Source organism: Emys orbicularis, chromosome 6, assembly GCF_028017835.1.
Source record: "Emys orbicularis isolate rEmyOrb1 chromosome 6, rEmyOrb1.hap1, whole genome shotgun sequence".
NCBI classification, from domain to species: domain Eukaryota; kingdom Metazoa; phylum Chordata; order Testudines; family Emydidae; genus Emys; species Emys orbicularis.
Window position 1 is genome coordinate 3,578,916 of NC_088688.1, and position 144,179 is coordinate 3,723,094.

Genomic DNA, 144,179 nt, shown 5'->3' on the forward strand with positions numbered 1-144,179 from the left:
GGTATCTGGGTGCAGAAGGCAATGTGTTTAAAAGTTGTGTTCCTTAGCAACGTAGGATGGACTGCTGCCTCAGCCAACCGGAATTCCTCTTGCAGTTCCTGCCCAGTGGGATTTAAAAGAAATAACGCCCCTCCCACATCACCACCGAGTAGCGGGCCGCAGGAGCAGGGGGGCCCCTAACTAAAAAGTGGAAACCAGGAGACAAAGCCATCCAACGGAGAAAGGGTTAAGAGCCTCTCGCAGGAGTGTGGAGGGATAAGAACGGGCACAATGAAATGCTCAGAATTGCCAGCACCTGATAAAGATCCCAGTGGGCAAAACCCGCAGACTTTGCTTTGTCTTCTGTAAAATGCTGGCTGGGTGCGGGTTAACGCGGGACTGCCACGCCGCTGCCGACTGGAGTGGGGAAAAAAATCATTTCTACCCAAAGCAATTTCCTCAGCAGCTCCTTCTCCACCCCACCTCCCCACTGCTATTACAGCAGGTAATTGGGGCCGAATCACGAGGGTTCGCTCCCTCCTTGGTCCTGTGATTCCTCCTGCGCCACCTGGCAGCCAAGTCGTGAAACTCTGCGCTCGAACTTGGAGCCCTGTGACGGCGGCAGGGCGTGGCAGGAGCCAGCTGTCGGCACTCCCTGCAGGATGGGGGAGCTGCTGCGCACTTTGGAGAGGCTTGTCCAAGGACGGCCGCATGGTCCAGGACACTGGATCTAGCTGGGGCTGGATCTGTGTTTCCCTTTAAGAGAGCAAGTTGGCGAGAGAAATACCAGACCCTTAACAGCCGCTGTTTCTGTGTTTCCTTCTAGCTGTGTCGGGCGAGGTGTAGCAGCTTAATGACCTCCCTGCCCCTTGGATCTCATTAAAGAGGCTCGTCTGGTGCCCTCTTGACACTTGTAACACAGGAGCACATATCTTCAAAAAGCCAGGCCTTGGCCATATCCCCGGGGCCTGCTGCTGGGTTTCCTTCCCCTGCTCCTGCCGCCTTTCCCAGGAGAGCTGTAAATGCAACAGGAGCTGCATTCTTTCCAGGCCAAGTGCAGTCACATTTCCTCTGCCACTGGCTTAAGCATCACCCCCTCCCCACTGCGATCGCAGCCTTACACACACACACACACACACACACACACACACGCGGGTCAGAGCAGGGTTCGGGGGTGCTCCACAGCCACTGGATGGCATAACCCCTTGCTCCTTCAATTGACCGCTGGCTCTGTGCACAGTCACACGCTGAGATGCTTTCACACACTGATGCTCTCTGTCTCTGTCTCACTCTCTCACTCTCTCTCTCTCTCTCACACACACACACACACACACACACACACACACACACACACACACACACACTCTCTGCAGTCTAGATTCCGGCACTATGCCCATCACCGTCTCTCTCGCCCTGTGTCTCTCAGTGCATGCGTACATAGACTCATAGACTCATAGACTTTAAGGTCAGAAGGGACCATTATGATCATCTAGTCTGACCTCCTGCAATCGTGGTTTAAAGACTTCAAGGTGCAGAGAATCCTCCAGCAAGTGACCCGTGCCCCACGCTGCAGAGGAAGGCGAAAAACCTCCAGGGCCTCTGCCAATCTGCCCTGGAGGAAAATTCCTTCCCGACCCCAAATATGGCAATCAGTTAAACCCTGAGCATGTGGGCAAGACTCACCAGCCAGCACCCAGGAAAGAATTCTCTGTAGTAACTCAGATCCCACCCCATCGAACATCCCATGCAGGACTGTCTCTTTCATTCTTTCTCTGTCTTTCATGGGCCTCACGCAACGGGAACAATCGTTTGGTCTTTGCTTCCAAGGGAAGATTCCAGGAGCTGCAAATCCAGGGGACCCCTCGGAGTTTCCCTACACAGATGTACATGAGCCCAGCCACTAGATGGGAGACTTACTCAGCTGGACAAGTGAGGCCTCCTGTCTGGAGCACTGAGGTAGTCACGACAAAGAGCTCTTCCTCCATCAATTACTGAGCACCGCAGAGGTGGACCCTAAAGCAAGCATGTCGGGCTGCTCAGAAGAAGCTCATCTATTGTTTAGTGAGCTGGGGAACATGTTCTATTATTATTATTGGCTAATTACCCATGATTTTAAATAAGAACCTCCTCCTTCCTGGCCTGCCTTCTCTTGTTGTTTGAAACCCATGCCCAATCTGGCACTAATCTGGGCTGCTTTGCTGGATGCATGGAAGACACGCTACTTGGATTTGGGTCTGGGTGTGTCAGGGGCTGGGTTCCAGGTGGAACCTGGCTGGAGGTCTGAGGCTCAGGGGAGCTAGAATCTCACCAGCCCGTTCTTGTGAGATTTTGGTCCCTAAATGGTGAAATGAGATTTCCACTCTTTTGGGCCGAAACCTGGTGAGTTGAGCTGTTCTTGTGTTGAGACTTTGGTGACACCTGAAGCATTGGTGGGAAACTGTTCCCTTTCCAGTCCAACCTGGGGCTGCAGGTTTGGATGCAGGGGATGGATACAAGGGCTTGATTCTGATGCAGCTGTAGCCAAGAACCAGGTGCAATTCGGCAGTTTTGCCTGAGTTTCACTTTTGAGTGTTTGGTAACTGCAAACCTGAGGTTCGGCATGAAATCTGGAGAACCTGCGTCCAGGTGGATGAAAAACCAGCTGAGATGTTCACACAAGCCCCAGGACTGGCATTTCTCCCCAGCTCGAGGCCAATGTGGGAGTGCCGCTGGATTCACTTTTGAAGGTGGCATTGAGGGCTGGTGTGCAGTGTAATTGCCTGCTCACAAATAGTTTGCTGGACGAGAAACCAGATTCACTTGGGCTGGACCATTCCCCTTTACTGGATGTGAACATGGGCACATCTGTTTGTATAAACGTCTGCGTCCGGCAGCTTCCGGGGCTGGCGCTGAAATTCCTTCCGTCAAGAAATGGAATCGGTTTTGTCCCGGGAGTGGATTGGTGGCTTCAGAGGTTAGATTAGCCAATCGAGGAACAGGGATGATAACATGTGACTTCAGGTATCACTCACGAAAGCGGAAAGAGTGCAACGTGTGAGACTCTTCAGCTGCGCACGGGCGAATTGGAAATGGGGTGAAACTTGCTGAATAGCTCGGCCTGCTCTGAGGGCAGCTCTGAGTTGGGGAGGTGTTGGGATGTGCCTACCCCAAACCAGCCTCGAGGGGTTAATGAGGGCTGGAGAGGCCAATTAGGTTACCTGGCATCATCTGAGAGAGGGAAGGCCAGGGCTAAACCCGGAAAAAGGGAAGAGTTAGAGCCTGGGAAGGAAGGAGTCCAGGGAGACAGCGCTGGGGACCTAGTAGACCTGTGTTCTCATTGTAGGGTCACCAGTGCAGCAGGTGGGTCCAGCTTCCTTTGCCAGCCACTGCTATAGTGGTACAGGCCTGAGGTGGGGCTGAACAGTTTGGGGATGGCATTTGGACAGCGGTGTGACATTGGCAGACCAGGTCATGCCAGAGTGTATTCAGGCCAATTCACGTGTGTATTAATATAGATCAAAGTGATTGTTGAAGGTAGAAGAGTGTATTTGGTGTACAGACATCATAAAACGAATGGCACGTTACTTGCACTGTTTTCTCTTGTCTGTATCCTGCTATGACGCAGCAGCAAACATTTCCATTGTGTAAACCCCTGTAACTAAATAACCCCTCAAAGAAGAGATAATTTCAGTGCAAATGGCCAACGTGTGTGGTGACTGGCAGTCATAGACTCAAAGTGCATGCCTCAGTCACCGTCATCAAAGGAAAAGTGGGTAAAGACACTGTCAGCTTGTTTTTGGTCAGAAGATGTTATAAATATGTATTTTAGGAAAGATCCTTCATCTCTTGACTGTTTGGACTCTTTCATCTTACAGGGAAGGGTACAGATGCAAAGGGAAGATCAAAACGATGAAAGGTCTAGAACACATGACCTATGAGGGAAGATTGAAAAAACTGGGTTTGTTTAGTCTGGAGAAGAGAATGATGAGAGGGGACATGATACCAGTTTTCAAGTACATAAAAGGCTGTTACAAGGAGGCAGGAGGTAGATTGTTCTCATTAACCTCTAAGGACAGGACAAGAAGCAATGGGCTTAAATTGCAGCAAGGGCGGTTTAGGTTGGACATCAGGAAAAACTTCCTAAGTGTCAGGGTGGTTAAGCACTGGAATAAATTACTTAGTAAGGTTGTGGAATCTCCGTCGTTGGAGATTTTTAAGAGCAGGTTGGACAAACACCTGTCAGGGACGGTCTAGATAATACTTAGTCGTGCAGGGGACTGGACTAAATGACCTCTCAAGGTACCTTCCTGTCCTACAATTCTATGATCCCCAGAGACAATCTGGGTACCCTGAAAAGAGTTTTGGGAGACAGGCAGTTTATTACATCACTACCACCATTTGGAATTACAAACCGTGACTCACCTGTGTATATATTTTATCTGCTTTAACCTCTCATTCCTTTTTCTTAGCTAATAAACCTTTCAATAGTTTACTAGAGAATTGGCTGCCAGAGTCATCTTTGCTGTAAGATCCAGAGTGCCAATTGATCTGGGGTAAGTGACTGGTCTCTTGGGACTGGAAGCAACCTAAATGTGATGTGATCTTTGGTGTAAGTGACCCTTTATCCAGTCTGGCTGGGTGGCAAGATAGATCGGAGCGTCTACGGGGACTGTCTGTGACTCCGGGGTAACACTGGTATTGTGATCCAGGAATTCACATTTGGCACTGGGTTGGTGAAATCTAATTTATATGTTTTCTGACAGTCCGCCCTGAGGTCGGCACTTGTGGTCATGAGCCACTCCAGACAGCGTGACGAGGGGTCCTGTTGGACTTGGTAACCCCAGAAGAGGTGGACTAAATGGTGACCTGGCCAGAGGGCCAAGTTACCAGAAGAGAGACTATCTCAGAGCGAGCAGTGGGCAGCAAGGGGGTACTCGATGCAGTGAGAGCTACATTCTCAGACCTAGGAGGCGCACTAGCCGTGAGTGGGAACCCCATTACAGGGGTTAGAGGGTGGACTGGCTGATAGCCTCTTCTGAGAACATTGTCTTTCCTCCTGCTTGGGAACACGTGGGCCAGAAAATGAAAGTGTCCCCCTCCTTCTGAGACCCTCAGGGTCTCCGTGTCTGAGCAGTGTTTGGCTTGTCTGGAGACGCACAGGCTCATTGTTCGTTAACCCCACCAGCGATTTCCCTGACAATTAATTCTGAATGGCTTGAAAATTCGCCACCTAACCCTGGTCTCATCAGAAAACGCTCCCAAAGACTTCCTCACCCTCTTGATGTTTCTAATTGTTATCGAACACATTACACTTGCCATTCTAGGAGCAGTTGGAAAGTGTTATTATTTCATTCGGGTAAACTGAATCGCTTCAAGTTTCATTCCCTCTGGGCCCAATCATCAGCATATCTGATCAGCAAACATCTGTCTAAGCTGCCCGCTCATGCCTCGCGGGAAGCCCAGGGGAGAAAAAATATCCTATTAAGCGACGATGCTGCTGCCGTCCCTTTCTGTCATTTGCGCTTCCTCCCAAGTTTTATTGCAGAAGGACATTTGCATGGAAAGAAGATCTTTGTATCTGAAGATTTTGCAGGCTCCTGCTGCTTATTTCCCATCTGGAATCTTAATCCCCTGTTTGTGACATCATAGCTGGTTGCTGTGGAAATTACGGCTGTGTGCTGCTTCCGTGTACTGAGCTGTGGCTCGGTGGGGCTGGAAAAACAAACCCGAGCGTTTATGCAGCACTTTCAAACTGATTCAAAGGACAGGCAGGTCAAATTTTGCTCAACATTTTAGAATAATAAATAGGCAGCATGGACTACAGCTGGGAGTCAGGGCGCCAGGTTCCAAAATCCTGGGCCTGCTATTTTCTCATTTTGTGACCCCCAATGGGTCACACCCCTGCTCCGTGCCTCAGTTTCCCCATCTGAAATAGGGCTATCTACATCGGGGGGGGGGGAATTTCATGGGGATTCATTAGTTAATTTCTGCAGAGTTCTTTTAACTCACACAGGGCTACAGCAATGCTTAAATAATGGTAATAGTTGTATAGTTCCCAAAGCGTTCTAGGCACTGAATTATTAATACAACCACAATAATCATCATCATGAATCGTAGGGTTTTGAGCAGAGGCAATAAATACCTAGTCTCTGCCCCAATCAGCGTAAACTTAGAGGCCTCGTCTAGAGTGCGGAGAGAATGCGGGGGGGGGGGGGGCAGGTTGTACCGCCTATTCTGAACCACGCTCTGCCACGTCGTCAGCTGAACCGGGCTCTGAGTCTCATTGCTGTGGGTCGTTGATGATAATGTAGATATACCCTCAGCTGGTTTGGAAAAGGTCAGCTAGAGAGATTTTTATTTCACGGTCATTATCGCTAGGTAACGAACGCCACCTGCCCCTTGAGCCATGATGGAGTGAGTGATTTCTTGGCGGCGGCCTGGCAGGTGTTGGGCTTGAGGAGGGATGTGAAGGAGGAGAGGGATCAGTTTGGGAGAGGATGCGCCACACACGAGGAGCAGCGTCGAAGAAAGTGCAGAGAGTGAAGAACTTGGAAGTGTCTAGTTAGTTCCCACAGACGCACACTCACAGCCCCATCCAGCGGAGGAGATAAAGCGTATTCTCCTCAGTGTATGGATGGAGAAACTTTTTCCCAGACTTGCCCCTGGCACTCTACTGAAACTGCTGTCACCGAGGTCTCTAATGACCTTTCCCCAGCTACAGCTGAGAACCAGTACTCCGCCCTTATCCTCTTTGACCGGTTGATCAAGCTTTTCTCCTTGAAATCTTGTGCTCCCTCAGCTTCCATGACTCTGTCCTTTCCTGGTTCTCCTTCTACCTCTCTTATTGCTCCTTCAGTGTGTCCTTTGGAGGATCTGCTTCATGCCCTTTCAACTTTCAGTGGGGGCTACACAGGGCTTCATCCGTGGTCCCCTTCTTTTCTCCCTCTGCACCTTATCTCTGGGTCATCTCATCCGCAAACACACATTCAACAACCAGCACTGTGCTGACGACTCCCTGCTCCAGACCTGTCTCCTTCTATGCAAACTAAAATCCCAGCGCTGGTGGTCTCGACACTTGTTTGACTTCTCCCTTCGCTGTGCGCTCTGGTCATCCTTCCTGGAGACTGTTAGTTCCTGGTAAACAGAAAGCTAAGCTGCTCAGTGCAGTGACAGGTCTGGAAAAAAAGCATCTCGTTCCTGTAAACGAAACCAAATGTTTTCATTGATGGAATCGAAAAGGGGGCCATTCCAGATGTCCTGGTAGAAGATCCTGGGACATGTGCCATAGTAAAGCAGGACTGTCCTGGTTAAATTGGAACATAGGGTACTTCACCAAAGTCCCAAAGCAAGCCAGTGGCAGTGATAGGACCAATGCTGAGTGGGTCCTGGCTCCTAGCCACCATGCGGAGTCCAGGCCTCTCCAGAGCCCTACTCTGTGCTTCCCTCTCATCCCCGGAGATGAAGGCTCCATCTCCAGCACCCCTTCACTTGCTGTTCCTGTTATCTTTTTATTGCTCTCTGTACCCATTACGTTTTGTTTGGGTCTGAATGTGATAAGCTCCAGATTTGGGCCTTTTTTAAACAGCCAAATATTTGTGGAAACCAATACTGAGCCTGACTCGTTTTCCCTCCTTAACGCAAATCTAATCCAGATACGAGGCAACCTGCAGGAGCTCCGGCTGCTATTAATACGTCCAGCATTTCCAGCCGCAATTGTTTTCATTAAAGAGGAAAGCCACCGGGGGTTTATTTATCTCTACGTACCGCAGGCTGGAGTGGCAAAACCCCTTTGCTATTTCAGTCCTGGGCACCCCACCCACAGATCTGCCCCTCATTCCAAAGCCACAGCCGTCCTCCTACCAGCCTCGGGTTCTCCCCACATGTGCACACATGGCTCCCTTCCCCCCCGGGCCAATGTGCTTCGGTCCTGACCCACAGCTCCTCCGCTTTCCCAGCCCTGGGCTCCCCTCACACACACACTCCCTCCTCTGTCCTGCCCCGCAACCCCTGCTATTCGAGTCCTGGCCATCTCTGGAGCCTAGGTTGGGAGTCTGGCTGAGCGCTATGGTCGGCGTGGGGATCTCCAGAGAGGGGCATTCGGAGAGGTGACCATTGTTTCGAAGGGGATTTAATTATTTGGTTTTTTTAAATTTTCAAACCTGATACCCATCGTCTTTTTCTTTTCCCGTGTGTTCCCTCCACAGGAGGCTTCTCCTCAAGATCCCCAGCGCCTCGTGGGAAGCGGTGCCAACCTCACGCTGCGGATTCAGAAGGCTCCCTCACCAAGCTGATAAACTGGAGATAATCCAGGGAGATAATGAATAAAACCTCTGCGATGCAGCGAGTGGCCAGAAGGCAATTAACACCGCACCGAGCCTTCTCCGTGGCGCGTCTCCCATCTCTGCCTCTCCCAGCAATCCAATCCCGCCCACGCGGCTCAATAGGCCCCAGGGGTGAGGGTGTAGGATGATGGAAGGGTGACTCCTGCCATGACCTTTCTCCCATCCTGCTCAGAGCTGGGGTCCCAGAGTGTGAGCACAGGACTGGGGCTGGCGTGGACAGGCAGGGCTGGGCATGTGAGAACCCTCCGGTGCTCCTCAGTGGCGTGAATGTAATTAACGGCTCTCTCCATCGATCCATGCAGCACCTTCCACCTCCACACTTGTCAGCCTACCTGGGCCAGACCCTCCCCATCTGAGACAGTCCTTGCCTTGTCCCCCCAAATCCATTGCAGCCCCTCGCCTGGCTTTCCATTGTCCCCTCCCCTCTCTATTCCTTTCCTGTTTCAGTTCTCACTCTCTTTTCCCCTCTCCAAGATCTCTCCTTCCTGTCTCGGCCTCTCTCTCAAATGTCTCTCACTTTCCCCAGTTCCATTCCTCTCTGCCCTCTTCCCCAGTACATAGTTGGCATTGTACCCTCTGTGAGCTTCCAGCCGCTACGGGGCAACATGCTCTCACCGGAGCAGGTTTGATAGTCATGCCGATAGAGAAGGTTCTGAAGCGCCCATCACCATTGTATCTGGGCGCTATCTGCATAGATGTAGAAGTAAGTCAGAACTTCTAGCAGAGCCAGCCCCCTCTCTTCCCCGACTGCATGTGGGCAGAGCAGGGAGTGGAGCACAGATCCCAGGTCAGTTCTCCCCAGACGTGCCCCACAGCCTGGTGATCCTCACTCCACCTACACCACACAGGCAGCAGGATGGGAGCATCATGAGCCATGATCGAGGAGTTTGTAGCCAGGGCCAGGAAACCATCTGAGGTGTCCCAGATCTTGAAGCCTGGTCTGGGAGTCCCCAGACAGATGATGCATCCTGACCTCCACCCACTGTCTGCTAAAACCAGGTGGGCTGAGAAGCTAATCAGACTATAACTTCAGCCCAGGCACCGCCCACAGTAGCCCTGATTGGAGGATCGCCCAGCTCCACCGATTGGTCCAACGACTATTTAAACTAGAAGACGGCACAGGAAGTTTGTCCAGGCAACAAGGTGGTTTCCTGTTGTGGCTGCATTGGTCCCTGCGTGCGCCTGCCTCCTGCACCCAACCCCGTTCCTGCTTCCTGCTCCGCTCCTGGCTCCTGCCTCACTCCTGCCTTTGCTCCTGTTCCCACCGGGCTCCCACTCCGCGCTTGATCCTTGCCTCTCCTCCAGTTCCTGCTCTTGCACCTCGCCTCCAGTCACCAGTGACCAGTCCTGACTCCGGCCCCAGCCTCCGACTTCCAACCCGGACCCTGTCTCTGGCTTGACCCTTGGCATTTGGTATCCGACCTCAGCTCTGCCACTCAGCTTTGATTCCTGGTTCTGACTCTGGCTTGACCCCTGACTCTGGTAATTGGCAGTTGACTCTGATGCTGACCGTTGGCTTCGTTCCCCAACCTGGAAGCCTGCTCCACCCACTCGGCCTGACTCCTGCTCTGACAACTAGGCCAGACCACCTGCATCCCGCTCCATAACACTGCCCTCAGAATGGGGTGTCCATGTGGTCATGATTCTCTTTCCCGTTGGAGAGGCAAGAAGGAAGCCTGAGGTGGATGGTCAATGACCCAATAGCTCCTGGCTATTGTCAACAGAAGTTCACCAGCCCACATCCAAACTTCCTAGATTCCAAGGCCAGAAGGGACCATTGAGATCATCCAGTCTGACCTCCTGTAGAACAGAGGCCAGAGACCTGCCCCCAAACAATTCCTAGAGCTGAGCGTTTAGAAAAACATCCCATCTTGATTTAAAATTTGTCAATGATGGAGAATCCACCACGGCCCTTGGTAAATTATTCCCATGGTTAATGACCCTCACTGTCAATAAATTATAATTTATCCCTTATCTCTGGTCTGAATTTGTCTAGCTTCAATTTCCCACCATTGGATCGTTTTATACCTTTCTCTGCTAGATTGAAGAGCCCGTTATTACATGTTTGTTCCCCGTGTAGGTACTTGTAGACTGAGATCAAGTCACCCCATAACCTCCTCTTTGTTAGACTCAAAGAGCTCAATCTATTTAGTTTATCACTTTACAGCAGGTGTTCTAATCCTCTAATCATTCTTGTGGCTCTTCTCTGAACCCTCTCCACATCCTTCTTGAATTGTGGGCACCAGAACTGGACACAGGATTCCAGCCGCAGTCACACCAGTGCCAAGTAGAGAGGTAAAATAACCGCTCTGCTCCTACTCCAGATTCTCCTGTTTACACAACCCAGGATCACATGAGCTCTTTTGGCCACCGCGTCATATTAGAAGCTCATGTTCTGCTGATTATCCACCATGACCCCCCAATCTTTTTCAGAGACACTGCTTCCCAGGAGAGAGTTCACCACTGCTTAAGGATGGCCAACATCCTTTGTTCCCAGATGGATACATTTCCATTTAGCTGTATTAAAACACATTATTGTTTGCTTGCATCCCATTTACCAAGCAAACCAGATCACTCTGAATCAGTGACCTGCCCTCTTCATTGCTTACCAACTCCCCAATTTTGGTGTCATCTGCAAACTTTATCAGTGTGATTTTTGTTTTCTTCCAGGTCAAAATCTCTGCTTGGTCTAGTCTGCTCTATAGACCGTGTGTCCGTCTTGGTTCTCCTGCCAGCTCTCTCTCTCTCTGCACAATCTCACCTCTCTTTGCACAAAAGGTTCTCCTCCTCGGCAGCTCCTGCCACTGGAACAGCCTCCCTACAAGGTGCCATCTCACCCTCATCTCACTCCAAACCTCAGCAGGAAACACCTCCCCCCTCTCTCGCTGCTGCCTCCTAACACCTCCCTACCTTCGTTATCGCTCTGAAGCGAAGTGATTCAAGCGACCCTCCATAAAACGTGCTAACGCTGCTGCAGTCTATCATTTATAATGCACTCCTATGATTTCCCCCCCTGCCCCTCTCCTCTGGCTGCAGCCTGTGGAGATGCAGCAGGCACCAAAGATGCTGCAGACCACAAAGCTGTGTTGCATCGCTGCTTCTTTCTTCGTAGGTTCCAGCTGAGCAGGCAAAGACCTGTGTGCTCCTCTGGTGAAAGGTGCTGGACCATGGGTAAGTCTACACTGCAATCAGGCACATGCAGCTGCCCCGTGCCAGGTGCCCGAGCTCAGGGTGCCTCCCACCTTGCCGGGTCCTGGAGCCCAGGTTCCAACCCAAACATCTGCACCACTATTAAACAGCTCCTTAGCCCAGGCCCCTTAGCCTGAGTCAGCCAGCAGGGGCCATCCGCGGGTATTTAACTGCAGTGTAGACACACTCTGTGAGTTCTGACAACTGGAGATCTCTGCTTTTCCATAGGCTCAGGTAAGCCCCGGCAGTGACAGCACCACAACCCTTACAACGGCCTTTATCCACGAGCCAAGGTGGAGGTCACCGACCTCTCTGCTGGGACGGTTCATGGCCAACGAGAATAGACTGCAACAGGCCAGTGTGCGCCGCTGCCCTCTGCTGGAGAAAACCCAAAGAACTCAGCTGTGTTTCATGAGCCCTACGCTCCTAGCACCTAGTGGGGAGTCTCCTTTAGTTCAAGTGGTAGAGCGTGAGGTGGGAGGATGTGAATTCTATCCCCAGGAAGTTCCCGCCAAGCTCCATGGTAGCGATCATGATAGCCCTGGATTTGTTAAGAGCTGCTAAGCAATGCCATAGCCTGTTACCTCTTCCATGCTCCCAACTCAGAGATGGATCACTGAGCCGCTGCATGATGTAATGGTGCTGGGATAGGGACAGCTCTCTTGTGATGGGCTGGACTGAGACCTAGGAAATTCCTGTCGCCCAGAGGGCTCCAGACAGCTCTCAGTTCAGAATGGCTTGCTGTCACTGCCAGCCTGGGCTGGAATGTACGGCACCTCGCCAGTCAGCTGAGTTGTCTGGGGCTTCTGTTTACCGCGGTGTGACACTCCGGGGCGTTATCCAGACCAGTGAGGGGCTGTGTTATCACCTGCCCTGTAAACCTCCCGTCTCAGGAATGTCATACCGGGCCATGGCTGCTTAGAATCATAGAATCATAGAATCTCAGGGTTGGAAGGGACCTCAGGCGGTCATCTAGTCCCACCCCCTGCTCCAAGCAGGACCAACACCAGCTAAATCATCCCAGCCAGGGCTTTGTCAAGCCTGACCTTAAAAACCTCTAAGGAAGGAGATTCCACCACCTCCCTGGGTAACCCATTCCAGTGCTTCACCACCCTCCTAGTGAAAAAGTTTTTCCTAATATTCAACCTAAACCTCCCCCACTGCAACTTGAGACCATTGCTCCTTGTTCTGTCATCTGCCACCACTGAGAACAGTCTAAATCCATCCTCTTTGGAACCCCCCTTCAGGTAGTTGAAAGCAGCTATCAAATCCCCCCTCACTCTTCTCTTCTGCAGACTAAACAATCCCAGTTCCCTCAGCCTCTCCTCATAAGTCATGTGCTCCACCCCCCTAATCATTTTTGTTGCCCTCCGCTGGACTCTTTCCAATTTTTCCACATCCTTCCTGTAGTGTGGGGCCCAAAACTGGACACAGTACTCCAGATGAGGCCTCACCAACGTCAAATAGAGGGGAATGATCACGTCCCTCGATCTGCTGGCGATGCTTCCATTGATTCCAAGTCCTTCCCTCTGGCCAAGGCCTGGTGCGGATTCTGGCAGAGGGGAAGGGAGTTAGAGCTGGGGAGAAATGGAAAACCTGCAGCCTGAGGATGCTTTGTAAGTGACTGGTCCTGGTGTGTGAGCTTCAGTCAATGCTTCCCTGGGAGGCACAGAGGTGTGGCTGGGATGCCCCTGAGCCCAGAGGAGCAAGATACTTGACCCTTGGCTTCCCGGGGATTGGCTGGGGAATCCTTGCTTGCTGTGACAGGGCTGTTCCTATGGCACTCGGTCAGCGTGCCATGGTCCATGCCCCTCCGCTGTACCCTCTAGCCACAGGACCGGCCACTTCGCAGAGCCCCCCAGCCCCTGGTGTGCTCGGGGGGTTCTCCTTAAAAGCACTGCAAGTGCATTCGGTGCATGTGAAAGTAGGGGGCTGAGGGTGTAGGTACATCCAGGGTCCACACAGGCCTACAGACACCTCATCTTCGCTGGTGCGCTTGTGCCCTCACCCCCATCCCAGCTCAGCAGACCCTGCCCTCACGGGGAGGCATCTGATGTCCAGAACCTGCGTGAAACTCACCAGACTCCTTTCCTTCTGCTACCCGAGCTGGGGCTTGATCTCAGAGCCCCGAGGCTAGTGCCCCGACTCCTCTGTGCCACACGGTCGCCTCGAGCTGCCAGCTGGCTGGAGAGTGGGCCTCCCGCGGTGGCTGCGACGGGAGCGTGTCACGCAGCAAGGGGCTGTAACAATTAGCTCCGTCCTCAGCAAACTGTAATCACCGAATTGTTCTGGGATAATGATGTCTTGATAACAACATCACACGTTCGGGTTCCTTTATTGCTGTTCCCGTTAATTATAATTACCATGCAAATTGTGGCACGTAAGCAACCCCCAGGTGATTAACAAGGCTGTGAGGGCCTTGGGAAAGGACTGTGACTGCGAATACAGAATCTTCTATTTATTTCACTGTCTATCCCCACACACCCACATCTGTCTAGCTTGCTGTCTATCCCCATATATACCCTTCTAACTAGTTCATTATCTCTTGCCATAAACACCCTCCATCTATCTCACTGTCTATTACCATAAACACACCATCTATTCCTGCATATACTCTATCTCTCCCCATACGCACCCCACCTCTATCTGTCTCACTGTCTAGTTAGATATAAACTATATAAAGACCATTTTTTCATGTCTGAAGACTGGTGACCTTGTAGCAGAATTTTTGGAAGGCTTCTCCGTCCATCGCTACCTTCGCACACTCAGCAGCTGACCTCCCCATGATCCATCACACGCCATCCATCCACCTCCTCCCCGGTTGTCCCCTACGAGGATGACCCACCATCATTCCTTCCAGGATCAGTTTCTCAAGGTCGTTTCCATTTCTCTGCCTGATGTGACCAAAGCACATGAGTTTTTGCCTGTTGATTTCGGACAACAGTGTCCGCTTCTCTCCAGTAAGATTTCTAATGTAACAGGCGTAAGGCAGGAGGCCCAAATTATGGTCAAAACCCAGAGGGGAGTGACTGTGCAATCAATGTGACAAAGAAGAGATCGAGGCTTTCTACTCCAATGTCCCAAAGATGCCCTGGCAGGAGAGAGATTTTTCTCAACTGATCAGGGATCTTAAGAACATAAGAACATAAGAACGGCCGTACTGGGTCAGACCAAAGGTCCATCTAGCTCAGCATCCTGTCTACCGACAGTGGCCAATGCCAGGTGCCCCAGAGGGAGTGAACCTAACAGGTAATGATCAAGTGATCTCTCTCCTGCCATCCATCTCCACCCTCTGACAAACAGAGGCTAGGGACACCATTCCTTACCCATCCTGACTAATAGCCATTAATGGACTTAACCACCATGAATTTATCCAGTTCTCTTTTAAACCCTCTTATAGTCCTAGCCTTCACCACCTCCTCAGGTAAGGAGTTCCACAAGTTGACTGTGTGCTGTGTGAAGAAGAACTTCCTTTTATTTGTTTTAAACCTGCTGTCCATTAATTTCATTTGGTCGCCCCTAGTTCTTGTATTATGGGAATAAGTAAATAACTTTTCCTTCTTCACTTTCTCCACACCACTCATGATTTTATAGACCTCTATCTTCAAAGACATCTCAGTGCGAAGAGATGAGGAAAGGCTAACCCAGACCCTGGGAGACAGAGAGAGACAGAGCAAGGTCACTCGGGAATAGTCCCTGCTGACAAAGAAAACAGGGGCTCAAGCCCCAAGCAGAGCCTGTGACCCTGTCCCGGGTGGGTCGTGCCTGCCCCCCAACAGACCGGGGTGGGGCTGACACTTTCCTACTTTGGCAGCACTTGTAGAGCTAGCCAATCAAATCTATCTCTGTCTGTCATCAGCCATACGTGTCTGTCCATCATCACCATCAACCTCCATCCAGATGGAGCACGGCATGCTGGAACCCAGCACCTCCATTGATCAAACTTGCCTCGACTCTGATAGGCATCTCCTGGCTCCTTCTAACTCAACAGCCCCTGCCCCTCGGAGCCACGGGAATGCACTGGAGGGCGTGAGAGACAATCGCCAGAGAGTTGTTGGACAGTCCCCTTTCAGAGCAGAGAAGGTGTTCGTGGGCTGGATTCCAGCCAGGCACTTTGGCCATGTCTGCTGCGCTGTCTCCTCTCGTGAGGTTTCCTCAAGGACGCAGGAGGAGCCTGGCTCACCCATTACTCAGCAGCTGCGCTGGGCCTCCTGGCAACCACCCGGCTGTGATGGCCCCTGGATCACTCTCCATTTCAGACGCTTCTTGGGTGTCTGTGTCTTCCTCTGCCGGTGGGTCTGTCCCCAGCACCCATGCCCTGTGGGACAAGCCCTGAGGACAAAGCTGCACTGTCCCATGAACAGACCAAGGCATAGAGTGTCTCCTTATTCCTCCCGTTGCTCCCGGGAGGGAAGTACCTTGGCACAGCTGACTCCCCACTTCATGTCAGTGCATTGGAGAAGGGCAGACTCAAGGCTCTACCTGTTCCCCACTCTGGCCCCACTTACCTGCGAAGGAGGGGGAGCTGCAGGCAGACCCACGTTGCTCCAGGTGATGGGGGGGAGCACATGAAGAAGAGGCAGGGGCTGCCATACTCCTCCTCATTTGTGCCTCAGTTTCCCTAGCTGGAAAATAGGGATAACCCTTACCGCTAGTGCTCCAGTAGTGTTGTGAGACCTACTGAATTATCATGCTGTGAGCGCCTCATCTGAAAGTCTCTCTCTTTCTACACATGTGCACCAAGTTTATTATTATTACCGTGCCAGACAATCCTTCTTCATTAGGCCTTGGAATTTGCTTTCGCTGCTTTAAGTCAGACCTTTAACATTATTTAAACATAATGGGCTTGGAGGGGTTTTTGTTATTTTTAATGCAGACCAGATTTCGCTAGGAGGGGAGAATAAATTGTTCTTCAGCCGGACCGACTGGCTGCCTTTCCAGCTACTGAAGCTTGGAAGATGCCAACTGCAGTACACGGCCAGCCAGGTCATGGCAGGAAGAGGGGAGAGGAGGTGTGTTTTCCCTTTCACTACGCTCTGGTCAATGCTGGCGGAGTTGGAGTTTTTTATCACCCGACTCTCTAATTGAAGGGTGTCTGAAGGGCCCGTGTGCTCACACTGCAGAGGTGTGGGTAGGGAGCCAGGCCACAGCCTGCAATCCCACCGGCCCGGTGCCAGAGCGGGTCAGATTTTGCAGGCCAAACAACTCTTGACGAGACGTGGCTCCGTCGTCGAACAGAAGCTCCCCTGGGCAATGTCCAGTTTTCTTTGTCAAAAAACCAAAGCCTTTTTTTTTTCCATTTTTTGAAAATTTTGCAGGTTTTTGGTTAAAACAAACTCCAAACCCAAACATTTTTCAGTTGCCGAAAACGGAAACTATCTTGGAAATGTTTGTTTTCTGGCATCCCAAATTCCCCCAAATGTCTGGATGTCAATTTTCTTTTTGACAAAAAAACCCTGAAAATGCCATGGAAAAATTTGGAAGAAAATGAAAAGAAATTTCCTGGGGGTGGGGTGGAGGGGTGGAGCGGGGAAGTCCCAGCTAACGTTATAGAATCATCGAATCATAGAATCTCAGGGTTGGAAGGGACCTCAGGAGGTCATCTAGTCCCCTGCTCAAAGCAGGACCAGTCCCCAACTAAATCATCCCAGCCAGGGCTTTGTCAAGCCTGACCTTAAAAACCTCCAAAGAAGGAGACTCCACCACCTCCCTAGGTAACCCATTCCAGTGCTTCACCACCCTCCTAGTGAAATAGTGTTTCCTAATATCCAACCTAAACCTCCCGCACTGCAACGTGAGACCATTATGTGGGACTGATGTACAGTGGGAGGACTGTGTTTGACCCCCTCACATCTCACATAGGCCCTATTCTCCCTCCATGATCTTGCACCAGCTGCCCCCCTCGGGTTCTTCTTTGGATAAGTCCCCTTAGGGGAAGGTCATTCACTAATGAATCCAACTGCCTAGGGTGACCAGATGTCCCAATTTTATAGGGACAGTCCCGATTTTTGGGTCTTTTTCTTATATAGGTTCCTATTACCCCCCACCCCCTGTCCCGATTTTTCACATTTGCTGTCTGGTCACCCTATCAGCTGTCTGAACTCAAAAGCGAAAGCAAATCTTATCAGTTAATCCCAACTCTTGCTAAAGCCCAGATTTTTAGGGCTGTGACAGTAGCAAATCAGGATTCAGGGACACCGGCAGAGCTGGGCGGGGGGATCCCAGGTCTGGAATAGCAGGGGGGACTGCAGATCAGGAGGGAGGGCCAGCAGCAAATGTAGGCGGGGGGCCCCAGGGCTGGAATAGCAGGGGATGCTGCAGCTAACCACCTGCAATACAGCGAAGGAGCCGTCAGCAGAACTGACAACCTTTTGCTTCTGAACAGCATCTCCCATAGCAGACCCCGTGGAGGGAGCCCCCTTCCACCTGAGGCCCTCTCCCGCTTCTCGTGCTGATGATTATGATCATTACTGTCTCGTTTTGAGCTGTAAATCAGAAATATTGTGCCTCCTGCTTTTCCTCTCTGGGGAGCGCATAACGAGCGGCGAGATTGACTCCAAAGTTCAGTGCCGTTCCGCTGAAAAAGCGCCGTGACAAATCGAAACTGTCTCCCTTTTTAGAAGAAGTTTTGATTGGAATCAATCTGATTTTTTTTTTTTTTTACGAGCATAAAAAGGGAGTAGTTAAAAGTAAGATTTATTCCAAATTCATCTTATCAGCTCGGAGCCATTCAATTCTGTAATCAATTCCCACAGGGTCTGCATCAAGAAGCCCATATTCAGACTCAATCTTGTATTTCATTAGGTTATTTCTGGTGTTAAAAAATAAGATTGATTCTTACTTTATGTTATAGCGCTCCAGCAATTTATTTTTTAATGATATGAGGTAAGAATCAATTTCAGGGTTCTTCTCTTTTTGCTTTTCCTGCGCCAGTGTCCCTGGTGCAGAGGGGAGAAAGGCAGTTCTGAAGGATTCTCAGCCCCTTTCGGAGGGAATTTGCAATATGGACTGTTTTAGGGAGCCTGCTCGCTGAATGGTGCCTGTCTCAAGGAGGAGCAGGGGGCGCTGTGGGACCCATGTGCATGTCTATACTGCAGGGGTGTGTGTGTGAGTGTGTGTGTGTGTGTGTGTGTGTGCGCGCGCACACACACCAGCTCTGCTTGAGCAAGCATGCTGCAAATAGCAACCCAAGCCTCTGCCCCTGCTGCCCTGGCCACAACGCTGGTTTTAGCTTGCTAGCTCAAACAGCACTCGTGCATGGACGGGAATCTCACCTAGGTAGACATAGCCTTTGAGCTGCCCTGCACTGCACCAGTGCAGAGCCCTAAGCGCATGTTGTCTATTGCCGGGCAGTCATCAGCGCCAGAGCGTGGTGGGTGCATTTAGCGCTCACCGTACCCCCGTGTAAATTGATGACGCCGGGGGTGGAGGGATGGAGACCCAGGCCCCTACGCTGGACTCCATTTCCACGGGAGCTGCGTGATTGGCACCAGTAGAACTTGCCCGGGTTTGCAGTCACGCGGCACTGCTGTCAGTGGTAGGGGGGTTTGGTGCAGCTACGCCCAGGGTTGAAGTTAAATCCCAGTGTAGACAGGGCCCCAGGAGCTGAGCTGAATGCCTTTTCCTGCTGCAGGCAGGGGCGGCTCCAGGAGCCAGCGAAGGAAGCAAGGAAGGAAGTGTCTGTGTGTCTGTCCGTGTCTCTCTCGAGGTACATCTACACAGCAGCTGGGAGCGTGCTTCCGGGCCTGGGTAGAAGGACCCGCACTGGCTCTGCTTGCGCTAGCGTGCTAAAAACAGAGCGTGGTCACCAGGGCCGGCTCCAGCTTTTCTGCCGCCCCAAGCAGCCCAAAAAAAGACGAGCGGCGGCACTTTGACGGCAGCTCAACCGCGCCGCTTCTTCTGCAGCAGTTTGGCAGCAGGTCCTCCCGCTCTTCCTCTTCGGCGGCAATTCGGCAGCAGCTCAAAGAGGAAGCCAGGGAATGAGGGACCTGCCGCCGAATTTCCGCCGAAGACAGGTGCCGCCCCGATACCGGACGGAGTGCCGCCCCTTTGAATTGGCCGCCCCAAGCACCTGCTTGCTACACTGGTGCCTGGAGCCGGCCCTGGTGGTCACGGCAGCACCCACAGCCGCACAGACTAGCCACCGGCGTGCTAACCCGCCCAATCCCTAGCGTATGTACGTGGGTGCCTAGCTCACGCTGCCACGTACACACTGCTCGCTCAGGCCGAGCCGCTGTGCAGACAAACCCTCTGCGTGCAAGTGGGTGCCCCACACCTCTGTGCCTTTCTGTGCATGTGTCTGTGTGTGTCTCTCTCTTTGCCTCAGTGTCTCTCCCTGTCACCGTAGATGCACGTCTGCCTGTCTGTCCATTATTCTTCCAGGAGCCACAGCTCATTTTCTCCCATTAGCATTTCCCCGGCGCTGTCTTTTTGTTTTCTCCCGTTTTCTCATTATAAATGTACGTCCTGGCTCCGGCGTGCTCTGGAAATGAAATGTGAATTTGATAAAAGAGCCCTGGCTCTCGCTCCCAGCCGCGGACTGAAAGCCCGAACCCTTTGGAGAACAGCAGGGCTTTTTTTTTTTTTTTTCATAAGGGGGGGGGGGGGGGGAATTGATTTGCTTCCATTGCTCTGGCACTGAATGAAATCCTTCCAGCAATTACCGGGAGATAATGGCCTGAAATTAAGCAGACCTATCTCGCTTTCTAACTATAGGGTTGTGGTTTTGTGTGTTTTTTTAACATTGAATACAGAGTGAATAACAATCAGCAAGACATTAGGTATTCAGACCCGCGCTACCTGGGACATTAAAGCACATATACACAGCAAGGTTATTATTATTGTTTATTGTTAACTGTGTGCCATCAGGGTGCATAGAACGGCATGTAAATAGAGAGAGACAATGGGTCTGTCCCAGTGAGTTTGCAATCTGAAGAAGGCACAAGTGTTCAGACACATATGGGACATGCTGGATGAAGGAGAGCTACACCTGAAGCAACATAGGGTGTCTAACAGACTCTGTCTATCTGCTTGGAAGGGTTCCATTTTTATCCCTAAATGTCCATAAACGTTGATTTCATCACACACACTCAAATGATGAAAACATGTTTCCATTGATAATAAAAATGTACAGGTAGGCAAAGTAAGACAAATGCTGCTGGAGAACTGATTAGAGTTTGAGTTAAGGATATTGACTTTGTATTTTGACACATGCCGTTGACAATTTGTATTTTAATGGTTATAAAGATTTAATGTTTTGAATCTCAACATCTACTGTCATTAAATAATTCTTGTCTGCCACCCGCAATGTCTGACCCCCCAGCAATTTCCTACCATAGGGAAAATTTAAATAGATACAATTTTTAAAAAAGCTTTAACTCCATAATTTTGTGCCACTGTGAAAATGTACATCAGTAAAATTAGACAAAATGCTTAAAAACAGACATCAGTATTCTCAATTGAAATTATAAAAAAATAAAAATTGAATTCTGCCAAGTCATCTATCTATCTATCTATCTATCTATCTATCCTTTTACACACCCATATAATGTATTGGCCATCTATCTTCCTGCCCTCGCATGTCATTACTAATGAACACATTCTCACAGTGTAAAGACATTGTCAAGTTGTCCTGCAGTGACACGAGAGTGTGGGTACCAACCTCAGAGCAGACTGTTAGGAAGCAGGGCACGAACCCCAAATTGGCTGTGAGTTCTATACTTAGATTTCACCAACCAGGTATAAACTCCTCAGGCACTATAAAAGCTTCACCATGGAGTCACATACAGTCCCTTTAAGTACTCTGATCTGTCTTGTCATCCAGGCAAGCTTGTCTTTGTGACAGATGGTCCCTTTTACACCAAAGATCACAGCAATATTCAGGTTACTGCAAGTCCCAAAGGACCAGTTAGTTACCCGAGGCAGGGCCGGCTCCAGGGTTTTGGCCGCCCCAAGCAGCCAAAAAAAAAAAAAAGCCGCGATCGCGATCTGTGGCGGCAATTCGGCGGGAGGTCCTTCGCTCTGAGGCGGAGTGAGGGACCGTCCGCCGAATTGCCGCCGAATACCTCTCTCTGGAGCGGCCGCCCCAAGCACCTGCTTGACAAGCTGGTGCCTGGAGCCGGCCCTGACCCCAGGTCAATTGCACCTTAGATCTCACACCAAAGACAATGCTTGTAGCCAATCCTATAACAAACTAACTAAAGATTTATTTCATAGGAAAAGAAAAGGAGAGTTATTTACAAGGTTAAAGCATGTAACCATATACACACAAATGAGTTCAAAAGGTAATAAAAGCTTCTATAATAAGCACGCTCTAGGTGTCCTTTAGGGCTAACCCCAGGCTAAGCACTGGGGATCTTTAGTTTAGGCTTAGTCGTCCTTTCCTCTCAGAGTCCAAGCAGCATAAAAGGCCTGGTCTACACTACGAGTTTAGGTCGACTTTAGCTGCGTTAAGTCGACTTAAACCTGGACACGTTTACACGACGAAGCCCTTTCTTTCGACTTAAAGGGCCCTTTAAACCGGTTTCTTTACACCACCTCGACGAGGGGATTAGCGATAAAATCGGCCTTATGGGGGTCGGAATTGGGTAGTGAGGACGGAATTCGACATTAGTGGCCTCCGGGAGCTATCCCACAGTGCTTCATTGTGACCACTCTGGACAGCACTCTCATATCAGATGCACTGGCCAGCTAGACAGGAAAAGCCCCGCGAACGTTTGAATTTCATTTCCTGTTTGCTCAGCGTGGAGAGCACAGGTGACCACGCAGAGCTCATCAGCACAGGTAACCGTGATGGAGTCCCAGGATCACAAAAGAGCTCCAGCCTGGACCGAACGGGAGGTACGGGATCTGCTCGCCATCTGGGGAGATGAAGCAGTGCTAGCTGAACTCCGAAGCAGTAAAAGAAATGGCAAAACATTAGAAAAGATCTCCAAGGCCATGAAGGACAGAGGCCATAACAGGGACGCACAGCAGTGCCGCGTGAAAATTAAGGAGCTAAGGCGAGCCTACCACAAAGCCAGAGACGCAAACGGAAGGTCCGGGGCTGAGCCGCAAACATGCCGCTACTACGAGGAGCTGCATGCCATTCTAGGGGGTGCAGCCACCAGTAGCCCACGCGTGTGCTATCAGTCCCTCTCTGGAGACAGGGAAGCGGGTTCGGCGGACGAGGAAGATGAGGATGGAGAGAACATCATAGATAGCTCACAGCAGCAAGGAAGCAGAGAAACCAGTTTCCCCAACAGCCAGGATATGTTTGTCACCCTGGACCTGGAACCAGTAACCCCCGAACTCACCCAAGACCCTGTGGGCACACAGGGGACCTCTGGTGAGTGTACCTTTGTAAATATTACACATGGTTTAAAAACAAGCGTGTTTAATGATTAATGATTAATTTGCCCTGGCAATCGCGGCCAGTACAGCTACTGGAAAAGTCTGTTAACGTGTATGGGGATGGAGCGGAAATCCTCCAGGGATATCTCCAGAAAGCTCTCCTTCATGTACTCCCAAAGCCTTTGCAAAAGGTTTCTGGGGAGGGCTGCCTTATCCCGTCCGCCATGGTAGGACACTTTACCACGCCAGGCCAGTAGCACGTAGTCTGGAATCATTGCATAACAAAGCATGGCAGCGTATGGTCCCGGTGTTTGCTGGCATGCAGACAACATCCATTCCTTATCTCTCTTTGTTATCCTCAGGAGAGTGATATCATTCACGGTCACCTGGTTGAAATGGGGTGATTTTATTAAGGGGACATTCAGAGGTGCCCCTTCCTGCTCTGCTGAACAGAAATACTCCCCGCTGTTAACCACGCGGTGGGGGGGAGGGGTGAAGTGACCATCCCAGAGAATTGGGTGTGTGGGGGAGGGGAGTTAGTTGGGTTTGTGCTGCATGTTAAACCTGAAACCGCAGCCCCTCCTTTTACATTGCAAACCCATTTTAAATGGCCAACCCAGCGGGTGCTTGGTATGGGTAATGAGAGCAGTACTGTTTTAAACCATCCCCACTTGTTAACAAGGTTAAAAAAGCCAAAAGACTGTGTCTTACCATGGCTGCCTGCAAGCTGAAATCTGTGGCCTGGCACTGCGTGAGTGATCTCTCACACCAAACAGGCAGGCCCTCAATATAAGAGGAAAAATGCGACCTTGTAACGAAAGCACATGTGCTGTGTGATGCACGGCAAAATCTAAAGTGAAAGAGTGTACCCATTGTTCTCAAAAATGTATCTTTTTTAAACAACTCTCCCTTCTCCTCCACCAGCTGCAAATGTTTCACCTTCACAGAGGCTAGTGAATATTCGAAGAAGGAAGCGAAGGACGCGTGACGAAATGTTCACTGAACTACAGACTGCCTCCCACGCTGACAGAGCACAGCAGAATGCGTGGAGGCAGTCAATGACTGATTTTAAAAAAGCCCAATATGAGCGAGAGGAGAGGTGGCGGGCTGAAACGCGGGCTGAAGAGGAGAAGTGGCGTGAGCTTGTACTCAGAAAGCAAGAGTCGATGCTCCGGCTGCTGGAGCATCAAAGTGATATGCTCCTGCGTATGGTTGAGCTGCAGGAAAGGCAGCAGGAGCAGAGACCGCCGCTACAGCCCCTCTGTTTTCAACAGCAGGAGCAGAGACCGCCGCTACAGCCCCTCTGTAACCAACAGCAGGAGCAGAGACCGCCGCTACAGCCCCTCTGTAACCAACAGCAGGAGCAGAGACCGCCGCTACAGCCTCTCTGTAACCAACAGCAGGAGCAGAGACCGCCGCTACAGCCCCTCTGTAACCAACAGCAGGAGCAGAGACCGCCGCTACAGCCCCTCTGTAACCACCAGCCCTCCTCCCCAAGTCCCATTGCCTCCTCACCTAGACGCCCAAGAACACGGTGGGGGGGCCTCCGGCCACCCAATCACTCCACCCTAGATGATTTCCACAGCAATAAGTTTTAAAGTTTTAAAGTGCAGTGTGTCCTTTTCCTTCCCTCCTCCCCCACCCATCCCGGGCTACCTTTGCAATTATCCCCCTAGTTGTGTGCTGCTTCCCTCCTCCCCCACCCATCCCGGGCTACCTTTGCAATTATCCCCCTAGTTGTGTGCTGCTTCCCTCCTCCCCCACCCATCCCGGGCTACCTTTGCAATTATCCCCCTAGTTGTGTGCTCAATTAATAAAGAATGCATGAATGTGAAGTAACAATGACTTTATTGCCTCTGCAAGTGGTGCTTGAAGAGGGGAGGGTAGGGGAGGTTGGGGTGCTTGGTTTACAGGGTAGTAGAGTTAACCGGGTGCGTGGGGGGGGGCTGCGATTTCATCAAGGAGAAACAAACAGAAGTTTCACACCATATCCTGCCCAGTCACAAAACTAGTTTTCAAAGCCTCTCTGATGCGCACCGCGCCCTGCTGTGCTGCTCTAACCGACCTGGTGTCTGGCTGCGCGTAATCAGCAGCCAGGCGATTTGCCTCTACCTCCCACCCCGCCATAAATGTCTCCCCCTTACTCTCACAGATATTGTGGAGCGCACAGCAAGTAGCAATAACAATGGGGATATTCTTTTCGCTGAGGTCACAGCGAGTCAGTAAGCTGCGCCAGCGCGCTTTTAAACGCCCAAATGCACATTCCACCACCATTCGGCACTTGCTCAGCCTGTAGTTGAACAGGTCCTGACTCCTGTCCAGGCTGCCTGTGTATGGCTTCATGAGCCATGGCATTAAGGGGTAGGCTGGGTCCCCAAGGATCACGATAGGCATTTCAACATCCCCAATGGTTATTTTCTGGTCCGGGAAGAAAGTCCCTTCCTCCAGCTTTCGAAACAGAAGAGAGTGCCTGAAGACGCGAGCATCATGTACCCTTCCCGGCCAGCCCACGTTGATGTCGGTGAAACGTCCCTTGTGATCCACCAGGGCTTGCAGCAGCATTGAAAAGTACCCCTTGCGGTTTATGTACTCGGTGGCTTGGTGCGCCGGTGCCAAGATAGGGATATGGGTTCCGTCTATCGCCCCACCACAGTTTGGGAATCCCATTGCAGCAAAGCCATCCACTATGTCCTGCACGTTTCCCAGAGTCACTACCCTTGATATCACCAGGTCTCTCATTGCCCTGGCAACTTGGATCACAGCAGCCCCCACAGTAGATTTGCCCACTCCAAATTGATTCCCGACTGACCGGTAGCTGTCTGGCGTTGCAAGCTTCCACAGGGCTATCGCCACTCGCTTCTCAACTGTGAGGGCTGCTCTCATCCTGGTATTCTGGCGCTTCAGGGCAGGGGAAAGCAAGTCACAAAGTTCCATGAAAGTGCTCTTTCGCATGCGAAAGTTTCGCAGCCACTGGGAATCGTCCCAGACCTGCAACACGATGCGGTCCCACCAGTCTGTGCTTGTTTCCCGGGCCCAGAATCGGCGTTCCATGGCATGAACCTGCCCCAGTAACACCATGATTTCCACATTGCTGGGGCCTGTGCCTTGTGAGAGGTCCATGTCAATTTCCTCATCACTATCGTCGCCGCGCTGCAATCGCCTCCTCCTCCTCAGCTGGTCCTCCTGGTTTTGCTTTGGCATGTCCAGGCTCTGCATATACTCCAGGACAATGCGCGTGGTGTTCATAGTGCTCATAATTGCCGCGGTGATCTGAGCGGGCTCCATGATCCCAGTGCTAGCTATGGCGTCTGGTCTGAAAAAAGGCGCGAAACTAGTATCTAAAGACCAGGGGAAGAAGGGAGGGAGGGAGGGAGGGGCGGGCGACTGACGACATGGCGTACAGGTACAGGGAATTAAAATCAAGAAAGGTGGCTGTGCATCAGGGAGAAATACAAACAACTGTCACACAGAATGCCCCCCCCCCCGAGATTGAACTCCTAAGCCTGGGTTTAGCGGGCCGTTGATTTGACGGAGGGAGGGGGGAAGGAAATGAATACAGAACAAATCTATTTTTTACATCTTAAGATGACAGTGCAGCATGACTGATAGCCCTCGGCATTTTCTGGGTGCTTGGCAGCAAATACTTGGCAGCAAATAGTATACTACGACTGGTAACCATCATTGTCCAACGAGGACGGTTAAAGGCAAGTATTGTCTGCCAGCACCCAGATCGCCCTCGGCCTTTTCTGGGTGCTTAGCAGACAATACTTGGCAGCAAATAGTATACTACGACTGGTAACCATCATTGTCCAACGAGGACATCTATGAGCATTTCAGGCAACCTGTAAATTTACTTGCTTTCAGACCTGAGGAAAGCTCTTCTTGCAGATCTGCTGAGCACCCAGATCGCCCTCGGCCTCTTCTGGATGCTCAGCAGACAATACTGACAGGACGGTTACCAGTCGTAATAAACCATCTACTGCCAAAAGGCAAGGGGCTGGTGCAATGCAGCCCTATGGCTGCCAGCCCCACAGCTACCAGCATCCCGAGCGCCGATGAAGGCTACTACTCATGCTGCACCGTCTACCGCCAAAAGGCAGTAAGCTGCTGCTGCTGTTTAGCAATGCAGTCCCACGTTTGCCGGCACCCGGAAGACATATGGTGACGGTGAGCTGAGCTGAGCGGGCTCCATGCTTGGCGTGGTATGTTGTCTGCACAGGTAACCCAGGTAAAAAGGTGCGAATCTATTGTCTGCCGTTGCTGTGACGGCGGGGGAGGGGCATGACGCAATGTACCCAGAACCCCCCGCGGCACTGCTTTGCATCATTCGGGCATTGCGATCTCAACCCATAATTCCAATGGGCGCCGGAGACTCCGGGAACTGTGGGATAGGTACCCATAGGCACCCATAGTGCAATGCGCCGGAAGTCGACGCTAGCCTCGGTACTGTGGACGCGGTCCGCTGACTTCATGCACTTAGAGCATTTTATGTGGGGACACACACAGTCGGCTGCATAAAACCGGTTTCTATAAAACCGGCTTCTATAAATCCGACCTAATTTTGTAGTGTAGACAAGCCCAAAGAGACAGTTCCTCCTTGTTAGGGCTTTTATTCCTTTCCCCCTTCTGCTTCCAGTTGCAAACTCAGCTGTTGGGAGGAATTCAGTTGCACGTCTCCTCTACACTGGGGCCGGGGTGGGAGGAAAGCAATCCACAGAGTCTTTTGTCCGCTGGCGTTCCACAATGGTCTATCTGGTGTCGATGGGCCTGCTTTTGTTGGGCAAGAGAGAACACCTCCTGTTCTCTTGTTGATGCTCCTCTCCTGTCTGGTGAGCTACAGGTACAGAGCAAACATTTAAATCTCGCCGTGTAACATGGGATACGGGTATTGTAAGTGAGATTACTGCAGGCAGCAACTTACGAGCATTTCATAAAGTCTAAACATGAAACATATTTTGATAAGGCTAATACCTGCTATACCAACACTAACATCCCGGCGAGCCAGACTGGCTCCAACTAGGCCTCTGTCAGTGTTCAGCTGAGATCTGCAGGCTTTGACAGGAGCTGGCACTGGTTTGCACTGGGGTCTTTCTGATCTCCTTGGCTCACTGTTGGAAGGCATGGGTCCCTAGAAGGAATCTGAAGGAGGCTGCTTGGCGTAGGAGGGCAGGGAAGGAATCCCTTGAGTAAGGAAGGGGTGAAGCTGAGACTGAGGGAAGGATAACTAGATCTGTGTGAGCAGCAGGAGTTCCCACACCCACTGGCATAAATTTACCCCCTTATCCTGGGGTCTGGTTGTATTGGTAACTCAGATAACGACAACAGTAACGGATAGATTGTAAAGGCAGTAGAGACTATTATAATCATGTAGTCTGATCTCCTCTGTGACACTGAGACCCTTACCCAGTAATGTCTGCTCAACCCATCATTTGTGGCTGAGCTATGGGACATCTTTTAGCCAGTTATCCTACCTTGATTTAAACCCTTCAAGTGACAGAGAATCTAACATATCCCTGGGTACATTGCTCCCGTGCTCAATTACTCGCAATGTTAAAAATTTGCACCTTGTTTCTATTCTGAATTTGTCTAGCTTCCGCTTCCAGCCGTTGGATCTCATTATGCCTTTTTTGCTAGATTAAAGAGCTGTCTTCTATCAGACATCTCTTCCCCTTGTAGGCACTGTGCCGCTGGCAGACCAGGCACCAGCTCATGTCAAGGTCCCGTGTCTCAGCAGAGCACTGACAAATGCCTCGTTGGGACCAGTCTGGCTCACCTGGGTGTTAGTGTTGTTAAAATAGGTATTAGAACGATAAGAATGTGTTTAGTGTTTAGACTTTATTGAATTCTTGTGAGTTGCTGCCTGCATTCATCTCCCTGATAACCTCTGTGTCCAATATTATAAGGTAATATTTAAGCATTTGCATTGGAAGCCTCCGTGACTGTGTAAATCACCAGACAGGAGAGAGACATTAACTAGTGGAAAGTGTTGGTCTCCAACAGAAGGCATTACGTCCTGCCCAACTAAGAAGGCCCATCAACACCAGACAGACTATTATGGAACATTAAAGAGAACAAACAACTTTCTTTTTCTACTCTGCCCACCCCCCATGAAGAGGCCTCGTGCAAGTGAATTCCTCCCACCAGCTGAGTTTGCAGCTCGGAGCACACAAGGGTGGGAGGGAGGAAATAAAAAGCCCTAACCAGAAGGAACAGTATCTGTATGCTCCTTGGACTCCGGAGGGCAAGGTTTTCTAAGCATAAGCAAAGGATCCCCAGCAGCTTAGCCTGGATTAGCCCTAAAGAACATATAGCACTTGCTGATTATAGAAGCTTCTATTGCCTTTTGAAACTTCAGATTGTAGCTCATTTATGTACGCATGTTTGCCTGCTTTAACCTTGTAAATAACTCTCTTATTTCCTCTTCCAATTTAATAACTCTTTGGGTAATTTATTAGAGGATTGGCTACAGACGTTGTCTTCGGTGTGAGATCTGAAGCACAATTGACTTGGGGTAAGTGACTGATCCTTTGGGACTGGCAGTAACCTGAATATTGCTGTGATCCTTGGTTGAAGGGACCATCTCTCACAAAGGTGTGCTCACTGGGTGGCAAGATAGGTTGGCGTACACAGCGGTACTGCCTGTGACTCCATGTTAAGGCTGTTATAGTGCCTGAGGAGTTTGCCCTTCACAATTGTTGGTGAAATCTACCTATAGAACTCACTAACAATTTGAGGTTTGTGCCCTGGTTCCTAACAGTCTGCGCTCAGGTTGGTACTCACGCTCTTGAGCCTTGTCTGGACACCTTGACAGGCACTTATAGACCTTGATAAAAGCACCTCATAACCTTTTCTTGGATAAACTAAATAGATTCATCTTTTCAACCTTCCTCCCTCAACTGGCAGTTCCTCGGGTTTTCCTTGCAGTACCTCCTCTGTCCTAGCCCCTAGTTCCCTCGGTCCAGAGGTGCCCTCCAACTCCTCTTACACTCACAGATTGGAGCTAATTGGACACAGCTGATGTAACCTCAGAGCGATTCAGCTAAACTGGTTCTGCATCTTCCAGACAGGTTCAAAGCACCTGGCATCAGGATGAGTCGTAGATTCCAAGGCCAGACGGGACCATTGTGATCATCTCATCTGACCTCCTGTAGAACAGAAGCCAGACAAGCAGATCTTTTAGAAAAACATCCCAAACCATGATGCAACAGGAGAGCCCTCCATTCCTGGCCTGATCCTAGAATCAGCCATGCTATTACAGGAGTATTCAGGCAGGAGGCTTGGGCAGATCGCAGCTCCAGTGGAAGAGAGAGGAAGTACCATAGTGGCAAGCATGGTATTTATGTATGAATTGTGCAAGAGAGTAGATAGATATGAAGGCAGAGGTATAGACAGGGAGGAAGCAGCCCTGCAGGTCAGTATAGGAAGATGGATGTTGAGGTAGAGCCAGTGGCAAGAGCAGTATGGGTGGGGTGGAGAGTGAGAGGTTGTGAATTGAACTGCAGGGTAATTTTTCGACTAAACATGTTTTTGTCGGAAAATGCCAATTCTTCAAAGCCAAAACTGTTTGCAGGAATGGGTCGGTTTGGACAAACTTTCCATTTTAAAAAACACTGGGGGGAAAAAATGGTTTTGAAATTAATAGAAAGAAATGGAGATATCCCATCTCCTAGAACTGGAAGGGACCTTGAAAGGTCATTGAGTCCAGCCCCCTGCCTTCACTAGCAGGACCAAGTACTGATTTTGCCCCAGATCCCCAAGTGGCCCCCTCAAGGATTGAACTCACAACTGTGGGTTTAGCAGGCCAATGCTCAAACCAGTGAGCTATCCCTCCCCCCATTGTTGAAACATCCTGCTTGGACATTTTAAAAATGTTTTTGGGGTCAAAATAACTTTTCATTTGGAAATTTGAGTTAATTTTCTAGTACAATTTTTGATTTTATTTTAAAAAGGTCAAAAGTGAAATGAAACATTTTGAAATGATCAAAATGGAACATTTTGATTGTCCTGAAGCATTTTTAAGATTTTTGATTTGCAAAAATTTCCAATACGTTGACTTTTCATCCTGATTCGGGACAGAAAGATTTTTTGAAATCTTGAAAATGCTCATTGAACAGGAAAACTATTTCCCACCCATCTCTGGCCATGTCCTGGTTACGGTGTCCAGAGGAGAAGATAAAGTTAGCAGCATGGTTTTGTGTAGACTCGGGGCGGATGAAGAGAGCGGGCAGTGCTTCCGGGCTATGCCTATCTAACCTGGCTTCTAGAATCCTCCAAAAGGGTTAACGAGATAGCAGAGAGTGAAGAAGTGGTGGATATAATTTATTTAAGCTTTCAAAAGCCTTTTGATAAAGTCCCTCACAGGAGGCTATTAAGGAAACTTGGTAACCACAGGATGAGAGCAAAAGCCAAGCCGCAGATTAAAAACGAGAAAAGATCGGAAGGAAAGGGAAGGAGTAAATGGCCAGTTCTCCGCAGAGAGAGAGGTTAATAGTGGAGAGACCCTGAGATCAGCATTAGGGCGGGGGTTTATTAACAGCAGCACAAAAAGGCGAGGGAATAGCATGGCAGTGAAATTCGCTGGTGACTGAATGTTACTTTGGATCCGGAAAGCCTCTAGCAGTACAAATCAGTGGGCAACTCAGTGGCAGGTGAAATTGGACGTGGACAAGTCCGGGGTAATGTGCATTGGAAGGAACAATTTACAATACTTACAGACACGGCTGGGTGGCGAGGGAGCTGGAAGCTGTCAGGGGAAAGACCGAGGCGTCACTGTGGATGGCTGCCGGCAGACCTCTGCTCACGGCATAGTGGCCATGAATAATCCATCAAGAGGAAAAACTGCAGGAAGACGGGGATAGAGACCACTGTGTAAAATATTCCAGTGGCCAACTGATAAAGGCATTGGGCCACAAATTGGTTCTGTTCAAGCCACTGGAGCTGGTTTATACCAACTGAGGGTGTGGCCCATAAACTGTATTATAAAGATCTAGTAATAGGCTCTGATACCGAATGAGCTTTTAATTCATCAAAAATAACAGCTAGCTTGGATCCATGCAGGCGTGGATGGAGGGATTCCCTGATGTGGGTGGTTTTCAAGATATCAAAGCCCTATCTAGAGCACTCGGCGGTTTCCTAGGTGTACTGAACAGGAGTGGTCATTTGAATACATTGCGACCGAGCACCTTAAACTCTTCAGTATTTTATTATTTGGGTCTGATTTCCTAGAGGGAAGAGGGTGGAGCAAAGACAGGCTGTGAAGGGGGGAATTAGGAACAGAGGGGGGCAGGGACAGACTGGGGGGGTATACGCTAGGGACAGGGGAAAAGGGACATGTGGGTGGACAAAAGAACATAAGAACAGCCGTACTGGATTAGACCAAAGGTCCATCTATCCCAGTATCCTGTCTTCTGACAGTGGCCAATGCAAGGTGCCCCAAAGGGAATGAACAGAACAGGTAATCATCAAGTGCTCCATCCCCCGTCGCCCATTCCCAGCTTCTAGCAAACAGAGGCTAGAGACATCATCCGGGCCTTGATGGGCCTATCTTCCATGAATTTATCTAGTTCTTTTTGAACCCTGGTATAGTCTTGGCCTTCACAACATCCTCTGGCAAGGAGTTCCACAGGTTGACTGTACGTTGTGTGAAGAAATGCTTCCTTTTGTTTGTTCTAAACCTGCTGCCTATTAATTTCATTTGGTGACCCCTAGTTCTTGTGTTACGAGAAGGAGTAAATAACACTTCCTTATTTACTTTCTCCCCACCAGTCATGATTTTATAGACCTCTATCATATCCCCCCTTAGTCGTCTCTTTTCCAAGCTGAAAAGTCCCAGTCTTTTTAATCTCTCCTCATATGGAAGCCGTTCCATACCCCTAATCACTTTTGTTGCCTTTTTCTGAACCTTTTCCAATTCCAATATATCTTTTTTGAGATGGGGCAACTACATCTGCATGCAGTATTCAAGATATGGGCGCACCATGGATTTATACAGAGGCAATATGATATTTTCTGTTTTATTATCTATCCCTTTTTTATGTTTCCCAACATTCTGTTAGTTTTTTTTGACTGCCTCTGCACCTTGAGTGGATGTTTTCAGAGAACTATCCACAATGACTCCAAGATCTCTCTCTTGAATGGTAACAGCTCATTTAGACCCCATTATTTTGTATGTATAATTGGGATTATGTTTTCCAATGTGCATTACTTTGCATTTATCAACATTGAATTTCATCAGCCATTTTGTTGCCCAGTCACCCAGTTTTGTGAGACCCCTTTGTAACTCTCTCAGGGAAAGAAGCATCAGCAACCACTACTGCACACTTCCTTCTGGAATAGGGTGACCAGATGTCCTGATTTTATAGGGACAGTCCTGATATTTGGGGCTTTGTCTTATATAGGCGCCTATTACCCCCCACCCTCTGTCCCGATTTTTCATACTTGCTGTCTGGTCAGCCTATTCTAGAACCTGGAACAGAACTCAGGGTTCCTGAGTCTCGATAGTCCTTTGCTGTCTAGCACATAGTGTGTGAAGTTTTGTGCCTCTTCGCTCTCTAGTGGCTGGTTCCTTAGAGCATGACAACCTGCTCTGGCCTTAATTTCTCTATGCCTCGGTTCCCCATGTATAACATTGGGATGGTCCCACTTCATCTCTCAGGGGGCTGGTGAAGACTAGTTCACTAATGTTTGTGACACACTCATAAATTACAGTGAGCAGTGCCATCGAAAAGCTCACGAGTGAATTATTCTGTATTCAGTGCAGGGGTTAGAGAACATCCAGAAATAAGGCCTGGAGCCACACACTGGGCATAAAAAGAAATATTGACTGTTTAGCCATTTAGTGAGCACCATCCATCCTGTGCACTGAATGCGGAGGAGGGAAAAGTACTATGTGATCACGCGATTAAAGACTGTAATGCATGTACCCCAGGGGCAAAATTAAAGTTGCATTGGCCATCTTACTCCTGGGGTTTGCTAACTTTGGAGCGCTTGACTTTGCAACTTTGCATCCCTAATATTATTGCAATGTAGTTTTTACACACACACAAACACACACTTTAAAGCTGCTGCTCAAGGTCAGCTGTAAATGAAAATGCCAGTGGTTAAATCGCTGGCGTTGCTGGCTGCAAAGGAAGCCAGCACCCACTAATCATCGTTTCGTGAGGACAGTGGGGGAAATGCCGAGACACAACCCTGGCACCATCGACAGCAATCAAAGCTTCAGCAGGAAGACAGAAGTCACTGAAAAGACCCTCTGCCCAAATGCAGAATAGCAGCCCAGAGGGACTAGGCAGGTCGCAGAGCTCTGTGTAAATGTAGTTCCCTTTCCCAGGTCATTTACTGCCTGCAGTGCTAATTATCCATTAGGAAAACAAACAAGCAAACACATCTCCTTGTCCAAGGCGACCTGCGTCTCAGCCCAGAGGAGGAACCCTTTGCGTCCTGGTGTGCCCAGGAGGAAAGGGAAATAAAGATGACCATGTGCGAGGCCTAATCAACAATCAAAATCAGCCCCACCAATAATAAAAGAAAAGTCTGATTAATAAGCACCCACCCCCTGGGGTCCTTGCTCTGCTTTACACAGGTCTAGCGTAGCTTGGATAGATTCAAATTTCCTTATCGGTCTGTCTGTCTACTATCATCATTAGAGCCGGCTGGAAAAAATCCAGTGAAGCATTTTTTGTCTGAATTTGCTGATTTGTTGAAATCGAAACCCTTCCTGCAGATGGGTCAATTTCGATGATGTTCCAGTGGAACCCTGCCAGGGTTCCAGCAGAAATCTGCCTGGCTTCCTGCCAACCTGCCTCCTCCTAGCTGATGGGGAGCTGGGGACCTGGAAGTCCCAGCGCCCAAACTTGCAGCATCTTGGCAGCCTGTGCCTCCATCTAGGGAGACACCACAGGACTGCCTTCACATTTGGCGCTTTCAGGATTGGAGGGGGTGGCATTCCAGCTCTCTGCCTCACCATCCCAGATCCTTTCCCGAATCAGTTTCTCATAGCTGGTGACCATTTAGGGCGTGATCTCTTTTGCTACATAGATTCATAGATTCCAAGGCCAGAAGGGACCATCCTGATCATCCAGCCTGACCTCCTGTAGAACGCAGGCCAGAGACCTGCCCCACAATAATCCCTAGAGCAGAGCTTTTAGACAAACATCCCATCTTGATTTTAAAATGGTCAGTGATGGAGAATCCACCCGAGCCCTTGGTAAATTGTTCCAGTGATTAATTGCGCTCACTGTTAAATATTTACGCCTTATTTCCATTCTGAATTTGTTTAGCTTCAACTTCCAGCCATTGGATCGTGTTGTACCTTTCTGTGCAATATTGAAGAGCCCATTATTAATTATCTGCTCTCCATGTAGATACTTATAGACTGCAATCAAGTCACCCCTCACCCTTCTCTTTGTTAAGATCAATAGATTGAGCGCTGGGAGTCTATCACTATAAGGCAGGGTTTCCAATCTGTCTGTCCTGATCTAATTGCTTGACACCTCTCAGCTCTGAATTGCACCTGAGCCACTTATCTGCCCTTATTTTCCATCTCGCTTTGGCCTTAGTTGCCCTCCTCTGTGGCATTAGGAAGCCCTCCCCAGGTTCACATCCACTGTATTGCATGCTCACCCCTTCACTCTCCAACAGAGAAATGGGCTCTTGGCTTTGCACGTGGGTCTGAGAGCCTCATGTGAAAGAGCCTCTTCCACATACTCTATTCCTGCTCCTGCTGTCTCAAGACTTTGAAAGCGTTAAGCTCCCTCATCCAGTGTCCTTGGTGCCTCCTCATCACACTCATTACAGCTGGCGGGGGAAGGAGTGCACAGGTGTCAGGGTAAAGGGAAATCAATTTCAGTTCAGCTGCTGGTGCAAAAGGGAATTAGCTCCACCTGGTACTCTCTGGTAGCAGGGGCTGCCTTACACGCAGCACGAGGCTGAAAGCAAGTCTTGTTCAGCATCTGCCTGTGCGTTGCTCTGCAAGGTAGCGGCCTCATTTAACATTTATTAATAGTCTGGGAGAAGAGGGAAACAGCGTGTTAATTACATTCTCCTGCTTGAACTGGGAGGCGTTGTGAACATAAGCCTGGATGGAGTAATAATAGCAAGAGACCTAGAGAGATCAGAAAGAAAGGCAGGAAATAAAATGAGAATCAGCCTGGGCTGATGTAAGTTCCAAAATGGTCCAGGACGCAGATATTCAACGGGAAAGGGAAGCCAGTGTTGGAGAAAGACTTGGGGAGCTGGTGGTCAGCAGAGAAGGGCTTGCAATGTGATATGGCAGCAAGAAGCTCTACGTGATTTGGGGCTCTGTCTGAAATGGTACCAAGTCACAGAGCGGAGAGCTGCTAATCCCCCACTCCACCAGGGATGCAGCGCTTCTTTCGGGAGGGGCACTGACAAACGGATGGCATTTCAAAACAGAGCAGCAAATATGATCAAGACGTTGGAGCGGTTTACTTTACGGGGAAAGATTAAAAGAGCTAAACATGTCTAGCCTGGCTCAGTGATGACTCACAGGAGACATGATAACAGCCTACAAATATTTGAAGGGTGTAAGCCTAACAGTGATAGTGGACAGCAAATATGAAATTGGAGTTTGCATTGTATTCCGGCAGCAAGAATGTAATTTCGACTGCATGGAACAGGCGTCACATCACAGAGCGAGGACGCGATAATGCATCTGGACAGTGCTGATGAGACTCCACTGTCCATCCTGCCTGCAGCCCTGAGCACCTCAGCACCAGGAGAGCATTGGCAGGCTGGAGGGAATGGAGAAGATGAAATATTAGCATTTATTACAATTGTGTGTAATAATTACTAATATGGAATAATAATTTCCTCCACTGCAGGAATCAGTAGGTGAAGTTTTCTGGCCTGCGCTAAGCAGGAAATCGGATTGGATGATCATATTGGTTCCTTCTGGCCTTCTGACTATGAATCTATTATTGCAGAATCAACAGTACACTAGGTGCTTCCTGGCTGGAAATTTAGGCCAGGGACGGGATCCTGATCTTATGAGGTTTTGTATCACTACTTGTCTCCATCACACGTGAGCACTGATCTCTGTTATGCTGTTGTAAATCAAGAGTAACCCTGTTGATGTCACTGGGGTTACTATGGATTTACACTGATGCAAGAGATCCGAATCTGGCCCAAGGTCCCTGCCCTGGGGAATTTAAATCTTCAAGGGCAACATGTACTTCATGCAAAGGGGAATTGTAGAACGTGGAAAAATGGGGTGAGTAAACAGGGGAGTTATGCACACATCTCTACCGGGTTTGAGCTTGACTCTTCAAGGCCAAAGAGGCATAGCTGGGCAGGTTAGCGATGAGAAAAGGAAATGACTTGAGGGCTGGAAGGATTGATTTGTGAGGAATGATTAGCAGAACTAAATTGGGAGTGCGTGTCAGCTCGGCCGCACAATCACTAAGGAAGGGAGTGTTCCTAGAGCTAGTGGCAGACAGTGAAAGTGGAGGACAGGCAGGAATTGCTTTTCCAACAGCAGAGACCGCGGCTGTCTTTCCCTGACTTCGGGGAGCATTGCTGCCGGGGTCAGTGGAGCATATCCGACACAATCGATTCCCTGACATTGCCAGTGGCAGCCTTTGGGTCTTCTCTTTGCTTCTACTAGAACTGGTCAGAAAATGAGGGCAATTTCTTGGGAAAATTCAAAATGTGTGGTGAAAATATTCCAGCCAAATTTGGAATTTTTGAAAAATATCCATCTGCGCCAGCTTCTGTCATCGCAAGGGCGCAGAACTGGGCCCTTAGCACTGTAAATTCTTCAGAGCAGGGGTTTCATCTTCTTGCATCAGTGGAGTACAATGCACAAGGGTAGCTCTGCTGAAGTGATATCCATATAAGCGATGGCTCAAACCAGCGCTCTGGCTCTGAGCCCTGCTCTGAGCTCAGGGGAAGTTCATCTTCAGGTCCAAACTCCATGGAACAGATCCCCAGGCAATGTAAATCAGCATAGCTCCATTAAAGTCAGTGGAACTGCACCGGTTTACACCAGCTGCGGAGCTGGCCCCATGATGCTGGCATCTCTCCCTGGATCACAGATGGAACTGTCTCCCAAAGGAAGTGGCAGAAGTCCCATGTCATGGGGCATTCTGAAGAAGATTGGTTAATGTCTGCATTGGACCCAGGGAATGATCTAACGGGCCTTTCCTATCTATGATTAAATGTTACATGGCCACCAACGTTTTGATCTGCGCCGGCTTCTGAATGCTCCTCAGCCATTCCTGCTCCCTTTAGATTGAATCTGACTTTAGAATTCTCTCCAGATACCAAGCTCTCAGCATGGTGCTAACAGATATGTGTCCTTTCATACTTAAATTCCCCTTCTAGAGCTCCTGCTAATGTGACTCTTAGCACGTTTATGGTGCTTTTCATTTTCAAAGTGCTTTACAAACATTAATAATACAACTCCTGTGAACTTCAATGCCACCGTAATGCTCTAAATCCTTCCCCTTATCTTCCTCTTTGGGCGCAGAAATTCCAGTCCTACAGAACTCCGCACACTCTCGCGTTCTCTGACAAATAAATATTATTAAAAATTATCTCTAGTCTTGCTTTCCATCCTCTCCTAAATGCTCCTCTGAACATTCCTCCGTGCTGATAGCCAGTTACAAGATTACAGTCCGCACATAGTATCACACTTAGAGACAGATGCTGCTCTTGGTAAATCCAGATTAACTCCATAAAGTTACACCTGTCTGACAGAGTGCAGGCTATAGCCTAAAGAACCTGGTCCTTACAAATCCGTAGTCATGTTAGTGGTCCTCACGCATGCAACTATCTGCCCCTTTTAGGGTTTTTTATTGGCTCCTTTGAGATTATTATTTATTATGTGTACTTGTGAGGGCTCCACTCACCATGCTAGCACCTCCTGCTGGTCGTCTTGGGGATCAGCTCCAGAGGTCAGTACGCCCACTCTGGTGGTGTCTCTCCCGCCATCATTTCTGCTCCCTGACCCACATTACTCCAAGGACCGCAGCATCCTCTTCATGACACAGCCCTCCGGCCATGCCACACTCTGCGCCTCCCCTTCCAGGGGCCAGTACTGCAGTTTAACTGTCCAGCCCCTTCCTCAGTGGCGAGTAGGGGGGACCCAGGCCCACTACTCCGAGTCCTGGCCCAGGAACCCTGTAGATGGCAGCCACATGCTGTGTCCCCTCCAACCTCTCAGTATGTTTCCCTGGGCCACTTCCCTGCAGCCCAGCACCTTCTTCACCCTTACCTTAGGGCCTCAGCATGCTGGTCTTAGCAGCCAGCCAGGAGCTCCCTCCCTCTCTCTCTCTCTCTGTCCCCGTGTTCCTGCCCAGCACTGCTTTATCCAGGGTCCTAGCTTTCTCCACCTGCAAGACAGCCAGTCCTCCCTCCTTGAGCTCCAGGGAGCAACTGACCCTGATCTGCCCTGCAGATCGTCTTATATTGGCCTGCCAGGCCCTGATTGGCTGGTCCTCATAGCCCCTCTCCTATTGGCTGCTTTTTACGCAGCCTCCTTAGGGCTCCATTAACCCCTTACAGGCAGACACCCCATCACAGTAGTACAGAATGTGTAGAGGCTTCAAGCCTGACCAGAGCCCCAATGTGCTAGGCGCTGCACATACCCATAATGATCAGCAGTCCCCACCCTGAAGAGCTTACAATGTAAGCAGTCAAGACCGACAAAAGTAGTCGTATCAATAGAGCTACTGGAGAATTTTTCAACAAGCCATTTTTTCACCAGCAAACGCTCGTTTGTCAGAACCAAACCATTCTGCAGAAATGTATCGGTGTCGACAAAACTCCCTGTGATGGGGTCTCAGAGCTAGGCTGAAATTTCAGGCGAGAGAGGGGCTGCCCTTGCCCCAGATGATCCAATAACCTGGGGCTTGTGGGGGACTCACCTGGGCTGTGGGAGCCCTAAATTCAAGACGCTGCTCTACCTGATTCAGAGCTGGAGCTTGCACCTGGGTCTCTCCCATTGTAGGTGAGTGCCCCGAACACAAAGCTGTTGGCTATTCTGGGGTGGGTTGTGTTTTTTCATGATAGCTTTTGAAAGGTCTCATTTTCATTCCAATGTGGAAGAAAAACAAATGACAAAACCTCCGTGCTTTCCAGCCAGCCCTCATTATTCACCGTGTTTTAGACAAAAGACACCGAGAGCTGAAGGAAAGGGCTCGTGACAGCACTTAGCAGTTTCAATGGGAGGAAACTTGGAGCCCTTTTAAGAATCCCATCCTAAATGGCTTGCCCAGGGTCCCAGAAAGAGCAGGAATTGAATCCAGAGTTGTCCCAGGCCGATGTCTTAACCACAAGACTATCTCTTGGCCAATGGGAACACTTGCATGAGGTCATCCTAGCTCCATGGAGGTCATTGGCATATTTAGGCATAGTAAGGACTACTTGCACTGAGTTAGTGTTTGCAGGAGCTAACGCTAACATTTTCCTAGCAAATTCTTGTTTCTTTTACCCTAATCAGATTTCCCAGACCTTAAAACCCAGTTTAAAATCTCTATCCCATTTTGCATTCCGATTAGCCTGCAATCTGCGTCTCAAACTCATGCTTAATAATTCTTCGTTTCAAGTCATCAAGTAATTTTCCTCCCCCAAATTACCGCCTTCCCCTCTCTCTATTGTATCTGGCACTAGTTCAGACTCATTCAGTAATTTGCTTGACTACGTAAATTGATCAGAATAACTCAGTTTTACTACAATTTGCTTGAAATGCCTTTGTTAGCAATTAGAACACTTTGTTTAAAGACAAATAAGATTTAATGCAATTTTCTCCTTTCCTTGGCAGCCTCCCAGTCTGGAGTTTCCTAGCTGCTTTGCGTCCACCGGCTCCCAGGGCTCCCTGCTCAGCTCCTTTGGTAACTCTATCCTCAGGATTCCAGCTCTCTCTTTTTCATCTCACTGTCTCCTCTAAGTGTTGCTTATGTATTCCTCCCTCTTCACTGACTGTTCCAGGTTTATGTTTACATGGTCCATGTGGTCTTGACCTGGATCCTCAAACTCCTGGTGTCCTTCTGAAGTCTTCAGTTTATTGAAATCTTTCTGCACATGATAGCTCCTGAAATATACCATTGCCATCCCCCCGGATACCTGTGGAACTCATTGCCAGGGAATTCTGTGAAGGCCAAAACTATAACTGCTTCAAAAAAGATGTAGATAAGTTCATGGCGGATAGGTCCATCAATGGCAATCACCCAAGATGGTCAGGGACGCAACCCCATACTCTGAGTGTCCCTAAACCTCTGACTGCCAGAAGCTGGGACTGGACAACAGGGGATGGATCACTTGCTAATTGCCCTGTTCTGTTCATTCCCTTTGAAGCAGCTGGCATCGGCCACTGTTGGCAGACAAGATACTGGGCTAGCTGGACCATGGGTCTGATCCAGTATGGCCGTTATTATGTTCTTATAAGGGGTTCTCCAACCAACCAGACTGCTACAGCTGTCTCAGTGCAAGTGTAGCGTGCTGGCTTAGCTCATATGATCCTGTCTCTCTCCAATAGCTGGCTGCCATAGCTTCCAGATCCAGCCACTTGCCTGCAGCTGGCAGGGCTTTTCCTTTAGCTCAGCAAGTAGGGGCTAGCATTTGGGGTCCTGAAGCCTGAAGGTTCCTGGGTGAACCTCTCTGATGACCATGATGTCTACATATAAGCAGCCCCAGTTCTTTAAACAGGGGCAAGAGATATCCCTCAACATCAGTAGCCCTGGGATTATCGTAGGAGAGCTGGTGTTGTCAGAGCTGGAAAAGATTCATAGGGAGACTAAGCTAGATGGGGTGTGAGCCTGTTCCCATATGGCAGGGCAATGGGATGCTGTGCTAGATAGGCCATTGGTCTGCTCTGAGGTTGGTTCCTAAGGTTCCAGCCCAGTTCTTGCCAAGAGGTTTCTTCTTTTCATCAGTCTCCTCAGTGTCCAGCTGCACAAAAGCATCCTGAATAGAGCTGGGAGACATTTTGCAGATGAATAGTTTGTTTGCCGAAAAACGCAGTTGCGGGCCAACCAGAACTATTCACCAAATTGATATGGATTGGCTGAACAGTTTTGGCCAATTTTTCCCCCTTGGGCTAGATTCACAAGGGGATTTAGGTGCTATTCACAAACTGGAGGAGGGTCCAATCACCGTTCTGGAGCAGGGATCTGAGCCCAGCTGCCCCTCTCCCAGGTGAGTACCCTAACCACCAGGCTGTTGAGTCATTCTCCCTCTCATTCTCGCCAATAAAGATTTTCTACAAAGTGGAACAACTCCAACAGGGTTGGGCTTGTTTAGTCTGCAGAAGACAAGAGTGAGGTAGGATTTGATAGCAGCCCTCAGCTACCTGAAGGGGGGTTCCAAAGAGGATGGAGCTCGGCTGTTCTCAGTGGTGGCAGATGACAGAATAAGGAGCAATGATCTCAAGTTGCAGTGGAGGAAGTCTAGGTTGGATATTAGGAAACACTATTTCACTAGGAGGGTGGTGAAGCACTGGAATGGGTTCCCTAGGGAGGTGGTGGAATCTCCATCCCTAGAGGTTTTTTAGGCCCTAGAGGTTTTTTAGTTGGGGTTGGTCCTGCTTTGAGCAGGGGATTGGACTAGATGACCTCCTGAGGTCTCCAAACCTAATCTTCTATGATTCTATGACTGAGAGCACCCCAGCCCAGAATACCCCATCAGTTGGGCGGGGAGCACACCCAGTTCAAGTCCCAGGTCCAGAGCAGCAATTCAAACCCAGCCATCCCCCCTTCTTAGCGAGTGCCCTAACCCCTGAGCTACTGGGTATAATGGTGGCATGTCCTCCTCCAGCTATGGGAATCGAGCCCGTCATCTCCTTTGCTTTTATTTCCAAAGGTTAAAAATGCCCAGAGATGAAAGAAAGTTTTTTCCAACTTTTTCAATTTGCTGCAATTCAACAAAAATTTCAGTTTCTGTTCAACCCGAGCCTAATTTTTCCCCCCTCCAAAACTGCCGGCGAAGTTGGGGGGGGAAATCAGTTATTTGCCCAGGTCTAACCCCAAAACATCTTCCAGGGCTGGCCCAACATCATCATCTCCATCTCTGGAGATATTTAAGAGTAGGTTAGATAAATGTCTATCAGGGATGGTCTAGACAGTATTTGGTCCTGCCATGAGGGCAGGGGACTGTACTCGATGACCTCTCGAGGTCCCTTCCAGTCCTAGAATCTATGAATCTATGAATCTCCCTCGCAAGGTTGTGTTACAATGCAACGATGCAGCAGCAAGCCACGCTGGCATCTTGAGCCTCAGGAAAATACGATTTGGGGTGGCAAAGCTAGTGATCCCAATGATAATGGAGAGCCAGCTGACCTACTGGGATGGCTACAGACAAACATTCCACTCCCTGATTACAGGGACTGCCCCAAACCTTTGAAAATGCATAAGCATCTCTCTGCATGCCTAGGCTCCAGAACAGTGTTGATTTCTCACAGTAGGTTTAGCCCTCTTTGGCTGTGTAATTCAGATGTCGCCGGATGAAGTGTGTCTATCCAGAGACTGTCCTTTCTGCCTGTGTGGATGGCGCTGTCAGTCAAAGCGACAGAGGAAAACCAGCCGTTAATTCACTGTGTCATGGAATATCAAAACATGCCACAGAATTTTAGGCCAATATGTCAAAGACTCATGAAAATTCCAACACCGGAATTACCGGATGGCAAAGCGCAACTGAATTGCACTGCAACTCTGCCGCAGAGGCCTGTTACGTGAGATAAACCCCGTCGCCTGGGAACTGTGTGATTACAGCAGGGAGGTAACTCAGCAGGGTCCCCTCCCTGTGTAGTTTATAAACCGGACTTCGGCTCTTTGCTCGGAGAATAGTTTCCAAGTAACTGATTGAATTTCTTATCAGGCCCAGTTCCCCTTTTTTGATCGCACCCTGGGTGAAGAAACACAATTGAAAAGACATCATTTCGGTTGCAAGAAAAAAACGAAAGCTGCCGCAAGTAACAAACAAGGATGGGATCATTCAAAAGTGCCAAAGGGATTTTGGCAATCAACGAACGTTAGGCACAGAACTCCCCTAGCTGCTTTTGAAAACCCTACATTAATACACATCCCCTGAAGACACACATTCTCTTAAGAGGGGAGAAAGTGATATTCAACAACCATTTATCAAAAGTATCGTGACAAACCAACGAACGTATATGAACAGCACCGCCTTCTACTGGCAGAATCAGAGCTGCTCAGCTCTGTGTGTTAGGCCCCGTACAGGAAAGTGATCAGCTAGATTCTCTTTTATCTCAAGCAGTGAGAAATGCTGCTGGGGGCCGCAGGTTCCGGGCTCTCCAGGTTGCCACTCGTGAAGCCCCAAAGGAATGAGAGAAAAATGGACATTTCACAGTGTGAATTTACCTGCAGTGTTTCTAATTTATAACCAGTTTGTTCCTGGAGCTGCTCTCCATTTTGAAGAGCTGTGCTGCATTTCTTTACATGCTTTGGGCCTTTTTAAAATAAATGTATTTATCATGCTGCCGGGAGTGGCTCACGGCCATGAGTGCCAACCTCGGGGCAGACTGTGAGGAAACAGGGCGGACCCCCCAACCTGGTGCTATGTTCTATAATCAGATTTCCCTAATCCAGTAACAAGCGTGAACTCCTAAAGCAGTATCACAGTCTTGCCACCCAGACAGGCTGGACTATGTGTTAGATGGTCACTTTATACCCAAAATCACAACAATATTCAAGTTACTCCCAGTCCCAAAGGACCAGTCACTTGCCCCAGGTCAATTGTTCTCAGATCTCAAACCAAAGACAATGCCTGTAGCCAATCCTGTAATAAAGTAACTAAAGATTTATTAACTAAGAAAAGAAAAGAGAGTTATTTACAAGGTTAAAACAGGAAACATACACACACGGATGAGTTACAGTCTTCAATTTAAAAAGGTAGCATAAGCTTCTATAATAAGCAGCTCTCTATACCCTTTAGGGATGACCCCGGCCAAGCAGCATGGGGATCTCTTGCTTATGTTTAGGAATCTTTGCCCCTCCCAGTTTCTCCTGGTCAGGGATTTTGATCCCCTTCCCCCCACAATCCAAGCTAATGGGATGAGTTCATGCGCAGGTCTCCCCTTCCTGGAGGGAGTGAGGAATGCAATCAACAATGTCTCTGTCCTTTGATGCAACTCAATGCCTCATTTGCAGGGGCAGCTCTATGTATTTTGCTGCCCCAAGCACGGCAGTCAGTTGGCGTTCGGCGGCATGCCTGCGGGCGGTCCGCCGGTCCCGCTCCTTCAGCGTCTCCGCCGCCGAATTGCCGCCAAAGCCGCGGGACCAGCAGACCTCCCGCAGGCATGCCGTCGATGGCAGCCTGACTGCCGCCCTCACAGCGACCAGCAGGCCGCCCCCCACGGCTTGCCGCCCCAGGCACGCGCTTGGTGCACTGGTGCTTGGAGCCGCCCCTGCTCATTTGCCTTCAGTGGGCCATCTTGGATACAGGACGGGCACTTTACCTGAATTAATGCTTATTTTCCTGTGTGGTGAGTTTCACAGTTACAGAAAAAACAATGAGGAGTCCTTGTGGCACCTTAGAGACTAACACATTTATTTGGGCATCAGCTTTCGTGGGCTACAGCCCACTTCATCAGGTGCATAGAGTGGAAAATGCAGTAAGCAGTATAGATATCACAGCACATGAAAAGATGGGAGTTGCCTTACCAAGTGGGGGTCAGTGCTAATGAGCCAATTCAGTTAAGATGGATGTGGCCTATTCTCAACAGTTGACAAGAAGGGGTGAATATCAAGAGAGGGAAAATTGCTTTTGTAGTGCTAACGAGGCCAGTGCAATCAAGGTGGACGTCACCCCTTCCCAACAGTTGACAAGAAGGTGTATCAGCAGAAGGAAAATTACTTTTTGTAGTGACCCATCCACTGATACACCTGTTTGAAAAGCCGAGCCCGTGTACCTATTGATCTGTATCACAATGGAGCCTGCCCAATGGCAAAATCCGGGTGGGTAAATCCCGTTGTGAAGTCTTGACCTCTCTAAATTCATGCTGTGTGGTGCACGGGTCTTTATTCCTATCTTGCTGTGTGAACCTTGCCAGAGAACAGCAAAGTCCAAATGCATCCTAGGTTTTTCCCGCATTTCTAAAGGCCCTTAGTTTGTACCCTAAATATGGATCCTAAAATCATGTGGACGGAGCTGTGATGACCCAAAGAGCCCTGTGCCCAACCTCTGGGCATCAGTACCCAGGTTCTTAAGGGGATAAGCAGATACAGGGACTGTCTCTTGCTATGTGTCTGTACAGCGCTTAGCACACTGGGGGTCTTAGCTTGCTTGGGCCTCTAGGCGCTAGTGAAATACTGCTAATAATAATATTGTTTCCTTCAACGTGCTGATCCCTCATACTCTCCACTTCCTTAGGTCCCAGCTTTGACTGTCTCACAAGGTCCCCTCTTCCCCATCCCAGTGGCCCTCCGTGAGACTAAAAAGTCCCATCCGCTAGCCCATCCTACCCAAACTCTTGTCTGGAGACACTATAGAAAGGCTCCCATTCAGTGGAGTCACCGTAATCCGCTCTTCCCCTCCACCTGCCTAGGAGAATACATGTATGATGAGCCCGGTCCTGCTCCCAGGTTATGACTCCCATTCCCCTACCCCATCCCTGCTGCCCATGGCCCAAGCTGCCCCGGCTCCAGGGATGGTAACCAGGGAGGCTGCCGCGTGGCTGCGTTGTTGGTTTTTTTTAACACACTGCTGTTGTTTTACGGTGTCTCTGTGGTTCGGGGTCAGCCGGGGGCAGAAATAATTTCCTTGCCTTGGGAGAAGAAATGAGTCCATTAGCATTCCTGGCTCCGGTCGGAAATGCGCTGCTTCCCCACCACCGGGGAGCCGGGCTGCACGTACCGTCTCCAAACCGCCCTGGGGGAGAGCAAAGAGCCGCTTCATCAAAGCCTGGACTCCGGCAGAATTAGAGCCGGGAGTTGCTTGCTGTTGTCGCAGTGGCAATGCTGTGTTCCGAGCCAGTTCCGAAATGCAGCTCTATTGCTTGAGTCATACAAGTGCTGGAGCAACCCCCCCGGCCCCCACACTTCCCACGGCCAACTTGTCCTTCCAGCGCTACTGCCCTGAGCATGGCAGGGTGAACGCAAATCCAGCGGCGGCGGGTGGCTATGGAGTCCCACCTACAGGCTGTAACAGTGCTAGCTGGTGCACCCTCAGCACGGAGGTTGCTGGAGCACCTGGTAGGTTGCAGGCTTAACTGGGATGAATCAGCTGATTACTGGTGCAGATTACTGACCCCTGGGTGGTAACTGCTGGGCCCCTGAGACAACTGGCTCCGTGACGGGGAGGATATGGAACTGGGAGGAACAGGAAGTAAGAGGGAGCTGGGGGGAGGAGAGAAAGCTGTGGAAGGCCTCTCCTGCCGTATCCTGTGCTACGTCCTGCCACGTTGGGAACTGAGGATCAAAGGGGCACGTGGTGAAAAAAGAAACGGGCTGTGGGCGTTTGTGCCCAGGAGGCCACAGAAACAGGCTGGGTGGCGCGGGTAGCTGAGGGCGCACCCTGTGACCTGGGGGTCTCCACCTCCCTTTGCTTTGCCAATAGCATGCATCGGAGAGGTAGCTGAGGGAATCTCCCTTGGGGAACCAGCCAGCCCGGAGGCATCCCACCCTCCTGAGCTGCGTCGCCCTGCTCCGGTTGTCCCTGGCCAGTGGGTTCTTTTCAATCAGCCACTCGCACCGTCTGTCCCGTCTCTGCTCCCTGCTCTGCACAGACCCTCAGCAGGTGGATGGGCAGCCAAGCTGATAAGCAAGAAACATGCCGGGGGAGGGAGAGAGGAGCTGTCTGAAGCTAGAGCATAGACAAAAGCCAAGTCCTCTTGGTGACAGGGCACATCTCCTTTCCTGCCAGCACGTCACTGCCAGCTCTTTTATTATCGCCATTATTAATAATAATTATTATTATTTTCTATTGCAGGGAATTTCGTGCCGGACTGACAGCAGCATGACATCCTCCGTCTAGCCACAGGGCTGGGCAGCGGCACAGCAAGCGTCCTGGCCAACATGTCCCCTGGCGGGACACCTGCTGGGAGGGTGGGGAGATGGGAGGGCAGTTTCCACAGCCTGTCCAGTTCTTGGCCTTGGGGCTGAGCCTGTCAGTGAAGGGAGCCAATCAGTGCTAACTGTAAGGTCAGGGAGCGGGGCGAAGTGCAGTGCCCTCCTCCAACCACTGGACAGGGACCACCAACTTTTTTCGCAGAAGTGGCGACTCGTCCATCAAATGACAAAGCGGTTTCCTCAGCACTAGCCTGGGCTCAGGGCTATCGATACAGAAAAGCAGCTCCTGAGCTGGGGTCTACCACCCAAGCTCCAGCCCGAGCCCAGACGTCTACACAGCCACGCAGCCAAGCCCTCTGAGCCCAAGTCGGCTGGCCCAGAGCAGCCACAGGGGTCTAGTTGCTGTGTAGACAGACCCTGTGTGATTTGTTGAAGGTCACAGAGGCAGTCAGTGGCTGGGTAGGGAATTGACCCCTGTTGCCTCCAAGTGGGGCACGGGTCACTTGCTGGAGGATTCTCTGCAACTTGAGGTCTTTAAACCACGATTTGAGGACTTCAATGGCTCAGCCAGAGGTTAGGGGTTTGATACAGGAGTGGGTGGGTGAGATTCTGTGGCCTGCGTTGTGCAGGAGGTCAGACTAGACGATCATAATGGTCCCTTCTGACCTTAAAGTCTATGACTCTAAGTTAGCACCCACCCATCCTGTCCAGGCCCCACTCTGAGTCCCCCAGCCCCTAAACAATCTCTCCGTAATGGAACAAGTACATGGAGATTCGTCCGTTCCCTCACCGAGGCTAAAGAAATGCTTTATTTACAAATAAATAAAATAAAATAATTACCAGGACTCTTTAATCAAATGTGTAGCGATAAACACGCAGGCAGAGCTCTCTAAAGAATCTCCGTCCCGCTGCTGCAGAGGGTGATAAAGCGAGAATAACAAACTACCTGCAACTTGGCAACCCAGCAAGCCCCACACTGTGCAGATAGGAGCTTAATTATTTCCTATCGGCTGGCTGGGGCTTAGAAATAAGGGCAGCAATTTCACAAAAAGGAGATGAGGCTTCTTGTCTGCCTCTTTCATGAAGAATAACAGTGATGATTGCCATGGAGCAATTAAGGAAAGAGGATTTGATCTCAAGAGACTGAGTTATTGAAAGAAGAGAGATGTCTGTGAGGGAGATACTTGAAAATCCGAGGATAATATAGTTTGTGACAGGGTGGATATTTGAATAAACAAAGCTCTCGCATTCCCTTATTGTAATATTCTGATAGAAATCCATAGAAGAAAGACACACACATCCAAACAAACCTTGGTTTTAATAAACTATGTTTGCAGTGTTATTGTAGCCATGTTGGTCCCAAGATACGAGCAAGACAGGGTAAGCGAGGTAATATCTTTTATTGGACCAGCTTCTGTTGGTGTAAGAGACAAGCTTTTTAGATCCCTCAGGTCTGGAGTAGGTGACAGAGTGTCTGAGCTAACTAAAGGTGGGACAGGGTTCAAAAAAGAACTAGATAAATTCATGGGGAATAGGTCCATCAATGGCTATTAGCCAGGATGGGCAGGGATGGCGTTCCTAGCCTCTGTTTACCAAAAGCTGGGAATGGGCGACAGGGGATGGATCACTTGATGATTACCTGTTCTGTTCATTCCCTCTGGGGCACCTGGTATTGGCCACTGTCAGCAGGCAGAATACTGGGCTAGATGGACCTTTGGTCTGACTCAGTGTGGCCATTCTTATGTTCTTATGACAGACTTTTACACATAAGGGGTTTACACATGCTGTAGGAGATCTCTTAAAATGAAATGCGTAATTAAGGGTGAGCAGGCAGTAGGGCGTGTTATACATTTTATTGAGCCATAAAACCAGTGTCTCTGTTAAGTCCATGTTTTTTAGTGTCCAACATGGTTATGAATTTAAGCTCTCAAGCTCATCTTTTGAAGGAGTTCTGCAGGTTTCCTTTGAGGATGAGGACTGAGAGATCAGCTATAGAGTGATCACTTTGGGAAAAGTGTTCGCCCACAAGCGACATGTTGTTTTTGTCTTTTATCCTTTTTCTGTGTGACTTCATTTGAGAGCGTAGTGGTTGTCTGTTTTCACCCACATAGTTATTGTTGGGGTATTTGATGTACTGGGTGAGGAACGCCACCTGTTGTGATAGGCATGTGTAGGACCCATGGATCTTGAAAGGTGTGTTGTGGGTGGTACTGATCATTGTAGCAGTGGAGATACAACTAGAGGTTTTGCATCTGTTGTCCTATCAGGAGCTGGTGCTGCTTTGGGTTAGCATGTCCTGCTCTGAGGGGAGCTTGCTTCTGATTAAGAACTTGGTGAGGTTGGGGAGTTGTTTGAAGGCAGGAAGAGAGGGGTTGGGAAAGATTTCTTTCAGGATGTGGTCCTCATCAAGAATGGGCTGTAAGTAATTGTTTGATGATACCCCATGTGAGTTCCAGTGCAGGGTGGTAGGTGCGGGTGTGCAGTTGGAGGATTTTTTTCTGTATTGAAGCAGGTTCTCCTGGGGTATTTGGGTGGTCTGTTCCATGACGTGATCTACTTCTCTGATGGAGCGTCCTTGTTCGGTGAAAGCACTTTTGAGTGTGTTAAGATGTGTATCCTGGACTTTCTCCTTGGAGCACATTCTGTGGTATCTGAGTGCCTGGCTGTAGAAAACAGATTTCTTGGTGTGTCTGGGGCGGTTACTGGATCTGTGGAGGTAGGTGTGACGATCTGTGGGTTTCTGGTATACAGTTGTCTATAGGGTTCCATTGTTGAAGCCAGTCGTGGTGTCCAGGCAGTTGATGCTGGTGTGGGCGTTTCCTAGAGTGTTTGATGTATGGATGGGTGGTGGTGGTTGAAGTTGTGGTGGAAATCTAGGAGGGAGTTTAGGTCGTCTGTCCAAAGGATGAAAATGTCATTGATGTATCTCAGGAATATCATTGGTGTAGGGGTGCAATTGTCCAGACATTTTCCCTCAACGTGGCTTATGAAGAGGTTGGCAGATTGGGGAGCCCTCCTAGTTCCCATGGCTTGAACAAAGTGATGTTAAATGTGAAGTTGTTGTGGGTGAGGATGAAATGGATGAGTTTGGCAAAGTGTTTGGGGTGGATGTCTGAGCATGGTACACTATCTTATAGGTATTGGAGGCAGGCAGTGATGCTGTCCTGGTGAGGGATGTTGGTGTATAGGGACCTTTGGGGAAAGTTGTTAAAGTTTTAGAGTCTCTGGTTTTATGGCTTATTACAACCATTCTTGACACAGCCTTCTTCCTGCTAATCCTTAATTGCCCACTTCATATCAAGTGGTCTCCTGCAGCATATGTGAACACCTTACACTTAACAATCTGTCCCACCTTGTATTTAGTTCAGACACCCTGTTACCTTCTCCAGATCTTAGAAACAGATCTGTGAAGCTCAAAAGCTTGTCCCTTCCACCAACAGAGGTTGGTCCAACAAAGATATTATCTCACCTATCTTGTCTCCCTCATAAACTATGCATGAAATTCATTCGTGTGCAGAGAAAACAGACCACCAAAGTCCCTCTTAAGATGTATTTTGAGGGATTAAGTGGTGCCGAGGCCTTGTGCAGGCAACTCTGCACGGGGGTGACTGTCACTCCATAGCCTCCCCACCCACCTCCTGGGCACCAAAAAACATGTTAGACAAAAAAAAATAAACACATCCACAATTGTACAGCATGGTGCCCACAAGCTGCAAGACCTTGGCAGGTGCCAGCTGTGAGAACTATAGCGTAAAGACACAAGGTGGGATTGTCAACTCTGCTCCTACATCAACATCAACAGCCCCCAATGAGCACTTTAGAAAACACCGCTTCCAAGGGTATTTCATCCATGGCAAGCCTTCTCATGAATTCACAGGATTTCTATTGCTTAGGCCTGGTGAATGCTTCAAGGTTTTTCTGGTATAACTATGTATGATTTTTTACTAATACAGTTATACCAATAAAAGTCTTAGGCTACGTCCTCACTACGGGGGGGGGGGGTCGATTTAAGATACGCAAATTCAGCTACGCGAATAGCGTAGCTGAATTCGACGTATCGGAGCCAACTTACCCCGCTGTGAGGACAGCGGCAAATCGACCTCCGCGGCTCCCCCGTCGACGGCGCTTACTCCTACCTCCGCTGGTGGAGTAGAAGCGTCGATTCGGGGATCGATTGTCGCGTCCCGACGAGACGCGATAATTCGATCCCCGAGAGATCGATTTCTACCCGCCGATTCAGGTGGGTAGTGTAGACCTGCCCTTAGTGTGGACACAGTTATACCAGAATAAAGGTGAGATATATACGTATACTTACTCCCCTTCCCACATGGGAATAGCTATGCCGGTCTAAAGGACCTTTATAGCATATAACTGTGTCCACCCTATATGGGTTGTATCATTTCAATGATACTGGTATTGTTGAAGCACTACAACTTTCTAGTGTAGGCAAGCCCATAGTGAAAGACTCCTTCAAGACTTCTGGCTTTTATTAAATTGTATTCATTTCCCCTTCTGCCAGCAGCTAATGGAATACTGTACAGGAAAACAAAGTCATATCAGACAGCAATTAGGAATTTAACGTGAACTCAACAACGATGTCAATGTGATGAAAATCTGGATTTCCAAAACCAACCTAACCTGATCAAACTCATCACAATAGATAAGACAACTTACATCTGGGAAAGGGACTTGGACCATTCCTTTTAATCAGAAGCGCCTCAAAATAGGACCTTACTCTTACCAATGAACAAACTACCAAGGGTTCACCATCTCTTGGTGCTTTCAAATAAGAGTGGACACCTTTCTGGAAGAGAGGCTTTAATCAAACACAAGTTATTGGGTTCAATAAAGGTGTAAGTGGGTGAAATTCGATGGGTTCGTTGCTGGCCCACTGGAACAGGTGGTACAAAGACCCCAGGAACCAGCATAGAAGGACCAGTGAGTCAGGATTTGGGTCAAAGACTCAGCTTGAGGCCATGGGGCTATTGTTTGTTGGACTGTCGATTGCCCTGGAAAGGGTGGGACTAAAACTGATGTGGCCGGGGGACTGAGTCGCAAGAAGAGGCAGATTATTTCAAGGCTGGAGTGACTGTCACTTAGGGACAGCCTGCAATGCCACGCCCAGCCATGCGGGGATGCTCCAATGGTAATTCCACCTCTACAGTGTTGTGTCCACCTGTTATCTCTGATCAGACACTCAGACTGTAAACTGTCTGGGGCAGGGACTGCCTGTTTTCTTACGTGTGAGTGTGCCTGGCACAATGGAGCCCTGGGCCCCGACTGAGGTCTCTGTATGCTACCATGGTGCAAATAATAAATAATAACCATCACCCATAACTATCCTGGCAGCACAAAAAGGGTCCCGGGGGAAATCTCCAGTTATCCCTCCAGTGACCGCCCTCAGAGAAAGGACGGCACGCCACAATCTCGGCCGCTCACTACAATTTCACAAGTTGCTCGTCGATACCCTGAGTGGAATTTCTCACGTAAGCGTAGGCAGGACATGCTTGGCCCCCGGTGACGGTTTTAAAGCACATCCGAATTGATCTCCGTATAGGTTATCTCCCCTGACTCAGGGAGCGATTAACTAAATCATCCCCTGAGGGAAGGCATCTATGTTACTTATCACCAGATCTTTGCTCAGCCAACGCTTTAGATACAGCTCACCCCCTCGGGTGCTGCGAACACAGGCAAGGAAGGTGATGGCGACAAGAAAAGCCTTTCTCCTGGATTCACTAGCAGGGAAAGGAGACAGGAACCAGGTAAAGGTGCCCCACAGAGACACAGGTCCTGCTGGAGTGGGGAAGTTTCAAATGCATTTATTGCTGGCCCAAATTTGCCACCATCGAAGGCAGCACTAAAACTCCCATTGATGTCCCCGGGAGCAGAGGAAGGTCAGTGCAGAGTTCTTTTGACATTCCGACCCAGCTGATGCTCCCTGACCCTTCAGGAGTCCAGCTCAGGATTGGGTCTTTCTCCCATGAACGCAGCAGGCCTGTTCCAGTCCGATCTGCTAGGCACCTCCATTGACTAGGTCTCCTTTAGGATGACCAATCAGAATAAAATCCTCACTTCCGACAAAGAGGTAGCCCAAAGGTGCGCCCCATGTATCACCTTGTCCCCACCCAGTGAGAAACCAGAGAGTCTTTGTGGTTTCATATTTGTAGCCAGTGAGTTTTAGCCCACAAAAGCTTATGCCCAAATAAATTTGTTAGTCTCTAAGGTGCCACAAGGACTCCTCGTTCTTTTTGCTGATACAGACTAGCACGGCTACCACTCTGAAACCTATTATGGTGAAGTTCATCTATGTGCAGACACCCTGTGCAACAGCTCAAGACATCAGCTGGTTGAGATCCCCTCAGCAACCCACTTCCCAATATCGCTTCCATAGCCTGCCCCCTTTGTGTGTTCAAACCTCCTGCCACACAGCTTGAACCTCAGTTGCTTCTGGTTCTGTCGTTTCCCTTCTAAATACATCAGGGTTTCCCACTCTGGCTACAGATGTCCGTGGAAAGCAACATGAAGTCTTGTCTGTTCTTCTTCACCAGCCGGTCAAAGTTCTTTCAGCAGCAGTGTCCAGGACACAATGTCTGTGTGACAGAGGCTGTTATCTGTAGCAATTATTTGTGAACCAACCACGGACTGATCCCTCCAGCTGGAGCAATTGTACCTTAGCTCTAGAGCTTTTTAAGAAAATGTCTTTGTTTGTGGCAGGGTCAGGAGGCCCCAGCCGCGAAAGAGGCCCCATTGTGTTGTCTGCAGACATAACAAGACACAGTACAGGCTAAATAGATGAGCCAGACAAAGGATGGGAGGAGAAGCAGAGGCAATGAGACGGGAACGCAGCAGTCCCTGGGAATGGAACCCAGGTTTCCTGAACCCCACTCGATCACACTGTAGTTGTGCGCCCTTGTATTGCATCACTTTGTCGGTAAGTCCCTGTGTGTCTGCCTTTTCCGGTGTGGGGGCACTTGGCTTCTGGTCGACACAAACACATTGAAACCGCTGACATCCCCGTCACTTCTTAACCCTTTTACTGTTTGATCAGAGGAGACATTAGCATGACACTTAGGCGACAGTGTCCTAGCAACAGAACTTCCTCCTCAGGTGACTTTTCCTATCTCCTGGGGGGCTTCGTAAAGATCCCCCAACCTATCTGCAAAGTTGCACTGAAACCCTGAAGCAGGTCCTGCTTGTAGACCTTTGGTTTTCTACCCAACGGGTTTATGTAGGCGAGTTCCATACATTTAACCTTACCTTAGCTCACCTGAAGAGCCATGCCCTGTGGGACTCTGTGCAAGACAAAGGCAGCTTGTAAGAGCAGCATGAAGGACTTTTTATAGCACTAGGTGTCACTGAGGGGTAGGCCTGCCCATGCCCTCTTTGCCCTGGGAATGCACCCTGCATTGGGAACCAGGAGGAGGCAAGGGCACACTTACTGGGAATGCTCAGAGGTCCACAGCTGGCCCCATCATGGTGCCACAATGCAGCTGGACTGGCTCCTGGTATTGTAATGAGCCAATGTAACAGCACCAGACAAAAATGATCATTTAAAATCACCCCAGAGCATGGGCTAACGGGATCCAGGAATGGGATGGCATCGTTGAGCATCCTGCGCAGCCTGTCCGCTCCCGTCTGTGCCACAGAACAGACCTTGCCTTTGGGGAATGCTAACCTCATCTCCCAGCCTTAGGATGCTTCTCCCCCCCCCCCCCCACACACAGACAGATCGCTACCAAGTGCCAGATTTTCAGAGTTATTCTGTTACCATTTTTCTCAAAGCCCTCCATTGCCTGTGACACCTTGTTAGACGCTGGGAACTAACACTGCTTTGCTCAGCACCTTTTCCTTTGGAAAACATTGATTTGTTTTCCCTGGCGGGTTTTCTTCTTCTGAAATTTTTGTGATTGACTCCAGTGCTGGTGAGCGATGACAGATTGACAGCCGGGGGGGGGGGGGCGGGGAGAGAGCAGGATCAGAGCCTCTGGTTCTTCACAGAATGCCGCTGCACAGGTAGACTTTCCTCGCACACCTTGTCCCACCAAAAGGTCTCAGCCCCTAACCTGGAGATGCCGTCTCTAAAAAGAACACTTAAGGCTCACGTGGAACTTCACAGACCAGATGCTGATCTCAGTTAGTCCAGTGTAATAACCGCACCGAAGTCAAGGGAGTTGCTCTGGATTGACACCAGAGTTGCAGAGATCAGAATCTGGGATCAGATCAACAAGCATTACCTACCTCACAAGGCTTTCGTGAAGACTAATTAAGCAAACGTTATCTAGGGATGAAGAAGGGACTTTGGTCTCTCTCTATCCCATTCAGCCCATGAGCTCTTTGCCAAGGCTGCAGTTAGGTGGTGACGGAGGTTTCTGTAGACCAACCTTTGCAAACTTGAGTGCCTAAAGCAAGACACCTACCTACATATTTAGGCACCTGAGTAAATGGCCTGAACTGAAGCCAGCAGCTGTTGGGATTGCTGCCGATATCTGACAATCAGGCTGCTGGGTGTATGCAGCATGCAGGTTGGATGCTGCATGGCTCCACTCATTGGCCAGTGAGGATAAAGGTGAATATTGAGCAGCTGCCTTGCTCACTGCACACCAGCCAATATGGGCACTGTTTGAGGCAGGGTCCGCCAGAAAAAAATAGCCCGCGGTGGTGTCATTAAAGACTGAGGGTAAAACTTTCAAAAATGCCCTGGAAGACTTAAGTTCCTCAATCATATATGCAGTTTTGAAAATTGTATCCTGCTTTCTAAGCCAGACAATACTGACAAGGGGACAGAATTAAGGTGACACGGGCATCCTTCACTTTACTATTTCCTGCCTTCTCAGTTCTCACTTAGCAACTTTAACATTCAACTTTGAGGGGGGTTTTCAAACACTGTTAAAGATGCATGTAAGGCATTTCCAACTGCAGACTCCAACCCCCTTGTGTTGGCCACTGGTCCATGGCCTCATGTTGTTATTTTGCTGTGTCACAGGGGTGCACACAAATACCTACCTACCCCCTAGCAGATTCCAACTCAGTCCCACACTTATGGGTGTGTAGGGCACATTTAGATTGCTGAACCTGGCCCTTAGACTCAGGGCCGGTTCCAGGGTTTTGGCCACCCCAAGCAGCCAAAAAAAAAAAAAAAAAAAAGCTGCGATCGCAATCGCGATCTGCGGCAGCAATTCGGCGGGAGGTCCTTCGCTCCGAGCCGGATTGATGGACCGTCCGCCGAATTGCCGCCGAATAGCTGGACGTGCCGCCCCTCTCCGGAGTGGCTGCCCCAAGCACCTGCTTGACAAGCTGGTGCCTGGAGCCGGCCCTGCTTAGACTTAGTTATATGTGAGCATGTTGGGGCAATGTTGCATGTTATGTTTGTGTGTGTGGCTGTGTATGTGTGTGTGTATTATGTAAGGCTGCGTGCTGGTGTTGTGTTTGCGTGTGAGTATATAGGTTTTAGATATATGCATACCATAGGGGGGTGCCTGTTAATTGACAGTGTGTTTGTTCTGCTTGCATGAGTGTTTCATGTGTAGGAATGTACCTGTGTGTGTACAGTGTGAAGAGGCATGCTGGCTGTGTGTGTTTGCATGTGTGGAATGTGTGCATAGCTATATGGATTATGCATGGATGTCGTTTGTGTAGAACAATGCTATGTGTGTATTGTCTGTGCATGTCTGTACACTGGCTGAGGATGCCTGCTGACTGCATATGTGTTTCTTTGCTCATTCTCCGCTCAGTTTCATTTCGGAGCTGTAGCTCTTTCTGCCCGAGCGCGAGACACTCTGGATAAATGGTGTAATTGCCCTGTCATTCATTGGGATATCAGTCACTGAAAGAGCATTGCACAGCGCTTTGTTGTTTTCCATCAGCTGCAGTGACAGCACCTGAGTCTCAGGCATCAGTCCAGGGAGAGTTGGCTAAGTTACTGCAGGAGGCCAGAGAGGCCAGGCTGAGTTACTCCGGGTGCAGGGGGCTGGTTCCACCACCAATATCACTCTCCTGTGGAGATACTGGGTCAGCTGGCCAGCCCATGGCTGTAAATAAAACACGCTGGATTTTGTCCATGATTGATCGCATCCGGTTTTAGTGTAAGAGTTTGTTCGCATTAGGGACTTCTGCACCAATGTAGCCACAGTAGTGCAAACATCCAGTGTCGACGTACGGCGCTGGAGTAAAGTGAGTTTGGAGGCAGAGTAAGTTATATTGATTCTAGCCTCACTTTAAACGGGCGCAGTTCATCAACACTGGGGAGGCTTAGACTGGTGCAAAAATCTCTTATCTCAACAAGCCCTCGGCCATCCAGGGAGCGAAGGGTGAGGAGAAAACAAGCGATTCTGTTTCTGCAGCCCCCAGGGGAGTTCTGTATGTAAAATCTCTCTGCACTGATATGAGGGGAAGGATAACCCTAAGACCAATTTCTCGTTAAGCCATGCCTCTGCCTTTAATTGGACGTCGCAGAAGAGGCAAAGCAGCCCGTTGCTGCTGGGTTTATTCCTGCCACTTGGGACTTTTAAAATATGTCCTGGCTTTGGCTTTTAAAAAACCCTGGAGGATGCCAATTCCATCAGGGCAGACAAAATCTTTGGCCAGGGACCAAACTCTCCAGGCTGTTAAGGAAACTGACATGTCTTGGCTCAGACTGAGATTCAGGGTTTCTAAAATAGGATGTGCTGCCTCATCTTGGTCACATTTCCAGCAAAATATGGGGCTGTTTCTCAAGGCGGGGATCTCCTCTCGCAGAGGGACCGACACAGACAGAGGCACGGCTTAAGCCCTGTTTGGAGGGCTTGCGTCGATCTAAAATGGTGCGTAAATGCTCTGTCTGAGGGGAGAACCTCCCCCTTGGTAGGGTGGAAATCATCTGCATCCTTAGCCTCACGCTAAGAGCATCTTAGAGCGCTCTTTCATCAAGCCGGCAAAGGTGTGACAAGATCCCGTGGCGGGGAGCTGAAGTCATCAGTGTCCAAACTGGAAACATGGCACAGATTTTTTCAGCAGTGAGGGTAATTAACCACTGGAACGGATGAGCAGCAAGGGACGTGGCAGATTCTCCACCGCCTGGGAGCTTCCAAACAAGATCTGACGTCTTTCTAAAAGATATGCTGCAGGCAGCTGGGGTGCGGCGACCGCTGATTGCCTGTAGTGTCGCCCAGTTTCCCTGCACTCCCGTTGTCTGTTTTATCCACCTGTGGTCTGTAGTGTTCAGGGCAGGGACTGTCGCTTTGCGATATGTTTGTACAGAGCAATGGGGCCCTGCTGCCGGAATGCAAATAAGGATAAGAATGAATCATAGCTCAGCCCCAAGTTATCAGGGTTGATGCAAAACGCCCACGTGAGGTTCTCTGGCCTCTGTTCTACAGGAGGCCAGACGAGATGGCCACAATTGTCCCCTCTGGCCTCAACATCGATGAACCGCTCACCAGTGCAATTCCTGCCCTTTGCCTCTTTGCCTTCCCCTTCTTCCGTTCTCTCCCCATTCCCTGTCCCCACGTCTCTCTTCTCCTCTTCTGCATGTCCCTCCCTCTGGTGACATAAGAACATAAGAACGGCCGTACTGGGTCAGACCAAAGGTCCATCTAGCCCAGTATCTGTCTACCGACAGTGGCCAATGCCAGGTGCTCCAGAGGGAGTGAACCTAACAGGCAATGATCAAGTGATCTCTCTCCTGCCATCCATCGCCACCCTCTGACAAACAGAGATTAAGGACACCATTCCTTACCCATCCTGGCTAATAGCCATTAATGGACTTAACCTCCATGAATTTATCCAGTTCTCTTTTAAACCCTGTTATAATCCTAGCCTTCACAACCCCCTCAGGCAAGGAGTTCCACAGGTTGACTGTGCGCTGTGTGAAGAAGAACTTCCTTTTATTTGTTTTAAACCTGCTGCCCATTAATTTCATTTGGTGGCCCCTAGTTCTTATATTATGGGAACAAGTAAATAACTTTTCCTTATTCACTTTCTCCACATCACTCATGATTTTATAGACCTCTATCATATCCCCCCTTAGTCTCCTCTTTTCCAAGCTGACGTCCAGCTCCCCGCCCGGGCTTCGCTCCCAGCCCCCTCCCCCTAGTCTACTCACAAAAAGGTTCAGCAATTACATCGTTCACGCCAGCATCTGAAATATCTCCATTAGTCACTGAAATTAGCACCCCAAGGAGGCTAATATGGGGCCAGGAAATTCACAGCTCTCAGGGCCCAGGCATCGGTTTCAGCTTGGGTCACATTTTCAATGGCCAAGATTTCCAAAAGGGACTAGCAGAGCTGATCGGAAAATGTCCCAGGGGAACTTCCAATATTTTGACATCTGTTTTTTCCCCCACAAAACTGGAACGACAACTCAAAATATGGAAACTTTCCATGCAATGAAAAATTCTGAAAAATTCAGTTCAGACACGTTGAAAAGATTCGTCTCTGAAACGTTTCAAGTTGGGTCATTGGTAATCTCTGTGTCAGCTTTGCTGCTATACAGCCCCCTGGGGGTCATGGTTCTGGGTCGTTCATGCCCCCAGTCTCACCTATGGACTCAATTCCTCAGCCATTCTGAGTCTCCCATGACATACTGCGTCTATCCGTGCAGCTGAGCCTTTGTGGTGCGTCATGGGATTCCTGTGATGATGTAGAAATTAATGTCAACCTGATGCAGCATGAAACCAATTTCAATTTTGATTAAACCTTGTTGTCCGATGGGTATATATTTTATATGAACTTTTTCAACCAGCCCTAGTAAATACTGCCTTTGGAACTTCTACTCCAGGTACATCTACTCTGCAATAAAAGACCCATGGCTGGCACGGGTCAGCTGACTTGGGCTTGTGGGACTCGGACTGCGGGAATATAAAATTATTCAGGCTTGGGCCAGATCCTGGTCTCTGAGACCGCGTGAGGGGGAGGGTCCCAGAACCTGGCCTCCAGCCCATGCCCAAACATCTACAGTCCTGCAGCCCAAGCCACTGGCCAGACACACCTGAGCTAGGCTTTTTTATCTCAGTGTAGACGTACCCTCAGTGTCTGGTTGCCCACACTAAGACACCTCAGAGGGTTCTGATGTCCAGAGGTTCCCCTTTAATGTGTGCTGGGCACCCAAAAGTGGAGAGCCCCCCAAAATCAATAGCCACTTTTGGAAAATCTTGGCCCCGGTGTTTTTTTTTCACAACCATGAGGGCTAGAAAGGTACTGTCCCCCTCCCCCCACACCAGACCGTCAGTTCTGCAGATTCAGACATTGCCACGTGGGCCCCATAACTTCAGCAAGTGGGGCAGAGAGTGGAGCCCTCCGGGCTAGTGCTTTGTCCGGTCTATTAAATCTCTCAAGAGATGGGGCTTCCAAACCATGGTGAGATGGAGACAACTGTGGTGGCAGAGTCCCTGAATATTAACCAGCAGATGCCATGGTGAGATGTTTATCTTTCATCGGGGGGAACAGGCTTTGATCCAAAAGGAGGAGAGGCCGGTAACGTAGCCCTTTGTTGGGCGAGGTGAAATCTTGTGCTGCCCTTTTTTTTTTTTTCTCATTACGGATGATTTAAAAAAAGAACAAAGAAAAGCGAATGAAAGAAAAACCAATACATCTTTCCAGCCGCTCAAATGTTTATGCCATATCTAACTGCCTGATCCTGCCGCTACCTTTCCCTGTATCCTGCTGTACCTGCAATTCAAGAAAATTGCCTCCCAAATTGCTGTCTTTAGTCTGATATCCACGTACAGCTTCACTGTAAGCAGTGGATGAAAATGAAATGGACTAAAACTTTAATCCAGCTAGGATTTCCTTGGGCTTTTCAGCAGTGCTAGCTGTCAAGCCATCTATCTTGCTTATGAAAGGTCAAGGATATTAGGAAACAACATAGGGGGTGTTGCACAAGCTGACATTTCTAGTAATGAAAGTAAAAAATTATATATATATATATATATATATATATATATATATACACACACACACACACACAAATATACATATATAAACTCAGACATATATAGAGAGAGGAAATACATAAAAGGTTGTTACAAGGAGGAGGGAGAACAATTGTCCTCTTTAACCTCTCAGGATAGGACAAGAAGCAATGGGCTTAAATTGCAGCAAGGGAGGTTTAGGTTGGACATTAAGAAAAACTTCCTAACTGTCAGGGTGGTTAAGGTGGAATAAATTGCCTAGGGAGATTGTGGAATCTCCATCATTGGAGATTTTTAAGAGCAGATTAGACTGCGGCTGGCGTTCAAAGTTCCCTTGTTGGCTGAGAGTGGAACCGGGCAGGCTGTGGTTAGCAGGAGGCAGTTATTCTTATAATGATCCCTGCAGGCCACAGGTGAGATCAGGGTCCCGTGGCGCTAGGTGCTGTACATACATGTTGTACAGTAAAAGCCCTAATCGAAAAATTCACACTCTAGGCCTGGTCTAGACACAAACTTGCAGCGAAGTAACAAAAGGCGTGAATTCAAAAGGATTTAGTTATTTCGGCGCAGGTCTGCGTGTAGACGCTGATATTTTGGAATAAAAATAGCTTTGGTTGCTTTAGCTGTCAGTGCCTATTCGTCTGTAGATCATCCCGAAATACACAAGAGGTGGGAGGAGAAACAGAGGAGGCACACGGACTAGCTTAAGGTCACTGACGCAGCCAAGATATAACTGGGGTGACCGTATTTCCCAAAGGAAAACAGGACACCGTGAGGGTCTGGCCCGAGCTCCCACTCCTCACATGGTGCTGGCCCAAGACCCTTGCCCAAGCCCCCCTCCCCTTGCGGCTCTGGTAGTGCTGCTCGCCCGAGCCCCGCCTGCCCCCCGCCCAAGGCTGGGACTGGCATTACTGCTCACTCAAGCCCTGCCTTCCCCTCCTTAGGGTTCGCATTGGTGGGCTTTGCACTCCAAGCTCTAAGCACGAGGGGATATAGACAGCAGTCCCGGCTGCTCTGTCAGCCCAGTGCCCTTCTGTTCAGCCAGCAGCCCAGCTTCCCGCCACGTCCCCACCCCGCCTGGCCCAGCTCTGGCGGAATAGTTCATTGCGCCCCCTCTGAAAGGAAGAGCGCGATAAATATTCATCACGCTTGCACTTACGGGTCTATTAAAAGCCGTGTCTCTTCTCCCCGAGGTAGGTTCATCCATTCTGATTATGCTAACGGCCTCCTGAATCGCTCTCTCTAAATACGCCATCGCCGTGGCGATGCGTGCGGCCTCCGGAGTGGGTCCTTTCTGGCGTTAATTGAATGGCTGAATGAAGTCAGCCTGCTGCTCGCATGCATTAGGACGCTCAGGCCCAACCCCGAGCGGTGCCACAAGTGCACCAGAGGTAAATAAAGCACTTAAAAGCCCGGGCTGGGGACGGTGGATTATCTAATGGACTTTTTATTGCTGTTCATCCTTTTAGTCCCTTTCCCCCCACTCTTCAGGTATTAATGGTGTTTAGCTTCTTCTCCTCGCTCGGATTACCCGGTAAATGGCACTGATGGGTATTTGTGCTCTTTTATCTCTGGTACAAACCCACCTCCACCCCGCAGAAGGCGCAAGCCCCGGCAGCCTTTTTCTTTATAGCAGAGACACTAGTGGCTGCGGACAGGGTGAGGGGAGAGACGCTTGAGCCAGGCCCAGTGGAACGCTGGCAGTCTGGGTTCTTCTCCCACTGACCTTCCGTGGGACCTTCAGCAAGTCACTTCCCCTCTGTTTCCTGCCTATGCAGATAGGGAGTTCTGTGCCACAGTGTCTTTTCCTCACTATGTGTGTGTGCAACACAAAAAGTACGCCTTCATGGCAATAAAACCCCCATGGCACTGACTCTCAGAGTCCAGATCATTTGACTCGGGCTGGGGCTACAGGGCTAAAAATTGCAGTGTAGCTGTTCGGGCTGAGTGGGAGGCTCCTAGAGCGCAGGCTGTCGCCCGAGCCTGAACATCGACACCACAGTTAAACAGCCCCTTAGCCCGAGCCCAGGTCAGCTGCCCCAGGGCCGCCACAGAGTGGACATCCCCTAAGCGTCTCCAACATGGTGCGTGTTTTGCACATGTGCACAAGGAATCCAGGAGCAGAGCTGGGTGGGAATTTTTCCACAAACTAAGTTTTCATCGAATAATTCCCATCTGCCAGCACCGATGCAGGGCACAAAACAGGTTCAGAGTCAACAAATGTCCTGACTTAAAGAAAAAAGTTGGAAAAATGTTTCAAAATTCTCGCCATGAACTGTTTTGAGCAACCTGGACCCGATTTTGTTTGTTGGTTTGTTTGGGGTGTGTAGCTGGGTGGTCACCCGCTCCTGCCTTAAAAGGCTTAAAACAGCCCGGGGAGAGGGCTGTGGCAGGGAAGAAAAAGCTGGGCTGATTGGGGAAAGCAGCCTCAGCCGGAGGCCACGCCCCAATCAGGCCGAGGCTGGCTTAATGAGGGCCCAGCTGGCCCTTGTAAGAGGGCTGGGGCCAGAAGCCAGAGACAGACTCTCTCTAGCTTTGAGAGGGAGGGACCTGGCTGCAGGGAGCTGAGAGAAGGTACCTGCAGTGGAGCAGGGCTGGGGGAAGGCCACGGGAGCTGGGGAGCTCCGGCCTGGAAACCCCCCAGGCTGCGGCCTAGTGGAAGGTCAATTAGGTACTGGGGTTGCAGGGGGCAGCCCCTGGGTAGGCAGAGGCAGCAGGTCCAAACCCCCCTTGCCTATGATGAGTGGCTTTTACACTGCAGTCTGCCCCAGTGAGTGGGGGCTAGATGGTGACTGGCAGTAGCCCATGACTGAGGCAAGGTGGGGATAGAGGGTCGGGGGTTCCCTTGAGTGGGGAGACCCTGAGACTGTGGGGGTATTGCCAGGGGGCAGCACCCCAAAGACAAGGGGCACCGGGTCCTGGGAGGGACACGGGGGCCAGCGGCAGCGGGACACCGGCCTGCAGAGGGCGCTCCGGAGGCTGGAAACGCGAATTCCCTGAGACGACCAGCAGGAGGCGACGCAGGGGTGAGTCCCGCACCGTCACAGGGTGTTTTTTGGTTTGCAAAAATTTTCGAGATTTTGCCTTTTTGTCCCAGTGCGAGGCGGGAGAAAACCTGAAACACTCAAAAGTATTTGAGAGCCAGGAAAATCATTTCCCACCCAACTCTACCCAGGAGCGAAGGGCTTAAAGCAGGGGTCGGCAACCTTTCAGAAGTGGTGTGCCGAGTCTTCATTTATTCACTCTGATTGAAGGTTTCGCGTGCCAGTAATACATTTTAACGTTGTTAGAAGGTCTCTTTCTATAAGTCTATAATATATGACTAAACTATTGTTGTATGTAAAGTAAATAAGGTTTTTAAAATGTTTAAGAAGCTTCATTTAAAATTAAATTAAAATGCAGAGCCCCCCGGACCGGTGGCCAGGACCCGGGCAGTGTGAGTGCCACTGAAAATCAGCTCGTGTGCCCCCTTTGGCACGCGTGCCATAGGTTGCCTACCCCTGGCTTAAAGTGAATTAGGTACTGCTGATGGGCAGGGCCGGCTGTAGGCACCAGCAAACCAAGCACGTGCTTGGGGCGGCACATTTTCAGGGGCGGCATTCCGGCCATCTTTTTTTTTTTTTTTGCTTCGGGCGGCAAAAGCCTAGAGCCGGCCCTGGCAGCAGCAGCGCGTCGTGCGTGGGGGCGTCCTGGGGCTGCTGCGGTTCGCGCCATGGGGGAGCAGCACCCACACCTTGTGGCTGGGCTGGGCAGACTCCGAGTGGGGGACACTCGGGCTGGGGGCCGCCCCGCGGGGCACACGGAGCCACCTGCAGGTGTCGCAGGGCGGCCGCCCCCCAGCATCACAGCCGGGGCTGGGCGAAGCGGCCCAAGCCGCTCAGGGGCTGCAGCAGGGCGGCCAGAAGCAGCAGGGCCATAGAGGACAGGGCGCTGCCGTGAGGGACCCGAGTCCCGCTCTCTGGGGCTCCGCTCCTTCTGGGGCTACCCTGCCCCGGCTACTCAGCCCCTTGCCGGGGCGGTCCCCTGGCTCTGCCTTCCCGGGTCCCACCGGTCCTGGAGGCGGGAGCCCTGGCTGGAGGGACCCTGGGCTGAGGCGCGGCCCGGGAGCCCCACTGCTTACCCCAACCCTGCCAGCACCGGACCGGCTGGAGGTGAGGGGGGAGTGGGCGGAGTCAGCATTGATGGGGGGAGAGCCCAGCGCTGGGGCGGCAGGGGGCGTGGGGGGGGGGAAGAGAGAGCCCAGTCCTGGGGCGGCAGGGGTGCGGGAGGGGGAGGGCACTGGTGGGAGGGGGTGAGAGCCCAGGGCTGGGGTGGGGAGCAGCGAAAATTTTTTTTGCTTGGGGCGGCAAAAAACCTAGAGCCGGCCCTGCTGATGGGACAGTTCATGAGACTGAAGTTCTCTTCCCCAGAACATGGACAGCAAGAGCAGTGTAAGAACCTGCTCACCAGTGGACCACCCTCGAACCTGGCCTAAAGGGGCCCTGTCTCAGGGTGGGAGAGGAGTTAGACTTGGAGACTGTAAATACAGATACGATAGAGTGGCACTTTGGATGCTGTTTGGTTGTATGAAGAGGCCTAGTGACTTGCCTTTCCCAGTGAACGAACAAAAACAGAACTTGCGCAAGAGCAGGTTGGGCAAAGCTCAATCAAAATAGGCTTTCCTGGTGGGACAGCAGAGGATTTGGTAGAGGTGACATCTGCTCACTTTACATGGTCGGGCAGAATTCACCTTTGTTATTGGATTTGGCAGCCTGGGGTTTCTTCTGGATCCACAGGTGTTCCTGGGTCCCAGGTAGCCATGAGCACTTCCCGCCTATTTGCATGCGACCCAGAGGGCTGAGAACTTCCCTCTTGGATGGAGACCTCACCACTGTTACCCAGTTAAAAAAAGTGAATATCTGCAGCGTGCTGCACGCGGGCTAATGCTGGAGTCCATGTGGAAACATCAGCTCCTGCAGAACACAGCCATCCATTCACTTAGCCATGCTTCTGATGTCACGTGCAACCACAGCCAGGCTCAAAAGGCAGCGCTGGCTATCAATATGTTTTCTGGGTGCAATTCAAGGTGATCGTTTTGCCCTTAAAAGCTGCAGATGATTTAGGTCCTTCAGACCTTAGACATCGCCTCTCCCACTATGCACCACCTATCCGATGGACAATCTGCAACCATCTCTGCACTTGAAGCCAGCTGGGACATTTGCACGCCCTTCTCAGATTTGCACTTTTGTGCTTGGAGGGTGAGAATAGGGAGTGCAAGGGAGCAGTTCGAGGTGGAAGCTCCTTCCCCTTTGCTCTGAGCAGGAGCCCCCAGTTTGCTGAACTTCAGGGCACCCTGTGAAACATATCTACTGGCTCCACATGAAGAAACTGGGGTTCACTTTTTCTTCCTGAGATGTCTTGTCTGAGCTGAGAGTCATAGATGAATAGATTTCCAGGGCCAGGAGAGACTGGCGTGATCATCTACTCTGACCTCCTGCATAACACAAACAACAGTATTTCCCCCCAGAAATCACCACAGCTTGCAGTTGAGCTAAAGCAGATCTTTTAGACAGAAAGAACAGGAGTACTTGTGGCACTTTAGAAACTAACAAATTTATTTGAGCATAAGCTTTCGTGGGCTACAGCCCACTTCATCGGATGCATAGAATGGAACATATAGTAAGGAAATATATATACCCATACAGAGAACATGAAAAGGTGGGAGTTGTCCTACCAACTCTAAGAGGCTAATTAATTAAGAGAAAAAACGTTTGTAGTGATAATCAAGATAGCCCATTACAGACAGTTTGACAAGAGGTGTGAGAATACTTAACATGAGGAAATAGATTCAATGTGTGTAATGGCTCAGCCATTCCCAGTCTCTATTCAAGCCTAAGTTGACGGTGTCTAATTTGCATATTAATTCAAGTTCAGCAGTTTCTCGTTGGAGTCTGTTTTTTAAGCTTTTCTGTTGCAAAATTGCCACCTTCAAGTCTGTTACTGAGTGACCAGAGAGGTTGAAGTGTTCTCCTACTGGTTTTTGAATGTTATGATTCCTAATGTCAGATTTGTGTCCATTTATTCTTTTGCGTAGAGACTGTCCGGTTTGGCCAATGTACTTGGCAGAGGGGCATTGCTGGCACATGATGGCATATATCACATTGGTAGATGTGCAGGTGAACAAGCCCCTGATGGCGTGGCTGATGTGATTAGGTCCTATGATGGTATCCCTTGAATAGATATGTGGACGGAGTTGGCATCGGGCTTTGTTGCAAGGATAGGTTCCTGGGTTAGTGTTTTTGTTCTGTGGTGTGTGGACAGAGACACCTGGTCTCGATTTAAAGTGATGAAGAATCCACCATACCCATAAGGGGATTGTTCTAATGGTTGATCACCCCCACAATTCAAAATTTGCGTCTTATTACCAGTCTGCATTTGTCTAGCTTCAGCCTCCAGCCCCTGGATCCCAAGTCTAACTTTGCTAGATTAAAGATTCCGCCGCTATTAGAAATCTTCTCTCGGTGTAGGCATCTAAAGAGAGTGATCAAACCCCCGCTTAACCTTCTTGTCGATAGGCTAAATAGATTGAGCGTCCTTAGACTCTCACTGTAAGGCTGGTTTTCCCGTCCTTGATTTACTCTTGAGGCTCTTCTTTGAATTCTCTGCAGTTCGTGCAATGCCCTTTTCAAAGGGTGGGCACCAGACCTGGACCCTGCAGTCCAGCCTTGGTTAAGATGGATGAACTGGCTGTACTGGGGGTGTGTGAGGAAGGAAGATAAGGTCACAGCGATATGACCATCATCTTTATGAATCATGTATTATATGTATTACAGCTAGTGCCTAGCAGGGATGGGACAGGAGGCTGCTGGGACCAGAGAGGGAATGTTATTGGAGGGGACGCTGGGAGGTGGGTGGACAGGGAATAGCACTGCTGTGTACACATTAGTGTATACGCCAAACTTGTGATCACGCAATCCCCCCGAACTCCGATGCCTCAGTGAGCAGAAACAGGGAGAAAAGAAACCTAGGGGCTACTGGATCCTACCTGGGGGGAGTTTACGGACAGGGTCAGGGAAGCCGGAAGGCATCATTCTTGTTCCAAATGGCAGTTGCAGCCCCATTGACCTATTTTGGGATGGGACAGAGGGACGCTGTGATTTGGCTTCCGCCTCTCATTGGTTTAATTTTATTTTCCTTGTTGGGCTTTTGTTTGGGAAATGACCCAAGAAGCTGCGTTTCCCACGCAGTCATTTCAAAGGAAACCCCGTGGGCCTGGGGAAACACGATGGGGAAACCAGCACCGGCTGGGTTGGGGTCTTAAGAAAGGGGAGGGGGGAGCTGAGAAGAGCCCCAGGCACAGGGAGATGTGAGGCTGGGGAGAGATTGGATTTCAAAAGGAAGCCAGTGTGGCCGCTTTCATCCTGAGCCATGTACTGAATGCTCCAGGCCTTTGCTCAGCCAGGAGACTCTCTTTTAAGCTCATGCTTTGTGGCCTCATTCTTGTCGCTGCGTCTGGGGAGTTCCTAGGGCTCTGTGAAATGCTTTGTGCATGGTCCTCGCCCAACATGAAGGACTTCCAGCCCCAGCCTTCATGGGAGAGCTGGCAGGCAGTCACCCTCCTCCAGTGGGAACACCAGGGGGCAGTCTGCGTCAGGGAGTCACAATTCCTCCTGGAGCTGCCCAGCGTGCTGTGGGAGAGCTTGCCTTAAAGGAGCACAGGGCATGCTCCCTGGCATGGTCAGCCAGCCTCTGGGGGCCAGGGGGCCGTGTCCCAGCCGCCTCACTATCCCCATTGAGCAGGTTTGCACCATGGGCAGCTAGAAAGGTGGTGCTAGGGTGTTGAAGGCTCCTTGATCCACCCCCAGCCTTTGCACGTCCAGTGATTAAGGTGCTAACCTATGACGGGTGAAGGATAGGTTCAATTCCCAGCTATACTACTTGCCTTCTCTGTGCCTCAGTTCTCCATTGGACAAATGGGGACAATAGCATTTCCCTAACCTACAGGGGTGTGAGTATAAACAGCGTGGAGGTGATGCGGTGCTCAGAGGCTGTGATAATGGGGGTCCAGAAGTGCCTCACGTAGATAGATCCTGCCTGATCCATAGCCCCATAGTGGTAACAGAAAGATTCCCCTAGAATATCACACACTGGTCCAGAGTTTTCCATCCAGCCATTCTGGAGCTTTGGAGGAAAGTGACTTCTTCCCCAGCCGAAATACGCTCCGCTGCTTCCCTCCCCTCCCACTTTGGATAACTACACCAGGGTTTGGTGTGAAACCATTGGATTCCGTTCCCCTCCGGCCCTGCCGGTGGAATGCAGCTGTGTCTTGCTGGTTTGAAGATACTGTAAGAGAGTGCTGGAGGTTTAGAAATAGCCCGGCATGAGTATGGTGTCCTTCCGGCAAGGGATGCTCCAGAAGTTCACCTCTGCAGTCAGTCACTCCAACGTGTAGTCATTCCACAAGGAGGAGACTGGATGATAAGAGCCGAGACTCTGCAGTGGTGCAAAACACTGTCGCTCCAGTGACTTCCATGGGGTGACCTCAGCTCATACCCGCTGAGGACCCGGCCCTGGGAGGCAGCAAACTAGGAGATGGGCTGTCACTCTGCCAGAGAGCAAATTGCAAACCTGCTGTATGGCAGGGGAAGGGAGCGACCTGCACACTAGACTGGGTATCTGTGATGGGGACTACAGACCCCACACTGGGCCAGAAGGAGCTCATGAGAGCCTGTGGGTTGACCTGTGAGAGGAGCCAGCCTGGAGGGAGGAGGAAAAGCCCAGCTCAGTAAGGGGCTGGCTGGGAGAAAGGATGGACTTTGGTGATGACCCCTGAAACAAAGCCTGCCTGGGGCCAGAGGAAACCTAGAGATTTCCTGAGGAAGTTTGGGCTGGGGCCAGGGGCTATGGAGAGACTGCTAGCCCCCAGAGCCCCTTTGGGCCAGGTAGACGTGGCACAGGGCCTTTACATTTGCTGTGTTCCCTGTAGCTAATCTACTTTCCTGTTGGGATTTGCAGAGGAGTGCTCCCAAGAGTGCTCCCTAGAGACAGGCCAGGGTAGGAAGTAGCCCAGGGAGGAATAGACAGACCGTAGCTGCTCACTAGTGGTCTCTGGGCTGGAACCCAGAGCCGACTGTGGGTCTTGGTTCCCCTAGGGCCCCCCCGAGGATGGTGCTGTGCAGGCCCCAGGAAACAAGGGTTGGGAGCCTGACAACCAATGTGAAGCTGCCAGACAATGTTTGTGCTGAAGCCAGTTTACCATGGTCTGGGGTCAGAGGGTGCGATATGTGACCTGCCTGGAGGGCCGCATGGCCCTGTCATGAGCAGAGGCTGACTCCGCAGGGCGGGAGCAGCTTTCAGCAGAGGCCTCCAGAGGAGAAGACCTTGCTCTGCCACGCCCAGCCATGATACCCTTGTACAGCACAATACAAGCTCCATCCATAAAACCACCAACAGAGTGACCTTCGAGCCTTGCCATGTAACATGGCCCGCTGCCTGCTGATATCCACCCCGTCCTCCCTATCCCCTACCTGTGTCATCCACTGGTTGGATCTTGTCCTTCCCCGGGCTCACTGGGGCATGGATTGTCATTTTACTGCATGTGTGGACAGCGCTCAGCACAGTGGGGCCTGTGATAGGGTGTGTACCCCACACAGGCCTGGAAAGGGTTAATGTGGGCCTTGGAGCCTGCTCATGGCGCCTGGCTGCACCAGGAGGGAGAGCCAGGCTTAACTGAACATGAAGCCCAGCTGGGCAGGAGTGGGCTGGTTAGTATAAAGCCAGTGTGACAGGTTGGATCACAGAAACCCTCTTGGGAGCTGCCACCCGATGTGCCAAGACTACTTCTACCCCTGCCTTCCCTGCCAGCTCAGGACTCCAGCACCCTGTCTTGCTGAGCCAGACACTCGCATCTGCTCCAACAAAGACCCAGGGTCTGAATTACTTGCCCCAAAGCTGCAGGTTTACCTGAAAGCAGCTCACAGAAGTGTGCTTGTCTTTAGCACTCAGATACCCAACTCCCAATGGGGTCTAAACCCAAATAAATCCGTTTTACCCTGTATAAAGCGTATACAGGGTAAACTCATAAATTGTTCGCCCTCTCTAACACTGACAGAGAGATATGCACAGCTGTTTGCTCCCCCAGGTATTAATACAGACTATGAGTTAATCAATAAGTAAATACAGAAAGTAGGATTTAAGTGGTTCCAAGTAGTAACAGACAGAACAAAGTAAGTCACTAAGCAAAATAAAATAAAAAGTGCAAATCTATGTCTAATCAAACTGAATACAGATAATCTCACCCTCAGAGATGCTTCAGTAAGTTTTTTCTCAGACTGGACACCTTCCAGGCCTGGGCACAATTCTTCCCCCTGGTACAGCTCTTGTTTCAGCTCAAGTGGTAGCTAGGGGATTCTTCATGATGGCTCCTCTCTCCCTTTGTTCTGTTTCCACCCCTTTATATATCTTTTGCATAAGGCGGGAACCCTTTGTCCCTCTCTGGTTCCCCCCCCCCCCCTCCTTCTCAATGGAAAGACACCAGGTTAAAGATGGATTCCAGGTCAGGTGACATGATCGCATGTCACTGCAAGACTTCAAGCCTTCATTCCTCCCAGCCTGACTCACAGGAAGGCTGCCTGCAGACAGAGCCAACCAGTCAATTGTCCTGGTTAATGGGAGTCATCAAGATTCCAAACCACCATTAATGGCCCACACTTTGCATAATTACAATAGGCCCTCAGAGTTATATTTCATATTCCTAGTTTCAGATACAAGAGTGGTACATTTCTACAAATAGGATGACCACACTCAGTAGATTATAAGCTTTGTAATGATACCTTACAAGAGACCTTTTGCATGAAGCATATTCCAGTGACATTATATTCACTCATTATCAAGTTTTTATAAAAATCATATAGACTGCAATGTCACAGCCAGGATGTTGAGAGCAGAAGGGGGCTGCAGGGAAGGAGCTGGCAGTCACTGTCTGGGAGCAGAGAGGTGGTGAGGAGGACGTCCAAAGGGATCCCAAAGAAAGGTCAAGCCAGGGAAGAAAGTTCTAGAAAGCCTGAGCAGGAAGTATCCCAGGGAAACAGCAGCAAGGAGTGGGGCTATGCAGAGCTTGGCTGCTGGTTATTGGGTCCCAGGGCTGGAACCCCACATAGTAGGTTGTCCTGGGTTCCCCTACTGGCTACTGGGAAAGTGGCACAGGACCTAGAGACTTGGAACGGAAGATCATATGAGATGGCATCAGACAGCTTGTCCGGTGGGACTTTATTACCCCAGAACGGGGGACTACATGCTTACCTGGCTACAGGGCTGAGTCATGAAGAGGGAGCACCCCCAAATCACAGAGGAGGAGAGGGCCCTCAGTGTGAGCGATTGACAGAATGGGGCAGCAGGTGGGGTGAAAGCTAATTCCCAGACCCAGCCACAAGCAAGCGCACCAGTGGTGAGCAGGATGCCTTCACAGGGCCCCAATCCCTGCCTGCGGCCTTCAGGCCCTACTGTAACACTAATTAACGATAATAACCACACTAATAAGTGACACACATTCACTCAACATGCTTTCCCTGGAACAACAACTTCCCTCTGCTTCCCCCGTCACATCTGGTCGTGCCACCCCCGCTGCGAGCTCTGCAGAACCCCGGCTCTGCAGAACAGTTGTTGGGGAGGTGGAATAGTGTAGCCTGAGCAGTGAATTGCCACTGGCGGGGCAGTGACTGGATGCTTGAAAGTGGGTGTTCGTGGCGACACTGATGGCAGAAAATAATCATTCCTCTTTGGGGTCTGTCTTCGCCGCACAGGTAACTTGGGATCTTACCGGTGATTTAGCGCCCCTCCCCCAGGCACACAGAAATACCTCTGACCTGGGTTTGGAGGGGCTTTACGGCTGGGCTAGCTTAGTTAGCCGGGAGAGCCGGTTAGAGCCCAGGCTCCATTTCAGCTCAGGCTGGCACCCATATACTGTGCAGTACAGACGCTGGCTACATCCCGTGAGTGCAGATAGTCCTCCAATGCCTTCCCACAATTCCCCCCAAAGGACAGAGCAATTCTCTCGTAGCTGATATGACTGCCCGGGAAAGAATCCCAGCGCATCTCAGCACAAAGACCCAGGGGATGTGCCCCTAGAGGCAAGGGTCCCTAGACACGCTGCGGTGGGGGCAGTCCCACTTGGGCAAGGCTAAGCTGAGTGCTCAGGCCCGGGTTAACTGTGCAGTGAAGATGCTACAGGCAGCCCTACCGCTCTCCCACACCAAGGTTCCAAGGTACATTTCAACCCGCCGTGGATTTGGGTGGAGGTGCAGTCACATCACACAGGCTGCCAGCGGATCACCACAAGGACTGGAGAGGAGCGTTCAGTGCCTCCATGGCGCTTGTAGTTCTGGGCCGCTCTGCTGAGACTGGATGCAAAGAGAACTACACATGGCAGCAAATTTTGTCCTGCAGACGCTTGTGCAGTATGAATAGAACTAAGACCCGCAAAATTCATTCTGCAGAAACCACTGAGCAGCCATCACACTGTGACAACTTTCAGCCACTATCATAAAATCATAGAATCTCAGGGTTGGAAGAGACCTCAGGCAGTCATCTAGTCCAACCCCCTGCTCAAAGCAGGACCAACCCCAACTAAATCATCCCAGCCAGGGCTTTGTCAAGCCGGGCCTTAAAAACCTCTAAGGAAGGAGATTCCACCACCTCCCTAGGTAACCCATTCCAGGGCTTCACCACCCTCCTAGTGACATAGTGTTTCCTAATATCCAACCTATACCTCCCCCACTGCAACTTGAGACCATTGCTCCTTCTTCTGTCATCTGCCAACACAGACAACAGCCGAGCTCCATCCTCTTTGGAACCCCCTTTCAGGTAGTTGAAAGCAGCTATCAAATCCCCCCTCACTCTTCTCTTCTGCAGACTAAATAACCCCAGTTCCCTCAGCCGCTCCTCATAAGTCATGTGCCCCAGCCCCCTAATCATTTTTGTTGCCCTCTGCTGGACTCTCTCCAATTTGTCCACATCCTTTCTGTAGTGGGAGGACCAAAACTGGACGCAATACTCCAGATGTGGCCTCACCAGTGCCCTTAACCTGTTCTTTCACCACTGAGGGCTGCTCACCTCCTCCCCATACTGTGCTGCCCAGTGCAGCAGTCTGGGAGCTGACCTTGCCTGTGAAGACAGAGGCAAAAAAAGCATTGAGTACTTCAGCTTTTTTCACATCATCTGTCACTAGGTTGCCTCCCCCATTCAGAACAGGTCCCACACTTTCCCTGACCTTCTTCTTGTTGCTAACATACCTGTTGAAACCCTTCTTGTTACCCTTCACGTCCCTTGCTAGCTGCAACTCCAAGTGCGATTTGGCCTTCCTGACTACACCCCTGCATGCTCAAGCAATATTTTTATACTCCTCCCTAGTCATCTGTCCACATTTCCACTTCTTGTAAGCTTCCTTTTTGTGTTTCAGCTCACCGAAGATTTCTCTGTTAAGCAAAGCTGGTCACCTGCCATATTTACTATTCTTTCTACACATCGGGATGGTTTGTTCCTGCACTCTCAATAAGGCTTCTTTAAAATACAGCCAGCTCTCCTGGACTCCTTTCCCCCTCCTATTAGCCTCCCAGGGGATCCTGCCCTTCAGTTCCCTGAGGGAGTCAAAGTCTGCTTTTCTGAAGCTGAACCTGGTATGTTAAACAAGCATTCGAGAGGTCTATCAGTTTATCTAATCAATCTACCTAGTCATTTTGAAGGCACTGCCCCAATGGTATTTAAGTATCAGCTTACCTTCATACCTGTCTCCAATATTACTTTTTAAATAACCTTAATTGTCTGCTCTGTCTTATGTTTAAAATGAACTTTCCTCTGTAACCTTAGATGCATGTAGATTATATCTATAGCATTTTGTAAAACTGCATAGATGTTATTTTGGGTGATAATGGAATGAAAGCTTGTTTTGTAAAGCATATGCGCAAGGGGGCAGAGTTAAGGTTTCTGTGGGAAGCTCAACTTCCGAATTTCCTGAGTGCGATGAGATTAAAATCTCGGATTTAATGTTGCATTAAAGGAAAGCTGTCAGTTCCCATTTGATCCAGAAAAGCAGCTTTTACAAAACCTAAGGCCATGGGAATTTTTTTTTTTTTTTTTTTTTTGTATTCCAGTGGAAGCACATTTTTTAAACAACTCTGCCCTGCACTGTTGGCAATTTAGTCACTGCAGCGCTGAGATGATGCTTGAGATCCTGAAAGTGAAACTGACCAGAAAGGGACTAGCTGCAGAAGTGAAATTGACGGACCCATTTTCATTGTGGAAAGCCAGCAAAGTACAAGGAAGTGAAGGTGCCGCTTAAATTGGGTGAAATTTATCTCTGTGCAGAGGGACAGCATCAGGCTTATGCACCGTTTACAACCTCAAATTAGCCTGAAGTGAGACAAAGTGGTGCAATGGGATTTGTGCAGGGCCATCTGCGCATGCGCGAATTCAATGAATTCAGCAAACTCTGTTTTGTACAAATCTCCTACTTTTAACCATCAAAGATTTTACGGGACACTTTCTTTACCATAGATGTAACTTGGAGGCAGCACTTTTGTGTTCATAGCCCAGTAAAATACTCCACCTTATTCTGAAGCTGGGAGGTGATATCATACGGTGCTATTGCTAATTGAATTACTGATTTGTAGCTCAGTGTTTTAAAAATAAGCTGAAATGTCCCACATTCTTCGGCTCAGGAGATCAAATGTATCCAAAGGAATTCAATAATATTTCGACATCTGTGTGTCTTGGCTGTCCCTAGTAAAGAGGAGTCAGATTCAGGCTGAGCCATTGTTTGTATTAATTATTTCCCCGTATAGCCTTCTCGGCTCATGGGCAGCAGGGGGGAAGCGGCAGAGTTTCTCAGGACTCAAATGGAAACATGTAGAAAGGTATGCATATCCTGGGACCAGGGAGGATGCTATCAGGCAAAGAACTCACCAGTATTCATCCAAATAAGAGCTGGGAACTGGCTTTTGATGCTGCTTGTGGCCCTCATTGCTTGCTTTCTGCAAATACTCGTGCAAGCAAAATTCTGTTTGAAAGGGTGTTTGTGGAAAGGGACGGCATAGTGTTCAATTGTGCGAACGTGCATCCAGCAAATCTGCATGTGGGTGGGTATTTTGAGGGGAATACTTGTGCAAACGTATATTGGCAGGGGAGTACTCATGCAAATACATGCACCCCCGGGTGAGTTCTTGGGGGAACGTTCACGAAAGGGCTTGTGCTAGCAGTGTTTGGGAGGCCAGTTTGACGGCCCGTTGTGGCTTTGGGAATTGTCCAGTCGGGGAGCAGAGGCGATACCATGGGACTGAGGCCTACACACATCAGTTGCACTGGTTTAAATTCAGTGACTAAATAGCTGGCTGTGATTGGCTTGCTCAGTGGTGTGTGGGACTGACCCAAAGCTCACAGAAACCAATGGGAACATTCCACTGATTTCACTGGGCTTTACCTCAGGCCCTACATCACCACCAATGCTTCAAACGTTGGGTTATATTTATTGCAAATATAGTCAACCCTTTCCCATTGTAACCGGCCCTCGAAACCGAGGATAACACTCGCTGGCCATCCAGCTCTGTTAAAGCAACACCTGCAACCCTTACCCCATTCAGAGCCACCCACTATAGACTCCCACCTCCTGCTGCCAAGCCTAGAGGAAGTCATCTAACTGCAACTTTCATTTAAAATGTATTTAAAAAAGCTTGTTCACTAAGCAGTGTGTGCGAGGTGTATTTGTGTGACCCCATCCAATCCCATGTGTCCTTCCCTTGTCTATGCCCTACTGTTATTAATTTGTATTAAAGTAGTGCTTAGATTAGAGGCTCTAACCATGGCAGTGCAAGGTGCTGTATAAGGCGCTGTAAATTACAATCCCCAGCTCAAAGAGCTTAAAGTCTAAGGGTATGTCTACACTACGAAATTAGGTCGAATTAATAGAAGCCGGTTTTATAGAAATCGGTTGTATACAGCCGATTGTGTATTAAAGTAGTGCTTAGATTAGAGGCTCTAACCATGGCAGTGCAAGGTGCTGTATAAGGCGCTGTAAATTACAATCCCCAGCTCAAAGAGCTTAAAGTCTAAGGGTATGTCTACACTACGAAATTAGGTCGAATTAATAGAAGCCGGTTTTATAGAAATCGGTTGTATACAGCCGATTGTGTGTGTCCCCACATAAAATGCTCTAAGTGCTCTAGTCGGCGGACCGCGTCCACAGTACCGAGGCTAGCGTCGACTTCCGGAGCATTGCACTATGGGTAGCTATCCCAGAGTTCCCGCAGTCTCCGCCGCCCATTGGAATTCTGGGTTGAGATCCCAATGCCCGAATGATGCAAAACAGTGTCGCGGGGGGTTCTGGGTACATGTCGTCAGGCCCCTCCCCCTCCGTCAGAGCAACGGCAGACAATAGATTCGCGCCTTTTTACCTGGGTTACCTGTGCAGACAACATACCACGGCAAGCATGGAGCCCGCTCAGCTCAGCTCACCGTCACCATATGTCATCTGGGTGCCGGCAGACGTGGGACTGCATTGCTACACAGCAGCAGCAGCTAACTGCCTTTTGGCGGTAGACGGTGCAGCATGACTGGTAGCCTTCATTGGCGATCTGGGTGCTGGCAGCCGTAGGGCTGCATTGCACCAGCCCTTGCCTTTTGCCTTTTGGCAGTAGATGGTTTATTACGACTGGTAACCGTCATCGTCGTACAGCAGTGGCTGGAACTCCGTATGTCCCCCAGTCCCCCATCCCCCCAGTCATATTCTGCTGCCTTCACAATGACGATGATGGCTATCAGTCGTAGTATGCCATTTTCTGCCAAGCGCCCATCGCACATTAGCAGAGTCTTCCCTGAGCAGCAGATCGTTCAATAGGCCTGAAGGCCATCATCATCATACATGAAAAATGTGGCTATAACTGCCAAGCGCCCAGTATTTGCTGCCAAGCACCCAGAAAATGCCGAGGGCTATCAGTCATGCTGCACCGTCGTCTTAAAATGTAAAAAATAGATTTGTTCTGTATTCATTTGCTTCCCCCTCCCTCCGTCAAATCAACGGCCTGCTAAACCCAGGCTTTTGAGTTCAATCTTTGGGGGGGGGCATTCTGTGTGACAGTTGTTTGTGTTTCTCCCTGATGCACAGCCACCTTTGTTGATTTTAATTCCCTGTACCTGTACGCCATGTCGTCACTCGCCCCCCCTCCCTCCCTCCCTCCCTCCTTCCCCTGGTCCGTCAGATACTAGTTTCGCGCCTTTTTTCAGACCAGACGCCATAGCTAGCACTGGGATCATGGAGCCCGCTCAGATCACCGCGGCAATTATGAGCACTATGAACACCACGCGCATTGTCCTGGAGTATATGCAGAGCCAGGACATGCCAAAGCAAAACCAGGACCAGCCGAGGAGGCAATTGCAGCGCGGCCACGAGAGTGATGAGGAAATTGACATGGACATAGACCTCTCACAAGGCACAGGCCCCAGCAATGTGGAAATCATGGTGTTCCTGGGGCAGGTTCATGCCGTGGAACGCCGATTCTGGGCCCGGGAAACAAGCACAGACTGGTGGGACCGCATCGTGCTGCAGGTGTGGGATGATTCCCAGTGGCTGCGAAACTTTCGCATGCGTAAGGGCACTTTCATGGAACTTTGTGACTTGCTTTCCCCTGCCCTGAAGCGCCAGAATACCAGGATGAGAGCAGCCCTCACAGTTGAGAAGCGAGTGGCGATAGCCCTGTGGAAGCTTGCAACGCCAGACAGCTACCGGTCAGTCGGGAATCAATTTGGAGTGGGCAAATCTACTGTGGGGGCTGCTGTGATCCAAGTTGCCAGGGCAATGAAAGACCTGGTGATATCAAGGGTAGTGACTCTGGGAAACGTGCAGGCCATAGTGGATGGCTTTGCTGCAATGGGATTCCCAAACTGTGGTGGGGCGATAGACGGAACCCATATCCCTATCTTGGCACCGGAGCACCAAGCACATAAACCGCAAGGGGTACTTTTCAATGCTGCTGCAAGCCCTGGTGGATCACAAGGGACGTTTCACCAACATCAACGTGGGATGGCCGGGAAAGGTACATGATGCTCGCGTCTTCAGGCACTCTGGTCTGTTTCGAAAGCTGGAGGAAGGGACTTTCTTCCCGGACCAGAAAATAACCGTTGGGGATGTTGAAATGCCTATCGTGATCCTTGGGGACCCAGCCTACCCCTTAATGCCATGGCTCATGAAGCCGTACACAGGCAGCCTGGACAGGAGTCAGGACCTGTTCAACTACAGGCTGAGCAAGTGCCGAATGGTGGTGGAATGTGCATTTGGACGTTTAAAAGCGCGCTGGCGCAGCTTACTGACTCGCTCAGACCTTAGCGAAAAGAATATCCCCATTGTTCTTGCTGCTTGCTGTGCGCTCCACAATATCTGTGAGAGTAAGGGGGAGACATTTATGGCGGGGTGGGAGGTTGAGGCAAATCGCCTGGCCGCTGATTACGCGCAGCCAGACACCAGGGCGGTTAGAGGAGCACAGCAGGGCGCGGTGCGCATCAGAGAAGCTTTGAAAACGAGTTTTGTGACTGGCCAGGCTACGGTGTGAAACTTCTGTTTGTTTCTCCTTGATGAACCCTCCGCCCCCCCCCACCCGGTTAACTCTACTTCCCTGTAAACCAACCACCCCACCCCACCCTCCCCTACCCTCCCCCCTTCGAGCACCACTTGCAGAGGCAATAAAGTCATTGTTACTTCACATTCATGCATTCTTTATTAATTCATCACACAACTAGGGGGATAATTGCAAAGGTAGCCCGGGATGGGTGGGGGAGGAGGGAAGGAAAAGGACACACTGCAGTTTAAAACTTTAACTCTTATTGAAGGCCAGCCTTCTGATGCTAGGGCAATCATCTGGGGTGGAGTAACTGGGTGGCCGGAGTCCCCCCCACCGTGTTCTTGGGCGTCTGGGTGAGGAGGCTATAGAACTTGGGGAGGAGGGCTGTTGGTTACACAGGGGCTGTAGCAGCGGTCTCTGCTCCTGCTGCCTTCCCTGCAGCTCAACCATACGCTGGAGCATATCAGTTTGATGCTCCAGCAGCCGGAGCATCGACTCTTGCCTTCTGTGTGCAAGCTGACGCCACCTATCATCTTCAGCCCGCAACTTGCTCTGTTCATCCCGCGATTCAGCACGCCACCTCTCCTCTCGTTCATATTGTGCTTTTCTGAAATCAGTCATTGACTGCCTCCACGCATTCTGCTGTGCTCTGTCAGCGTGGGAGGACATCTGTAGTTCTGTAAACATGTCATCACGCGTCCTACGCTTTCTCTTTCTAATCTTCACTAGCCTCTGTGAAGGAGAAACATTTGCAGCTGGTGGAAGAGAAGGGAGAGGTGGTTAAAAAAGACACATTTTAGAGAACAATGGGTACACTCTTTCACGTTAAATTTTGCTGTTCACATTACACAGCACATGTGCTTTCGTTACAAGGTCGCATTTTTCCTCTTATATTGAGGGCCTGCCGGTTTGGTGTGAGAGATCACTCACGCAGTGCCAGGCCACAGATTTCAGCTTGCAGGCAGCCATGGTAAGACACAGTCTTTTGGCTTTTTTAACCTTCTTAACATGTGGGAATGGTTTCAAACAGTAGTGCTCTCATTTCCCATACCAAGCACCCATTGGGTTGGCCATTTAAAATGGGTTTGCAATGTAAAAGGAGGGGCTGCGGTTTCAGTGTTAACATGCAGCACAAACACAACTAACTCCCCTCCCCCACACACCCAATTCTCTGGGATGATCACTTCACCCCTCCCCCCCACCGCGTGGCTAACAGCGGGGAATATTTCTGTTCAGCAGAGCAGGAACGGGCAACTCTGAATGTCCCCTTAATAAAATTGCCCCATTTCAACCAGGTGACCGTGAATGATATCACTCTCCTGAGGATAACAAAGAGCGATAAGGAATGGATGTTGTCTGCATGCCAGCAAACACCGGGACCATACGCTGCCATGCTTTGTTATGCAATGATTCCAGACTACGTGCTACTGGCCTGGCGTGGTAAAGTGTCCTACCATGGCGGACAGGATAAGGCAGCCCTCCCCAGAAACCTTTTGCAAAGGCTTTGGGAGTACATGAAGGAGAGCTTTCTGGAGATGTCCCTGGAGGATTTCCGCTCCATCCCCATACACGTTAACAGACTTTTCCAGTAGCTGTACTGGCCGCGATTGCCAGGGCAAATTAATCATTAATCATTAAACACGCTTGCTTTTAAACCATGTGTAATATTTACAAAGGTACACTCACCAGAGGTCCCCTGTGTGCCCTCAGGGTCTTCGGTGAGTTCGGGGGTTACTGGTTCCAGGTCCAGGGTGACAAACATATCCTGGCTGTTGGGGAAACCGGTTTCTCCGCTTCCTTGCGGCTGTGAGCTATCTACATTTTCTCCATCCTCCTCTTCCGAACCCTCTTCCCTGTGTGTTTCTCCAGTGAGGGAGTCATAGCACACGGTTGGGGTAGTGGTGGCTGCACCCCCTAGAATGGCATGCAGCTCCGCGTAGAAGCGGCATGTTTGCGGCTCAGCCCCGGACCTTCCGTTTGCTTCTCTGGCTTTGTGGTAGGCTTGCCTTAGCTCCTTAATTTTCACGCGGCACTGCTGTGCATCCCTGTTATGGCCTCTGTCCTTCATGGCCTTGGAGACCTTTTCTAATATTTTGCCATTTCGTTTACTGCTTCGGAGTTCGGCCAGCACTGATTCATCTCCCCATATGGCGAGCAGATCCCGTACCTCCCGTTCTGTCCATGCTGGAGCTCTTTTGCGATCCTGGGACTCCATCACGGTTACCTGTGCTGATGAGCTCTGTGTGGTCACCTGTGCTCTCCACGCTGAGCAAACAGGAAATGAAATTCAAACGTTCGCGGGGCTTTTCCTGTCTACCTGGCCAGTGCATCTGAGTTGAGAGTGCTGTCCAGAGCGGTCACAATGAAGCACTGTGGGATAGCTCCCGGAGGCCAATAACGTCGAATTCCGTCCACACTACCCCAATTCCGACCCCCTAAGGCCGATTTTATCGCTAATCCCCTCGTCGGAGGTGGAGTAAAGAAACCGGTTTAAAGGGCCCTTTAAGTCGAAAGAAAGGGCTTCGTCGTGTGAACGTGTCCAGGCTTAATTCGATTTAACGCGGCTAAAGTCGACCTAAACTTGTAGTGTAGACCAGGCCTAAGTGCACGTTAGGTCTAAATTGCCAGAGGTCAGAAGAACTCTATGAAGCTCGAGAGCTTGTCTCTTTCATCAGCAGAAGTTGGTCCAGTCAAAGATATTACCTCCCCTGCCTTGTCTGTTTCAGCTGTCCGCTCCTCAGGGCAAGGATCTGGGCAGTCTCTGCTCTGTGAGATGCCTGACCCAGCTTTGGGCAAGGTGGAAATAATAATTGATTATTAATCAGCCCAGATATCTTGGAGGTCTCTCAGGATTACGTCCCAGGTTTCACCTACCTCTGCATAAGACAGCTCTGATCCGGTGAGCAGACTCATTGCTCTGTCACTGGTGGGTTTCCATTCACAATTTTGTCAGGGAAAAAACATTTTAAAAACAACCGAACAGTGTGACACAGCAAAAGAGGAATGTGTGGCCGCAGACATGGTACAAGTGACAATCCGTCTTCCCAGAACTGGTCCCATTCGTAACCCACACACGGTCCAGTCCTGTCTCTCACATAGCCCTTTTCATCCATACAACCCAAAGTGCTTTGCAAAGAAAAAGCAGTGTCATTATCCTCATTTTACAGATGGGGAAACTGAGGCACAAAGGAGGGTGTGTGTGTGTGTGCGCTGTGACTTGTTCAAGGCCATCCGGCAGCTCTGTGGCATAGCCCAGCATAGCCCTTGGGGGGGATAGCTCAGTGGTTTGAGCATTGGCCTGCTAAACCCAGGGTTGTGAGCCCAATCCTTGATGGGGCCACTCAGGGATCTGGGGCAAAATCAGTACTTGGTCCTGCTGGTGAAGGCAGGGGGCTGGACTTGATGACTTTTCAGGGTCCCTTCCAGTTCTATGAGATAGGAATATCTCCATTAATTTATTTTATATTTATTTATTTAAATGTGGTTCTCTTGACTCCAAGCCCATCACCCCACTCACTGGGCTTCTCTGACTCGCCATTTTAGTTTACTACTTGTCCAAGTAGTGTCCAAAGGCTCTCATCAGGATCCTGGCGCCATTGTACACACACAAACTAAGACACAGGACCTGCCCCACACAGCTTATAATCTAATTGGCTTCATCTCTGTAACAGCATGGAAGACATGGGAAAAAACCAATGTTCACTGAATGAGGAAGAACAAAGTGAGAAAAACGAAGGGTTATTTTTTTCAGCAGGGTTTGCCAGCTGTATCTTAGTAGAATGGTTCGTCGGAAGCTCCATTCAATTTGATCAGAGATAGGCAGCAAACATTACAAATGTTCTGCTTTTGCACAGTCCCTGTCTCTTTGGTTTTGTTGACGGGGGGATTTTTCCTATGTCCCTAGTCACCAATTCCATAGATATCCCATCCATTCCTAGCATCTTCAGCCCCTGGTATGGAGTTATAGCACAGGTTCAAGGGTGTGAATATTGGCTGAGGAAAGCAGTGTGGAAGTTGGGAAAAGCGCAGACATCTTAGTCTTCCAGGAAGAGCAAGAGTCAGGCTAACTCTTCTATTTAATATAACGCAAGACTTTAATGCAGGGCCTGGGTGAGTGGAAAAAACTGTGAGAGGTTATTTTGACCCTGTGTTAGATAAGAATGGAATACAGACTGTAGCAGAAAATTGCTGAGAAAAGTATGATATCAGGAAGGAATATGTATAAACAAAATGCAACTGTTGATCATTACTGTATGCAACAAAAGGTATAAATGCTTGCCCTAATTGTTTATCTGGCGGAAACCTGCCTAAGTAGGAGAATCCCTGCTCGTGTGTACTCTCCCGACCAATTGCAATTGCTCGTAATAAAGCTGCCTCTGGCTCGTTGCTTTAAACTCAGAGTGAGGACTTTGTTTTCTTCCACAGTAGAAATGAACTGAAGCAAAGGGGCTGGGTGGATAGTTTGTTCCAATAACTTAATTCCATATAAATGTGCACCACTTTAAAGTCACACACAGCTTTCAAGGCCAGAAGGGACCGTTAGACCATCTAGTTCAGTGGTCCCCAACCTTTTTCGTCTGGCGGGTGCCGGACGACGAGCCAACGAGGACCGTGGCCGGCGGACAAGCATCTGCCAAAATGCCGCCAAGAAGCGGCAATGTCAAGAGGTGTCACTGCTGAAAATCAGTGGCATTTTGGCGGCGACGCCTCTTGATGAAGCTGCTTTTCGGCAGCATTTCGGCAGTGACGCCTCTTGACGTTGCCGCTTTTTGGTGGCATTTCAGCGGATGCTTGTCCGTGGGCCAGTACACGGGTGCAGATAGATGCCCCAGTGGGCACCATGGCGACCGCGAGCACTGCATTGGGGACCACTGATCTAGTCCAACCTCCTGGTTATCACAGGCCAGAGAATTTCATCCAGTTACTCCTGTTTTGAACCTAATAACTTGTTTTTGAATAAAGCATCTTCCAGAAACGCATCTAGTCCAGATAGGTAGACTCTGAGAATTCACCACGTCCCTTGGTAGCTCGTTCTAGTGGTTAGTCATCCTCGCTGTTAAAAAAAAAATTGTGCCTTATATCTCATTCAAATGTAATTTCTAGTCACTGTTTTTGTTCTACCTTTCTATGCTAGAGTAAAGTCTCTAGTAATTGGTATTTTCTTCCCATGAAGGTACTTATATGCCATAATCAAGTCACCTACTGATTTTTCTGATAAGTTAAATAGATTGAGCTCCTCAAGTTTCTCATTGTACGGCATTTTTTTTCCAATTCTTGAATCATTTCTGTGGCTCTTTTCTGAGCCCTCTCCAATTTTTCAACCTCTTTTTTAAAAATGTGGATTCCAGAACTGGATGCAGTATTCCAGTATTGGTCTCACCGATGCTATATACAGGGGTAAGTTATTAGGTAAGGTAGATAACTAAGGTATACCTAGTTCAGTTAAGCCAGTGCAACCCTCTCTGGACACTCTGATTTCTGTTTCAAAGTGGCTTGTTGCAGTTTAAATTAACCTTGTTCCTAACTGACTTAAGATGAACTGAAATAAACCTAGTTTAAACCAAAGTGAGTGGGTCCACAAGGCCCTTTGCACCAGTTTAATTAAACTGGTTTAAAATTCACCTCTTCTGTTAAACAGGAGCAGTTCTGTATGTAGACAAGCCTTTAATAACTTTATTGTAAACTCTAAGACAATCAGACTGAAGCTCAAAACACCTGGAAACCTTGACTTATGTAGTTACTTCTGCCCTGGCAGGTCATGTCAGAGAAGGTCATGTTCCAGCTCTTATTGGCGAGTGATAACGCATAGTGATATCATACAGGTGGGGAAGATATTAAAGAGTTCAGGAAAAAGTAGTGAAGGAGGTTTGATTTCATGAGTGGTTTCAAAAGGCATTTCACTAGCATATGAGCAGCGCACTATATTGATAGTACAGCATCTTTTGGGGACAGCAGGAGAGAGTTTTTCTGTTCTCCCGTGTTGCACATTGTGCTCTGGTTGAAGTGTTTATATCACCATCCTTAAGATAATACAACCGAGACATTAGACCCTATGATGCTATTTCTAAGGGCTGGTCTACACTATGTCAATAGATCGACATTCGCCGCTTTAGGTCAAATTTATAATATGCGTGTGTACACTACCGAGCCCTTTCCGCCAACCTAAAGGGCTTGTAAAATCGACGCCTGTACTCCACCTGAACGAGAGGAGTAGCACTAGAGTCGACCTTCCCGGGTCGAATTAGGGGTAGTGTAGACACAGCACAGTGTAATTCAACGGGTTTGGCCTCCGGGAGGTATCTCAGAGTGCTCCAATGTGACCACTCTGGACACCACTTTCAACTCCACTGCACTTCAGTCCGGTACACAGGAAAAGCTCCGGGGAACTTTGGAATTTCATTTCCTGTTTGATCAGCGTGGAGAGCTCACCAGCACAGCTGCCCAGGCCTACCCAGGGCCGCCAACGCGCTCCAGTGTGGCGCATACAGGAGACACTGGATCTGACTGCTGTGGGGAGAAGAGTCTGTGCAGGCAGAACTCCGATCCAGCAGAAGAAATGCTGACATCTATGCCAAAATGGCAGGGGACATGGGGGACAAAGGCTGCACCAGGGACACACAACAGTACCGCGTGAAAATAAAGGAGCTCAGGCAAGCGTACCAGAAGACAAGGGAGGCTAATAGTCGCTCTGGTGCTGAGCCACAGACATGCCGCTTCTATGAGCAGCTGCATTTGATTCTAGGCGGGGACCCCACCAGTACCCCAACACTCTCCATGGATACCTCCCAGGGGACCCGGGTGGCCACAGGCAACAATGAGGAGGACATTGTTGATGAAGAAGAGGTGGAGGAGGAGAATGCGCAGTAGGCAAGTGGAGGATCCAGTCTCCCGGACAGCCAAGGCCTTTTCCTAACTCTGGAGCCAATCCCCTCCCAGGACCTGCTACTTGTGGGACTGCGATGGCAGAGAAGGCACCTCTGGTGAGTGCACACTTGTAATGACACTACAGGGGTTAAATGCAATTGTGGTTAATGTTTAATGTGAGGTAAACAATTGGGTACAGTGGCGGCCAGTACAGCCACGCAAAGGGTGCTCCCCGGAAAAGCCTGTTTATGTGCCAAGTTTCCACACCAAAAAAGGTCCCCATGTGTGTCCTGACACCGCCTATCCTTTGGTGTGTGCTTACCATGCCTGCCCACAGACAGAAATCTGCTGCCCAGCGCTCTGCCGTGTGTTGTACCTTACTGGCAGGCGCTTCTTTTAGAAGACAAAATTTGGCCAAGTACCACAGGGAATGTATTTACTGCTGTGAATTGTTTCATTCATTGCAAGAGTTAACCTTTTCTTTTCAACAGTGTATGCTTTTCCTTGCAGCTGCAACATTCTCTCTCCGTCCTTCCTCCACTCCAGCACAAAGGCTGTCCCAGATTAGAAGGGGAAAAAGGCGGACAAGGGAAGACATGTTCTGTGATTTGATGTGTTCCTCTCAGGCTGACAGGGCCCCGCTGCATGCATGGAGGCTCACACTCTCAGAGAGCACGTGCATCGACCAAGAGGTCAGGAAAGCATGCAGGGAACAACAGTGTAACACGCAAGAGGCGATGCTGCAGCTTATGGGGAAGCGAACAGACATGTCGAGGTGTCTGGTTGAGGTGCAGGAAAAGCAGCTAGACCTTAGAGTCCCACTGCACCCAATGATGAACCAGCTGCCCTCCTCACCAAGTTCCATATGCTCCTCTCGCAGATGTCCTAGAATGCGGGGGTGGGGGCGGGGGTGAAGCGCCGTTATCCCTTGAACTCAACTCCAGGGGACGGTTCATGGAGCAGAAAGCTCTCGTTCCCACAGCTCTGATTGCTAGACCGTGCAATTGTAGTAAGCTTCATGTCCTTGCCCCTCTCCTGCTGTGTTATCAGGCCCTTAGACCATTGCTATTCATTGCTGTCTCTGTTCAGTGTTTGTTAGCATAATAAAAATGCATGAATTGAGGACAAGAGGCTCTTTATTCACTGTGCACACTGTGGTTGGTGGGGGTTTAGTTTACAGGGCAGTACATGTGAAGAAGGGGGCAGGCTGGTAAGGAACAGCACACAGAACTGTCACGTCAGTGTTGGATCATTCATGAAACTGGGTTTCAAAGCCTCTGAGATGCAGTGCGCTTCACTGCGCTCTTCTTATTGCCCTGGTGTCTGGCTGCTCATAACTGGCAGCCAGGTGATCTGCCTCAACCCCCCACCCCGCCAGAAACTTTCCCCCCTTACTTTCACAGATATTATGGAGCACACGGCAAGCAGCAACACCAATGGGAATATTGCTTTTGCTGAAATCTAACCTAGTGAGTAAACTGCACCAGTGCCACTTCAAACGTCCAAAGGCACATTCTACCACCATTCTGCACTTGTTCAGCCTATAGTTGAACTGCTCCTTACTACTGTCCAGGCTGCCTGTGTATGGCTTCATGAGCCACGGGAGCAAAGGGTTGGCTGGGTCTCCAAGGATCACTATTGGCATTTCAACATCCCCAATGGTAATTTTCCGGTCTGGGAAGAAAGTTCCTTCTTGCGGCTTTCTGAAGAGACCAGAGTTCCTGAAGATGCACGTGTCATGTACCTTTCCCGACCATCCCACGTTGATGTTGGTGAAACAGCCCCTGTAATCCACTAGCGCTTGCAACACCATTGAGAAGTAGCCCTTCCGGTTTATGTACTCTTTGGCAAGGTGGTCTGGTGCCAAGATAGGGACGTGCGTTCCTTCCGTCTATCACCCCACTACAGTTAGGGAACCCCATCGCGGCAAAGCCATCCACTATGTCCAGCACGTTTCCCAGTCACTCCTTCTTAGCAGAAATGAATTGATTGCCCTGGCGACTTGGATCACAGCAGCCCCCCCGATAGATTTACCCACTCCAAACTGATTCCTGACTGACCGGTAGCAATCTGGTGTTGCAAGCTTCCACAGGGCTATCGCCACTCGCTTCTCGACTGTCAGAGCAGGTCTCATCTTGGTATTCCTGCACTTCAGGGCTGGGGAAAGCAATTTGCAAAGTTCCATGAAAGTGGCCTTATGCATTCGAAAGTTATGCAGCCACTGCTCCTCATCCCATACCTGCATCACGATGCGGTCCCACCAATCTGTGCTGTTTCTCTGGCCCAGAAGCGGCGCTCCACCGTGTCAACAAGCCCAGCTGCCACTGCCAGTAGGTGTGAATTGCTCTGTTCCATGGCTTCCAGCACCGCTATTTGCGTGGCATCACATTCTTCCGCACGGCCGCTCCTGGCTAGGCTCTGCAAATACCGCAGGACAATGCGCGAGGTGTTTGTGACGCTCACAAAAACAATGTACAGCTGAGCAGGGTCCATGCTTGCCATGCTACGGTGTCTGCACAAGTAACCCAGGCTTAGGTGCAAAAACGATTGTTTGCCGTTGCTTTCAGGGAGGGAAGGAGGGAGGAGCCAAGTGCATCATGGGAGGCTGACAATATGTACCCAAAACACCTTGAGAAAATGTTTGTGTCCCATCAGGCATCGGGAGCAGGAACTGTGGGATAGCTGCCCACAGTGCATCGCTCCGTGAGTCGATGCTAGCCATGGTACTGGGGATGCACTCCGCTGACACTGTGTATAGTGGGGACATGCAGCAGTGACTTTGTAAAATCGGAGGCTAAAGGTCAACTTTAATAAATTTGAACTAATTTCATAGTGTAGACAAGCCCTAAGAGTAGGAGAGAGCTAAAGATCCTACTACCTTCACTCACACCAATAGCCTTGCTAATGACAACAGGACAGCTGGGGTTAATAGGGGCTACTCACATGAGTGAGTGTTACTGGCTTGGTCTCTTTGCATCCTCAAAAAATTCCAATTGGATAATTACCTCCTGACTCAATAAATTCCTTCTGCAAATTTGCTTGGTTACCACATCTTCCCTCATGGCCTCTCTTAAACTATTGTGGAGTATTGCTCTGTGCTGTTAAACAACTGCTTTGCATTGCCTCCCAGAGGTGGCTACAATCCAGTGGTGGGTGAATGGTCCCAGCACGTGTCAAATTTGTCAAGGGCTTCAGCTATTAAAATGGATCATAATGTGGGCAAGATTCTCAGGAGAAGCAGAACCGCTTTGCATTGTGCAGCTGCGTAATCTGTCCCTGAAGGCAGTTTACTCAGCCTGGGGAAAATCAGCCTGGGCTGTACAAGGCAATTATTCAGCAAAATGCAAATCTGACCTTTGACCTGCCGTCACCTCCCCCCACACTCGGTGCCATAGCTGAGTGCCTGCATCACAGAATAAAGAAGGATGTTGATAAACTGGAGAGGGTTCAGAGAAGAGCCCAGAGAATGACTGAAGGTTAGAACACCTGCCTTATAGTGCTAGACTCAAGGAACGCAATCTATTTAGCTTAACAAAGAGACTTGATCACAGTCTCTAAGTACCTACATGGGGAACAGATATTTGATAATTGGTTCTTCAGTCTAGCAGACAAAGGTCTAACACGATCCGGTCCAATGGCTGGAAGTTAGACCAATTCAGACTGGAAATACGGCATACATTATTAAAGTGAGAGTAATTTACCACTGGAACAGTTTACCAAGGGCCGTGGTGGATTCTCCATCCCTGACAATTTTTAAATCAAGATGGGATAGTTTTCCCAAAGCTCTGTTCTAGGAATTATTGTGGGACAAGTCTCTGGCCTGTATTCTACAGGAGGTCAGACTAGATGATCACAATGGTCCCTTCTGGTCTTGGAATCTATGAATCATGGAAGTTAGAGATGGCAAAGCTCTATTCGATAATCCACTTCATCTTCCTGAAGCTCCCTGCAAGAACATTGCAGGTGGGGGTTATCCGGTCTAGTTTTCAAAGTCCCCAACCCCTTCATCTGGCAGACAATCCCATAGATGTGCCCAGCTCATGGTCTGTGTGTTCTTTGGGTTACTCAGCCAGACTAAACCCTCTGATTTGCTTTTAGAGTAGGCCCTCTGGGGAAAAGACAGAAAGAAATGACCAAACTCGAGGATAACAATAGAACAATCAATTTTGTGTCGTTTCTATATGTATCTTTTTACTGTATTTGGCACCTAGGTGCTATAGTAATTGGCATCCTATAAATACAGCGGAGCTAGCATGGATAGACAATGGGGGAAGATGGATCCCAGGGTACCTTTCTGTCCCATAACGTAGCCATGTCCCTTAGCCAAGGCCACGTGGAACACAGCCCCACTGGAGTTCAGCACTGTGGCTCGTATCATGTTGATACCATTTTCGGTGCATCGGGTAGTCTCAGGCATGGACAAGCCATGTGAATCTATACTTATCTCCATCCTACAATCACAGGAAGTCCTGCCAGGCCAGCTAGTCCTCTCCCTCTTGAGGGTCCCTTGATTTCCTCCAGACATTCTCCAAATGGGACCCACCAATGGCCCAGAAGAGAGAGTAGTGTAACTCACACAGTGTTCCTGTCACAGTCACCCCATTAGCAGTCCTGAGCCCTCCACCGCTTGTGTTCCCATGTGTGACTGGGTACACCAGACCTTCTGAGGCCCCCTGCTGGAGACTTCATGGCCCTGCCACACCCTGCCCCCAAAAAGGGCAGCGGAGATAGTCCTCCAAGCTACCTAGAGTGGCTGTGTGGGACACAGCCAATCAGGGCCCAGCAGCCTAGTATAAGAAGAGCTGCAGGGCCAATGTGAGTTCAGTTCCTTGCTGGAGCTGTTGGAGTGTGGATGGCTGATGGAGCTACAGAACCCCGGGCCAGGCAGTGCTATTAGAAGGAGCCCTGAGCTGGTTGCTGGGACTCCATTAGGACAAGGCCCTGAGGTAAGGGTGAAGACGGCACGAAGCCGCAGGGAAGTGGCCTGGGGAACTAGAGAAGTGGTGCAACATAGTTAAAGGGACACAGCAGATGGCTGCTACCTACAGAGAGTAGTGGGCAGGCCTGGGTCCCTCCCAACCCCCACTAGCCACTGGGGGGAAGTGCCTGGACAGTGAGGCACCCCAGAGGGGGAACTGAACTACAGTGGCCCAGCTGGAGGGCTGTAGCCAGGAAGCCCCAAGAGGGCAAAGATGCTGTCTCCAGGGCAGGAGCCCTGGGGCGCTGCTCTATCCCGGAGCGGGGACAATCTGAGAGAGTGTGCATATGTGCACTCATGAGAGGTGAGCGCACCCCGTTACACCCTGCCAGTCAAAACATTGGTATCTCTAATCCCCCCCTTCCCCCATCTCAGACCCTCTTATGACCTCATCCCATACAGCAGCAAAGCCAGCAAACAATCCTTGCCAGGTGATTTATGGCCTGCTTTGGTAAGATCAAATTTGTGACCTGAGTGATTGCATTTTGATTTGTTGTCTCTGAAGGAAACCCAACCCTGTGTGCTTTGTAACAGGGCGGGATGCTGTGTCTTTGGAGGCGCTGCACAGAGCCCGCTAACCACCCAGATAATGATGGATTGAGCGGTGTACTACAGAGGGTAGTCTTGGTTGGGGGCGGGGAGGGGTTAGTTGATATCACCTGCCAACTTCCCCCATTAACCTCCCTGTCTCCTTCTGTCCCCTCATCTCAAAGTCCCATGGCCTCTGCCTTAGGCCTTGCCTTGCTTATCATTTGCACGTGCTCCTGTGCAATGAAGAAAGGGTCGTTTTAGGGACTGGATGCAGATACATAGCATGGCCCTGAGTGGGAGTTAAGGTAGGGAGTGGGTGGGGATCGCCTCCTGGGGAAGGTGGGGAATGGGAAGGGGAGAGGTCAGCTAACCAGCAGGGTCATTCTACCACCGGCTCCATCCCCCGCAGAACCACTTTAATTGGCTGGGATGCCAAAGGGGCCCTATGAATGGGACAGTCTGGTTACAAGGGGGCAGTTGTAGGGTAAGCATCACTCTCAGACACCATTAGCGTAGGTTGTCTGACAAGATTCTAAAATATAGCAGAGGGGAGAGAGGAGGAATCAACAAAAAAATCAAGGGCCAGACCCCGCTGTCAGCTGCACCAGTGTAAACCTGGTGTAACCCCCCTGCAGGAAGTGGAGTCACTCCAGATTTGTACCAATGTACCCGAATATAACCCAGATGCCAGTGTAACTCAAATGCAGATTCTTCTGCCATCCTCATCCCCGCACAAGGAGGTCTCCAACCCAAATACATGCTGCACAGCAACCCTTCCCACATTCAAACGGTGCAGGGTGTGCACACACACAGCCGGGCTCTCAAAACTCACGTTCTGGGAGGTACAAAAAGATAGATGTGCTTGTCAGCAGCAAAAACAGCCTGGCTGAGCTGAACTTCAAGGGGCCACTTCTCGGCCTTTTTAGTTTCCACTACAAGGAGCACATGCATGATGCCTGGTGGGAATGAGCGTGCCAAGAAAAACGCAGCTGAATTGCTGGAGATGGGGCCGCGAATTTCATGCTGTAAAACCCGGAGCAGAGGTGCTGTCAGGGAAGCTAAGTCCCTTCACACGCAGGCTGCAATGTTCCTTTCCCCTCTGAAGTGAATTTAGGGTCAGATCCACATCTTGGGGGGCCAGAGTCCTCTGTTTATCCAGAGAGCAGCAGACACAGAGACAGCAGCAATACCCTTCCCATACTGCCTCAGCCCTGTTCTATAGAGACCAGCCTTTAATAAGTCGCGGGAAGTATAGTAGCTAAGCTGTTAATCAGTCCTATGAGAAGGACCCGGGGGCCCGTGGTAAGAACACAGGAGTAGCTAGAGTGGATCGTGCAAGGGCTCCATTCAGCCCAATATCCCATCTCTGATAGAGGCCAGCACAAGCTGCTTCAGAGAAAGGGGGAAGAACCCTATAATGGACTGTCAGGGATTAACTCCCAGTAGGTAGGGTGACCATATTTCCCAAAGGAAAAATGGGACACTGCATGGGGCTGGCCTGAGCCTTCCTCCTCCCCCCACACGGGGCTGGCCTGAGCCATGCGCCCAAGCTCCCCCCCATGTGGGGCTGGCAGGGCTTGGGCAAACAGCGATGCACCTACTAGATCGGATGACCATCTTTCCCTGGGGCTGGCATCGCTGCTCACTCGAGCCCTGCCTGCCCCCCACTGGATCCCTGTCTCCCCCCTTCATGGGGCTGGTATCACCTCACCCCCCCCCCCCCCGCGCATGTTCCTCCACACCCCGCTTTTGCCAAAAAAAAGTCGGGACGGCCAGGACAGGGCTTAAAAAAGGACTGTCCCAGCCAAAATGGGACGTATGGTCCCCCTATTAATAGGGTTACTTGGCATATTATGGCTGGGAGCCACATTCCATCTCTCCTTATTTCCAGTGGGACTTTCCTCCTGCTCGGATTCTGATGCAGTTAATTGAAGCAGCAAGTTCCCGGCCTGCAGTCCTGTGAGTAGATTTATTTTTGTTGCACTATATGGTCCCTTTATAAAACCACCGATGCCCAAGGCCCTTGTGATGGGAGGGGGTTAATTAGCTGATCCCAGCAGCTGATCCATGCCCCACGCTGCCAGCAATAAACCCTCCAAAATCCTTAGGAGAACATTGCTTCCTGACCCCAAATCTGGTGAGCAGTTTGCCCCCGAGCACGTGAGCAAGGCCCATCAGCCAGGCATCTAAGAGGATTCTCTGAACCACCTCAGAGCACTGGTCCATGCTGGGTCCCGTTGCCAGCCGTGGCCAGTCTCTGATGCATCAGAAGAAGGCAAAAAACAAACAAGCCCCAAAACACCCCCAAAATACATCTGGCCAATTGTGCATTGAGATGTTCAGATGTCTAGTTAGGGCAAAGATTTGCTGTTATTACAAGGTAAAAAGCCCATGTGATGACCCTGCTAAGCAGGAGACTACATTTCCCATAGCTCTCTCTCCACAGGACATGCCCTTTCTCCAGGCCAGGTCGGAGGAACTGACTGGGCACTTAGGGGAAGCAGCAGCTGCCTGGCAAGCCAGGAAGCCGGACGCAGAGAGGAACCCCCAGGAACTGGATGCAGAGCCCCGGGTGGAAGGCTGTGGGGCCGGACATCACAGCTGGGTGCAGGTCTGTGTGGGGCGTAGGGGGCAGCAGCAGCAGCTGGGCAGGGAGACAGGGCAGAGGGATCCTGATGAGACACACCACTAAGTGTGCCTGGGAGCCTGCAAGTGCCTATTTGCTGGAATAGAGCCCAGACTGGAGAGGGCAGCCCAGGCACGAGGCTCGAAGAGCCAGAACGCTCAAATGGGCTGCCCAAGGGACCCAAACAAGAGCCGCTGTTGCTCACATTGAGCTGTAACTGTTCAAGCGTCTGTACCTAGGTGTAGCACAGTGCAGACTCACCCCTGCGGCGCCTCCTGCTGGTCGTCCTCAGGAGCGCCCTCTGCAGGCCAGTGATCCGCTTGCCGTTAGCCCCCCCATGTCCCTCCCAGGATCCCGGCACCTTTATCTCAGGGTTCTGCCTCCTGCAGTACCCCACCGTCTTACTGGGCTTCCCCACCCCAGGGGAACCCCCACCCCCTATCCCCACGTTGCCTCAGTCATGGCTACTGCCAGTCTCTGTTTAGCCCCCGCACCCTGGGGCGGACTGCAGTCTATCAGCCGATCATCACAGGCAACAAGGGGTTTGGACTGGCTGCCTTTACCCACCCTCCGGCTGCCCCTCTGCAACCCCAATACCTATATGGGCCTAGGACCAGGCCCTGCAGCCTGGGGAGTTGCTGGCCTAGGGCTTCCCAGCTCCTAAGGCCTTTCCCCTGCCCTGCCTCACTCTAGGTCCCCTGGGTGAGTTCCCCAGCAGCCAGACCTGTCTCCCTCTCCAGTCAGAGAGAGACTACTCCCTCTGGCTTCCCTGGCCTTCTTATAAGGCCCAGTTGCTTAGTTTGGGGCGTGGCTGCAGCCACTTCCCCCAATCAGACGGAGTTTTACTTCCTTGGCCAGCCCCAGCCCTCTGCAGGACTTTTCCAACCCCTTTAGGGCTGGAGCGGGTGTTCACCCCGCTACACTAGGGTGAAACTGCAGAAAAACCTGAGTGTCTCTGGATTAAGTTTAGAAGTGTGAGCAACAAGGGTGATGTCGTGGTCGGAGTCTGCTATAGACCACCAGACCAGGGGGATGAGGTGGACGAGGCTTTCTTCTGGCAACTAGCAGAAGTTACTAGATCACAGGCCCTGGTTCTCATGGGAGACTTTAATCACCCTGATATCTGCTGGGAGAGCAATACAGCGGTGCACAGACAATCCAGGAAGTTTTTGGAAAGTGTAGGGGACAATTTCCTGGTGCAAGTGCTGGAGGAACCAACTAGGGGCAGAGCTCTTCTAGACCTGCTGCTCACAAACCGGGAAGAATTAGTAGGGGAAGCAAAAGTGGATGGGAACCTGGGAGGCAGTGACCATGAGATGGTCGAATTCAGGATCCTGACACAAGGAAGAAAGGAGAGCAGCAGAATACGGACCCTGGACTTCAGAAAAGCAGACTTTGACTCCCTCAGGGAACTGATGGGCAGGATCCCCTGGGAGAATAACATGAGGGGGGAAGGAGTCCAGGAGAGCTGGCTGTATTTTAAAGAATCCTTATTGAGGTTGCAGGAAAAAAAACATCCCAATGTGTAGAAAGAACAGTAAATATGGCAGGCGACCAGCTTGGCTTAACAGTGAAATCCTTGCTGACCTTAAATGCAAAAAAGAAGCTTACAAGAAGTGGAAGATTGGACAAATGACCAGGGAGGAGTATAAAAATATTGCTCAGGCATGCAGGAGTGAAATCAGGAAGGCCAAATCACACTTGGAGTTGCAGCTAGCAAGAGATGTTAAAGAGTAACAAGAAGGGTTTCTTCAGGTATGTTAGCAACAAGAAGAAAGTCAAGGAAAATGTGGGCCCCTTACTGAATGAGTGAGGCAACCTAGTAACAGAAGATGTGGAAAAAGCTAATGTACTCAATGCTTTTTTTGCCTCTGTCTTCACGAACAAGGTCAGCTCCCAGACTGCTGCACTGGGCAGCACAGTATGGGGAGAAGGTGACCAGCCCTCGGTGGAGAAAGAAGTGGTTCGGGACTATTTAGAAAAACTGGACGAGCACAAGTCCATAGGGCCGGATGCGCTGCATCCGAGGGTGCTAAAGGAGTTGGCGGATGTGATTGCAGAGCCATTGGCCATTATCTTTGAAAACTCATGGCAATCGTGGGAGGTCCTGGATGACTGGAAAAAGGCTAATGTAGTGCCCATCTTTTAAAAAGGGAAGAAGGGGGATCCGGGGAACTACAGGCCAGTCAGCCTCACCTCAGTCCCTGGAAAAATCATGGAGCAGGTCCTCAAGGAATCAATTCTGAAGCACTTAGAGGAGAGGAAAGTGATCAGGAACAGTCAGCATGGATTCACCAAGGGCAAGTCATGCCTCGCTAACCTTATTGCCTTCTATGAGGAGATAACTGGCTCTGTGGATGAGGGGAAAGCAGTGGATGTGTTATTCCTTGACTTTAGCAAAGCTTTTGATACGGTCTCCCACAGTATTCTTGCCACCAAGTTAAAGAAGTATGGGCTGGATGAATGGACTATAAGGTGGATAGAAAGCTGGCTAGATCGTCGGGCTCAATGTGTAGTGATCAATGGCTCCATGTCTAGTTGGCAGCCGGTTTCAAGTGGAGTGCCCCAGGGGTCGGTCCTGGGGCCGGTTTTGTTCAATATCTTCATTAATGATATGGAGGATGACGTGGACTGCACTCTCAGCAAGTTTGCAGATGACACTAAACTGGGAGGAGTGGTAGATACGCCGGAGGGTAGGGATAGGATACAGAGGGACCTCGACAAATTAGAGGATTGGGCCAAAAGAAACCTGATGAGGTTCAACAAGGACAAGTGCAGAGTCCTGCACTTAGGACGGAAGAATCCCATGCACTGTTACAGACTAGGGACCGAATGGCTAGGAAGCAGTTCTGCAGAAAAGGACCTAGGGGTTACAGTGGATGAGAAGCTGGATATGAGTCAGCAGTGTGCCCTTGTTGCCAAGAAGGCTAACGGCATTTTGGGCTGTATAAATAGGGGCATTGCCAGCAGATCGAGGGACGTGATCATTCCCCTCTATTCGACATTGGTGAGGCCTCATCTGGAATACTGTGTCCAGTTTTGGGCCCCACACTACAAGAAGGATGTGGAAAAATTGGAAAGAGTCCAGCGGAGGGCAACAAAAATGATTAGGGGATGGAGCACATGACTTATGAGGAGAGGCTGAGGGAACTGGGATTGTTTAGTATGCAGAAGAGAAGAATGAGGGGGGATTTGATAGCTGCTTTCAACTACCTGAAAGGGGGTTCCAAAGAGGATGGATCTAGATTGTTCTCAGTGGTACCTGATGACAGAACAAGGAGTAATGGTCTCAAGTTGCAGTTGGGGAGGTTTAGGTTGGATATTAGGAAACACTATGTCACTAGGAGGGTGGTGAAGCACTGGAATGGGCTACCTAGGGAGGTGGTGGAATCTCCTTCCTTAGAGGTTTTTAAGGCCTGGCTTGACAAAGCCCTGGCTGGGATGATTTAGTTGGGAATTGGTCCTGCTTTGAGCAGGGGGTTGGACTAGATGACCTCCTGAGGTCCCTTCCAACCCTGATATTCTATGATTCTATCCACAACCTTCCCCTTTCCTGCCAGCCCTGGTAAAATACACTTTCCCTTAGCCACGTGGCTAGGACCCGCCAGGGCTAGCGACTTCTAGGCTTACCTGCTGAAATGCCTGCAAAGTTTGCCTCTGAGTCATGGTACATCTGGCAGGTTACTGGTACCTTAGGGGTTTGATGCACTCCAGCACAGACCAGCTATAATAATTACACCCGTGTTGCATTCATCGTTGTGTGTCTTGCCATGCACCCATCAACACCAGCTTCGTTTACTTCCTTTCTCATATATCAGTCTTATCAATGATGCCCTCTTTCTACTGGCTAGAGAAAAGACTCTGCCGCAGATAGCCACACAATATTGTAGGTCCCTATATAAATAATGGCTTTAGTTTTGTTTCGTGGGTGGGGTTTTTTTTTTTTTTTTTTTTGTTGCTTTTCAGCAGAGAACATTCTCCCCCGATTACAGAACTTTAAAAATAGGTCAAAATCTGGGCTTAACACAGCCCTTTAAATATTCTTTCCAAGGCATGGTAGTTCTTGTCTCAAGTTCACACGTCAAATGCATTCAGATGGGCTGGTTTGGTTGATAACAGACTCGGGAAATGCCCTAAAATTGAACTCCGGGAAAAGAAACAGTTTTCTCATTAATATCTCTGCAAAATAAATGTCAACTGGAAAAACAGTTCCCCTATCATCAATCTTGGTACTTAGACACTGGGCTTTGACAATCCCCTTCATGGAAAAGAATATATTTCCCATAGATTTATGGTGCTTCATATATTATAGCTTTCACAATAGCAAAAGCTATAGTTACCCTTACATTGGGCTTTTCGTTCTAACCTCTTAGTTTCACATGGTCATAACTCTGTGAAAAAAATTCTGTTAGGGATAAAACTTTCCACACTTTGTCTCAGGCAAGAAGAAATGATTTTTTCCCCCTACAGTTTGACAAAAATCCTTTCAGCTATTTTTGAGTTATTGGAATGTGGGAGGAAAATTACACTCTTAGGGCATTTTCAGACTCGATTTTCTTCTCAGGGTCTAAACATTAGCATTAGACGAGCCCCTCTCCAAACTCTGCACTGAAATTGTCCTTACTGAGGAGATGGCCCTTTGGATGAGAGAAACGTTTACGATAAAAAATTGAGTAATTGAAAGATCACTTCTGAGCATGCTCAGTTGAAATATGCTTCTGAGCATGCTCAGTTGGGCTATGCTATTTTTTTAGGAGTTCATAGAGAGCTGTCCCTTTTATAAGAACATAAGAAAGGGATAGATAAGACAGAAAATATCATTTTGCCTCTATATAAATCCATGGTACGCCCATATCCTGAATACTGTGTGCAGATGTGGCCGCCCCATCTCAAAAAAGATATTGTGGAATTGGTCAGAAAAGGGCAACAAAAATGATTAGGGGTATGGAACGTCTTCCGTATGAGGAGCGATTAATAAGACTGGGACTCTTCAGCTTGGAAAAGAGATGACTAAGGGGCGATATGATAGAGGTCTATAAAATCATGACTGGTGTGGAGAAAGTAAATAAGGAAGTGTTATTTACTCCTCCTCATAACACTAGAACTAGGGGTCACCAATGAAATTCATAGGCAGCACGTTTATAACAAACAAAAGGAAGTATTTCTTCACACAATGCACAGTCAACCTGTGGAACTCCACAAGATCTTCTGGCAAGGAGTTCCACAGGTTGACTGTGCATTGTGTGAAGAAATACTTCCTTTTGTTTATTTTAAACCTGCCGCCTATGAATTTCATTTGGTGACCACCTGCAATTTCAATGGTTCTGTCCTTGGCTTGGAACTTCACACCTCATGAATGGGGCAGCAGAGGGGATGGTTTACACCTTTGCTTTGGTGTACAGGACTAGCTGGGAAAGCTGAAGATTAGGGAAGCAATAATAGCAAAAGGTAGACCCTTGGTGTCTGATCCTGCAGCTGGTGAGTTCAAACACAACATTACCAATGGCAAGCCTTCAAAAATCCCAAGTGTTGGGTCCCTCAAAAATGTTGGGTTCTTGTATTCTCCTGCGGTTTGAGCCTTTGAAAACGTGATCCCATTTTCAAACTTTTCCCCACAATCACAAGGTCGAAAAATTTCCTTTTTAAAATGAAAGTGAGTCTCTTATTAGCACATGACTCTAGGAGCTGGGGCTTTACAAAAACACACCAAATATCTCAACCCTCACAACAAAATCATGAGAGTTGGCAGCATTGGAATCGGGGATTTGCCAGAGTCCACCAACAGTTGCAAGTGGCTTTTTTTGGCCTTACTCATTTTCTCTCTGAAATTAAAGCGTGGAATTCTGTGCATAACAGCTCCATTAGTGCAACATGAAGGTGACGTATTTAAACACAAAAAATGGCAGGCAGTTTAAAGGTTAATAGTATCCTACCGTTATATAGTCCTTCAGCACTTTAGACGGTTACGTCCGGACTGTCATTATAACCCCTATTTTCCCACCCTCATAACGTCCTGAAAAGTCCTTGCTAATAGAAAATCTCCATCCTTTAGCTCAGCTCAGCGGTGTAGAGCTTTTCTGCAGAATTTCAGCAAAATCTGGAGGGTTTTTAGCTAGGAAGCAGATTTGCCTCTATGGTTGGAATTTTCATAGGAGCATAGGACTTGCCACACTTGCTCAGCTCACGGTCCCTTTAGTCCAGTCTTCTGTCTCTGACAATGGCCAGCCACAGGGGCCTCAGAGGAAGGTACGAGAAGCCTGCAGTAGCAGATGTGGGATGACTTGTTCCCCTCCCCCCCACCCCCATTAGATCTCATCCTGGTCTCTAAGCCCCAAAGCATGAGGTTTAAAATCCCTGCCAAAAATATTGTTAATTATAACTCTGGAAATTCTTGTGATGCACATAAGTGTCCAAGCCCTTTCTACATCTTGCTAAATTCTTGTGCTTCATGACTTCTAGTGGCAGTGAGTTCCACAGTCTAATCACATGTGAAATTATATTTCCATCTATCAGATTTAATTTCCCACCTTTCAATTTCATTTTCTGAATGCTAAACACTCACTCAGGGGCGGGGGGGGGGGGCAGGATTCCCAGCTCCTATCTAGACACCTAAATAAGTAGCCAGATTTGTGCATTGGGAGCGCGCTGGGTGCTCACAAATCTCACAATGGGAGCTGCTGGGTGCTGGGCACTTCTGTGAATCTGGTCCTTATTTAGGAGCCAAGCTCTGGAAAATCTAGCCTTGCTTGAGCGACAGTGTATCAGCAGGCAACTGCAAAAAACACAAAGGTTGGTAGGATTGTGGTACCTCTTTCCCTCCATATCTCCCCCAGCTTTCTTTTCTTTTCCTCTGTCCCTACTTCATCTCTTTCTGTCCCCCTCCCTTCATCTCCATCTCCTCCTCTTCCTCCCCTTCCCATTTCCTAGGGCTCATATCCTTTGTATACTGCAGCCTGTAAAATGTGACCCGTATTCTCAGTCTACAGCAGGCCTGATGCTGACATTCCCTCCAGAACACTGCCCGGCTTGCAGGGACAAAGCTCTCAGGCAATCCCAGTATATCATTGTTGTTGGCCAGGCTAAACTTTCTTGTTATGGATCAGCTGTGGTAGCCACCTTCCCTTCAGAATAAGTATAAAGAACCCATTGTTATCAGGTGGCTGGAACAATAGCAGGAGCACCCTATACTCCAGGCACATGGAAGGGCTGAGTAGATGCTGAATTATGTCACCCAAGGGGGTTCAAATGCAGGAATGCAGGAGCTGGGGCTTTGATTGCGGGAAGTGGTTTTGGGGTGTGTGTGTGTGTGTGTGTGTGTGTGTGTGTGTGTGTGTGTGTGAGAAAGAGAGAGAGAGAGAGACTGAAGCGCCTTAGGACAACACGGATGAACAAGACAGAGAGAAGCAGAAGGAAAGTCAGACTCATAAGAACATAAGAACGGCCGTACTGGGTCAAACCAAAGGTCCATCTAGCCCAGTATCCTGTCTTCCGACAGTGGCCAATGTCAGGTGCCCCAGAGGGAATGAACAGAACAGGTAATCATCAAGTGATCCATCTTCTGTCGCTCATGCCCAGCTTCTGGCAAACAGAGGTTAGGGACACCATTCCTGCTTGAACAAGCTGGCTGAAAGAGTTTGTTGCGAACAGGGAAGCTGTTTCCTACTTCTGGTTCCTCCAGCATTCAGAGAAGCAGCACTTTGTATTTTCTTGGTACTCAAACAAATTGCGTTAACAAAACAAAAACAAAACCAGACTCCATCCTCAATTTCTCTTCCCGACTGGAACATGCCACCAGTGCCTTGACCTTTTGAAAAGGGGGTAACGTTGTTATACCCGAGTTCATCATGTCCTGGATAGTGGTGAAAAATTTCAGAGGCCAGAATTAAACGTTGTGATAGCCAGATCTGAACTGTGAAGGATCCCATTTTATGCCATCCCTGCTCAACGAGATCTACAACCATCACCCATGACAGGGCCCATTCCTAAAGTTAAGGGGCTGTTGATGTGGTTAACATGTGGTCAGGAAACTGTAGAAAAATACAGCGTGGTAGGAACATATTGTAAGTATATATCACTGTGTGTTAGCAATATATTTACAACATAATGAACTGCGCCGTATATTTGAAATATCATGAGAAGCGGCCAATTCTGGCGATGTTTGAAGTCTATCTCCTGGGTTGTTACATATATTTAAAAAACGCCTGCTATAAATTTAGATCAACCCCCCTCACAAATGGATGGGAACGCAGCTCTTTCTCCATATGGGGCTAATCTCCGGGAGGCGGGGGGAGCACATGGTATCAATTCGTGTACATGTCGGTTCCTTAACTCGGTCCTGAAGGTGGGGGTTCATGGTGGGGGGGGGGTAAAACCCCCATGTTGCCGGTTTAGCTTCCCTCAGAGAGAGGGGTGCCTCATGGGATGACAAACCTTTCTTTCGCCTCTCAAGGGGAGGAGAAGAAACACGAGGGGACTAATCGAAGCCAACGACGCCTCGCGCCGGGAACGACTCCTGATGGAAACACTCCGCCATGGAAATTGCAGCTCCATCACATTTTCGGTGGCAACAATAAAAAACAAATAGACTCAGGGAGCCACTAATGCTCCCACTCTCTCTTGCTGCAACTATTTATGCAGCCAACCCGAAGCCAAGGCTCTGCTGTGCTAAATAAGGAAGTCGGCGGGGACAGGAGACGGGGCCTTTCAGCAGATTCTCTCCAGACCAAGAGCCCGTTCCCTGCACCAGGCTGTCAGTGACCTGCGTGAAACAAGCTGGTGCCTCTCAATCCATTTTCTAACGGAGGGCCGTCTGCATAATAAAGCTTGCTGTTATAATCCATCCCCTTGTTGGCTGTCTCCAGAGAGATGCCAAAGATGAGCCGAGCCGCGGAAAATGAATATCCCTTTCAGCCCGAAGGGGGCGTGTCGTCCTAGGTCAGGGCTGAGGCAAACTGGTGTGTGTGTGTGTGTGTGTGTCCCCACTAGTGTGTGTTATGCATCCCTGTCCCCTAGCTGCACTGCCTGGCCCTTCAGCTCTAGCTGGCAAGAGATCTGCATTGAGCTCTGGAGATCCCTGGAGGGCAGGCTGAGAGGGTGGCCCCCCACCAGGCACTGGCTGTAGCAATGAGAAGTTCTTCTCAGGCTGAAACACCAAAGGGGAAACCCTGGCATCATTCCTCTCCGTTCGGGAGCAGCGATTGCTTCTGAGAGCTGGCCGGACAACAGAAAACATAGTTGTGGGGGAAATGTTCCCGACGGCCGAAGCTGTGTTTCTTCCGGCGGGGCTGGAAGTTCTCGGAGAACCTTCACCAAAGGTGGTACTGAATAGGTTTGGTTTCCAAACTCTTTGTTTCGTTGGTTTTCATCTTTTCTTGCCCTCCCTCAACCCCATCTCTTCTTCCCCCTTTTCTCCTTTCCCAGGGAAAAAAGGGAGGAAATGGGATATGACAGGGCGGCGGAAGCTCCTGAAAAGTGGGGGGGGCCACGGTGCCCAAACCATAGCCTCACCCCCTTCCCCCGCCGAGGCCTCACTCCCATGTTGCCCCTTCCCCCCAAGATCCCGCCCCCTGCTCACTCCTCTCTGCCCCTTCCCCTCCTTTGCTCACCCTTACGGCATAGCCCTCCCATTTTTAAAAGTGATGGGGCCCTGGCCCCCTCGCCTCTCCTGTTCCGGTGCCCCTGACAGGGCCACAAAACAACTATTTGGAGAGCTTCTTCAGCTTCTTCTCCATCCCCTGTCGCCCATTTCCAGCTTCTGGCAAACAAAGGCTAGGGACGCCATTGATGGACCTATCCTCCATGAACTTGTCTAGTTCCTTTTTGAACCCTGTTATGGTCTTGGCCTTCACTCCTCTGGCAAGGAGTTCCACAGGTTGACTGTGCGTTGTGTGAAAAATTACTTCCTTTTGTTTTAAACTGCTGCCTATTAATTTCATTGGGTGACCCCTAGTTCTTGTGTTATGAGAAGGAGTAAATAACACTTCCTTATTGACTTTCTCCCCACCAGTCATGATTTTATAGACCTCTATCATATCCCCCCTTAGTTGTCTTTTTTCCAAGCTGAAAAGTCCCAGTCTTATTCATCTCTCCTCATACGGAAGCTGTTCCATACCCCTAATCATTTTTGTTGCCCTTTTCTGAACCTTTTCCAATTCCAATATAGCTTTTTTGAGATGGAGTGACCACATCTGCCCTCAGTATTGAAGATGTGGGCGTACCAGGGATTTATATAGAGACAATATGATATTTTCTGTCTTATTATCTATCCCAATCCTAATGATTCCCATTATTCTGTTCGCTTTTTTGACTCCCGCTGCACATTGAGTGTTTTCAGAGAAATCTCCACAATGACTCCAAGGTTCCCACCACCTTTACAGATTGTGCCAGTGTCTAAGCAGTATCCTGAGCCCAGGAGAGGAGAGACCTTCTGTGTCCATGGTTCTCCCAGCCTACAGCTCTTTCATTTTCTCTCGCCGCCCTTCACACTTCCTGTGCCTTTGTGCCTTCTGAGTTAATGAGGTCATTAGCTTTTAACTCTCTCCAGCCTATCAGTTTGGCACATTCCCCCTATTCTGGGGCATGCGAAGCAGCTGTTAGAAGTGGCAGTGGTCAGAGTTCTGGATCCGCTGTTGCCCATCGCTCTGTCATACGGAGGGAAAAGGGAGAGAAATAGGGGAACCAAAGTAAAAATGATAAACTGAAAATCTGATGACTGAAAAAAAATGATTCAGTTTTTCATGTTCCTGTTTATCAAAATACCTGGCAAATTCACACACACACACACACAAAATCAGGAAAATTCCTGATGTTGAAAAACCATTTGAAAAATGTTGACCAGCTCTGTTGTTTGTTCATCCTAAGTTAGATTCAATAGGAAGGATGGACCATGGATTGGGGTGCTAGTCTAGGATTCAGGAGACCCAGGTTCACTTTCCTATGCCATGCCAGATGTTCTGCCATAACCTTCGGCTCGTGCCTCTGTGCCATAGTTCCACATCTGGAAAATGGGGATAATATTTCCCTGTTTCACAGGGGTGCAGTGGTCTGCTCAGCTATTATGATGATAGTCCGTCAGACAGGAATGAGCTGGCTCATACACATATGCACTACTGCCCTCTACTGGATAGAATCAGAACTGCCCAACTATGTGCCATAGGCCCTATAATGCTAGCAGTGATTCTCCTTTAGCTCAAATGGCAGGGGCCTATGATTTTGGACTAGGAAGATCTGAACACTGTTCCCACTGTTGCAGTGAAGTTCCCACTTTCCAGGATTCTCAACAGCTCCCTATACCCAGCTTCTCTGTGAAACAATTTAAGCTCAGACCACAGAGATCCTCCAAACGGCTGCATCCTTGTGGACTCATCTAGGAGTCATTCTCCCACATGAATGAGCAGCAGGGGATGGATCACTTGATGACTACCTGTTCTGTTCATTCCCTCCGGGGCACCTGGCACTGGCTACTATCAGTAGACAGGATACTGGGCTAGATGGACCTTTGGTCTGACCCAGTAGGGCCATTCTTATGTGAAAGGGCATATGGACAGAGGGTTTCCCAAAGGTGGGAGCCATTTCTTGCTGCCAGCAGGCCCTAAATTGCTAAAGCAGCTTCATCAAACTTTAATTACGTGTCTATAAACTATCGGAAAAGTTTACGCCGTTAATAAGAATGTTTCTAATTAGCATTTATTGTTTATGTTCTGAAATTCCAAATCATACAACCAATTGATTTTCCCCGGTTGCCCTCATTAAGCCCTCAGCAAAAGGCATTTTAAAATAGATTGGCATTTAATTCCCGTCGAAAGAGCTGATTAGATCAGGGGCCTGTTTTACTGCATTTAGTTGCTTTTGCTTTTAATTTAACTTAGTAGTATGAAAATAAGTCAGTGCTGTACTATCACATTCCCCCCGCCCAGCATCCATCCATCCATCGTAAAGATCCTCTCCATGTCCCACACCAGGCCTTTGAAACAACTGAAGGAGAAACAGATCCTGAAGGCTCCAGGTTTTACATGAGATCCAGTGCCATGTTTAGCCAAGAAGTTGGAAATATTATAATTAAAGTATCTACACTGCCATCTAGTCTGTACTAGAAAAGTGGTCGCAGTATAATTGCATTAGGGCTTTTGCTGGTATTAAAATGTCATGAAAAAAAAATCACACCTCTAACTGACATTATTATACTGGCAAACGTTTCTAATGTCGATCTGGCCTTCGATGGAGAACAACGGATATTTTCATAGATCCATAGATTCTAAGGCCAGAAGGAACCACTGTGATCATTTAGTCTGACTTCCTGTAGAACACAGGCCAGAAAAAATCCCTGAAATAATTCCTGTTTGAACTAAAGTGGAGCTTTTACAAAAACATCCCGTCTCGATTTTAAAATGGTCAGTGATGGAGAATCCACCACGACTCCTGGTAAATTGTTCCAATGGTTAATTACCCTCACTGTGAAAAATGTACCTTATATCCAGGCTGAATTTGTCTAGCTTCAGTGTCAAGCCATTGAATCGTGTTATAGCTGGATGGTGTCAGTAAAGCTGCTCACACTTTCTCTTAGCAATGAGGTCTAGTATCATATCTGGCAGCAGCATAGCCCAAAGCCAGGTGGACATCAGCTTGTCACAGACTCACAGATTGTGCCCACTCATGGCCCCGTGCAGTCCGTGGGGGGTGCCCCTGTTAGTGAGACAGCCCTTCTCGGGGGTCCACTCTCTCTCAGGTCAGGCCCCTCCACCTCCTGGAGCCGCACCTCTCGGAGCCTTAGCATGTCTGTTTCTCGCCATGGGCCCCCTCAGGGAGTCCACTCGCTCTGGCCCCCCCGGGCCTCCACCCCCGAAGGGGTTGATGCAACCCTGTTCTCTAGCCTGGAGCGACTCTCAGCCAGCGTAAAACAGGAGGGGTTATTGAGCGTTGAACACAGCACAGGAAACTCTCAGGGCCTCAGGCCTGGCCTCCCTGAGCCCAGCACACCCCAGTCTCTCTGCATCCAGGTGGGCTCTGCCTGCTCCCCCTCTCCAGCCCCGAGCCCCCCTGCTTCCCAGCTGGGCATCCGAGATCCCCGGCCCCAGGCCCCGCCTCTGTCCATTGTCTTCTCTCCAGGGAAACAGGGTCGTAAACTGGGGCCTCCTCTCCTCGCTTCTGTCCTCTGGCTGGAACGGGCTGGTCAGGTCACTGGGTCCTCACTCTGCAGCCCATTGTCCGCCCACTGGCCAGAACCGGCTGCAACTCCTGAGCTGGGTCTCCAGGTCGGGGTCTCAGGTCACCGGTCGCTGGGGTATCCATCCTCCAGGCCATTGGCTGGGGTCCCCAGTTCCCTCTCCGGTCCTCTGCAAAACACACTCCCTCTCCCCTCACCTCGTTAAACCAGTAACACCCAGGGAAACTGAGTCCCACCCCCTCCGCATGCAAACCATTGAAACCCCACCGAAAACCAGAAAAAACAAGAAAAGCCCCCACTTCGTCCCACAGCTCTCATGATCATGTGGTTTTTAGCTTATTGAAAGTCTCTCAGCTACAAGTACACAGGGCCAAATAAACCAAGAGGAATTCTGAATGCTCTTGTTTCCACCAATCAGAATACCTCCCTAGCAAGCTGCTGCAGAAGACAGTCCTTCCACCTCATATACATCCAGTGTTACATAAGAAAACACCAGTCCCAGTTGGCGAAGGGAAGAATTACCTAGTGGTTAAAACACTGGACTAGGGTACACAAAATCTACATTCATCTGCAACTTTGACACAAACACCTTGTGTGACCTTGAGCAAACCCTTTGATCACACTGTACCTCTGTTTCCCTATCTGCACAAGCGGCATAATACTACTTCCCTACCTCACAGGGATCAATATTTGGATGGTGCTCAGTGAGTAGCGTTAGATCAGTAAGAAGTTATATTGTATTTGTAAATCCAATGTGTCAGAGCAGCAGGGTCTATCGAGTCCTGCACTGACCCTCCTAAGGAATTGAGGATGAAGCACAAAGCTCTGGAATTATGAACGGTTGCTCAGCTGTGCTCTTAAAATTCTTAGACAAGCATCAAGGAAATATCGTAGGAAATCAGCTTTTCCTGCCTAGCAACGTCTTGCCAAACGGTCAAGAAAAGGGCCATGCATTTTTGGTGGGACAATTTTTCCACTGTCGTTTTGGATTGTTTTGCTTTTTTGTGCCGTTTCACAAACTGGGCTTTTGCACCGAAGGAGGAGACTCTCATGGAGAAAAGGTTTCTTCGTCTGAATTAATCTTCTAAATGCAAAGTCTCAAAATTGTGGCAGTTTTCACATCACTTTTGTGATTGGATTTTTTTTTTAAGCCAAAATTAAAGGTGAAAATTGCATTATGGAAGGTTCCACATTTTGGGGCAGGGATTGTCTTTATACTGTATGTGTGTGTGTGTACAGTGACTGGCACCAGAGGGCCCTGATCTGAATTGGTGCCCCTAGGTACTATTGCAATAAATGATAATGTCCTGCTGCCCAGTATCAAGAATGTGCAGGTTTATTTCTCCTCTTATACTAGTTTGACACTTAGGGCTGGTCAAATTTGATAGAAGATTGGCTTTTCAACACAACAAAATCTTTCATTGGACGACTGGAAATGTTTGGCTGAAGACTAAATATTTTAATTGTTATTATTTTGGCAGCTTTGCCCCCAAAATGTAGGTTTTTTTGGTTGCCAAAAATAAAAACCTGTGCTTTTTAATTAAACAGTCACATTTTCTACTGGAAATTTTGCCCCAAACAAAAAAAATGTTTTGTTTTCATTGAAATTTTCCACAGGAAAAAAAAATCCCCATTTTCCAGCCAGTTCCATTGACACTGCATTAACTTCAGTGGAACTAATGTTGATTTATGACTGTGTGAATAAAGTCAAAATCAGGTCTCTCTTTCCCTCTCCCCCCTTCTTTTCTTTTTCATTTCAGTTTTGCTCCACCCATATTGGCTAATCAAATCGTTTGTCAAAAGCCTCTTTCAAATTGGCGTGCTTCCACAAAGGCAAGTACTGTACAATCTAGCGAGAGCCTTGAACATGCAGATGCAGTCACTGTCCGACCTGTGGGGGAAACAGCCACCCACCTGACTCTTTCAGGCAGCTCAAGCTTGCCTCAGGATTTTCAGTGCATTTCCTGTGGCGATCGGATATGCAGAGCCGGGTTCTACATTCACAGCTTACCGGGACTTGCTGTAAGTCACAAGCAAAAGCAGTTCTGTGGTTCTCCTAGTGGATATTTACCTGGCGCACACATTGTCTATACACAGAGGCACAGCCAGGCTGCTCAGCGGAGGCTCAACATTGGACTGATAGAGGAGGGGACAGTGTTGCAGGTGCATTGGCAGAACTGGGAGTTAGGGTAGGGATACCCTGTATTGCAGACTGGACTGGACTGACAAGGGCTGCTGCCAGGACAGAGCAGGGAGCATTAGCAGAGCCATCTGGAGGAACATTACGCCAGCCCTGCTGATGCTATGCATGACTCTGCCAAGGGCTATCCCCAGAAAAATCTATCCAGTTACTGTGGAAACTCAATGAATCTTTGAGGGGAAAGTCCTACAGAATGTTACAGAGATGGAGAATCTTCTGCCAGAAATGTTCAACCAGTCTCTAGAATTCCAGGGCAGGGACATCATTCCCTATTAATAACCATACTTAGCACTTTCCACCCACTGCTGGATTCCCTCTGAGACCTTTTCCACTCTGCTTATCCAGAACACCTCGTCCACTTCATCCAGTCCTTTGGGATCCAAAAAACCCTTCGCTTGACTCCAGCTCATCACTCAGGTTGCTTTATTAGGCGGGTAACAGCTCTTTGCCCTGCTGGTCAGGCCCAGACACAGAGGGGTCAGGTGCAGGGTGATGCCACAATTCCAATTCATGTCAGACACCGCACTGTTTATATACATCTTTCCTAGCTACTAACATCTATACTTCTTGCATGTGGGCACATAGGTACATAACCCAACTCTTTTGGTGACAAATAACAAATGATATGCAACATCCCATGCCCCAACCTATGAGTACTTCTACCATTGAACCCCTCCCACCTCCCAAAATTATACTCTTCCTCTGTGTCCAGTGACCACTCCGTAGCCAGAAAATAGTATTTTTTTTATACACCTCACTTGTGAAACAGTGGGAGAAGATGTAAGGTGGATATGCCTCTGACCTACTTTGGATTTTACAAAATACAGATTGCCCGGGACCTGCCTGGCCCTCCATAAGAAATGGTTTATTAATAACATCAAATCCCAGATCAGATTATGGCAGAATCTTGTTTTAACTTGGGCCAGCCCTAATTCCACTACTTGCTGTATCCTCTTAAATTAGCATTCACTTCATTCACATCCTATTTCTCTCTTTCCGTGCTTGCTTTTTCAGTTTTATCATCCAGCTACGCAGTCCCATGACCACACTCGTCGTCAGCATTTGAACTCCCATTCCAATTCAACTTCAAACCTGCACCAGGGGGTGCAAGCTCACCTCCTCTGGGGTGGCCCACCAGCGTGTGGCCACAGCCTGTGCAGCATTGTCCCCCATTTGTTGGTGCTTGGCCCCCCGTTGGGTAATGGGCAGCAATTGCTCTGTGTTTCTCTTTACTAAATCAGATGTGGTCATGGACAAGGGAACTCTGGGATCAAAGGGATTAGGCACTAATGTTTCCCATTCAGAGTTGGCCATCACTTCCTCCCTCACATTCACCTCATTCCATGCACTTGGCCATAGGGCATGGGTCCCAGTCTGAGTCGGAGAGGTGAGGTTTAGACAAAACATATCCAGATTCCCCTGACATGGCGTTGCCCCAACTGAAAAGCAGCGGTAACCCACCGCTCACATGGTATCACTGAGCCTTACGACCTCCTTCCCACTCTCCTTGGAGACTAGTTGGGCCCTACTTCCTTCGGAGACAGATGCATTTACAGAACCATCTATGCTGGGTTCTTTGGCAACATGCAATGTTTACCTCTACACCGTCCTTGCTGCCAGCTTACCACTCGGCTAGTGTTGTCTATACGTTCCATTCTCAGAAGTGCTCAGACTGTGAACATACACGAATTCTCTAGGACTCCCTGTCCATCTGGGAATTGCAGTCATGACTGGCACAGTCTCATTATTAAGTGGGTGTGGTGCCCAAAGCTCAGGACCTTCTAGCCTTGCGGATTGCAAATTTTCTTCCCTGATATTACAAATTCCCTTTTCCACTAGTGTGGTCCAGATCAGTGTGCTGTTTAACAGTCTCAACCAGCCCCCTCCACTTAATTTCTTCTATCGCCTGAGTTAAACACATAACAAGTTTAGTACCATATAGGCTGCAAGCAATTGCTCGAGAAACATTAAACAAATCACAGAATTTACAGATAGATTCATCCATTCCAAAGTTGGTGCAAGAGCGTGCATATTGCTAAGAGTCAGCGCCTGCTGCTGCAGCGTTAGGCTACCGATTCCACCTCCTTTTCTGATTGCGTTTCCAAAACCATTGACTAAAGCGTGAATTCTAAGAGTCAACCCTTCAGCATCTGCAGAATTGCATCGTGAAACCCCCAACTCCTGCTTCACTCAATATAGTTGCCAAAGTGTCTCTTTTCTTCCTACTATTTGCAAACCCTGGCTGTATACCTCCCACCAGATTCTGCCAGATTCTGATCTGGGATTTGATATTATTAGTAACCATTTCTTATGCGGGGTCAGGCAGGTCCCGGGCAATCTATATTTTGTAAAATCCAAAATAAGTCAGAGGCATATGCACCTTACATCTTCTCCCACTGTTTCACAAGTGAGGTGTATAAAAAAAATACTATTTTCTGGCTATGGAGTGGTCACTGGACACAGAGGAAGAGCATAATTTTGGGAGGAGGGAGGGGTTCAATGATAGAGGTACCATAGTTGATTTAGTTGGGGATTGGTCCTGCTTTGAGCTGGGGGTTGGACTAGATGACCTCCTGAGGTCTCTTCCAACCCTCATATTCTATGATTCTATGACTGTAGGCTGGGGCATGCAATGTTGCATATCATTTGTTATTTGTCACCAAAAGAGTTGGGGTTTATGTACCTATATGCCCACCAACCATCCTGGCTCTACTGAAGCACAATTGTTATGCCTTAAAAAAAACACCCATATTTTATTTATATACCAAAGAATTCCAAAGTCTCTTTTGCTATGCCCATAAACTCTCAAACCAGACAGCCTCTTCTCCAGCTGTCCATTTTGGCCCACTAATACCATCCAAACACACCCTGTGTAGTTCTCTACATTGCTGCACATGCTATCCAAGTCTCCAAATGAGAGAAATTTCCTGCAAAGGTGGATCGACTTCATTTAGCCCCGGACGGTGGTTTGTAGATCATGCTCTCCAGTCTCACTCTACGGCTGGATCTGACGTGCTTCTGCAGTGGTTTTGCAAATCACTGACCAGAGTGTGTCTGAACCTGGGGGCTATCTCCATGCCCTCTGTCATGCTGTCTGGAATAGCTCAGACACCCCAAACTGGTGGTTGATTCCATTATTAGATTTCACCAAGCCAGTAATAAATGTGAACTTCTGGATCACTATCCCAGTCTTACCACGGAGTCACAGACAGTCCCCATAGATGCTCCAATATATCTTGCCGCTCAAACAATCTGGACTTTGTGATAAAAGGTTATACAAACCAAAAATCACACCACAGCAGGTTCCTCCCCATCCCAAAGGATCAGTCACTTACCCCAGATCAAGTTGAGACTCTGGATCTCACATGAAAAACAGCCAGTTCTCTAGTAAACTAACTAAAGATTAGCTAAGAAAAAGAAATGAGAGTTATTGAGAAGTTAAAGCAGGTAAAATACATTAACAGGTGAGACAAAATGTGTAAGTCCTGGCAGTTGATGCAGTAATCTGCCAGTTTCCCAAGCGTCTTTTCAGGGAACTCAGATGATCCTGGGGACCACCACTTTGCATTTGGTATCTTCCCTGGAAGAGTCCAAACAGTCAGCGATAGAGGATCTTCCTTTGAATCAGTACTTATAGCTTCTTCTCCAGACAACAATCTGACAGGTGTTTTCACTCACTCCATGGCCACTTGCTTTGAAGTTAGCACTTTTCTTCATTTGCATTTCCAAGGCTCCAATCGTGCTTGATGGGTAATTTTTAGTTACAGGGATGGGTATACACCATGTAAATGTAATTACAGGGGCACGCGCAATGTAAAAGCAATGCACCAGCAAACGACAATCTTGCATTAGTTTTCATGAAATATATGTTGAGATGAGTTCCTGTCTGCATCCTGTAAAACTTGCCCATACCGGTATTGCCCTGGCCTCTTCTTTTGTCATTCAGTGTTGCACGCATTCTAAAACAATATGCATTTCCTCACCTATTGGGGGCGTAGCCAGACTTTGAGGCACCTGCTCCCTTACTTGGTGTAAACTTTGCTTGTGCCAATCAGAAACGAACACAAACAGGTTTTGGGCCCCATCCCCTATGACACTTCTATGATGTCATAGTTGGTACTTTATGGGCTGCCTGCCATGTGCAGGCAGGGAGAGGAGAAAGAAAAACGAATCCTGTGTATCCTGTGTACACCCGTAACCGAGCCTGATCACCTCAAAGCCTCTCTCTCAGCTCACGTGTTTCAAACAGAGTTTCTACGTTTGCCGGTCGTTATGCGTTGGTTTGTATTTGTAAGTATCAGTTATTACTAATTGCTGCATCTTTGTTTATAAATATTGTTAGTAGATATTTTAGTCATTGTGTGTTTTAAGTTTCATTAACTCTATTAGCTAATCAAACGCTGCTCCCTTACCCCTTGTCATTATCCCCAATAAAACTTTAAATTGATTAATTTTAGTTGTGTGTGTGTCTGCAGTTTGCTTTGTGACCCATACTCTCCTTGCATCCCTTACCAATATAGTCTATTGCCACGTGCAGCCTGGTAAATAACAGGCCTGCATTTTCTTTCGCCCCTGCGTGCCCGTGGCAATCCACAATATACACATCAAACATTTTCTCGTTTTAGCACTAACACCCACTTGGATTTAGGATTATCTGATTACCGGGACATACATCATGTAAAACAATAGCAATCAACAGGTTATAGCTAAGTGAAAACAATACCATTAGCATTTCCTTTGAACTCTAGGAACACACAAGTAACTTGGCCTGATTACGATACCTACCTCGCCTTGGTCTTCTGAACGTCTGTCTCCTCTATTGCCACCCCACACTTTTCACCTGTATAATCTGCTTCTGCAAGTCCTTTATCTGGGCCTCCAACCAGGCTGCCATAGCCATATTCATATTCATAGTTTCGCTGGTCTCCCCTTTAAGGTCTCGAATGCGGACACTCCCCCCCCAGATCTACATTCGCTAGCTCTGATGCACATTAAGAACAGTGGCGATATTTCATCCCAGTTACTACCCATGCTCTTTACTCCCTTCCTGAGTTCAGTTTGAATGGTTCTATTCATTCTTTCCATCTGCCCCGCTGCTTTGGGATGATAAGCAATGTGGAGTTTCTCATCTCTGTCCAACACTGTCCATATTTCCTTAACCACTGAGCCAACAAATCCACTACCATTGTCTGAATCAATCACCTTAAGAACCACCCAGCAACTGAACAAATCATACACCAATTAGCTAGCTCTTGTCAGTGTAATCTTAGTTGAGAATGCCTCCACGCAATGTGAGAAGGAGTCCACTACAACTAGTACGTATTTGTTCCCTCGGGATGTTAGGGTTAGTTCCCCAGTGTAATCCAGCTGGATCTTTTCCCAGGGTCCTTGGGAGCCTGTCTCAAGAGTGCCCCTCTGCATTTTCTCTTTGCTGGATCATATCTAGCACAAACAAGGCAAGAATTAAGATGTTCATTCAAATCCTGCTCCCATTTGGGCCACCGTCCTGTTTTTGCCAACCTTTCCTGGGCTTCCTTCTGTTTAGCGCAACCACCCCTAGGGCATGCATGTATCCATGCCGAGAGATCCTTTTGCATATCCCTTGGCACTATCCAAACCAAGCCAGCTCCTGACTTCACCACACAAGAGCCCTGGCTCTGTTACTAACGCCTGGCCATCCGCTTTTACTCCCAGGCTTTGAGCTTACTTCCATAGTGGAACTAATGCCGGATCCTGCTACTGGATGCTCTGCAATCACCCTGCCTTAGCGTGTAATGATTGCCGATGGCCCCCGGTGACCGCTGCCCCTGGAATGATTGTCCCTTCCTAAGTGGAGTACTTTGCATTTGTGCTCATTGAATTTCATCCTATTTAATTCAGACCATTGCTCCAGTTTGTCCAGATCGTTTTGAATTCTAGTCCTGTCCTCCAAAGCCCCTGCAGCCCCTCCCAGCTTGGTGTCAGCTGCAAACCTTATAAGTGTCCTCTCTCTCCCAGTGGTTCTCAACCTGCCGCCTGTGCGCTGCATGCAGGCCAATTAGCGCACAGCTGCAGCCCAGCTCAGCTGTGTGCTAAGGCCGGCACCCATGGAGGGGTCTGGGTTCCTGGATGCCCAGCATGGTGGGGTCCGGCGGCAGGGCTGCTGGCCCACTCCACATGGTGGAGGTCCAGGGTCGAGACAGCCGGCTGGCCCCGTGGGTTCGGGGGTCCGGGGCAGTCATATGACAAGGGTCCGGGGCAGACAGCCGGACAGCCCCACGTGGTGGGGTTCCGGGGCAGCCATGCAGCAGGGGTCCGGGGCAGGCAGCCAGCTGGCCCCGCGTGGCAGGGATCCGGGGTGGCCAGCCAGCCCACAATGCCTGGGGCGGGCATATGCTGCCCACAATGATAAATAAGTTGAGAACCACTGCGCTATCCAAATAATTTATGAAGATATTGAATAGAACCAGACCCCAGACAGATCCCTGTGGGATTCCAGTCAATGTGACCTTTCTGCTTGATTCTGAACGATTTATAACTACTCTCTGAATATGGTTTTCCAGCCAGTTGTGCACCCACCTTATAGTAGGTTCATCTAGGCTGTATTTCTCTCATTGGTTAATGAGAAGATCATATGAGACTGTATCAAAAGGCTTAGTAAAGTTGAGGTATATCACATCTGCTGCTTCCCTGGTATCCACAAGGCTTGCTACCCTGTCAAAGAAGGATATTATGTTGCTTTGACATGATTTGTTCTTGACAAATCCATGATGACTGTTACTTATCACCTTATTTTCTTCTAGGTGCTTACAAATTGATGGTTTGATTATTTGCTCCATTATCTTTCCAGGTACCAAAGTTAAGCTGACTGTTCTATAATTCCCTGGGTTGTCCTTATTCTCTTTTTATAGGTAAGCACTATATTTGCCCTTTCCCAATCCTCTGGGATCTCTCCCGTCCTCCAGGAGTTCTCAAAGATAATCGCTAATGGCTCAGAGATCTTTTCAGTCAGCTCCTTGAGTATTCTAGGATGTATTTCATCAGGCCCTGCTGACTTGAAGACATCTAACTTGTCTAATATCAGGGGGTCGCCGTGTTCGTCTGTATCTACAAAAACAACAAGGAGTCTGGTGGCATCTTAAAGACTAACAGATCTGTTAGTCTTTAAGGTGCCACCGGACTCCTAACTTGTCTAAGTAATTCTCAACTTGTTCTTTTCCTATTTTAACCTCATGTGCAGTGTTAGTCATCCAATCACTGCTAACTTTTTTGATGAAACCTGAAACAAACAAAAAAAGGCATTTAACATTATGGTGATTGCTGCATTTTCTGTTATTGTCTTTCCATCCTCATGAGTAATGGGCCTGCCCTGTCCTTGGTCTTCCTGTTGCTTCTCATGTATTTGTAAAATGCTTTCTTGTTGCCCTTTATATCCCTTGCTAGTTTAATCTCCACCCACTTGCTGTCTTTTTCACTGGCCGTGCTGGAGAATTACACACCGAGGACAGATCCGCTTTATCAATCCCTATTCCGACAGTGCCTCTACTACCTCCTATATTGGCCCTATAGATTTCTTACGTATTGGCTATTGTCTTTGGGGTGGGGGGGATCCCCCCTTCTAGTATTATCTGGGTAACCATTCAACCACAGTCCAGTTTAGAAATAGCCTATGCGCCCCCTGATATGCTTCTGCTACTTCCGGGACCCACTCGGGTGTATCCACAATGTATTGACTAGATGCAGCCTGTTTCCCCTTTAGGGACCCGACTGCTGGTGCCTTGGATATGAACTCCCCCCAGAGCCATGTTTGCCAAGCGCAATGCCAGACACGCTGCTGCCAACACTGGAACTCCCAGAATCTCCGCCTTTGACGGCACTACCATGGCGCGCTGACTTTCCAATTCCCTATCCAAATTACCTGTCCGTCAGGATCCTAACAAGGGCAGTCAGGATCGAGGGCCAGAGCAAAGTCACACCTGAGGCTGGGAGTGGCGGAGGAGTTCGTAGTCAGGTTCCAGGGCAGGGTCGATACCAAGGGTCAGAATCAGGTTTCAGGGTCCGGGTCTCTCTCCATATGTACATAGAAAGCAATGGTCCCAGGCCCTGCAGGGCACTCAGCACTGCGCTGGTTTGTTCTGTAGGGCATTGAACTGGTTTTTGTTTGGATCAGATTAACTGGGGACAGAATAATTTTTAGTGGGGGCAGATTCCTACGGCGCTTGGGAACAGCCGAGTCTGTTACTGTGGTAATAGTCCCCGCTTTGCTGGATCAAAGAGAACAATCCGAACATGGGAAGCTAATACGCCCCCTTTGGATAATTTGGCAGCATGTTTCTAAGTGGCAAAGAAATGTGTGCTTAAGCTCTCTCTTCAGGAGAGCACAAACCGTTGGCACATCAGGCTTGCGCTCAAAGGACAGATTTGGGACTGGAAGCCAAGTGCCCAGAGCTCGCCGGATGAGTCACAGAAATGGTCCAGTCAGAGACTCATCCGCACTGAGCCAGGGGACATGGTTAGAGTTGTAGTGTAGATGGGACCCAGCCTCATTCCCAGATATGGGATAAAGCCTTGGACTCTCCAAGGGTTTCACCCAGTTATAGGGAGACGGTTAGGTCTTGTACCCGGCAACTTGTAGTTGGGTCTCCTGATTTGATGACAGCGGAAGTACAGCTGGGCATTGTCAGGGATAGCCAGGGTTGTGGGTATGGGTTCTGCAACTTTTAGCCAGGCTGTCCCTGGGCTGGCAGGCTCCGAATGAGACCTGTCCATGCACCCTTGGACCTGAAATAAGGCATCCATATGTCTGTTCCCCTATTTGCGATTCCTTGATAGAGTTTCTCATTCTTGCTAAGGGCTGAGCCTCAGAGTCCACCAGCAGATCCTGTCCTTGAGCCCCCCTTCCCAAGTCAGTGCAGGACAAGGGCACGGGAGAGGCACTGCCAGAACCGTTCCAAGGAGGGGCTTGTCCCCAGCATGCTGAAATTACTGCTCGCAGCCATTTAGCTCTGTATAAATTACAGCGTCATTTAGATGCAGAGCATTTCATGCTCAATTAGTGCCACTTCACAGGGAGACGGTTCTGTGCCGAGGGTGAAGCACAGGAATCGCACTCCGGGCTTGGAAAAATGTAGTTCTTAAAGGTAAGGGGTAACCATGGAAATGATAGAACTCTAGGCTGGGGGAGGGAAGGAGAGATACTGCAAAAGGAAAAAAAAGAGAGAGAGAGAGAGCGAGAGACAAGTAGATACGAGACACGGCTTATTGGGGAAATGGACACACTTACCAAAGGAAGAGGCACTGCTGACTGGAGTAGACCAATATTTTCTTAGTAACTAACCAAGTCAAGGTCAGAGGACCTATTCTCCCTGCCTCCCTGCCCTGCCAGTGCCACTGTCACCAGAAGGGGGCGCTCTGCAGTTTTAGGCAAACCTAACTAGGGAGGCTGAGAAACCGATAATGAAATCGAGGGAAGCCCATGTACACAGTCAGCTGAGAGCTCCCTGCTTCAGAATGGACATGACCTGTCCGTGATGCCGTGACTGCCCCGAGAGGGGAGGGACAGTGTGGGCGGTCTGCAGAGGTTACAATATAGGAGGTCATTGCTGGGGGAGGAGGGGAGAGAGATCTAGTGGTTAGGGCATGGATCAGGGAGTTAGTGACTCATGAGTTACAAACCCAACTGTGCACACTTGGGTGAGTCACTTAAGCTCTGTGCCTCAGTTTCCCCATCTGTGAAATGGGGATAATATTGCTGAGGCACTTCTGTGGGGATTGTGGGGGTTGGTTGGCCTGTATAACACCATGAGGCTGCAACGTGCTTTATAAGGGCTTAGTATTATCATGGCAGGGGAGAGAATTGGAAGGAGTAGGCCATGTGTCCAGGGAAGGCAATACTGGGGTTGTGCAGCAGGAGGCAGCACACACAGTCCCTCTACCAGGACTCTGGGACATCAGGTCTGCGTGTCGTGGTGAAGGAAGCACAGAGGAACTGTCTTTCCGAGCAGGGTCATGTTCTCCCATTCAAGCCCTCATTAGACACACTCGTTCTAACCTCAGACTGTGTCAGCACAAAAACCTCTGTATCTCTAAGCAGGGTGACCTGCCCACCAGACCAGAAATGGCCTGGCCCCTAAAAGAAAATGCAGCGAAGATTTTCACATTGTTTTTTACTGACATGGAGAAATCAAGCAGAACTTTCCCTGATATCCTTCTCTGGAATGATCCATGCACCTCCCCTACCAACCCCTCTGCATTCACTCACCAGCTGGGCTCCGATGCTCTGAAGATGGGGGGGGGCAGCTGAGGACCCAGAGACAGAGAGGTTGAGGTTACGTCTACACTTAAAACACTACAGCGGCAGAGTTGCCGGGCTTCGGTGTAGACACTCATGGCTGCGACGGAAGCGGTTCTCCTGCTGCTGTAGTTAATCCACCTCCCCGAGAGGCGGTCGCGAGGTTGACAGAAGAACATGTCTACACGGGGCTTAGGTCGGCTTAACTACATCACTCAGGGGTGTGGAGTTTTCAAGGATCGATCTGCTTTTCCCTAAGATCACAACCAAGGCTTCCAGTGTGTCTCTGTGGGAATGTACCACAATTGCTATCTGCCCCACGGTGTCCTCACCACACGAACGGCAGGACTGGTGGTGACCTATGGACACTGGAGATGGAGCAGTCCAATCAGGCTATTGTGGGAGCCAGGGTAGGGTTATTCCTTACAGTGTATTCTCCTCCGATTTCCAGTGTATAAGTTGTCTAAGTCTCAAACAGTGAGGTCCCCTCCCCTTGCTTAGAGAGCATTCCCCAGCGACAGAAAGCATTTCCTGATCGTCTGACTCGATTTTTCTTTGCTTGATTTCCTCCCACTCCTCCGAGTGAAACTTCTGCTGCCTCCCGCCCGGGCACCCTAAATAACCCCCCCCCCCCACACACACACACACACCCCTTTCAAATACTTGCAGGCAGTTAACTCCCATCTTACTCATCCTTTAGCACTCTCTCTATAAATCAGCCCCTTTAAACTCTTTCATCGCTGTTGCTCTTCTCTGAATTCCCTTCACCGTCCTGAGAATGTGGCCACATTAATATATGGAAATATACCTATCTCCTAGAGCTGGAAGGGACCCTGAAAGGTCATTGAGTCGAGCCCCCTGCCTGGGTAGGTTTGTCCTAGCAGGATCAAGTACTGATTTTGCCCCAGATCCCTAAGTGGCCTTCTCAAGGATTGAACTCACAACCCTGGGTTTAGCAGGCCAATGCTCAAACCACTGAGCTATCTCATTAACACCAGCTTCTAGAGGAGAGGTCCCCTAACACATCTGATATTCAGCAGGACGCCTCATGTTTCCGTATCTACATCACAGAACATGTACGAAAGCAGGTGGAGTTCCCACCCAGCTCTGAACAGAGCTGCACACACTGTGTACCGTGCAATCGTACTCGCTATCCGGACTTTGCTTTGATTGCTAACGTAAGTGAGAACAGCCAAAGATATTAACCGTAAAAGACAAACCTCAGTCTAGCCTTTCACCCCAAGTCTGGCTGTTCCTCGGGATTTTTCCTGCAGGACCTTCTCTGTTTCCATCCCCAGTTTCCTCTGCTTCAGAGAGACAATGAAGCCCTTTTATAGTCCTACCTCAGAGCTAATTAGACACACCTGTTCTCAGCTCAGACTGAGTCAGCAAAAGTGCCTCTATCTCTACGCTGGGTTCAAAGCACTTGGCACCCACGCTACCATAGCTGCACTACTATTTTTAGCACGCTAGATCACATGAGAGCTAGCACAAGTATGTTTGTGCAAACAGGGAATCACACCTCACAGGGAATCAACAGGGAGAAAAGTAAAGTCCCCACGAGAGAGCATGGTGTGTGACTCCTGTAACAGGCTGCAGCCACTCTGGGAGCAAAATGGCTGCTGTCTGTACACACAGGCAGAGTTCTTAGACATGTCAGGGGAAGTACGCAGAAAACAAAGGCGGCATCGTTTTCAAACTTCAGACAAAACACTGCCACCTATCTGCTGCTATCTGAGCTGAATGATCTCCCACGGAGGCAGGACAGTATCTAGTTATGAGATAGGTAAATGAACACTACTCTGGACAAGGTATCTAGAAGACCATTGTATCTCAGTCAATAGACAGTGTGCGTCTATGGCAGATATATCTGGAGCTATGGCACAATAGTTGGATACGAATCTAGATAAACATGATATTGTAGAAGTATCTAGATGATTATGGTGATAAGATACAGTGGGTACAACAACATCTATGGCAGGTATGAGCTATCTAGGGCCACTAATCAGTAAATCACCCCTACGCAGGACAGTACTTTCAAAGATTAATAGATTTTTAGGGCCAGAAGGGACCATTAGATCTAGTCTGACCTCAAGTATAGCACAGGAATAGTATAGCACTGGAGAATTTCTCCCAGTTACCCCTGCATTGAATCCAATAACTTCACTAAAGCATCCAGGCTAGATTTGGAGACATCAAGAGATGCAGAATATACCACTTTCCTTGGGAGTCTGTGCCACTGGTTAGTCACCTTCCCTGTTAGACATTTGTGCCTCATTTCTCATTTGAGTTTGGCTGGTTTCAGTTTCCATTATTTATTATTATTATTATTATTTGCATTACTGTAGCACCTGGGGGACCTAGTCAGAGACTATGCCAGGTGGTGTAGAAACACAGAACATAAAGATGGTCCTGCTGATCTAAGTGTAATACAAGAGACAACAGACGGACACAGACAGATGGGAGGAATATGAGGAAACAATGCGACGGTGTTGTGGAATCTCCATCATTGGGGATTTTTAAGAGCAGGTTGGACAAACACCTGTCAGGGATGGTCTAGATAATACTTAGTCCTGCCTTGAGTGCAGGGGACTGGACTAGATGATCTCCCACGGTCCCTTCCAGTTCTATGATTCTATGATTCTATTGGTCAGCGTGATAGTCAGTGGTGTCAGCCCACCAACAGCGGAACCATCGTCATGTTTTTTGTCGGCCTCACGGCAAAGGAGAGTTTTGAGGAGGCGTTGAAGGAGGACAAGGAGGTGGCTTTGCCGATGTCTATGAGGAGCACCCCCAAGCGTGAGGAGCAGCCTGGGAGAAAGCATGAAGGCGCTTGTTTGAAAATGTAACAAGTGGGTGATGGAGGCTGATCAAGGACCGACAGGAGGGCGCAATGAGATAGTCAATGAGAGATGACAGGAAGACAGGCAGCTTATGTTTGAAGTGATAGAGAAGTGGGGAGCCAATGGAGGGATGCAAAGAGAAGGGTGACATGGCCAAACGATGGGCTGGGGAAATAATCTTTGCAGCAGCATTCTGACTGGAGAAAAGTGGGGCAGGATGGCCTCTGTGAAGGCCAGAGAGAAGGAGGTTGCAATAACCGAGATGTGAGCTGATGGGAGCCTGGAGGAGCATTTTAGCTGTGTGGATGGGTAGGAAAAGCCATACCTTAGAGATGTCACGCAGAAAGAACCTACAAAACCTAGACATTACCTGGATGCAAGGACCTTGAGAGAGGCCCAAGTCGAAGACGACCACCCAGGTTACGGGGTGACAAGCAGGAGGGTGGTGTTGTTCATGGTGATAGAAAAAGAAGGTAGTGGGAGGAGCTTGGCTGGGAAGATTAAGAGCTCTGTTTATCCAAATTGAGTTTGAGCTGCCAGCTAGATCTGTGAGCTGTCAGCGTAGAGTTGGTAGCTGAATTTGTGTTCAACTTCCAGCCATTGGTTCTTGTTCTGCCTTGCTCTGCTAAATTAAAGAGCCCTTTAGTGACCAGTGTTTTATCCCCGTGAAGGTTTTTTTATACACCGATCAAGTCACCTCTCAATCTTCTTTAAACTAAACAAATTGAGCTCTTGAAGTTTCTCACCACAAGGCATTTTTTCCTGTCCTCAAATAAATAAATACAAAAATCTGGCTCTTTTCTGCACTCTCCAATTTTTCAACAACCAACATAGTATTTTTCTGTCTGAGTTTTTATCCCCAATCAATTTTGCTTATAATTTTCCTCAGCTTTGGAAAACAAATCCTTTTTGAGGCACCAAGTGTATCTAATACTGATTGGGACTGCCCTTGGTACCACCAAACCAAATGTAATCAAGTCATGATTGCTGGTCCGGAGGCAGCCACCAACTTCCAGTTCAGTGACGAATTCATCTTTCATAATGAGGTCCAAAATAGAGCCGCTGTGTTGACTGTGATAGCTTTTGTGTGAGAAAATTATCATCTATAATGTAAAGTGCTTTCCTGAATGTGTCCCAGGTGCACATGGTACCTAGAGGAAGTGTCTAGCTGAACATGATGTTCTGATATGGTTGGTGCCATAAAAAATCAAATATCGTTGCATATGGCTCTGACACATAGGTGTGTGACAACTAGATGAACACACAGGTTTCGAGGTCTGGTGCTCCTACAGCCCAAACTGCATTGTCTTGACTTCCTGCCACCTCGCACACTGTGAATTCGTCTCTCCAGTTTGATGCCCACCACCTTCTCTTAGATGGTCCCTGCTTTCCAAGGGCCTCTCTCCTGCTGGTTGTCCATGGTTTGGAATCCCTCCCCACCCCAGCATGTGAGTTTATATTTTCCCACTCTGCTCATTGCTCCTCTCCCTGGAGTTGCATCTTGGGATGTTATTAATGTCTTGTTTACGTCTCCTTCCATCTCATTAATAAAGATGTTAAAACCAAGCCAGCTGTAGCTTCGATCTCCGCAACTCCCTCCGGACGCCTCTCCCTCTTTCAGTACCTTGCTGTTTATCATCCCTTTTTGTTTACGGTCCCTAAGCCAGTTTTCAGTCAGGTGTCGGGGCTCAGATCCAAGGCAATTGAAATTAATTAATTAATTTCCCAAGTAACGTTTTGTGAGACGCTGTAGCAAATGCTTCCCAAAAGGTGGCCTCTAGGGGCATCCCTTTTTCTTCTCTCAGTATAAGTTGCTTCCTTTGAAGAGGTAACACACAGGTTGCGACACGTATTGGAAAGTAGATGGGGCCTCATATTTCTGATATTGGCAAACCAGAGGAGCAGACTGTTACCACCAGATGGTGGCGTTCTCGGCGCGGTTGGCGCTATATTTCAGGTGGTCTGATTTGCTTAAAGCTGACCAAGCTGCATGCAGGGAACAATGTGCATGATTCATTTCACCCTTTTGCCCGGTGTGTGAGCCGCCCTGGATTTTTTTGCTCGTCAGACCCTGGATGGAATAGATTTTCAGAAGTGTTCAGCACCCACCAGAAGGGCTGAAAATCTGCCCAAGAAGGGCACAGTGGGAGCTGCTGGATTCTGAACATGTATAAAGAATCTGTCAAAGTGAGGTTTGAGATCTGGCATTAGCCTTGGCATTACGAAACAATTCCCTGCTCTACCACAGGCTTCCTGCATGAGCTTGGGCAAGATATTTAGTCTCCCTGTGCCTCAGTTTCCCCATGTGTACAATGGGAATAATACCCCTGTCTCACAGGGGTGCTGTGAGGATAAATGCATTAAAGTGAAGTGCTGAGAGATCTGTTGAAGAAAAGTGCTATATAAGAGAGAGAGGTATTAATATTAAAAACCCAGGGCTGGCTATGGGGGCTTAGTCCTTGAGAATCTGGCCCAGAGCACTCCTGAAGTCAGTCCCTATCTGACTAAATTTCAGACTACAGATTGCTCTCAAACACCTTATTATAGAATCATAGAACCATAGGACTGGAAGGGACCTCGCGAGGTCATCTAGTCCAGTCCCCTGCACTCTCAGCAGGACAAAGTATTATCTAAACCATCCCTGACAGGTGTTTGTTTAACCTGCTCTTAAAAACCTCCAATGACGGAGACTCCCTGGGCAATTTGTTCCAGTGCTTAACTACCCTGAAAGTTAGGAAAGTTTTTCCTAATGTCCAACCTAAATCGCCCTTGCTGCAATTTAAATCCATTGCTTCTTGTCCTGTCCTTAGAGGTTAAGGAGAAGAATTTTTCTCCCTCCTCCTTGTAACAACCTTTTATGTACTTGAAAACTGTTATCATGTCCCCACTCAGTCTTCTCTTCTCCAGACTAGACAAACCCAATTTTTTCAATCTTCCCTCATAGGTCATGTTTTCTAGAACTTTAATCATTTTTGTTGCTCTTCTCTGGACTTTCTCCAATTTGTCCACATCTTTCCTGAAATGTGGCACCCAGAACTGGACACCATACTCCAGCTAAGGCCTAATCAGCGCAGAGTAGAGGAGAAGAATTACTTCTCGTGTCTTGCTTACAACATTCCCGCTAATACATCCCAGAATGATGTTCTCTTTTTTTGTTTACACTGTTGACTCATGTTTAGCTTCTGATCCACTATGACCCCCAGATCCCTTTCCTAAATACTCGTTCCTAGGCAGTCATTTCCCATTTTGTGGGTATGCAACTGATTGTTCCTTCCTAAGTGGAGTACTTTGCATTTGTCCTTATTGAATTTCATCCTATTTATTTCAGACCATTTCTCCATTTTGTCGAGATCATTTTGAATTTTAATCCTATCCTCCAAAGCACTTGCAACCCCTCCCAGCTTGGTATCATCCACAAACTTTATGAGCGTTGTGACAGACCCAGACCGGTACAGGAGTCTGGTAGAGGGCAAATATACTGGTCACTGGATGAGTAGTTTTCTGTTTCCTGAGTGACCAGAGCAGGGGCTGCACTAGAGTAATCAGGAACCTGCTAGAACCAGTTCAGGCAGGCAGGCTAATTAGGACACCTGGAGCCAATTAAGAAGAAGCTGCTAGAATCAATTAAGGCAGGCTAATCAGGGCATGTGGGTTTTTAAAAGGAGCTCACTTCAGTTTGTGGTGCGAATGTGAGGAGCTGGGAGCAAGAGGCGCAAGGAGCTGAGAGGGAGAGGGGGTGCTGCTGGAGGACTGAGGAGCACAAGCGTTATCAGACACCAGGAGGAAGGTCCTGTGGTGAGAATAAGGAAGGTGTTTGGAGGAGGCCATGGGGAAGTAGCCCAGGGAGTTGTAGCTGTCATGCAGCTGTTACAGGAGGCACTATAGACAGCTGCAGTCCACAGGGCCCTGGGCTGGAACCCGGAGTAGAGGGCGGGCCCGGGTTCCACCCAAACCTCCCAATTGACCTGGACTGTGGGTTCTCCCAGAGGGGAAGGTCTCTGGGCTGTTCCCCAACCCACATGGTGAATCTCTGAGGCAAGAAAATCCGCCAATAAGCGCAGGACCCACCAAGATAGAGGAGGAACTTTGTCACAGCGTACTCTCTATGCCATTATCTAAATTATTGTTGAAGATACTGACCAGAACCAGACCCAGAACTGATCCCTGCAGGACCCCACTCGATATGCCCTTCCAGCATGACTGTGAGCCACATATAACTATTCTCTGGGAACTGTTTTCCAACCAGTTATGCACCCACCTTATAGTAGCTTCATCTAGATTGTATTTCCCTAGTTTGTGTATGAGAAGGTCATGCGAGACAGTATCAAAAGCTTTACTAAAGTCAAGTTATACCATGTCTACCGCTTCCCCCCTATCCACAAGGCTTGTTACCCTGTCAAAGAAAGCTCTCAGGTTGGTTTGACAGAATTTGTTTTTGACAAATCCATGCTGACTGTCACTTATCACCTTATTATCTTCTAGGTTTTTGCAAATTCCTTGCTTAATTATTTGCTCCATTCTCTTTCCGGATACTGAAGTTAAGCTCTTGTAGGTATTCATTCATTGTTTGCTATTCGCTCTGTGCGACTGGCCACTAAAGATATGTGGTATTGCTTCTGCTCCCCCACTGGATGACTGTGACTTTTAGTTTCCAGCAGCAGTATTCAAAAACAAATATTGGCATGTAATTAGCAAATACAAGCTGCCTCTAAAGAAAACGTTGACCTGGCAAATTAAACTCACTGGCTTTCTTGCACCAGTGCTTCCACATGCCTCTTTGCAGGATTCACCTGGTTCTGAAATACAGCAACCCTGAATCCTTAGAACATTTCTGTGCACCCTCGTAGTACCGCAGGTCCCAAACTGAAGTCGGTGGATCGCTGGCGTCAGCAGAAAACCTCCATTGAGGTCCAGCAGTCCCAGTGCTTAATTAGGAATGAAAGAGGTGCAAGGGCTCACACAGTTAAGTGCCGGGACTCAAGCTTTTTTTTTGCATTCATCACTGATGCAGCAAGCCCAGAGATGCCGGGGCTATGAACTGCCAAGCCCTGGCACAAGTTAAGCACTGAGCAGCCCAGAGCTGGCAAGGCTCATGGTGCTGGCTTTCCACCTCGTTTGCGGCTGCTCGCGACAGGTGCCCAGGCTCAAACGAGGAGGACGAGCTGACCTGGATGCCTCTCGTTAGGGGTCATGACCAACTGGCAGGTGCAGAGGGAACCGAGCCACCAGTGGGACTGGAGCTGCCAGCCATCAGCAGGAGAGGAACGTCCCGGGGAAGACAACGAGGCAATATGTCCCAGGGGAGAAGAGGAAGAGGTGGCTGGGCAGAAGGTCAGTGAGGAGAAGGGAACCAACGAGCCAGGGAGAGGTGCAAGGAACGGCATAGCCAATACTTCATGCTGGGCCCTCCATGTACCACGCTGTGCTTCAGCAGCACTTGGACAGGGGGCGCTCTGCTACTGGACAGGTGTGGTAAGTGCCTTTGATGACACGACGCCCCTATTTATCACTACTCGTCCAGCTCTCCTCCTCCTCCAGTCCCACCCCAGCCGGCGTGGCTCCTAGAGCCACCACTGAACCAGCAATGCCTCCATCTGGGGTGGGCGATATTCCGATTCCCTCCCTCCCTGCTGTACAGCTCCCTCTGGTGGTCAAAAATAGACAGGGACGGATTAATCCAAGAACAGATTTAAAAATTTTATTAAGATGATGTTAAAAAAAAAAAGTGAACAGAGTTTGAGCATAGAAGTTTCTGGTTATCAGGGAATAACGTACAGATTATCGAGGTAGCAAGGTTTGGTTTAAGATCGGGGGGCATAAGGAATACATAATCTGCAATATCCCCGATTGGGGGTAAAAGGTTGATGGTCAAAGTACAGGCATTGAGATATGAGGGTATGAAGTTCATAGAGTGGCTATGTTCGGGTGTGGAGTATAACGCGTGGATATGATGATGAGGATGGATTGACCCTCATTTGGTGAGATTTAATGTTCAGAAAGTTTATGGTTCCAGTTCATATGATCCAACGGAGAAGGTCCCTTGGTCCCTTTCTTGTAGTGGGAGAACGATGTCACTCTGGCTTTCGCCTCCTGGTACTGTCGGTGGCCGGTGATGTGCTCGGTGTAGATGTCCCTTCTACATTTCGAAGCATTCCCATTTGGCCCAGCTCTGTCGTTGGCTGGAAAACGGAGGGGAGGTGTGTGTGTGTGTGTGGGGGGAGTTTTGTGGATGGTTTTCATCCAAAGTTTGACATTTCACTGTTGTTTTGAAACCTGGAAAACGTTGGATGAAACCAGCGCTTGCAGGTTTGTGGGCTAATCTCACCTCAGGGACTGTTTCTGCAGGATATCTCTTCCTTGGTACAATCAGAACGGGGGGAATGGTTGCTTTTTTCAGTAGTGGTTTGGGCAGCCACAGGGATAGGAATTCTCCCTGGCTGGGTGGCACCTGGAGAGGGGATCCGGACCATCAGAATCAGGGTGATCACCCCGAGCCTCTGTAGAGGTGTGGCTGGAGCAGCACCCCCTTGTGGGCCTTTCAGGTGCCTCAATGCAACCATAGTTCTCCTCATGGAAAAAGTCTCTGTTTTCAGTGTCCACTGAGGCAGACTCTGACCCACCAGCCTATTGTCTTTTTGGTTCTCTCCCTTTCTGGGGGAGCACTGGAGGGGCTTAGCAAACCTAATTCAATCCTGAGCTTCCCGCCAGTCGGAGTCCCTTCCCTTTCCTCCAGTTCTGGTTCCCAAATAGTCTCTTGCTCATGCATCGCTCGCTGCTCAGGGACTAACTGCTCCTCCGCAGTGGTTGCTCCAGCTAGCAGGGCCCATCTCTGTGTGATTCTACAGCCAAAGCTCCCTCCAAGGGCAGCTGCATCCTCATTCCTGGCCAGCCGAGCCAGCCCTAAACTGAGCCAGGCTCTCTCCCTTTAATCTCCCTCCAGGCTTGGCATTGGCTGCAGGTATAGTGGGGCGGGGCTAGCTGGGCCCATAGGCTGTCCTTAGCCCTGTCTCTGCTGCTGTGGGGCCTCTCGGCCCATCAGGCCTCCCTTTGATTTGCGGCTAGGATTCAGTGGGAGGAGCATGTTGTGTCTTTTTCCCTTTACAGAACAAGAATAGTAACGAGCCATGGCAGTGCACCATCCGGTGCGCCACAGCCAATCAGACCGTCACATCACAGGGGGGATAGGGCCCAGATCTTCCTTTTCCAAAACCCACGCTCCCTATCCTCAAGGGAGGATCTCTATTGTTAGCGATATAGGGACTTTGACACACAGTTGAGCAGTTCTGAATGCAGCCAGTAGAGGGCAGCGGTGTCCATACACCCTAGTCAAAAATGATATACTAGCATTAGAAAAGGTTCAAAGGGCAACTAAAATGATTAGGGGTTTGGAACGGGTCCCATATGAGGAGAGATTAAAGAGGCTAGGACTTTTCAGCTTGGAAAAGAGGAGACTAAGGGGGGGATATGATAGAGGTATATAAAATCGTGAGTGATGTGGAGAAAGTAGATAAGGAAAAGTTATTTACTTATTCCCATAATACAAGAACTAGGGGCCACCAAATGAAATTAATGGGCAGCAGGTTTAAAACAAATAAAAGGAAGTTCTTCTTCACACAGCGCACAGTCAACCTGTGGAACTCCTTGCCTGAGGAGGTGGTGAAGGCTAGGACTATAACAGGGTTTAAAAGAGAACTAGATAAATTCATGGAGGTTAAGTCCCTTAATGGCTATTAGCCAGGATGGGTAAGGAATGGTGTCCTTAGCCTCTGTTTGTCAGAGGGTGGAGATGGATGGCAGGAGAGAGATCACTTGATCATTACCTGTTGGGTTCACTCCCTCTGGGGCACCTGGCATTGGCCACTGTCAGTGGACAGGATACTGGGCTGGATGGACCTGGTCTGACCCAGTACGGCCGTTCTTATGTTCTTAACAGCAGAGAAAGCAATAGAAAGATTGCAGTCCCGTCGCTCTGCTCCACCTTTTCTTCTTCCTTTTCCGGGGAGGATCCCTGTTAAAAATGCATGTCAGCCATCGCTGCCTGTATCCCCACTGGGAGAGTGGGGGGGTGTCTAATCATTTTTCTGCTCCATCTGAATGCAGAGCCAGCTCCCGGAGAGGCCGTCAAAGTGGAGGCCCGGCCTAGTGTTTCCTTTCTAATAACCCCCGCCGCTAACCCCCAGCAGCGACGCTCAGGCAGAACTGGACGGCACCACACTGCTGGGCTAATAGCTCCTAATCTCTCCCTCTGTGTGTGGCTACCCCTGATAGACTCTCCCTCCAACTCTCATTAAGCACCGGGGGCTCTCTGTCTTTGCAGCTGCTCACCTCTGGGATCATTAGGAAAGGGCTCTACATAGCTTGACATTCTCTGCTTCCGGGAGGAGGGGGAGCCGCTGACAGATCTCTCCATTGGAATATGAAACCTATTTGTTCAGATGCATAATGACTGATGAATCGTCTCGCCGGGTGGCAGCTGAGTGCTGTGCTGGCATGGTTGGCTGCAGTCAGTGCCGCTGCATTTCAGCTGCATGACATAGCGTGGCCGGCCCAGGACTGAGACCCCTCGCATCCCCAGGTGAAGTGTCTCCAGGGAGTGGGGAAGACAAGCCCCTGAGTAGATGGTAAGGGAGAGAAAGAAATGGTGTCTCTGGGAGTGGGGGCCCTGGCAAGGGAAGGAGATTGAGGCCCCATTAGCATAAAGGGAGGCAGGGCCTGAAGGGGTCAGAGTTAGTGAGAGGCAAAGGAGCCCTGGTAGCTGAGAGGGAATGAAAGGAGGGAGCGCTGGCCCTGAGCACAAGTGTGGGGTCAGGTTGATTCAGGGCAGCTCAGCAAACCGGTCCTTTCCTCTGGGGCTGCTGTTTCCTGAGTCTGCAGGCAGCCTGAAACAGCATCTCAGAGAGATGTCAGCTGCCTCTATCACCTCAATATGGCGTTGACTCTGAAGCCTAATGGTGATACCAGCACTATTAATTATTTCACTGCTGTTCAGAGCATGCAGGGAAGAAGAGGAATGGTTGTATACTGCGAATGGCATCTTATTTTGGCACCTCAAGTGGGTCCAGTTTGGTTAGTGGGAGGAGTTTAGTTTGTGGGAGGAGCTTAGGAAAATACCACTTCTTCTCTCTCTCCCCTTCAATCCAACCCCTGCCTTAGCACCAGCCATGGAGCCATGGGACAAGAGGAGCAGAGTGGGAAAGAGGGGCATGGAGTCCCCCTGAGAAGGAGGGATTTGGGACAGCAAAGGAGAAGGGAGGTGGGGGAGAGCTGGGGGTAAGGGGAAACTGAAAGTATGGAGGGAGAATGAGAGGGAAGTGGAGACTCTGGGAGCAGAGGTGGAGCTGAGGGCCTGGGGAAACAAAGACAGAGAGGGAGAGATGCTAAGGGTAGGACACAACCTGGCCCAACTCACTCCTTATCCCTGAAACTACAGTGGCATTGGCAGTTCCCATAGGTTCCCAGTACAGTCACCTGGGCCCAGGCATTGAGAATGTTCATGTTCAGTTATTATCTGGGCAGATGGCCAACATTTTCCTGAGGAGAGCAAGCTCTATTGGTGGTGATTTTTTTAACCCACTAAACCTGAATGAATTTCAGGAGATAAAGAAAAAGCACTTCTCTAGGCCAAGGCCTTTCTCCCTGCTAAATTGCTGCAAACAATGGAGGTGCCAGAGCTTTTCAGAAAAAGGAAGTCAATATTTTTTTTATAATGGTAAGTGTTCTGAAATCTGCATATAGGGGTCGCGCTGATATCTTTCTTTGAAATACTGTCCAGGGATTGCACCACATTGCTGTATAAACGTAGAGACTAGATAGCTCAGAGGATACAGAATCTTTAATTTCTAGGATACCGATTAGTAGCAGATTAGTAGCATCAGCAAGGTATTCAGTAACCTATGTCAAATAACTTAGGCCCAGATCCTCAAAGGTATTTAGGCACCTTTGTGGTCTTAGTTCCTAACAGACAGGCATCTGTCACAAAAATTATTATGGGTATTATCATAGTGTCATAGTGTTGGAAGGGACCTCGAGAGGTCATCTAGTCCAGTCCTCTGCATGGCTGAGATTATGGGGCAAGTGATGCTGCTTTCCACAATTTCAACCCGTGCACATCGGCGGAACCACTCTATGTAGAAGTCCAGTCTGTTGTTTCGACCTTCAGGAGGAGTCCACGCAGACAGCCCCCCCAACCTGAAGCAAATACTCACCAGCAACTACACACCACACAACAAAAACACTAACCCAGGAACCAATCCCTGCAATAAACCCCGTTGCCAACTCTGTCCACATATCTATTCAAGGGACAACATCATAGGACCTAACCACATCAGCGACACCATCAGGGGCTCATTCACCTGAACATATATCTACCAATGTGATATATGCCATCATGTGCCAGCAATGCCCCTCTGCCATGTACATTGGCCAAACCGGATAGTCTCTATGCAAAAGAATAAATGGACACAAATCAGACATCAAGAATTGTAACATTCAAAAACCAGAAGGAGAACACTTCAATCTCCCTGGTCACTCAATAACAGACTTAAAAGTGGCGATTCTTCAACAAAAAAACTTCAAAAACATACTTCAACGAGAAACTGCAGAACTGGAATTAATTTGCAAACTGGACACCATCAAATTAGGCCTGAATAAAGACTGGGAGTGGATGGGTCATTACAAAAAGTAATTTTCCCTCTGCTGATATTCACACCTTCTTGTCAACTGTTGGAAATGGGCGATGTCCACCTTGATTGCATTGGCCTTGTTAGCACTACAAAAGTAATCAACTGTTGAGAATAGGCCACTTCCACCTTAATTGAATTGGCCTCGTTAGCACTGATCCACCACTTGGTAAGGCAACTCCTATCTTTTCATATGATATATATATATATACTGCTTACTGTATTTTCCACTCCATGCATCTGAGGAAGTGGGCTCTAGCCCACGAAAGCTTATGCCCAAATAAATGTGTTAGTCTCTAAGGTGCCACAAGGACTCCTCATTGTTTTTGCTGATACAGACTAACACGGCTACCACTCTGATACTCTCTGGGAATGGTTTTCCAACCAGTTCTGCACCCACCTTATAGTAGCTCCATGTAGGTATTTCCCTAGTTTTTTTTTATGAGCAGGTCATGTGAGACAGTATCAGAAGCCTTACTAAAGTCAAGATATACCACATCTACCACTTGCCTCCTATCCACAAGGCTTGTTACCCTGTCAAAGAAAGCTAGTAGGTGTTTGCAAATTGATTGCTTGATTATGTGTTCCTTTATCTTTCTGGGTTCTGAAGGAGGCACCAAAGAAGGTTCAGGTCCCCATTGTGCTAGGAGCTGTACAAACCAGGAATAAAAAGAGAGTCCCTGCCCCTGGGGCTAATTATCTAGGATTATGACAAGAGACAAGTGATGGATGAAACAGACAATGGGGGCAAGTGTATGAGATAGCAGCAAAACAAGGAGACTTTGCATTTCAGGGGAGGTAGTGTGATCTAGTGGCTAGGGCACCAAAGTGGGAGTCAAGAGAGCTGGGTTTTATTCCTGGCTCTGCCACTGACCTGTTGTGTGCCTGTGGGCAAGTCACGGCATCACTTTGTGCCTCAGTTTCCCATCTGTCTTGTCAACTTAGACTGTAAGCTCATGTGGGGCAGCAGCTGCCTCTTGCTATATATATGTACAGTGCCTAGCACAGCAGGACCCCGATCTCAGAAGGCACTACAGTAATACAAATCATCGCTAAGAAGATCGACAATAATCTCAGTTTGCCCCATCCCTAGCCATTACCAACTGGCAAACCACCCCTGGAAATGGCGACTGCCTGGCAGATGCTGCAGAGGGGCCAAAGATTAAATGGTTCCCTCTGATCCAGAGTTGGGATCACGAGGCCAGAGGGGAGGCAGAGCAAGTGCCGTCCCCACTTTGTGTGTATCTATGTGACTGATACATACCTGACTTCGGGCTCATCAGTCTGCCCCCGTCCACCAGGACCGAATTCCTTTTCCAAGAGGAAAACAGCAGAAGACATCAGGGCTTGAACCGGTCAGATGAAATCTGTTCGTGGCGGTGATGAGCCCTGATTGCCCTCTCTGTCCCCCACTGCACCGCTTGCTGCATTGCCTGCCTCAATCAAATGCTTTAATTTAATTGGAAATACAGAAGAAAAGAATCATAGAAGATTAGGTCTGGAAGGGACCTCAGGAGATCATCTAATCCAACCCCCTGCTCAAAGCAGGACCAACACCAACTAAATCATCCCAGCCAGGGCTTTGTCAAGCCTGATCTTAAAAACCTCTAAGGAAGGAGATTCCTCCACCTCCCTGGGGAACCCATTCCAGGGCTTCACCACCCTCCTAGTGAAATTGTGTTTCCTAATATCCAACCTAGACCTCCCCCACTGCAACTTGAGACCATTGCTCCTTGTTCTGTCATCTGCCACCACTGAGAACAGCCGAGCTCCATCCTCTTTGGAACCTCCCTTAACGTAGTTGTAGGCTGCTATCAAATCCTCCCTCACTCTTCTCTTCTGCAGACTAAACAAGCCCAGTTCCCCCAGCCGCTCCTCGTAAGTCATGTGCTCCAGCCCCCTGATCATTTTCATTGCCCTCCACTGGACTCTCTCCAATTTGTCCACATCCTTTCTGTAGTGGGGGCCCCAAAACTGGACGCAATCCTCCAGGTGTGGCCTCACCAGTGCCGTATAGAGGGGAATAATCACTTCCCTCGATTTGCTGGCAATGCTCCTACTAATGCAGCCTAATATGTCGTTGGCCTTGTAGGCAACAAGGGCACACTGCTGACTCATAGCCAGCTTCTCATCCACTATAATCCCCAGGTCCTTTTCTGCAGAACTGCCGCTTAGCCAGTCGGTCCCCAGCCTGTAGCCGTGCGTGGGATTCTTCCATCCGAAGTGCAGGACTTTGCACTTGTCCTTGTTGAACCTCATCAGATTTCTTTTGGCCCAATCCTCCAATTTGTCTAGGTCACTCTGGACCTTATTGCTACCCTCCAGCGTATCTACCTCTCCCCCCAGCTTAGTGTCATCCGCAAACTTGCTGAGTGTGCAATCCATCCCATCCTCCAGATCATTGATAAAGATGTTGAACAAAATCGGCCCCAGGACCAACCCCTGGGGCACTCCGCTTGATACCGGTTGCCAAGTAGACATCGAGCCGTTGATCACTACCCGTTGAGCTGGACAATCTAGCCAGCTTTCTAAAGAATGAGAAGCAGCTTTTCTTCCTGTTTGGTGCTTTTACTCGAAGGGCCTGTAGTATCTGTGCATGCTGGATTCAATGTCCTCTTACTAAGAGCCCTTGGCAGCACTGATTACAGCACCGGATGTCTCCTTAATTACACAGCATCACAATGAAGAATGGAGCGGTCTAATTAGCTAGGAGCTGCCTTTCATGCCCATCTTTAATGCTCAGCATTGTAACATGATAGGCTCTAAGTGCCAATAATAATGTATGCCAATGGCACTTCCAAATGATACACAAAATCCTAGGGACTGAGCATAGTTGGATGCTGAGATGTGGGAGCAGAGGAGGCCGAGAGAGAATGCCCAGGGAGGTGTCATTAAGCGTTCTGAGAGTGGCTGGGTATCACCCATGCTTGAGTATCATCCATACAGCAATGGCAGCTCAGGTCAAAGTTTGAGCTAACACAATACCAAGGGAGGAGGTGGATAAAAAGGAGACCAGAGAGCTGAGCTTCATGGGATGCCATAGAAGAGAAGTCATCAGAGAGCAGGACCGGTCGGAGGAGCAGGAGTGGAACAGTGACAGGACGGCCTCTTAGAGCTGCAGGAGGATGGGATGAACAGTCTGCAGGGCCAAAGGCTGCAGTGAAGTCAAGGAGGCAAAAGGCAGAGAAACAACCAGCAGCAGCCTGGAAACGTTTAAGCTCCATGCAGGAGAGGGCAGGTGCCATGGCATGTGACTAGAGCCAAACCCAACCGGGAATCGGTGCAAGGTACGGCGACCAGAGAGCAATGAAGGAAAGCGACTTTTTCTCAGGCCCTTCTGCTGCAATTGGAACATCATCCGTGACATAGACAAAGACCCATGGAGAGATGTGGACATGAAGCACGAAACTCTCCCAGTCAAGTTCGGCTTGGCCTTGGGTGAGGCGGTAGGGTTGCTTTCAATCCCAGCACTGATGCGGCTGCCCCGTGACTGGCAAACAAGGCTCGGTGGACGTTAAAAAGAGGGTGTTTACACAACACTCACAAAATTGGTGTATAACCCCACCGTGCATGCCAATGCATGCAAACCCCCAGGCCGCGCGGGCACAAGCAACCAGGGATGCTCACATTTAGTATCCAATTTCTGGAAATTTAACGTAAACGCACCCCCAAAAATACCTTTTGGGCCAGCGCGACACACTAATTCCTACTAATGCGCTGCTCTTTCCTCCACAACATCCCCTGCAGGGAGATAGGAATCAGTTCCCAGAAAGACGTTACCTACGTAGTGCAACCTTGATGCGTAGGAGGACAAAGTTCATTCTGAGGCATTTTATTTCTCCAGACAACAGCAAAAAGTGTTACGTCACCAGGCTCGGCAGTGATTTGTCACTGGTGCTGCAAGGAGGGCGCGTTTCTCCTCGGAGCTCCATGCATGTTTCAGGAGGCAGTGGGAGCTAGTGGAAAGGACACTGAACTGGGCCTCACAAGGGCCCCTGACTTCTAGTCCCAGCTCCACCAAAGAGCGGCTCTCCGCAAGTCGCTCCCACCCTTTGTCCGTGTGACCCATTTCAGTGGTGAGCAGTCTTGGACAGGAGCTGTTTCGTAGCCTTCACGCTACCTAGGACAATCGGTTCACCATTAGAGCTGGTCGGGAATTGTCCAGCAAAACCGTTTTTTGTCAGAACATGTCGATTTATCAAAACCAGCGCTTTTCGAGGGAATGCACCAGTCTCCACAAGGCTTGTGTCAGGAAAGAATCCCCAGCTCCAGGGTCTAGGAGACCCATCCCAAAGTAACTAATAGCCCATTGGTTAGGATGCTCACCTGGGATGTGGGAAAATGGTAAATCAAGACCTTAAAGTCCCTTTTTCCACGTCCCATGTGAGTGCCTTAACCCTTGAGCAAAAGATTAAATCTCTCTTCTGCACAATGGGTATTTCAATGTGTGTACAAAGAAGAGCAGTTCCACCAGCCACAATTCGGAGACCCACCTCAGAATACCCATTAGCCTGGCCCTTGCCTAGGAGGTGGGTATCCCAGGTTCAAGTCCCTTGATGTGCCAATCTCCCCCCTCCCAGCTGAGTGTCCTAATCACCTGGCTCATGGCTGGAGTAGAGGGCATCTGTTTTTTTGTGAACAACTTTGAAAGGTCTCGGGTTGGTCCCGATTTGGGATGGGAACATTTCGGAAATGTCAAAAACTTTCTGAGGCTGAGAAAATAGTTTCCCACACAGTTGTATTCACCATCTCAGGGCCTCGCGGTACTAATGCAATGTAAGGGGGAGGGATAGCTCAGTGGTTGGAGCATTGGGCTGTTAAACACAGGGTTGTGAGCTCAACCCTTGAGGGGGCCATTTAGAGATTGGGGGCAAAAATCTGTCTGGGGATTGGTCCTGCTTTGAGCAGGGGGTTGGACTAGATACCTCCTGAGGTCCCTTCCAACCCTGATACTCTATGAAATAATACCAAGCCTGTGCAGCTCAAAGGATCCCCTTGTCTCCTTCCCAAGCCCCATCAGGCTCTAGCTTTGTGCAGAAACCAAACACGTACAACTCAGAACCTATTTTCTGAGGGATGTTTTCATTTTTACTTAGCTCTTCCTTCCAGCAGCCTGAGTGTTTACAGCTTTCCTCCCGTGTCCTCTGCCTGATGACCCTGGTCTGGTCATCTGCTTGTCTGTTTCCCCGTGTCCGTGCTGGAGTAGGTCTGTGCCTCCCCAGGGGAGAGGAGCAAAGGGTCTCCAAGGGAAGCCACCATCTGCAGATGGGCTGTGGTCAGGGTTAGTAGTGGCTAAGCCTCGGATTTCCTGGGGAGGGAGGCAGATCCTGGGGAAGGATGGTTCTCTCCTGTGCTGTCTGAGGCTGCTTTGTGCTTCAGGGCTTTACAGGAAGTTCCGTGTCACCTGCAGGGAAGGAGGGAGAGAGACTCACAGACACAACGGGAGAGGTTTGGGGAAAGGAGTTGTTTCCTGCTCCAGCTCCTTTTCCAATGGGCCAGTCCCGGCCACCGGGCTGAGCTACTCGCTGCATTACACTCACACAGCTGAGATTTGTTGCTTCACAAACTGTCAAAGCCTCCAGGTTCTCCTCAGAGCACGGCCCAGCAATGGGCACAGAGGGGCAGCCACGGCAGCTCGTACACAGGGGAAGCCTTCTCTGCGAACGGGTGGGCGAAGGGAGCCCTGGCCTTCCCCCTCTCCTCCTGCAGCAGCTACCTTTTACAGTCTCTTTCCTGTCCATAAAAATCTTAATAGCCCTGCTCTGGCCCTTGTCCCCATAAAAAGCAGCTGCCACCGCAGAGCAGATGCAAGGCCAAGGCTTTTATTGATGCGTGCAGCATCTCAGCCTGGGCAGGAAATTCCCTGCTCATGAGGAGGACTTGTTGGTCACCTTTGGGGGCAGGAGGCCATGTGCCCCACATGGGTCCGGCCTGCAGTGCCCCTGGCAGGTCCTCTCTCTTGCACTTGGGCGTTTGTCTTCTGTGGTCATTGTGTGATGGCCACCACATTGGGGATTGAACCGGAGATCACCAGAGCTAAAATCATGAGCTGTTACAACTTGAGCTAAAGAATCAAGCCTCAGGTGCATAACCTCAGAGGGTGACCTGTAACGCACACCCATCAGTGGGTTACAATGACACTCTGCCTGGAGAAACCTCTCGTGAACTGACAGCAAGATCGTCAGGCTCTCTCAATTGTCATACAGTCCTGTCTATCTATCTACCCACCCTGCATTCATCACCATGGTATCTTCACGCGACGCTCTCATGTGACACAGACGTCCGGTACTGATCTCTTCTTCCTCCCACCCTCCAGTCATGCCCTCTCTCTAGGCCCTGACCCTGCGAGGTGTTTATAGTGTTGCCAGCACTTTGATTTTACCACCATCTGCACAAGATTTGCTGTTTTTCATCCAGCCCCAGCTCCCAGAGTCATGTGAATACACCAGAATCTCAGCTGTCGCTGTTTTAAAAAAAGCAAGGCTCTAGCCCACAGGATTGGGGAGACAGGGTTACAAACGTGACCCCCCCCCCAAAGGTGCAAAAGCTAGGAAGCAAATCAAAACAGCTCCAAATGTATTCTTTGTAAGATCCCAGGATTTTAAAGCCAAACTCATGATTTTTGGTGGCGGGTTCACAATTTTTTAACACTCAGGGTTGGCAATACTGTGTGCTAGCTTAACTGTCTGCTCAGCACCCTCAGGTTTGGGCCCCGGCTCTGTGTTCCTGACCTCTCTCCAGAGCCGTAATCTTTGCGGGGTCCCCATGTGGTGGAGCCAATTTAGCTATTTCTTGGGTGGGGGGGAATTCTATTCCCTGCTCTTCTCCCCCGCAGAAACTCTGGGTTTCCCTCAACTGGGGATCTTCCCTCTCGGCCACCCACCCCGTACAGGAACCACTGTCACTGGGAGTCTAGTTCTTGGCAGATTCCCTGTGCGCCTGGCCACCCCTCCGTCTGGATGGAGGGATGGCTGGCTCAAATTTCAGCGGTGCTGTGACCACACAGCCGGAGCGATGCTCGGACCGCTCCAGCAGCAGCTATACCGATTTAGTATGGGACCACAGATTAAAAGTGGTTGGGCTGTGGCCACCCCTTGCTCCGTGGCTTATGCAGCTTTGAGCAAATGCAAAATCCTTTGATGGGGGAAGGATTTGCCCCCTCCCCAGCCTCCTCTAATTGACACCACTGTCCTCATTGCCTTCTTTATCTGCCTCTGCATCTCTCCAAATACTCCCTTCTCCTCCCTGCAGCAAATGCTCAACATTGTGCATGACATTCCAGTTCATCCAGCGAAGCGCGATGAATGAGGAGCGTTTGCTACGCCAGGAGCAGGGCTGCTCTCCTGTGCTGTAGTGAGCTCATTTGCTGCCGGCTTTTGGCTTTTGAACAACAAATAAATTAGCTTTAAAGAGCAGCTTATTGCAAGTGCTCCATGGACTACTTTGGAAATTGCTCTATTTGGAAACAAATGCCCCCGTTCCCAGATGTGTTTTCTGCCCTTGGAAGGGGCATCTCCATGGAAATGGTCTCTCTTTTCTTGTGTGGGGCCTCCTCAGCTCCTGTGCCTTATTCTTGATTTTAGTGAGGCATTTGACACAGTCCCACATGACATTCTCATAAGCAAATTAAGGAAATGTGATCTAAATAAAATTACTATAAGGTGGTTGCACAGCTGGTTGGAAGAATCATCGAATCATAGACTATCAGGGTTGGAAGGGACCTCAGGAGGTCATCTAGTCCAACCCCCTGCGCAAAGCAGGACCAATCCCCAACTAAATCATCCAAAATGTTAGTGGAGAATGTGGGCAATGATCCCGCTACCTCTCACGTGCCAAGCAAGCGCTCTACCATTTGAGCTAATTCCCCATATTCAAAGAGTAGTTACCAACGGTTCACTGTCAAACTGAGAGGACATATTTAATGGGGTTCAGAAGGGGCCACTCCTGGGTCTGGCACTGTTCAATATTTTCAGTAATGACTTGGACAATGGAGTGGGAAGTCCGCTTATAAAATTTGCAGATGATATCCAGGTGGGAGGGGTTGCAAGCACTTTAGAGAACAGGGTTAGAATTCAAAACAACCTTGACAAATTGGAGAATTTGTCTTAATTCAACAAAATGAAATTCAGTAAAGACAAGTGCACAGTACTACACTTAGGAAGGAAAACTCAAATGCACAACTACACAATGGGGAATAACTGGCTGGGCAGTAGTTCTGCTGAAAAGAATCTGGGGGTTATAGTGGATCACAAATTAAATATGAGTCAACAATATGACACAGCTGCAAAAAAGGCTAATATTCTGGGCTGTATTAACAGGAGTGTCACATATAAGACACGGGAGGTAATTGTCCCGCTCTAGGGATAGCTCAGTGGTTTGCGCATTGGCCTGCTAAACCCAGGGTTGTGAGCTCAATCCTTGAGGAGACCAGTTAGGGATTGGTCCTGCTTTGAGCAGGGGGTTGGACTAGATGACCTCCTAAGGTCCTTTCCAGCCCTGATATTCTATACTCAGCACTGGTGAGGCCTCAGCTGGAGTCCTCTGTCCAATTCTAGGTGCCACACTTTAGGAAAGATGTGGACTAATTGGAGAAAGTCCAGAGAAGAGCAACAGAAATGATCAAAGGTTGAGAAAATCTGACCTATGGGGAAAGGTTAAAAAAAACTGGGCATGTTTAGTCTTGAGAAAAGAAAAGTGAGGGGGGACCTGATAACAATCTCCAAATAGGTTAAGGGCTGTTATAAAGAGGACAGTGATCAATTGTTCTCCATGTCCAGTGAAGGTAAGACAAGAAGTAATGGGGCTTACTCTGCAGCAAGGGAGACTTCGGTTGGGTATCAGGAAAAAACTTTCTAACTATAAGGGTAGCTAAGTTCTGGAAGAGGCTTCCAAGGCAGGTTGTGGAATCCCCGCTATTGGAGGATTTTAAGAACAGGTTGGACAAACACCTGTCAGGGATGGTCTAGGTTTGCTTGGTCCTGTCACGGTGAAGGGAGCTGGACTTGATAACTTCTCAAGGTCCCTTCCAGTGCAACATATCTATGATTCTCCACCTGAACTTACAGTCCTCAATTCATGCCATTGCAATTGGTTACCATGAACCATCAGTTGCACACACACAAAATGGGAAATGACTGCCTAGGAAGGAGTACTGCGGAAAGGGATCTGGGGGTCATAGTGGATCACAAGCTAAATATGAGTCAACAGTGTAATGGGGATGCATATGCAGGAGTGTTGTAAGTAAGACACAAGAAGTAATTCTTCTGCTCTATTCCGCGCTGATTAGGCCTCAGCTGCAGTATTGTGTCCAGTTTTAGGTACCAAATTTCAGGAAAGATGTGGACAAATTGGAGAAAGTCCAGAGAAGAGCAACAAAAATGATTACAGGTTAGAAAACATGGCCTGTGAGGGAAGATTGAAAAAATTGGGTTTGTTTAGTCTGGAGAAAAGAAGACTGAGTGGGGACATGATAACAGTTTTCAACTACATAAAAGGTTGTTACAAGGCGAAGGGAGAAAAAATGTTCTTCTTAACTTCTGAGGACAGGACAAGAAGCAATGGGCTTAAATTGCAGCAAGGGCAGTTTAGGTTGGACATTAGGAAAAACTTCCTAACTGTCAGGATGGTTAAACACTGGAAAAATTGCCCAGGGAGGTTGTGGAATCTCCATCACTGAAGATTGTTAAGAGCAGGTTGGACAAACACCTGTCAGGGATGGTCTAGTTAATACTTAGTCCTGCCATAAGTGCAAGAGAC